We start from the raw sequence: 138015 nt of genomic DNA, 5'->3' as shown, positions 1-138015 counted from the left end.
CACAAAAATAAAGCCATTTATTCAATAATTTCACTGGACCTGAAGGAACAGTCTTGAACTCCAGCTTGGTCTTTCCCAGCTACCAGGAACTCTGTGCAGGACTAGCAGATTTCTGTTAATGAGGTGATAGGCAGAAAATAAATACAGATGAAAGTTATTTGACTCCTTGGCTGTTAATATTTTATGGAAGTGAAAACTGTGGACTATTTGTGCTGGAACAAACCAGGAAGAAGAGTTGCAGGGTGTCTGCTGAGCACTTGTACATTGCGTTATCACCCAAGGCCAAAGTGTCAAGTATTGTAGCTCAATTTAGAAAGGAAATGGATATTTTTATGGCCAGTGGCAGCACGTGAGCAAGCCCAGGGTGAACATAACAAGAGACTGTAAGCTCTGCTTCCTCTACGCCAGACACCACAGCCTTTTTTGTTCATGCTGCACAAACATGTGTTCAATTTGTTCCCTGGGGCAGACACTCACCTGGCTCTTCCAGCCCTGGAAGAAGCCACTGGAAAATCTTCCCCTGCTTAGAGGAGTGGGCTGGGGCTGTGCCACCAAGATGAGCCTCTCCAGGGGATGGAGGGAGAGGTGAGATCCATGAGCAGCCATGGTTTTACACAGTATCCACCAAAACCACTGGGAAATGGGTTTCACAGCTCCACCACAGCAGGGATAGAACAGTTAGAGAGAAAAGGAGCTGCACTCCAGCCTGCACTCTGAATATGTAATCAGGGATTTCAGTAAAAAAAAGAAACAGGTGTGAAGTGGGATGGTGTTCACTGTGACCTCCAGCCCAGGAAGCTCTGGGGGACCAGGATGTCTCCAATGCCACCAGGAAGCTCTGGAAGAGCCCCTTCAGCCCCATACCAACCTGGCAGCCTAAGAGGTGTCTCTTCACCAGGGGTGAGCTCCAGCCAGAGGCTCCCAGGTGAGTGTCAGAGCAGGACAAGCGTGATAAAAGTGATCCAGGCTCTCAAATTCACTTCCTGAATCTAACCAAGAAGAACATGTCAGGCTCTGCAAAGGTATTTTACAAGATGTGAAGCAATTCCTGCCTCAGACAGAGTATGAACCCCCTGAATGGCCTAGACAAGGATTAAAAGAAGTACCTGATAAAAGGTTAAGCATAGCAGACACTGTAGGCTTTCCTGAATGTCTTTAGGAAGCTGAGTTGAAGTCGGAGCAGGACAAGGAGAGATGATCCTTAAGGTCCCTTCCAACACAAACCATTCTGTGATTCTATGATTAGCTGACATTGAAGAGCAGAGAGGGGAGAAGGAAGGACCACATGGCCCTACCTATGGGATAAAGACCTTGGGCTTCTCAAGTGAGGCTCCTCTACCCTCTTCTTTCTCCCTGTGCTATATCAACACCCTGATCTGTCTGACTGGCTCAAACTGCAGCCCTGTGTGTGCAAGACTCAGGGCTTGGTTACATTTCCAGATCTCTGGATAATGGGGGAGCTGGTACCTTTTTTGGAAAGGAGGTTTCTCAGCGTGAGAGATCTGCATCTACTTTACGAGGCTGCAGTTAAGCCCTGGAGCTGCGAGATGGGCTTGGTCAGCTGGTGTAAAGCAAAAGCAAAGCAGGGATGTATCAAAGTTATGTCACAGAATCAGAGATTCCTGGAATGGTTTGGTTTAGAAGGGAACTTAAAGCTCATCTTATTCCAGTCCCCTGCCATGAGCAAGGACACCTTCCACTATCCCAGGTTGCTCCAAGCCCCATCCAACCTGCCCTTGAACACTTCCAGGGATGAGGCAGCCAAAATTTCTTCACAGCCAAGAATTTCTTCCTAATATCTATTCTAAATCTACCCCACTTCATCTTAAAGCCATTACCTCATATCCTGGGATTTGGGTCTTGTTTGGTCCTGAGCAGATCAGCACTGGCAGGCACAGCTCACCAATATGCCCTCTGCCATGTGCCAGGAGCTCAGGACCTCTCCCAGGGTGATAAATTGAGGATCCAAGTGTCTCCACCTTCTGTGCAGGACAGGGTGCCTGGAGCTTGCCACGCTGCCCCTGAAAATCAAGGCCTGGCTGCCAGGGGAGGGAGGTGGTGAGGAGCTCTCACCTTGCTCTGTTTTCCCTCCACCCACACACAGCAGAGCAAATATCCCCTGGCAAATACTGCAGAGCAAACAAGGGCATCAGTGTCCTGCCAGGCTGAGCTCTGGCCTCCGAGCTGCTCCACCAAAGGGAACAATGACCACTTTTTGCCAAAGGGCTCACTCCCTGGCCGGGCAGCTGGTCAGCCCAGTGCTGACAGCCAAGGGAGACTCCACCTGCACTGCTTCCCCAAGGAGTCTTGGCTCAGAGCATTCCTAAGGCTGATGGAGCTCCAGGTGGGTCTGAAAAGCGTGGGTGGCCATCCCTGAGCACCCCAACCAAAGGAGAGGTTGGGATCATGTGTCACAGCCAGGCTGGCAGAGGGCAAAGATGTGTTACTGCTGGGAAGCAGAGACAGAGTCCACAACAAATCTGCCCAAACAAAATCCTCTCCACCCCCACAGGTTGCTCTGTGCAACATTCCATCTCTGCCAGAAGCCAGAAAAACCCTCCATGGATAACAGGGCTTAAGAAGACCATTTTCCTTAAACACTCGGGGCCCGTGGCTGCTCCAGAGAGGTCTGTGGGATGTGTCAGACACTCCTTTTGGTCCTGCTGGGCTGCAGGCAGAAGGGCTGGAGCTGTTTCTGGATGATTGCCCATCCCTCAGTGATTTGAGTCAGGTGTTACAACACCATCCCTGGCTTTGAAAGTCTCTAAATCCCTGATTTCCTTGTTCTGATCTCCCAGGGCTCTTCCTGCACCCTTCCCAATGCCATCTGTACTTGCCCACCACTGGAGACAGACTGTGACCTACCATGAGTTGTCCTTTCCTAGGCTGCTTCCAGACCTCCTTTCTCCAGAGTTTCCTTCCCCCTTCCCCCTTCCCCCTCCACCCCAAGTCTGTTCAAGGTCACTCCCAGTTAAAATTAGCAACTTATTCAGCACTGGAGGGAAGGGGTGACCGATTGCTTTGGCCCTCACAATCCTGGGAGGTGGTGTCAGGGGATCCAGCTCTGACTCCCCTTGGAGGTGAGGGAGCCTGGGCTTGCCATCTTCGTGGTCATAAGCAAAGGATTTGCAGCCAGCTCACCCTCTCTGCCTTAAATCTGAGCTCCAGGTCTGTCAGCAAAGCAGGAAGGAAGGAGTATTTCCCTGGAGTCTCCAATTCCCACCACCATCCTCTGAATGCCAGATATCACCCTAATTGTACCACAGCCAAACATTTTACTGGCAACAATTGTCTCTGCGATAGCAAGAGATTTCCCTCAGCCTTTCAAATCTATATTTAACTCATCCTCACCTGAACCTTCTTTCTGGCCTCCTTATCTTTCCTTCCTTTTTTTCCAGGGCAGGCTGAAGCCACAGGGTGGAGACAGCAGAAAGGCAGCTATGGCAGTGTGGTGGGAGTTCTGCTGTGGTCAGTCCCCTGCCCTGGGTTCAGGTTGCTCAGGGTAGGGGTGGTGATATCTGGTCCGTGAGGGAAGGGCACAGATGATAAAGGGAATCAGGGCCTCAATCCCAGCTTGGTGCACAGCCCAGGAAAGCATTCCCAGTGTAACACTCACGTAGCTTGTCCCTTTGTAATAAATGCACCAAAATTCAGACTCAAGGAGAAAGAATGTCCTTCTTTTCCTGGGGTACCAATCAGGACAACAAGAACCCTTACAAAGCTTTGAAGAGCACCAGTTTTATTTCAATCTTTCATCCTGTCTTGCAGCTTTCATTCTGGTTTTAGCAGTATGCCCTTTTTTTGGCTTCATGAGTGCATGAAACATTATTCCAGCTGGATTTAGACATTGTAGCGGTCATCACTTCTCCATCAAGGGTAACAGGCAGTAACAGGAAAGTTGGGTGCAATTACCAGCTCACAGCGAAATCTTTGAAGGATAAAATATAAATGTGGCTATCCCATCCCTGGATGTGTTCAAGGCCAGGTTGGATGGGGCTCTGAGAGTTGAAGGTGTCCCTGCCCATGGCAGAGGGGTTGGAACTGGATGATCTTCTAGGTCCCCTTCCATTCTAACCATTCTAAACTATTGTATGATTCTATGATGTTAAAAAAATAAATGTGATAAGGAAGATCACAGTCTGAGGAATGCTCAGTGCACGTGGGTGTGGGGCTGTTCACGTGGACCCACTTGACCTGAAATGGGAGCCATCACCATATTGGTGTCTGGGAATGAGGACACCCAGGGAACAGGCTGCCCAGGGCAGTGGTGGGGTCCCCATCCCTGGAGGGATTTAAAAGCTGTGTGGATGTGGCACGTGGGGACACAGGTGGTGGCTTTGGCAGTGCTGGGTTAACAGTTGGACTTGATAATCTTAGAGGGCTTTTCCAACCTTAATGATTCTATAAACACAAAGAGTGTCCAACCCAAAGCTGTAATCCTTGACTGGGGCATGTGCTCTTGCAAGCAGAGGATTGTTCAGCTGCTCTGAACAGGTAAATGTGAGACCCTTTCCTCCTGCTTTCTAATCCAGACTAAACCTTCAGAACAACTGGCCTGTCTCATCCAGGGACAGAAATTATTATCACACCTTGCCTCTCCCATCTTCATCTAACCACCTTTCATTAAATCACAGAATCACAGAATGGTTTGGGTTCGAAGAGACCTTAAAGATCATCTCATTCCAATCTCCCTGCCATGGACAGGGACACCTTCCACTAGACTTTGCCATCTTCAAACAAGGACCTTGAAAGCCTTCCTTTGGCAGAACAAACACTGCTAGGGCTGTTCTGGTTGGTGCTGACTCCCAAGTACCTTAAACTTTTGCACCTACTCGTTAAAGCCGTACAGGTTAACAAAAAAAATGCCTCTTCTTTCCCCTAATCCTTAGGCCAGTTGGTCTGCTCTGGCCACATCCACGCTATTAAACTCTCACAGCCTCCAGAAGAGGGTGGATAGATCCAAAACATGTTTGGGGATTGTCCCTAGTGTGTGCTGTCTTCAGTCTGATGCCCAGGGATTGTTTGGGTCTATGATAATTGAGCTGGCTCGAGCTGGTGCTGGGAGCAGGTCAACAGTTTAGCAGAGCAGATGATCATGTTCCTGGCTGTGTTTGTACATCTAACAAACCAAATTTTGCCTGAAATCACCAGGTTTTCTCATCTGATGGACAGAACCACCTCGCTCCACAGGCCGACACCACAGAGGAAGTCAACCATGTTAGACTGGGAAAAATCACCTCTGCCAACAGTGGGCTGGGAATTATTTATTCCACGTGTTTAGATGCTCATGCAGGTTCTATACAGGCCAGGAGCCCCCTGTGTAGGCTGTATCTCTAGATCTCCTCCCCTTGAGCTGTGCAGGATCCCACCCAGCTCACGTTGCACCGTAGGTGGTCCCTCAGCCCCACCGCATGGTCGCTTCCCTCTGATAACTCCGAGGTCCCAAAGGTCACCCCAAGGGCAGTGGGTGGACATGTATCAAGCAGCCTCGACATGCTGCACTCCAGGAGTAGCTGTGTTTAGACCCAGAGACTCTCTGATCTTCAATAACCTGGCAGCAGCTTGTAAACAGTGGGTTTGACGTGATAGCATCCTCGGTGAGCAATTTACACCCTTCCCCCGCATCCCCCTGCCCTCTTCTCCCAAAGTGGGAGTGAGAGCTTTGGGACTGAGAAGGAGAGGTGTGCTCAGAGCCAAAAATTGCTGAGAGAGGTTCAGCTTGTGGCTGAGTGTCAGCTACAGTGGGTTGGGGAGTAGGAAAAGGCTGAAGGAGTGGGAGCACTGATGTGTGTGTGTGCTCCACACACCTTTGTGTGTGTGGTGCTAGAGAAGCACTTATAGGTGCTTCTAAATCATTGCCTTGGTTTGTCTCATGTATTTGGTCTAAGAAAAGTGGGACAGTGTGAAACTGTGAAGCCTTTGGCATGTACCTGTAACATCAGAGCCCCAAGGTGTGACCTGAAAATATAAAGTTGTTTGGTGGAATAAAAGCAACACGCACCAGGCTGAACATGACTCCAGTTCTATGGAATCACAGAATGGTTTGGGTTGGAAGGGACTTTAAAGATCATCTTGTTCCAACACACCTGCCATGGGAAAGGACACCTTCCACTATCCCAGGTTGCTCCAAGCCCCGTCCAACCTGGCCTTGGACACTTCCAGGGATGGGGCAGCCACAGCTTCTCTGGGCAACCTGTGCCAGGGCCTCACCACCCTTGGAGGGAAGAATTTCTTCCCAATATCTAACCTACTCCATGTTTAAAGCCTTTCTCCTTTGTCCTGTCACTCCATGCCCTTGTCCAGTCTCTCTCCAGTTTCCCATCCTTCAGTTCCTTGTACACAATTAAGGAAGGTCTGTGCCCTGGGCATGGGCTGTATTTTACTCAGGGGGTTTCTCACAGCTTTATCCCCTTGGATGCAAAAGGAAGGGATACTGGGATAATTCATTGCAGGGGAAATGCCCAGCCAATGTCCCCTCTGAAGCAGGAGGAGCTCAAAAAGATGGATGGAGGGAAAGGGGATGGCTACATTGCTCTGTATGTCACTGAAACATGGAAAAACCTCTTTAAAGTTCCGTCTCCAAACTGTCCACCCTGCTTAGTCTGGCACAGGTCTGATTTGGCCTGGCCAGCACTGACCCAGGTGAGTCCCAGGCATAATTTGGGGGTTATCATGAGCCAGGGACTACTCTCAAAGTCCCAATAGACATTTTGAGTCTGGCCATATTTTTCTGAAGGTGAAGAGAGCTTGAAAGAACGGATCCAACCCATGCTGCTCTGCCTGCCTGTGGGACCAGAGAGTCCTTCCACCTGGGAAGAAAGAAAAATATGAAGGCAGGAGAAATCAAAGAGCTCTGCAGCCCGGTCCCCCCTCTCTTTTTCCCCCAGCAATGCAGCAAGGTGAAGGCCACGGGGCAGAGCCCAGCTGTGCTGGCTCTTTCCAACGCAGTCTCCCACGAAATCCCTCCTCCTCCTCCTCCACCTCTCGCTTGAAGCAGGACGGCAAAACAAGCCGAGCGTATCCCTGCTCGCTCTGGAGCCGCTCCCGGTGCTCAAGGTAACCGGGAGCGCACATCTGTGTCCCGACCCCCCTGCCCAGCCCTCGCCTCCCCACGGGAATGTTCCGTCCCCGAGCACAGGAGCGTCACGGGGGAGAGCTGCCTGCGTCAGGATCTCCTGCCACGGAGACCTTGACTCCTGCCTGGGAACGGGGACGACAGGCAGGGGCTGCGCTCACGGGCAAGGGTGCAACAACAAGGGGATGCTGGGATGCTCTGGTCCAGGGCCCCCTCTCGCAGCTGGTGGCTCCAGGGTGGTGCTTCAGCGGAGAAAAGAAGGTGCCAGATACCCCCAGCAGCAGGTTGAGTAGTTCTCGTGGAATGTTTCATTTATAAGTAGTTCCCATGGGATGTTTCTTTTAGACACCTTTTTCCTTCTCCCTTCAGACATAAGGGTTTGTGTCCCTTACCAGGCTCTGGTGTATTGTTTAAGGTCTTGCTGGTACAAAATTGGGTTTTCTTTCTATCCATACAAGCATCCACACTGTTTTCATGTGGATTATAAACCCACCATGACTTTGGCCCCACGAGACAAGGATTTTCCCAGGAATTCTGATAGATACACTCAAGAGCTTTGGGGATCAAGCACATCAAACCAAGAGAAGGACCAAAAACCACAAGCCCAATCACTTTTTAGTGCTAATGGCCTGGACCTGAATGAGGACAAGGAAATATCAAGGCCCTGCAATACCTGGGGATGAGATGCTGAAGTGCACTAGAACTTGCACACACCACAGACAGGACAATGTCTCAGCCTTTGCTGCAGTCCAGTCAGGCCACCAGTAGTGACACTGGGGAAAAAACATCTTTTACACGTTAAAGAGAAATCTGTTCTTAGCCAGAAAAGGGTCTCTCCTTCCCTGGTTATCCACTGACCACTGCCAGCCCAGAGGAGGTCAGGTCTCCTCCTCATGCCTGTGCTCCTTCAGCATTTTCTCTGAGGTGCAACATCTGCAAGGTGCAAGATGAGTGCCCAGTAAGATGGAGTAATTTCCTCTTCCCTATGTGAACAGGAGCCTTGGAGCTTTTGGAAGCTCAGCCATCCATGAGCAGGGCAGTCCCTTTGGCCCATGTCCTTGAGAGGAAAACTCGAGGCATCAGGAAGCACCACAACGTCTCAGAGATAAGGCAGGACCTTGGTGGTCACCAAGACACATCTGAACCTCTAAAAACACCTCACTGCCCTCTCCATCCAGCACAGTGAAGCTCCAAACTCAGCTACACACCACAGCTAAGCAGTTGGCCCTCTGAGGCTCTTAACACAACGCTCAGCCCACACTGGGCAGGGAAACAACAGCATTTTGGTGAAATGTGATGTCCAGTCTGCCCAGAAATGCTTCTTTTTGCTCCCCCACCTTTCCCTGTTGTTTCAGGGGTGTCTGCATGTCTGTCTGGTTTTTAGCTGCCTTTTTCTCAGCCCAAGCCAAGAGCAAGAGAGGTTGGCTGCCACTCTGCTGAGCGGATACGGGTAGGCAAGAGGCTGTTTGGCAGGGAGAGCTGACATTAACTGCTGAGGCTATTTAAAAAGAGTGATTTCATCAGCAGAGGTATTTCTGCCCAGCTCCCTGCACGGCACTTTTGGCACTTTGCTGGAATGGGACCGGGGTGTTTTATCAAGAGGAGCAGGGAAGGGAAGGAAAGGGCAAAGCAGATGCGGGTGCAGATGAAAAAAAAAAAAAAAAAAAAGAGAGGCTTCCAAGGCTCTTCCATAAAGAAAAGCAAGGAAGAGCAAAACAGAGTTAAAAATAATATCATGGCATGTTCTGGGCAGAGATACCAACATCCTAGGAAAAATATAAGTGTTTTCTTTTTGCCAAGAGGGAAATAAAAGGGAGGACAAGGGAGGATGCTGAGGCTGTTCTTTGATTTGAAAATGAAACAAGGCCAAAGAGTAGAGACAGTCACTGGCATTTTTCAGCAGAATCTGCATTTTATAGCCAAAGCTGAAGCAAACTGGGCTTGAAACCTACCAATTTGCTCTTAGGAAGAAGGGTCAGATCCTGTGCTGTGCTACCAAACATTGCTCATAGAGTCCTGTAAAGAAATCTGTGTAAATCCTTGGAGGGGATGAACAGAACTGATGTGAACTCTGCTTTTTGCTCTCAGTGGTTGTTGGTTCAGTCCCTTCTGCTGTCGAAAACAGTCGTCACCATATAAGCATGAAGAGCCAATGTCATCCAAGAATTAAGTAGTAACTCTGCATCATTTGAGAGGGAGGTAGGTACAAGCATTCCTTTGAGGAGCTAACCATAAAGGCTTGTCTGGAAAGCCTTTTGCACCATTTTAACTTTATCTCTTCAAAACAGCTCTGGATTTTGTCTCAGCTGGTTGAAATTTTTCATGACAATCATTAATTCACTCAAAAATGCAGGTTTTGGCAGATCAAATCTCCTTGCAAGTTCAGGCCAAATTTGGCAAACTGTTTCAGCCACACAAAATATGGAGAAAACTTTGAAGCATTTTACCCTGAGTTTCAAAATGGAATTTCTTGCCTTTTCTTTCTTGTGCAGTGGTTTTGCCTTGAAACGAAGCTATGATCCCTTTATTCAAATTCTTGTGAGATGAAGCAATAAAACAAGAGAAAATGAAATATTTGGTATAATTTAATTTGCCTGAAAAGAATTATCTGAATTCTTTGTGTGAGGAGGAAGGGATTTGTCCCCCAAACCAGAAGCCTCTTCCCTCCTCTCTATTAACCTGGATGGGCATACCAGGACACAACACTTGGAAACAGGCACTGCAAAACAATAAATACCAGCTAAGCCACAGTTTAAACCTCTGGACAAAAGGAGGCTGAGGGAGAGAGAGCCCAGTTGTGCCAGTATAAATTACAGTCAGTCTGGGACTCCTGCCAACAGAGTGTTCTCAAGGCAGGGATCACAGCTTTTCACCTCCAGCTTTGGGAGATGTCATGTGGGCACAGTCGCCTTTACAGCAGAGAAGTCTCCATCAGGAGATATAGTTATGTCAAAGTGAAGGAGCTCGTACCACCAGAGCTTGTTTCTTTGTGTGTGTTCCTGTTATCCTCTCCTCTCCATACTCTGATGCCAGGTCCCCTCTGCCTCTGGAAGTTTTGGATGGAGGGCACCTTAAAGACCATCAGGGACACCTCCCACTATCCCAGCTTGCTCCAAGCCCCGTCCAACCCGGCCTTGAACACTTCCAGAGATGGGGCAGCCACAGCTTCTCTGGGCAACCTGTGCCAGGACCTCACAGTCAAGAATCTCCTCCTAATATCTGATCTAATCCTGCCCTCTGTCGGTTTGAAGCCATTCCCCCTTGTTCTGTCACTCCAGACCCTTGTCCAAAGTCCTTGTCCTCCAGCTCCCTTGTTGGCTCCCTTCAGGTACTGAAAGGCTGCAAGAAGGTCTCCTGGGGCCTTCTCTTCTCCAGGCTGAACAATCCCAATTCTCTCAGCCTTTCCTCTAACCATTTTCATGGCCTCCCATTTCTTTCCTGCTCTAAATGTAAGAAGGCAGGTAAAGGAGCTCTTTGGAAGACAGACCCCTCTTTCTTATGCCTTTCCCAAGCTGCACTTGTTCATCATGAGTTTGTAAACAAGGAGCAAGTGAAGCCATGGACTGAACAACACAGCTTGAGGAAGCTGAAGGTCTCTGAAAATCTGGGAGAAATGTGCAGAACAGTTGTGCAAGATTTGGCCCAAAATAAGAGAAAAAGAATGTGGCTGCACTACAACTAAAGACAGTCTTTCTAACATACCTTGTGGGGAAGCAGGAGCTAATATTTCTTTCCCCCTTGGATTGGATCATTCAGCTCGGTTCACTGATAAAACATCAGTTTCCACTGTAAAATCTCAGTGTGGAAAGGGTTGAGCTACTGGTGTCTGCAGAAACTTCTGGTGGTCCTTCAAGAAAACCTGTACACCTTGAGGTCCTAAATAGCTCCAGAGATCAGGAAGAGGGTAGTGAAGGGGGTCCCATAGCATAGGGATTCCTCGTTCATTTTCAGCCTACAGTAGCTGCACCGGAGGCCTTCTTTGGTCCATAAATATTGGGTTTGGTCCATTCTCAAGCACCCTTTGTTGATGAGACACAAAAGCTGCCACACTAGCTCACGGATCTGCAGGAATTTTTGGAGTGCTCCTCCAAAGGACGGTCAGAAGATAGGCTGGGTCACACGTTTAGACCATACAAATATCACTGCACATCTTCTCCCCTTCCCAGATAAATGGCACCACTCTCAACATTAGAGCCAAAGGATCCCACAAGGTGCTCAACACCCATGTTTAGGCATTTGAATTCATTGTAAGTCTCCAGGTTCCACATTTAATTTTCTTCTTAATGCTTTTCTCCTTAATAACTTTGTGCATGTGTGTCTTCTTTTGCCCTCTTTAGTGGTAGAAATTGCTTTGTTATCAGCAGAAGGAATGGCTGAAAACTGTAAAGCCTCCATGTTTTAGCTTCTAATGGATAAATTCCCTCTTGAAAATTAGTGGAGTCAGTGGACCTTGGAGTCAGTGGAGCTTGGAGAGCAACTCAGCTGGATGAAGGTGTCTGCTTGAGCATGAGCTGAATCCCTCCAGGTTCTGCTGTCTGAACATCTCCAGTGACCATCACAGGACACATTAAACAGCCACTGTGAGCAAAAGGGAGCTGAAAAACTGCTTTGCTGGGATATTTTTCAGTGCAAAGGCAATAAATGATTAAATCATCCTTAGGCTGGAGTTTGATCCGGAGGAAGTGTTGAAACATGTAGGAGGAGGCACAGTGTCTTCAGCTTTTGGAGGCTCCTTATGGGACTGGGTTTTGCTTGGAGGAAGTGGAAAATCCTGGTGGCTGATGGAATTTTCTGTGCTCATTAAACTGTTGTGGCACAGAGAGACTTGTGACAACACAGGGACTAAAATCCCTGAAAATCCCTGAAATCTCCACCTCTTGTTCCCTCCCCCCAGTAAGCTCCATTTCTAGTTGTCACAGGTGTTTTTGGAGAATCTCTTGGTTTGCGTGGGGTTTTGTTCCAGGAGGGTTAAAGGGACAGTCAGCTCCTGGTTTGTTCTGGAGGAATAACGTTGGTTGCAATCAACCCTCGGTCACGAGGCACAGGAAGGGCAGTGAACGCCGGGGTAAAGGAGGAAAATTTGGACACTACAAATGCAGAGGGGTTGCCAGGAAACACTCAGAGGATATCTGAGAGGCAGCAGGGGAAATGACATGGAAGCGAGGTCTAATTTGGGCACAAACTATCCAATTTGCATTTATTATCCTCATCCCACTCCTTGCTCTTTATTTGGCCATTTTTAGATCCAGAAGCTTTTCTCAGATATTCAGGATTGTTTTCACATTTACTCCAACCACCCAGAGGTAAATGATCCTGTGTGATTTACTGCCTGGTCAGAAAACAGAGGTAAATGAAATCTTCACAATATATCCATACACAACCTCATCTCAGCCCCTGACATCTGGCTTGCTCCAAAAGCTTGTAGCAGCTCCATTGCTTCCAAATCCACATCCAGGGACTTCCTCCAGCTGGGGGAAAGCTGACTTTCTTCTGACATTTCAGGTCTTCCCCATGGACCAAATTTCCAAAGGAAGGGGAGCTGCAAAACACGCAGCTGAGCACCAAAAATGATTTTTCAAGATGTTCCCACAGTTCAGGTTTTGCTAGTCTGTATTTTATCACTTCGCACAAGTAGTGACAAAAATTTTAGTAGGGCCTGTTGTGACATGAGGTGATGATTCTATTTTGACTAACTATAAGGAAGAAAATGTTTACAATGATTGTGGTGAAACACTGGCACAGCTTTCCCAGAGAAGTTGTTGATGCCCCATCCCTGGAAATATTCAAGATCAGGTTGGATGGGGCTTGGAGCAACCTGGTCTACTTGAAGATGTTTCTGTTCATTGCAGGACTAGCTGATCTTTAAATGTCTCTTCCAACCCAAACTATTCCATGATTCTAAGTGCAAATCACAGAAGACCACAAGGAGGGGGAGTCTGTATCCATAAATCAGAGACTTCAGCCTCCATCCCCACCAACTGCATTGAGGCAAATGCACAGAGAGCAGAAGAGCCCACCTGTGCAGGGGAGCACTCTGGACATGAAAGGCACCACCAGCCTTCCCTGTTACCTTCACGGTCTACAGGTCACTTATTTCTTGCTATAGAGTTTTCCACCTTCAGCAAGAAGGCTGGAGAGGAGGTTATGGCTCCTTCCTGGGAACCAGATGATTTGAGTCTCAATTTCCTGAGCCTGAGAGGGGCTATGAACTGAAATCTCTTCTTTTCTCCCAAACAAATCAGCCACGAGCCTCCCTTGCACCTTTCCTGCCATGTCACAAAGAGGGTATCCACTCTGGGACAGTATTTGGGAATATGGTGGGAATGGGGACCCAAACTCCTCTCACTAAGTAAGAGTAAAAAAAAGAGTAAAAGTAAGCTTTTCAAGAGTGAATTTATCCACTAGCAGTTAAAACATGAAGGCCTTACAGTTTTCAGCCATTCCTTTTGGTGATAACGAAGCAATTTCTACCACAAAAGAGGACAAAAGACACACATACGTAAAAGTATTAAGCAGAAAAGCATTAAGAAGAAAAACTAAATTCTCAGTCCTGTATCCCATTTTCCTTTCCAAAAACATTGAAAGTGGTTAATTTCTGACTGTTCCCATTGCAGTGCCACAGGGCAGAGTGAAGGCAAGCAGCTGAGACTGGCCAACTCAGTGCATGCAGGGCCAGGACTTGCAGCTGGGAAGAACCACTGAGCACTGGGTCACCTTCACGATGTTCTCAAATCCCCAATCACTCACCAGCAGGCCCTGAAAAGAGATGCAAGTCACTGCAAAGAGTCTTGCTGATTTGGGGGGCAGGGGATGGGGCCAAATCAGTGTTTTCTCATAAATCTGGACAATGTGTATATCACTTTAATTGATGTCAAACTTTCAGCCTGACATGCTTTATAAACCCTGGGCAGCTTTGATCTCCTTGTCTTTGCCTATAAATGCAAGGATTACAAAAACATTCCAAAAAAAAAGTCACCCAAAAAATGTCTTTCACCGAGGTACTTTGCTCCGGCAGATAAGGTTAATAAGCAAAGAAAACCCCAGGTATTAGGGAAACGAGGCTTTTTCAGGAACATACTCCAGGGTGGAGGGAGGGGGGCCCAAAGCAGCTGAAGGATATTGATGCTTGTGCTCCCCCTGTCATTATTCCATACTATTGTTTATATCCCTGGGATGTGGATAAAGGTAGCTGTCACTTCTGGCACCGCTCTCCCCCCCGGGAGATTACGGCGAACTGTGGCTGACACTGCCCAACGTCGTGGTGACTGACAGCCCCCCGTGGCATGGTTACTGTCAGACCACTCAGAGGGATGGGGGTGCCCAGCTCTGGGAAAGGGAGGAGGGTTTCCAGGGAGCAACGGGATCTGCTCGGCCTCCAGCACATCCCTGTGAGGGAGGAGGCAGCTCCTCTCCATGCGAGGCTCGACGGTGCTAGCAGAGTTGAGGGAAGGTGTTTTACCGTCCTTTTCATCTGTACAAGACTCAAATCCCAAATGCTGGGGTCTCCTCTCAGGTGTTTCAGTGCCCTGCTCCCAGAGGCTGCTCAGGGATAGAAGGGAAGTGGTCCTGCAATACCTCCACCGAGCAGGGAAAGGGGGATCTCTGCATGGGGAAAAGTGGTGGAAATGGAGCAAGTAGATGTGCAAATAGAGCCACGGAGGCTGTAAGACTTGGCACGAGAGTTGTGGATTAAGACTAATAAGTTTCTCCAGACCAGTACCTTCCTGTAATGTGGATATCTAAATGCCCTTTATATTCCCTCTATTCCCTTTATATTCTCTCTATTCCCTTTATACCCTGAGACACAATTCAGTTGGCCAAACAGAGGCACTGGGAAAATCTGAAAGCATGTGAAATATCAACAAAAGACAAAATGACAGCAGGGTCTTTGGCTAAAATTACCTTAGACACTCCTGTGGCAACCAAATCCCACCGCAGTAGTGACTGGACCTCCACTGGACCACACCTTGCTCCACTCTGCAGCAGAGCCCTGGGCTTGGCCAGCTGGATGACCGACCTGTGGACATCTAAATGTGGGGTTTTATATCTGTTTTTCCCCATCTGCTTTCATGATGGGAACCACTCTTTCCAATCCCAGGGAAGCCGGGAAGCGTTTGAGTCGTTGGGAAGCTCTGTGGAGTTCTGGCATTATCTTTGAAGTCAGCTATGGAGTTATCTCCTTGGTGCTGAGAAGGTCTCAGCTGGAGCACTGGGCCCCCTCCTGGGCCCTGGGCTTCAAGAGAAAAAGAGGTCAGACTGGGGACAGCCCCAAAAAAATGCAATGGAGTAGAAAAGGAAGATTAAGGAGGGAGCAGTGAAATTGGTCAGCCTGCAGAGACACTTGAGGAGTGACATTCCTTCATGAAAGGTGAAAGAAGGGAGGGAAGGGACTTTTAATGGCAAGGACAGGGAACTCTAGGAAGGAGAGACTGCTTGGGAAACTCAGAACAGCCCTGACAAGGGTAAGAAGATAGATACTGACTCTGCCTTGGGGCAGGAGGATGGGCCAGATGCCCTCAGGGACACTCTTCAGTCCCACAGTGCTTTGACCCTTGTTGGCTGGGGCCATGGCAGCTGCCATAGAATGTGGTTTGCCCCAGGCATTTTGGGACTTTTGGGGAGGAGCAGGGAACAAGACCCATCTCTGCAGGCACCCACACCGGTGTCTGGCTCTATCTGCCTGCATCTGTCAAACAAGCTGATTAAAACATCTGAGAAAAGCAAAACCCAGGGGTTGGGACTGTTTTTTGATGGCATTTCTTGGGTCACACTGGGTGAACTCTTAACAGGCTTTATCAATGAAAACAGCAGGCAGGGGTTTCCAAGGGACAGGGATTTCCAAGCTTGGCCACCCTTCTCCAGGACCTGTTCCCTTTTCTCACTTTGTGGACTTTTATTTACAAAAACAACCCCCCTGCAAACTGGATTTTCTTTCCATAAGACTGAGGAATTCAGCTAAACTGCCCACATGATGGGTTCTCATCACAACATGGGTTTCTGGAAAAAAAAAAAAAAAGGAATCAGGCATTTTTATGAATTAAATGACCCTGTTAATTAACATGATTTAAGATGGCAGACCATCTAGAAGGGACATTAACTCTCCTGATTTGGGGTTGAAAGCAAGCTCTAGTTTTTACAAGTCCAGATAAGTCTTCTTTGAGAAATGGGAATTTGTCTCCTAAATCAATTAGGTCTGCCAGCTCTCCAAAGGGAAATTTATAATGGAGCAGAGAATTAACCCTTGGACCTTGCACACTGGATGTCAGGCTGCTGAGCTCTGCTCTTGCCTCTTCCCCTGCTGGAGTGGAACAGCCCAAGGAGAGAAATTACTTTGCAGTAATGTTGTCAGAGACCAAAGCAAATCTGATGCTCCCAGACATGTGGAGGGCACAGGCCTTGACCTGTGACTGTAACCATCTGCAAACAAAGGATTCACCCATCCCAGCACGAGAGGAAGCCAAAAAGTGCAGCATCACTGGTTTTCTGTGAACTGCTTCTTGGCTGCAGATCAGCTGGGTGTGTGAGGAGTCCAGGTTTGTTCTAAGATCCACCAGCACAGTTCTGAACTCAGCTTCATACTCACAGAAACATAGAATCATGGAATGGTTTGGGTTGGAAGAGATCTTAAAGGTCATCTTGTTCCAACCCCCTGCCATGGGCAGGGACACCTTCCACCAGACCAGGTTGCTCCAAGCCCCATCCAACCTGTCCCACATCATCTGTCTTCATGAAAGATAGAGTTGGGACCCTTCAAGGAAGCATGTTGGACCACTTTTTCTGTCAAACATAGTGACCACAAAGACTGATGAAGGTGCAGTTCATGCCTAAACGATGTTGTAAATACGTCCTTGAGTTTGTTTTAAAGCATTTGGTGACCTCTCTGCTACAACAAACGGGTCACTCAGCAGCCACTTGCAGCACAGAAACACAAATCATGGATGGCCAGTCAATCTGAGCCCAAGCATGACTCTGGAGCCGCTCCTTAACCTGGTCTGGTGGAAGGTATCCCTGCCCATGGCAAGGGTTTGGAACAAGATGATCTTTAAGGTCCCTTCCAACTCAAACCATTCTATGATTCCATGATTCTTCCCAGCTATGTATGTAAAACATGGTCAGCTATGGCCAGATATTCAGAGCCCAAGTCATCTACTGTAACTTTATCAGATTGATTCATTTGCCCATGAGTTGGCACCAACTGACATTTTAGATGCCCTCCAGCTGCTCTTCAAGACCTGCACAGGCCTCTCACTGATCTGTTGTCACACCTGTGTGACACCAGATAAATGTAAACATCCCAAGAAAATTGTCTTGGAGTTGGAACTAGATGATCTTTAAGGTCCCTTCCATCCCAGACCATTCTGTGATTCTGCGATTCCAACCCAAACCATGATTCCAATCCAAAACACTCTTTTATTCTATGATTCGAACACAAACCATTCTATTCTCCCTTTCCAGTGACTGCAGACCCTCACAGACAAGCAGGAATGAATCATTTAATCTCTTTCAGATCCTGCCTTGGTCTGAGTTAGAAGTGCCTTAGAAGTGCCTGTCTCTCTTTGCTGACTACAAAGTGAGCTCAGGATGATTAGCTCAGCTCTGGATGTTTACAGCAAAATTTGACCAGAAGACTCTCACCCTTGGGCCTTTGCTGTTCTGTGTGTCCCTGTGTCCCTTCCAAAGCTGAGTTTCTAATGGAAAAAAGGAAAAAAAGAAAGATGAAGAGGCCCTCCCACTCTGACTCTGCTTACAGCGTCCTTACACTAAATGGAGAGGATCCTAATAGGATATTTAGAAGAGGTTAACTCTTCAGAAGCCTCTGCCCTACATCCTGGACGCCTGCCAGAGCAAAGCCAAGGATAACAAACCAGCTTTCGTTCAAGTATTCTGAACCAATTAAAAAAGACAAATTAGTTTGGCCTTATCTCTCCCTCCTCCTCCCCCTTCCCACCCGAGAGACAAGAGGGGATCCGCGGAGGAATGTTTCTCCTCTGTGATGGCTCTGCCTCGCTGAACTCTTCAAGGTCTGTGATGGATGAAAGCTCTCTCTTCCATTATGCTTCTGACAGCCCACTGGGTCCTAATGGGACGGGGGGCAGGGGCAGTGCTGGGGGGACCAGAGTGGCAAAGTGGGGAGGAAGCTTTATGTGGGGAATGAAGGCGAGGGAGCTAATGGACATCTCTTTCCCATCCAAGCTCAGCTTGAGGATCTCTGCAACCTGCAACCCCAGACTGAGATAAACGAGAACTACCCTGTGTTATCTGTCCTTTTTTTCTGTTCTTTATTCCCTGCATTTTTCGACCTGCAGTTGCTGCATTTTCCGCCCGCTGCAAGCAGAAACTCTGGCACGACCACAGTATGGCAGGAAGGGGGGAAAAAAAAGCTGGCAAGAAAGGCTTTTGGGAAGAGCTATCTTGTTCAGTTCTGGGCTTTTTAAAGATATCACGTGCTGGTTTGACCTCTGTCGTGGTCTGAGCTCATCTGCATGAAAAGCAGGGCAGGAACATCTGAGCAGCCGCACGGAGTCAGAGCACAGCCCTATCTGCTTACGGCTCTTTCCCAACCCTGGCCACAAGCAAATGTTTATGTAAAGGGTTTAAGAAGCAGCACAAGAGGAGTGATACATCAGCAGGCTCAGCTGTGCTGTGGCCACATGCTCGTTGCACCTAGAGGGGGTTCATACAGGGCACCCCAAAAGACTTGGTGTTCCATCTGAGCTCCATCTGGGTGAAGCAGCATCCCTGTGCTCCCACCACAGAGACATTGTCCTCTGCAGATTTAGGATGGCACTAGCTGGCTGAGGCCAAAATTGTGCCAAGCATCATGTTAATGATAGAGACAATCAAGTTCCAGTATCAGTATTTGACACTTATTTATTAGTGGAGCTGTGTCCTGTGACGGGAAAGATCATCTCATTCCCAAGATTAGAAACCTACTTGTTCTTGTTATTCATGATAGCACCGAGCTCTCTTCATCTCACTCTTGTGCTGCCTTTATTTCACAGCTGGGGAGAAGCATGATGAGACACTCAAGGAGGGGAGTTTAAATCCCATCTCACTTCCCAGACTAACACTCTACTGAGTGGATAACTAAATACGTCTCACTTGGGTAACTGGCTGCCTGAAGAAGGCAGGGACAGGACCCAACACACACTGTGGAAAACCCTAAGACACTCTGTCCCCACTCTATGGACCTTGGGATGAAGAAAGCCAAAATATCCAACCAATTCTGGAGAACAAGACTGCTTGGTTTCCATCCAGTCTCAGTCTCCTAGAGCCTTTAGGGGTTTTGCAGTATCCTGCTTCTGTGAGTCTGAGAGAAATGCTCCAGGATGCCTTCACAGAAATGCTGTGTCTTTACAGAAGAAACAAGAAAGACTCTATAGAAAGGTCCTGGGGAGGTCTCCAGTTCCCTTTGTGGAACATCTGTTGGGAAGGAGTTGCATGTGCTTGACTTTCTGCTAATGCTGTCCAACATTTGGGAATGTTGAGAAACAGCAGTAGGCCAGGAGGTGTGGGGACAACAAGAGAACGGGCTCACAGAGACTAAAAAAGAATGGAAATAACAAACCAAGTCAGAGATCCACGGAGAGAAGATGATGCTCGCTTATGCTTTGTTAGTTCCATGTGATTTGGGTTGAAAGTTGGGTTTGAAGGGCTGGGAAAGTGCTGGGAAAGTGATGGGTGGTGATGTTCTCCCTTCTCCTATTTAATCCTCCTGACCAGACACTGCTGTCAACGAGGATGCCAGAAAGGGCCAGATTTCCCACAGCACAAGCATCTCCCAGACTACACAAGTGCAAGACCTCTCTTACCTCACCCCACCATTTGCCTCTTCCCCACCACCACTGCTTTGGCACAGGGTGGGTGCCATCACAGGGAGAGTGGTTCCTGATCTGCACCCCTACTTGTGCCCTGGGATGGATGAAACCAAGACTAAGGAAAAGGACACACGGATTACCTAGGAAGTGGTAGCCATGAAGAGCTCCTGGAGATGGGAGACATGAAGAGCTGGAGGAGAGGGTCATGTTATACAAAATCACAGAATCATTAAGGTTGGAAAAGCCCTCTAAGGTCATTGAGTCCAACCACTAACACAGCACTGCCAAGCCCATCACTTAGAGACATTATGGCCCATGTCTCTAAGCCATAATATGATTTTTTTTAAGGACCTGGTCTCTGCACAGTGTCTGCAGCAGCAGGGACTTTGCAGAGACACATGGCCAACACCAGGCGCGGCCTTCCCAGGGCAGAGCTGTGACTGTACCCCGTGGGCAAAGTGCCAGGAGGGTTTTCTAGGAACTACTCAAAGGACCTGCAGGGCTCGAGGTCAACACTGCAGCACTTTGACATCAGTCCCGGGGACAGGGAGTGTAAAAGAGGCACAGGAGCAGTCCCTCAGAGGGGCTCTGGCCAGGCTATAAAAGGAGCTGGTCTCTTCTGAATTCCACAGGGAGGGAACATGCTGTAATAACACCGATGCTGTCTCAATCGACAGTGGCACAAACCAGAACCTTCCAGTTCTGCGGTGGAGGGCAACAGCCGAAAAAAACCCGCCTGGTGCCCTTGAAACAGGGAGCGTGAAAATTAAAGTTTAGTCTGAAGCTTCACTCCTCTGCAAGCTCAGAGCTGGCCTTGGGAAGGGGGTGTGCACGTGGGATGCTGGGAGAGAGAAACAGTGGGAGAAAAAGCAGGAAAGGGAGAGGTGGAGGGGGAGACACGAAAAGGAGAAAAGAAAGATTTAGGATAAACATATCCCAGCTGATAAGCAATCAGGGTCAAGATGGGAGGGGCTGAAAAACCTGCTCAGAATGAATGGAAAGGCTTTTTTTTCCTTCTGCCACCTAATGAAAGGCATCGAGGTCTCTCTATATGCAAAAGCCTGCAGCCCCCCCCTGCCATGCTGAGGGCTATGTACCCAGGGCATGAAATCCCTGATGCTCCCCAGGGCTGGGAGCCCAGCTCCACCTCATATGGAGAAGACTGGTCTGACTTCCAAAGGGTCTGGATCACCACCAGTTCTGTGGGTGTCAGAGAAACCTGGCAAGGTGAGACCGCAGTATTTACACCTTGGTATAGAAACTGGAAGCTGAATATTTGTGAGAATGCAGGGTAATCTCCATGGATCAAAAGGTTGTGGGGAAAAGGAGGATTTAGTAAAGAAATCCTGCAAGCAGCAAGGTAGGATTGATGGGGACCAACCACAAGGCAGCAGATCAGGAGCAGAAGGGGACCTGTACTGCAGATCAGAAGCTGAGCATGAATCAGCTTGTGCAAAGGAGGTTTATTCCACACTGACATGTATAAACCTGGGATACAGGAGGGCCAGCACAGGGTGCAGCTTGGGCATCACACAGGACTACAGGAGCAAGAGGGGGGAATGCAGAAAACAGCAACAAGGATGAGGAGGAGAGTGGAAAACACAGACAATGAGGAGCAGTTGAAGGACGTGGAGTGTTCAGTTCCAAGATAAGACACAGAGTAAATGTGATATGTACCTCATTTCCCTGTCTAGGGAGAGAGTAGAGAGGAAGAACAGTGTCTCCATCACTGGAGACACTGAGTGGTTTATAGGAACAGGCTGCACAAGCAGGAAAGGTTATGCAGGTCTAATCCAGTGTTTGGACTGAGTTTTTCAAGGGTCCATACCTGTTACAATGTCCTTCAGTCCTGTTCACTTTTTATTCCTCTCTTGCTGAAGACTTGCTCAAGATTCACTCAGGTTGCCCTCCTGATGCTCACACCTTGCAACCCATAGTCTAAGTGGGGTTTTTAGACCCTATTAAGCTGCTGGCAGCTCTGCCCAGTGAAGATCTACTGATCTGAGCTGTGCTCAGAATGGCAGGCAGAGCTCAGGAAAGGCATTTTCCAAGCAGCACATTTGGTGAAAATCTATCCTGTAAATCTTGCCCAGTGAGAAAACCAAAAATTGATAATGAAGCAGTTGAGGGTGAAATGTGCCTTCAAAGACAAAAAAAAAATTAAAAAAAAAAAAAAATTACAAAAACTCAGAATATTTAAGAAAGGACAAGTCCATTTTGAAGAGGTGAAATACTAAATTACACAAACTCCTTGTTTGCTTATGACCTGCAAACCCAGCAGAGACAGCATAAAAACACAAGAAAACACAGGATAATAGAATTGTTTGGGTTGGAAGAGACCTTAAAGACCATCTAGTTTCAATTCCCCCTGTCTTGGACAGGGACACCTTCCACTAGCCCAGGCTGCTCCTGTCCAACCTGGCTTTGGACACTTCCAGGGATGGGGCAGCCACAGTTTCTCTGGGCAACCTGTGCCAGGGCCTCACGACCCTCACAGATGAGAATTCCTTCCCAATATTCCATCAATCCCTGCCCTCTGACAGGGGGAAGCCATTTCCCCTGTCCTGTCCCTCCAGGCCCTTGTCCCAAGCCCCTCTCCAGCTCTCTTGGAGAGAGTACCCCTTTAGGTACTGGAAGGGGCTCAAAGGTCTCCCCAGAGCCTTCTCTTCTTCTGGTGAACACCCCCTGCTCTCCCAGCCTGGCTCCATAAACAGAAACATTTCATGGATAATTCCAAGATTTCCTGGTGAAAATTCTGGTTGGACTAGATGATCTTCAAGGTCTTTTCCAACCCTGATGATTTTGTGATTCTTGATTCTCACTGTGGTTTCTCCAACACCTTGATTTGCTGTGCCCTCAAACAAGGAATAAATGTCACAGCTCTCATAAACTGGATTTACTGAAGCAAATCCAACTGAAATCTCCATCCATCAAAGCTCAACCCATGACATTTCAGCACTCTAAGTATGATATTTGGATGTAGCTCCTGCCTGTAACTCAACAGCTTGCACTTGGCTAAAGCATTGCTTCCAGAAGGGCATCTGCTCCTGATATAAAGGTATCCAGGGATGAAGAACCTGAGTAGCCTAGTGACTACCCTCAGCAGTAACCATAAACTTGGGTGGTTTAGCTCTGCTTTTCAACCATGGGAAAGCCATTTTTTTCTAGATTAAGGAGATTTTTCTTATCAGGCATTTTTCTCCCCAAGCAATTCTTTTCCAGTCACTTCTCCATCTCTTTTTCTGATAAGCCAACCAGAACAAATTTTCTGAGCCTTCCATGTCAAAGCTTCCTCTTCACATAAACTCTGTAGCCCTTTTTTTCATGCCCTTTCTCATTTTTTCGGGATCTTCTTTAAAGCAGCAACGTGGCTTTCCCAGTGTCTAGTAACAACCTATCTGTGCATTCACAGAGAGAAGACCTCTCTGGTTTAAGTTGTGCGGCCTGGTTAGAAATGACAGGAAAAGAGTTGAGAGGTTTTATAATGGTAAGGAAATAAGGATGTTTTCATCTTTTATTTTCTGGGATTTGGCCTCTTTTCCTATCACTTGTTGCCTGGGAGAAGGGGAAATGGCCTCAAGTTGCACCAGGAGAGGTTCAGGATGGATATTAGGAAAAATTTCTTCACTGAAGGAGTTAAGCATTGGAATAGGCTGCCCAGGGAAGTGGTGGATTCACTATCCCTGAAAGTGTTCAAAAAATGAGTAGATGTGGCACTTCATGATATGGTTTTGGTGATGGGTAATAGACTGGACTTGATCTTGGAGGTCTTTTCCAACCTTAATGATTCTATGATTTGTTCCTTTCTGTTTACAATGAAAACTCATAATAAAAAAATCACTACGGAATCTATATTTGGGGACACTCATCTGTGTGTGTCTGTATGCGTGTGTCTTGTTTTTCACCTTCATTTTCTGAAAAGAGCAAGAAAGTTTCAGAAATGGGGACATTCCCTGCAGATCCTTGCCTTTTCACCAAGCTATTCCAGTCAAGGACATAAGGCCAGGAACAACCTTTGGCACTGACACACAGTCAGCCACATTTTTAGTGAAGTCTTTACCATGACTTTTGCCCTTTGCAACCTTCAGCTGAGCTTCTCAACAAGCAATTGAGCTTCCCAAGACCTAAATCTTACCTGGAAGACATGACCAAGCCCATAGCATCACTGACCCTGGACTGCAGGGATCTCCAGCTTTTCCCTGGCCTCTGGCTCCCAAGAGAAGCTGGATAATTAACACAAGAGCCAAAGTGTTGGGTAGTGGGGAGAGGTGAAGGAGAGGGAGCTGCTGTTTGGATGGGGGCTGGTGTGGGTGTGTCAGGTGAGCCATAACACCTCACAAGCGTCCCTTTGTTTTCAACCCCCCAACACGGCCACCCTGACCAGGACCAGGGAAGACCAGGACCACCTGGCTTAGAAGCAATGCACATCCCAGAGAATTTTGGAAATGGGACTCAGTGTTGTTTGGGGACACAGAAAATGGAAGAGCTCGCCAGAGGCCAAGGACTGCTGGGTTTCATGGGCAGAGCTTTGTCCCATCTCGTTCTACAGCCAAACCAAAACCTGTTGTGTCCATAGAGGTGAGTGTCCCGCCTCTCCTCCAGGAATGCTACGAAGGAATACAAAACCGGGGCATGGACAGAGCAATGCTTCCCCAACACTCTCTTCCAGCCTCCAGCAAGTTACTACCACGTGACATCCTGAGCTGGATAAGCTGATCTCAAGTTTAATCGCCCTTGATAGAATATTTTTCCTCCACCCAACCGTCCAGTTGCTTTTCTGAACCCAGATGAACCTCCAGCTTGGCCTGGAGTTGATCCCATGCCCCGGTGTCAGGAGGCCAAGCCTCTTGCAGGCGTTAGGTTTGAGGATGCAGAGGGGGCCAGAGGAGCCCTATCAGCCTCACCCACCCCTGAACTCCCGCTGACACCGAGAGGAGCCAGCCAGACTCCCCGGGATGCTGAGCACAGGCCACATCCCAAACAAACAGGAGGGAAAAGGCAGAAATTGGCCCGCGTGAAAAATGAGAGGGGGAAATAAGGGGCAAAGTGGGAAGGGAAACGTCTGATTCATTACGAGCTTGTTTGGCTTTTGTCTTCTCCAAGGAGGAAGAGGATGGAGCGCCGTCGAAGACGGAGACAGAAGGATGTTTCCTGGCCAGGCCTGGGAGAGGATCAGATAATGGGCAGATAACAATAGAAATGATGACTGAGACGAAATCACAACCACTCGCAGCGCAGGGACAGCAGCCGGTCCACCTCAGGCAGAGGAGGCTGAGGAGGAAGAGGTGAGAGCACAAGCAAATTCAGGGCATGAGATGTCCAGGTAGGACCTCTAAGAGCCAAGACGCTCCAGGAATTCTGCATCCCATTGCATGAGCCCTTCCACGTTTTTATTTGGGGTCTGAGGACACAGCAGCAAATTTGAACCACAGATGTGGCTGGGGATGAGCAGTAACCATCTCCCATGACTCTTTCTGCCCACCATGTTTTGTATTTCTAGTCTTGCTTTCCCTTCATCAGCACTTCAGAACTGCCACCTAAACACTCCATTTGAACCCAGGTCTGTTGAGTCCCCATCACGTGGGATTTCCACTAATCTGAGGGAAGCTGTCCTGTACAGAGGAGAAGGAGCCATAAATGAAAGAGAAATAAATGAAACTGGCTCTGAAGGTCTTCTCAGAAAGATCTGTTTTGGTTTCTCCATTGCAAGTAAAACAAGGTGTGGTCTTCACACATCTCCAGGGGTCAACATGCAAACGTAGTCACCTGGGTATGCAAACACAGATGCAAAAGTACTGGTAGGCAAATGCCAAAGCCCCAGGCTGAAGCCTGCTGGCTATGGATGAAAAGTCCAATTGTTCCCCCAGCACTCCTAAGGCCACCACTAACCCATGTCCCCAAGTGCCACATCTACATGGCTTTTAAATCCCTCCAGTAAGAGTGACTCCACCACCGCCCTGGGCAGCATATGTATGTCCCACTCACCTTCTCCTCTGTGTGTGAGAACTGCAGCTGGAGAACCATGTCCATCACACCCTAGACAATGGCCCAGAGGATGCTGCTCACATGTGTGCACACGTGTAGGGTTAGTATTTCGAGTTCACTGTAAGCTCCTCTTGTCTCAAGAATCCTGTTGAAGGGATGCAAATGAGCCCACAGTAGCTTTTTGGAGCTCCAGGGACTCCAGAAAAATCAGGCTATTGGGTTTGAGTGAAGAAAACAGGAAATTAGTAAGTTCATTACGAGCACAGGGGAGAATCATCAAGTTGATTAGAGAGATGGAGCACCTCTGCTATGAGGAAAGGCTGAGAAAATTGAGCTTGTTCAGCCTGGAAAAGAGAAGGGTTTGGGATGATCTAGTTGGGCCCTCCAGTACCTGAAGGGAACCTACAAGGAAGATGGAGAGAGACTATTTACAAGAGCTTGGAGTGACAGGACAAGGGGAAATGGCTTCAAACTGAAAGAAAGTAGGTTTAGATCAGATTTTAGGAAAAAAAACTCTTCTCTGTGAGGGTGGAGGCCCTGGCACAGGTTGCTCAGAGAAGCTGTGGCTGTCCCATCCCTGGAAGTGTCCAAGGCCAGTCTGGATGGGGCTTGGAGCAACCTGGGATAATGAAAGGGTCCCTACCCTTGGCAGGGGTTTGGAATGAGATGATCTTTAAGGTTCCTTCCAACCCAAACCATTCAATGTTTCTGTGATTATAAGCAATGGAAACCCAATCTGGCACATGTGCCTGCAAACCTTTTCTGATCCTACCCCTGTGCATAAAGTCAGAAAGGAAAAGCACGAAATCCCATCACAGAAGGCGCAGAGAGCATCTGGTGGGTGCTGGTCTCACACCAGAGACTGCTCCAAGAAGGAGTTACAGGGGATTGAAAATGCTGATGCTGCTGACTTCGGCCAAAGGGTGGTTGCCATGTGGGCTGGGGTAGCTGAGTGACACTAAGCCACAATACTCAAGGATGATGCTCAGGTGTGGCTCCAGATGTTTTGTACTGTGGGTTGACAACCTCACTGTTGCTCTTGCTACAGCTGGGTAGACTAAATCTACAGCTGGACAGACTAAATCCAACACACTTAATCCTGCCTGGCCGTATACCTCATGTTGCTGCATGGACATAAATTCAATGTGCTTCCCTCTTCCTGTGTAACAGCTGAAGTGTCTCTGTCCCTTTTACTGTCATGGAGGTGGGTCCTGAGGGTTTAAACCTTAGGAAGCAAAACCTATGAGGCCACATCCTAATGTTGCTTCATGTAGGTAGCTCCATTTTTGCTCCCTATCCAATCTCAGAATTATTTTAAGCCATTGACTACTTACGAATGCCAAGTTGCTGGCTAGCCGTTTTTGAGAATAAACGTCTAGAGATGTGGAAAAAACCAAACCAACCCCCCTCCCTTCCCCCCAAAAAGGACAAAAACAAACAAAGAAACAATAAACTCAAACAAAAATAAAAAAAACCAACCCAAACCAAAAAATGGGGGGGAAAAGACCCTCTGAACTCAACTCGTGTATCAGCCAGTGAATATCTGCCCAGGAAAGTGCTATTAGGGATGAGCCTCACTAGGGGAAAAGTTAGGGCTCACTCTGCCACCACCAGCTGGGCCAATCCTGCTGCAGAAAGCCAGGTCTGCACCTTCTGGGACTTACAGAAGGAACCAGAGAGGACATTTATCCTGACAAGCTAATGCTTTGATTAAAAATACTGTCTGGAGGGGAGGAGCAGAAATTATGTTTGTTAAATTACTGGTTGAAAACAGCCTGCTCAATTTGGGCTGGTAGCCCCCCACCACCACCCAGCCAGCCCGCCCTCCCTCCCTGCTCTGTGCTGGAGAAGGGCTCCTATCTCCTGAGAATCCAGATAAACCCTCCTCTCGCACCCTCCCCTTCCCCCCCCCCCAGAAATAAAAGTGAGCTGTCTCAGTGCTAGGATGCAGAAACCACTTCCAAGCCAGCATTACATCAACATTGCAGCTGATAAAGGGATGCACAATGGAGTGTTAGACTAATAGAAAAACACAGCTCAGATAAGGCAGGCTCCTGATAGCCTGGGCTGATGTAAAATGCCATTGTCTCCCTTTCTGTCAGCTGAGTCACTGGAGTGATAGGGAATTCCAGTGGCAACAGGCAAGTCAGGGGTCAGAAACCACAAACCCTGGGCAACACAGATCCCTCAGTGTGGGCACCAGTGGGCAGATGAATTTGGAGTGGGAGGATGTGGAGTGGGGGTGGATGTGGTAGCAAATTCCCCATGGCTGTAGGGATGGGGAGCAAGGATGAAGAATGGAAAGGATCCAGCCTGCAAGACTACACCAGGCTCTGTGTGCAAGCACAGATCCCTCAGCACCACCACTCCTGGCATGGGACCCACGGATTTTCACGGATTTTCCTTGCTGTTTCACCTCCCTCTCACTGCCTCATCCATCTGTATTTTCCCCAGGTGCTCTGAAGTCAGGGAGGGTGGGAAGTCACAGAATCACAGAATCAACTAGGTTGAAAAAGACCTCTGAGACCTAGCACCACCCTGTCTGGGTATTAAGTGCCACATCCAGTCTCTTCTTAGATACCTGCAGGGATGATGACCCCACCACCTCCCTGGGAACCTCTTCTTAATGTCTAACCTAAACCTAAACCTCCCCTGGCACAGCTGAAGACTGTCAGCTGGGGAACACAGGGGAGGGGATGCTGCTGGCACTGCTGTGAGTAACCACAGTCTCCCAAGTTCTTATGGGTCAAGGACATCCCTTCCATGGGACTTGAACAGGCACAAGAACAGCTGAATCTTGTCTCAATCTGCTGTCCCACACTGAAAGATAAAATGGGAGAGTCATGGAGAAGGATTCCATGCCCGCACCCAGCTGGGTGCCCGGAGCCAGAGGAGGATGTCTGTCTCCATCTCTCCTGTGAGTGGGAACTCCCAAATCCCACTGAAGGCTGTGATTATTCCCCTGGTTGGCTGGTGAGGGTGTTTTTCTCTCTGTGGGCTCTGCTCTCACTTTCCTGTGCTGCCCTTTGATCTCCTCTCACACGGTTGCCCCAGAGGAGGAACTCCAGATTACGTGCCGGGGTTATGTCATTTTTCCAGCGGACGTGCTGGCCCAGCTCCGGGCTGGAAGGGCTTTTTTTAGTGCAGACACTGCATCCATTGGGCAGGCAGGTCCTAGAGAAACCCTGCAACCCTGCAAAGACCTTGTGTCGCAGAGAAAATCTGGGATGGCCAGATTGGACCCAGGACAGGCCTCAGGAACCAACCGTGGCCTTTCTCTCTGTGGGAATACGAGAGGTTCAGAGCTGCCACAAGGCAGCTGGTGCAAGATCAGCCCCAGTGTAAAGGCAGAGAATGGGTTTTATGCTGGAGAATTGATGCTGCTTTTACCTAAGTCCTCAGAGCAGAGCTATGAGGACGTTGCACATTATAGGGGTAGAAAGCATGAAACTCCAGTGGTGGACAAACAAATCTGGCTGAAAAGCTTCACAGATTGCCCTTCTGTTCCATCAGAAGTAAAGACTTCCAAACAAACAAAAAATTTGTTTTCAACAAAGCTTTCTTACACATTTTTCTTCTGATAAACTTCTGATTAAAATCTTTCTCTTTTTCCCAAACTAGTGGACTTTCTTACCCCTCTGGACACTTAGGGACCATTTCATTGTTGTCCAAAGGTGGAAGCACAACCCAAAACATTGAAGAGTGCAAAAAAGTTAGAACAGAGGCTCATCATCTACATGATTGTGAAGATGTCCAGGGAAAGCTGCTGAAGGTGGAAGATTGTGGAGGAGACCCTGTCACGTAAGGGGCTCTGACTCTTGCATCTCCATTCTTCCTATACTGTCTTTGTCTTAATAAACTGATGGTGACCAACAGCCTCCCATGTCAGCAGTACTGGAAACTCTTGTGAGTGTGGAAGGATCCAGCCCGAACTTGGTTTCTGACGGTTGGAGGGTACTTTCTTGTCAAAGTACCTGGCTTTAGTTCTTGGGTGTATAAGGAAGGAGAGTAGGTCCTCTCCATTTGGAAAAAGAGAGGGATGAAGGTTCAAGCCCCCCTTGCTCATCAGGACGGTCAGGGGTACAGTTTGTGCCGTGGGTTACATTGCTTTGTAGAGCTGTCCCTGTGAGGGACCAACAGTTTTCCAGAAAGAGCTCCCAAGTTCTAAAGGCTTCCTCTGAGTCGTAGAGTCATGGGATGTGTTGGGTTGGAAAGAACCTGAAAGATCTTCTCTTTCCAACCCCCTGCCATGGGCAGGGACACCTCCCACTAGACCAGGTTGCTCCAAGCCCTGTCTAACCCAGCTTTGAGTGAAACAAGATGAAGATTTCAGAGGCTGACCCATATTCCCTCAAAACTCAATATCCTCCAGGAAATTCCCATCCCCTGGAGGTTTCTGCCTCTTGTCTACCATTGCCTGAAGCAAAACATGGGTCACAGTCTGCATCCCCTGTCCTGGATTAGAGCCTGCAGTCTGACAGCACTGATCACCTCCAGAACAGAGAAGGAGAAGAGGTCTGGCTTTGCATGGAAACTCCAGGGAGATGTTCACAGGAGAAATTCATTACCAATGGACTAACACCTCCATTCCAATGGGGAAATCTTTAATGACCACAGATTCTGCTTGAAATTTCCAGTGAAGAAAGAACTATTCCAGACAGGAAAAGCAACACCCCTTCAGGAAAATAAGAGTCCTTGAAACAGCCACTGTCTTCCAGGAGAATCCACTCAAAACTACTTGAAGAAGGGGGGCTCTGCAGCCCACAAGAGGAAGGTGTTTCTGTGTTGAAATGATCAAAGCTGCCCAAGAGCTCAAACTACAGTTAATACAACCTCAGTGCTGTGCTGTTCCCATTCCCTGACCTCATTGCTTCCTAGATCTGGCTTTGAAAGGTGAAAGGTGTGTTGTGTTATCTGGAGACATGGTTGGGGACTGGGGAACAGGCTTCAGAGACCCAGGGAGAGGGGATGTGAGGTAAATCCTGAATTTCAGGAAGCAGGACAGCCTGGGGCTAGTCCCAGGTTCTCGCAGATGTCACTGTTTTTTCAGGGAATCAGAGAATCATTAAGGTTGGAAAAAACCTCCAAGCTCATCAAGTCCAACCATCCATTTTGGAAGTGCTTTGGTAAGAATAGTTATGAAACACAAGAGTCTCCAGACCAGATCCTCAAAGACCTTCTGAAGCCAATGGGATTTCCTTATTGATGTGGGGATACTGGGGTCTTCATTGAACACCCTTCACCTCCCCCAGCACAAAATCCATGGCAAGATCTCCTTCAGTTGCAGCAAAATGCATGGTGTTCCTCTTTCTGCAAAGACATGGATGAGATTCAACTGGAAGTTCCAGGAACCGACATTTTGGGTTTAAGAGGGTTTTCCTCACTGAAGATGCACTAGAGCATCCAAGATGCCCACATGGGGCTGGAAGGCAAAGGAAATACAGGCGACTCTGTCCATCAGCTGGAGATTAAGTGGTATATGGACTTTGATGATCCTTGTGGGTCTTTTCCATCACAGGATATTCTACAATTCTACGATACCCCGAGTCTGACCTAAACCTGGTGCCTGGATTAGGTTGAGTTAATCTTCTCCTCTGCCTTCATGGACTGGATCTCCAGTGATTTTGCACCCAGCTCATGCACCTGGAGCCTATGGAGACCCCTCCAATGTATGTACCCAGTGCAGGTGTCTGATCCTGCAAGATCAATCCCTCCCTCCATTCCCTGCTGACAGCACAGGGAAGCCTCAAACTGAGAAGACAGTTGCTCCCATCCATTTTAAACATGGAGTTGTTACCATGGACCTTCTTTCAAGGTAGACTTTGATTTTCCCTTTCCTTTTTTTTTTCCACCAGATGTACTCGTGCGTTGCCTCCACATCAGCACGAGGTTTATGGTCCACAAAAGACCTCAGACCATCACCTACAGTGGTGACTGGTCACCTACACCCATTGTAGGTCTGTTTACATGGAAAAAAGCCCCCATGGATTTTATTTTGAAGCAAGATACAAGACTATTTACAACACACGTGTTGGGAAAGGAGCTGTGAGGGTAAACTCTGGAGAGTGCAGATGGCATGTTGAAGATGGCTTAGATCCCACCCTTATGGAATTGACCCTTATGGAGCAAGGAACCCACCCTTACAGGATCCTGACCCTACCACAGATAGAAGCCTAACTTGAGGCTGCTGGGAATATTTGGAGTATTCTTTAATCTATTTTTTTTAAGGTAGAAAGCCAGCTTGTTTAGCTATTATTATTGTTGTTGTTATTACACTTTTATATGAAAATGTACTTGTTTCAGTGAATCCTGTAAAAATTATCAGTGTTGGATGGAATTTCTGTTCAAACTTATCACATTTCTCACCTTATAGCTTTGAAGACATTTACAGTCCAAATCAGGCATTTTATTCTTGGTTTCTCAGTACAGGGATCACCTTTTACACTTTGGACATTTCATTTTAATGTTTCTCCCTGACAATCAAGGACAAGACACAAGGGTTGTGGCTTCTTGTTCATAATCAAATGTTGAAGCATCTTGTTTCCTTTCCTCAAAACTCTCAGCTCGGTGGTCCTGGCACCCCTGCAACACCACATCTTCTGAGGGAGATATGGAAAGGGAGGAGCTTGGAGCAAGCTGTGGTGTGATCCCAGTTTCTCTCCTCAAGGATTAAAAATGATTCAGACATGAATCAGGCTTCTACAGAGTAAAAGTGTTGTCACCTGCAGGTAATCTCTTTCCATGATCTCTGCCTGCATAGATGTGAATACAGATCCATTATGATGCTCTGTCATGGTAGAAGGGTTTTACATTATTTATTATGAAATCAGGAATTGAATTCTTTGCAGAAAACAGTCTGGCTTAAAAAGCTGATTTCATTTTGGAAGTGATGGGCTTGGCATGCCTTAAAAACATCTAGTTTTCATACAACAGCAAACTGAGAATTGGAATTGGGATTGGGCCAGAGCTTCTCCCTTGAGGGAATCAAGGAATGGTTTGGGTTGGAAGGGACCTTAAAAATCATCCAATTCCAACCCCCCTGCCATGAGCAGGAAACCTTGCACTATCCCAGGTTACTCCAAGCCCCATCCAACCTGGCCTTAAACACTTCCAGGGGTGGGCAGCCACAGCTTCTCTGGGCAACCTGTGCCAGGGCCTCACCACTCTCATCATAAAAAAATTCTGTCTTATATCTAACCTAAATCAACCTTCTTTTAGTTTGAAACCATCACCCCTTGTCCTATCTCCTGCCCTGAGATGAATCTGTAAAGTGACTGGAGTCCAGTCTTCCCAAAGCCATCATTGAATGTCTTGGCCCATCTCAAGAAATTGATTTTGCTGGAGGAGACACCTCCCAGTGTGAGCATCACTACCAGCGTCCTGAGAGCAACTGTGGGATTGGGAGAGATATCAGCAACCAGAAATCTACTTTTTGCCCCCCCCCAAACTGGAGCAAGGAGAAATCCTCCATGCAGCAATCACCGCCACTAAAAATACCCCCTCGTGTAAGCCTGTTGGCAAGTCTGACCATGTTCTATCTGAACACAAGCAAGTTGAAAAGTCCAGGTTGTTTCGGTTTGTTTTGCTTTTCAGGGAGAGAAAGGAGTTTCATTCTCAATCAGTTTCTCTGTGTCAAAGTTTGGAGTCGAAAAGACAACTTGTGGCTTGGATCAATTCGAAGCTGCCCTGAGGGAAAAAGACATTTTGCACCCAAAGAAATTCTAAACCAGGTGTGTTCATTTTACAAATGTGTTTTGAAGGAAAGAAACAACTCTCAGAGCATGTTCTTCCATGGGTGCAGAAGGGTGTGTATGGGTGTATTACTGGTGAATTCCCCTTTTTTGAGTCAACAAATTCCTTCCCCACAGCAAGACCTATGGGGGACACAGACTGGGATAACTACAACAGCAGTTTGGGTGCTGGGGGTGGTTTCCATCACCCCAATGGGAATATCATCCTCTCCTTCCGGTGCTGCTGATGGGAAAGGGTCCCCGAGCTGAAGGTCCTGGCACAGAAGGAGACCATGGTGAGCACACAGGAGGAGGGGGATGAGGATGGAAAGGGCAAGGTGAGAGGCAACTTGTATCGATTGGTGTGTGAAAGGCTTCCAGGGAGCCTCGTTGCTGAGAGACAGCCCTGGGAGATGCAAGGCTGGGATTAATAACTGCTCCATTGGGGCCCTGTTTGCTCTCCTTGCCCAGAGCCAGAGGACTTTGGTCCCAGCTTATCACCGGGCCCAAAGCCCCAGGAATGCAGTCACAGGCAAATGTGCATGTTCACACGACATCTATTAATCAAACGGCTCCCCCACCCTTTAACCCTTTGCAGGTCAGGGAAGGGGGAGGAGGGGAGCATAGCTCTGCTTTGTCTAAAACCAGGGTCCCGGGAGTCTCTTTAGAGTGACCAGAGTTGGGGATAAGGCTCCTGTGAACTCCAGTTAGGATACCATCCCCTTACTCAGCATCCAGGGTTTTCCAAAATGCTTAGGGAATTTGTTTTGGTACTTGCATCTGAAGACATCTCTTTCCAGTGGGAGCCAAGCATCTAATCTCATTAAAATGCCTTAAAAGTTTGAATCAGTGGCCCTGAAATATGATCGCAGACACTGCTTCCTCTTCACTCTGTTTCACATTTCAGGTGCTGTTTGGTGGTTATTCCACAGCTTCCCTGAGCTGCCCATGGCCGTGGTTCCTCTACTGCTGTACACATCTGTAATGGGATGGTGTCTGTCTGAACAGCACAGAGCTAATCAGACACACCCTGGGGACACAAAATATCACAGGCGAGTGTCTGTGCTGCTGCTCCCAGCAGGTGGGATTTACCCCAACTTCACAGAATCACAGAATATCCTGAGTTGGAACTTCATGTCTCCATGGCAAGATCAACCATCCCAGAATTATAGAATCATGGAATTGTTAAGGCTGGAAAAGCCCTCTAAGATCACGGATGATACTCTCAGGCACATGGGGATAGTCCTGTGCAGGGCTAAGAGCTGGACTCAATGATCCTTGTGCATCCCTTCCAACTCAGCATATTCTGTGAGTCTAGGATTCTTTGAGTCCAACCATTAACCCAGCACTGCCAGGTCCACCACTACACCATGTCCCCAAGTGTCATGTCCCTCCTCCCTTACTGTTGGGTGTTTCAGTCTCTGCGCTGTGCAGAGAAGTGTGTTCCTGCCTTGAGGCATCAGCCTGAGGAAGGTTTTCAGGCTCTTGTTAGTTTAGCCAGTTAAATTAGCCAGAGAGTGTCTGTAGGGCCTCCATAAGCCTCTCTTTCCTCCAGGGAAGAGACAGTGACATTTCCCAAGGACAACTTAGCACACCAAATTTAGACTCGTGCTCTGTAACATCCCCTGCAAGACACTGGTGACAGACACCCCAGGAAAACATCCCCTGCTGCATTAAGTGTTAATTAAGCTGGCCAGGATGGACATGGCTTCATTCCTTTACCCTGAGATGTCTCCTAATCCTTGTCTATACCTGAAATACACAGCCTGGATCAACAAGTCAATCGAATGTAGACAGACAACAAAAAGACCCTTCAGGAAGGTACCAGTGATGCTGCAGTGCTGTAAGACACATGTGAGCCTGGGAAATGCCAGATGGGCATTAGAAGATGGCTCCTACAGAGGACTGAGGCTCTGGAATGGCCTCCCAGGAGGATGAGATTGGCCAAGAATCCCATCCATCCTGGGAGTGGACTCTGAGTAGCTTCTCGTGTGGTGACCTGGAGTGGAGGATGATGCTGCCCCTCCCTGTCCTCTGTCCCCTGTTTCTGGAAAAACAGTGCCCAGTGATAAGGTGCCCATTTGTAAAAGGGGTGGAGACTGAGCTGCCTCAACAAGTGTGGTCAGTTCCCTGATGTTTTCCACCCAGGTTGGCATCTCCTCCACCAGTGCCACCCCAGGAGCCACTTTGAGTGACAGGGTGAGGCTGTGGCTTTTGCCCCAGGCCAGATTGGACTGGATGACAGGGTGGATGACTTTTAGCCTTCCTGTACCAGGAAGGAAGGATGGATTTTTTGTGCATCATGTCCTGAGAAGTCTCTAGCCCTGGGTCCTGTCCTGTTGACCTTGCGTCAAGAAGGAGGAGCATGAGCTGAAGAAGCTTGAATGAAGACAGAAGGCACCACCTGAGAGGTGGGATTTGGGGTATTATTTATATTTGCATTTGGGTTCCTAACCCAATTAATGAAATCTCCCAGGCTTGGCTCCATGGGTCTCACAAGCCAAAGGCACCAGGATCACAAACCCCTTCTTGTTAGAGCAGGTTTCACCTGCTAAGGACAGTGCAGAAGGCAAAGGACATCTGTCTTCTTATTTGACAATCAGCTGGTGTTTATAGGTGAGCAAAATTTTGGGTTCCTTTAATTGTCAAAGAATCAGGAACATCTTTTTGGGATTGAATCAGTTAATTTCTGAAACATCACCACATTCCAGTCCATGTTTTGAGCTTGTTGGATTTCCCCCCTCAGATCCAACTGTGCCTAAAAACCTGGATTCCTTCAAAAGATGGACTACAGCTGCTCATGGGTCTGTTTTCTGTGGGACCAGAGTAAACCCCTCCTGAACCAGGTGCAGTGAGGACATCATGTGCTCAGGACCAACCATCTGGTTGCATTGTCCTACTCCTACATGGCCACTTCTTTTCTTACTCTTCCACAACTTCTTGAGTAGGATTTGCCACATCTCTGTGCAGTAAAGGGACCTGGTGGGGTCCCTGCGTGAAAGGCAAGCACTAATAAAGACTAACCATACTAGAGGATCCCATCCTTATTCCTGATGACTCAATGCACAGAGAAAGAGAGATATAAGCAGGAAAAAAAAAGTGTTATGAATTCTGCAGTTCAAACAACCTCCAGCAAACCAGGTATTAAGAAGGAAGGGGGGAAAAATAAACAACCTGCCAAGCAATTTGACACTTCTACCTGTAAATAATTATTCATCCAAACCCTAGTGATAAGGACATGACACTGTCCATGCAGATTAGGACCCTGCTGGAGAAGAAAACCTTCTTGCTTCCCCTCTTCCCATCAAAGGCTGTATTGTTCCCAAAGAGTTAACAGCAAAGCAGGTCTGCAATTACCCAGGAATAATGGGGTGTGATTGGGGCACTAAAGGGTTGGAATTGATTTTTTTTTTTCTAGGCTTTCAGCTCTAGAAGCCCCTCCCTAACTTCCTGGTAACTCATGACCAGCAGGGTCAATAGAGCAGAAATCCTTCTAAAGGGCCAATCTGTATTTGAATTATTTAAACAATGTAGTACAGCCAAGTTAAATGGGGCTTATCAAACGTTACACCTCTCCAAGCACAATTGGAGGCAGAAGGATATTAACTGCTGAATGCTCCAGAGAGGGCAGACAAGAAAAAAAGGGGAGGAGAAAGAAGAAAATAAAAAAGGGTGACAAGACAGGATGATTTGGACAAGGGGACAAACAGGTGTCTGCAGCCAGGTCTGACTGGAGATGGCCTCTTCCCTTTGGAGACCCTCCATGGTTTAACCTGGAGTCAGGATGGACTTGCCATCCTCAAGAGTATTAAAAAACATAACTTGGGGTATTTGTTTCCTTAATCTGTATCATCTCCCCCCCTCAGGTTGACAGCACATGGGGATCTGGAGTTAGAGGATATAGGTCTTTTCTACACCTTTTCCTGAAAGGAAAGTAAGGAAGGAGTTGTTTCCATGTCCCAATAGGCTGGGGTTTATTATCCCTGTGTGCACTTTGCCCAAAGAGGGCTGAGACACTGAGCCATCCACAGGGCACAGTGGAAGAAGAAACAGGAAGATAAAAACCATAATAACAGCAGGATTTTTTTTCAAATTCAGGAGCCAAACAACAAACTCATTCACTGACATAGACTGAGGACAACTAGGAAAAGTCCAGTTTGCCAAAAGAGAGCTGAGAGTATTTTTTCCCATAAAAGCATCGAGCTTCCATAGGTTTGGGAGCTAAGAATTCACCCAGGAAAACAGCTCTTGATACTATAAAAAAGATGAAAGAATCCTCCTGGATGCTTTTCTGGCCATTTATCCTGCTTTACCCCCACACTTTTGTGGTGTTTCAGGTGCATTGGGGAGCTCAGGGGCTCCCAGGTGGGAAGCAGAGGGTAAATAGTTCACAGGTAATTCATGCACTGACATTTTTGTAGGATTTATTTGACCTGGAGACAAGACAAATATGTTTGCAGGTAAGAAACAAACTGCAAACAGTCCCCAAAAGAGCCTGAATTCACTAGATGATATATGGATGGGTGGGAAATAATCCAGCCACATACAGCTATGCAGTAGGGATGGGACTTGTGAATTATTCATGGACCAAAAATGTATAAATACTGGTTAACTGACCTATAAAGTTTTTCCAGAAAGTCTCAAGTTTAAAGCAAATGAGAAAAGAGGGGGAAAAATACTAATAACACTGTCTTAAGGACACACATCCTTCACTTACACAGCTACTGTGCTGCCTCTGAGCTAATTAACCCTGTTAATTAATGGGGATTCAGGTATCATCCCCCTGAGAGCTGATTTTTGTGGGGACAGGGGATCTTAGCCCACCCTAATCTGGGCTGCCGTGCCCAGGCTGGACCTTCAGCCTGACAGCAGCGGGTTGGGAACGTGCAGTCAGCCAGAGCTGGCCAGGAAAACCCAGAGGGAAACATTTCCTGCTGGGAAAGGCTCTCCCAACCAAACTGGAACATTTCAGGAGACATTGCTGATTTCACTGAGGCTGCAAAAAAAAAAAAAAAAAGAAAAATAATGAGGGGAAGGAGAGGAAAGTTTTCCTGACTCTGTTCCATCCTTTTTATCAGAAGTCAGGACTATAAGAAGGTGCCTCACGGCTCAAATCCAGCCCGGTGCTATCTCAGTATTTGACATTATTTGTCATTTGGGGAAGAATTTCAAAATGTTTAGATTTCGTTATGGTTCAAAATGAAGGCCCAAACTCGACCCTACCTCCCCCTCCTCCTTGCCACCCTTCCCCAGCCACGTTTTTAGGAACATCTTTTGCTGCAAATCCAGAAGGAGGGGTTTTTTTGGGACAACGTCTGTAACCTCCAGCTCTGGGCACTGGGTTTGCTCACGTGGTTGTGGCAGATCCAGCCCCAGGCAGCCTCTGCCTCTCTGAGCACGGGGTGGGGGGAAGGATTCTGCCCCCACCAGCTCAGGACATCACATCTCCAGAGGGTTCTTGCACCTTGGACACTGATGTCTCCATCACCATCACCAGCAGCCCCTGCTTTCGCCTGTTGCCTTCCCACCCCTCGGCACCGGGAGATGCTGGGAAGGGACGGGATGATCACAATATTGAGAAAGCTCAACCCAAGCAAATGGAAGGTTTATAAACTCCTGGCCTACCCTGCAAGGCTGCAAGGTCGCCCCTTATCTGAGTTTGCAGAGGGTTTGCAAAGTGCTGGCAGCCCTCCAAATATGTTTGGGAGTTTTTTGCTCCAACCTAAGGCTGCCGGACTCCCACATTTGACATTTTCCAAGTGCTGTTACACGACGAGGCAGCGACCGGGAACAATGTGTGATTATAACAGCGGGGCTGGGGCAGGGGAAGCCTCAAGCTGAGGCTTTCCAAGGGCTGTAGCGAGCACGAAGGCTCAGCCTGGATCTGATTTCCTCAGAGATGCTGCAGGGTGGGAGGGAGTGTCCGGCAAAGCCAGTGCTCACCCCTTGAAAGCCTTTTAAATTGAGACCTAAAGATGGAATAATGAAGTTTTACAAAGGGGAAAAATTTGGGGTACCTTCATCAGAGCAACCCTGCCTGATTGTCTCTGCTTTGGCTGCACTGTCAGGGTGCAATATCCTGCAAGGGATCCCTTGTGCTGCTCTTGGGGAGTGAGCTGACACCCCCATTTCACAAGGAAACACAACAAAAAGTAGCCACAAGATGATCCAGAGTCAGTAAAGAAGTTCGTGAACTTGAATCTGGGTTTCTCAAGGTCCGTATTAACCCCTGTATCAACTGTTCCTCCCCTTTATTTAATCCATCAGTAGCAAGTTGGAGCTGGATTCATTAATGCTCTCAATAATTTAAATGAGCTGAGGTGCCCTAATTCTCAGCTGGGAATATTTCTGTTATTTGGGGGGAAAAAAGGGAAGAGAGGAAAACCATGCTGAAGACAGAGCAAAATATAAACTCACTTGTTTTATTTCCCCTTTTTCTTCCTTTTATCTGGAAACTGAGTGTGCAGGACAGGGAGTAAAAGAAAACAAAAGAAAGAGGAAGGGAAACCAGAAAACCAAAAAAACAAAAGTACTGGTTTTCTTTCTTTCTCAAGAAAACAAACCCAGAAAACTTATTCCAAAACACAGTTTTTCACTCAGCAGCTGCCTGCACTTAAAAATATACTTTTTGAGCAGGCGAATGAAAGGAGAGGAACGGCTGAGGAGAAGTGGGATGTGCTTGGATACAAATTGCATTGGAAGTGCAAAGGGGGTTATTAGTCAGATAGGGAGGATTATTTTACATCTCGACCACCTATACAACCAAATGTGCAACTGCCTGAATGAAATGTTGCCTTAATCGTCCTGGGCAAAGTCCTTTGGCTACAAGCAAGGCTTGTTGTACTGTGGATTAACGGAGGGAAATAATAAGGGGTTCTATATACACAGTTTTTCTGGCTTTGGTTAAAAATCCCAGGGTCAGAGCAAAGCTCTGATTTCAAACAACTGTATTTTGAGTGATCCTGTTTATCCCAAGTGTCTGCTGAGGCTTTGACTCTGAGCTATTAATACAAAATAAATAATTTTCGCACGAGCTATTTTTACGTCCCTTGCCAGAGAAATAAAGCAAGGAGGCCACAGAAGCTACAAGCGTGAAAGGCAGAGAGGGAGTGAGGTGGGCCATGAGCTCTTGTGAGATTTTTGGCTGCTGAGTGACACATGGAGCACCGCTGGCAGAGGATGCTGAGAAAAACTACCTCGACCAGCATGATGAAGGATGTTTCTGCAACAAATATGAGGTGGCGGGAGACTCACTAGATGTGTTAGACCACAGGTTTTATGGAATCTAAATCTTCTGTTTGAGAGGGGTTCTGACCTGACCCTCTGTGAGCAGTAGCTATACAAGCTGCCCAGATGATGGGGATGTGCTGGCACAAAATCCTGTGGTGGGTGCAGATGCATTCAGGTGACTGCACTTCTGTGGGGATGGGTGGAAATGTGGTTTTTGGGGAAGCAGCAGCCCATCACAGGGCTCCCAAGTAGAATTGTCATTTCCTGTGGTGTGGGACCCATCCAGGCTGGCTGGGATGTGCTTGAACTCAGAGCATGTGGATGCTCAAGGCAGGTAGCAAGAGGTCAAGAGGTAAAGGCAGCATCCCTGTGTTCCCAGCTCTCAGGGATGAGCTGTATTTGCACACCTGCAGCTGAGCCCCCTCCCATTCTGATGGTCACACACTCACAGGCCACTACCCTTCTCCACCAGCTGCTTTCCTGGTCCCCTTTTTGCAGGTTGAAGTCGTGGGTTCACCAGGTCTCTGCACCTGGGTACAGGATTTCAGGTCTAGTGCTGCAGTGAAATGGGAAGGAGGTTCAAATGGTGGCATGTGCTCCAACAAATGAGGACCTCAGAGGTGGGAAATAATTCTGCAAAGCCTCTGCAGAGGCCACCTGGCCTCCTTCTGGGGTGTACCTTAAGGGCAGTCCTGCTATTTTTCTCCAAAACCAGTTTAAAGTCTCCAACACTTGTTGTGCACCCTGTAATAAAGGGTATTCACTAGAGTTTAGGGGTTCAGAAGTGATGGTGGGCTTAGGGAGCATTAGTAAGGAAAGGAGAAGGCCGCTGGTGAAAGTGTAAAGTGATTTCCTCTCAAAATCCCAGCTTTTAGGAGGAAATCCTCCCCTATGAGGGTGGTGAGGCCTTGGCACAGGTTGTCCAGAGAAGCTGTGGCTGCCCCATCCCTGGAAATGTTCAAGGCCAGGTTGGACAGGGCTTGGAACAACCTGGGATAGTGGAAGGTGTCTCTGCCCATGGCAGGGAGTTGGAACCAGGTGAGTTTTAAAGTCCCTTCCAACCCAAACCCTTCTATGATTCTGTGATTAGTATCTGTGTCAGGCACTCCAGTCTGCCTGGGGGAAGGGGGATTCCTGCTCTCAGCTCACACTGTGGCCCCTCCATCAAAATAAGAACCAGAGCTCTCCCACCTCTGCTGGATATGGATCATGGAGGGATGCAGCCTGGCCCTGAGGAGTTTTACATGCTCAGACTCACACAGGCACAAGGAAGGACCTTCAACATTGCTGGATCAAGGACCCAGTGTCCGAGGCTCCCTCCAAAGCAGGCGGGGGAAGTGATTGCTGTGGAGATGTGGGAGGCATTCACTGGAGTCTGGGAGTCTGCAGGGAGAGTAAGCAGCTGGAAAACTGCCTGCCATTCACATCTGGGTCCTGTCCTTTTGATACTGGATCTTAAGGTTCTATTACACTATGTATTGATCAATCAACTAACCTGCTTAAATCATCAGGTTATAGAAAGACATAAATTTATTTAAGCTGTAAGATCCCTGAAGTTGTGTCAGGGGAGGTTTAGGCTGGATATTAGAAAAAGGTCCTTCCCCCAGAGGGTGGTTGGGCACCGAACAGACTCCCCAGGGCAGTGGTCACAGCACCAAGCCTGACAGAGCTCAAGGAACATTTAGATGATCCTCTGGGGTACAGGGTGTGACTCTTGGGGATGGTCCTGTGCAGGGCTAAGGGTTGGACTTGATGATCTTTGTGGGTCCCTTCCAACTCAGCATATTCTGTGATTCTGTGATCTCCAAGACAGGACTGTGTCCTACAGAAGGTGAGTGTTGTAGGGAGCTGTAAAATTCCTGTTAAACTACTTGGATGCAGAAGAAGCAGACAAGGCTTTAGATACACAGATGTTTCTAAAGGAAAAAATAAAGTGAAGATAAGGATTTAAACACTTTTATATCAAATCTGGTTCTAGATATCCATCACTTGCTATTTTCTAGAGGCAGAGGGAGTGTATCATGGGAAAATCACTGCAAACTCACTTTGGTCTCATCTTTTTCCGCTGATATCTCCTAACTGCCACTACTTTCAGTTTGGAGGAAGGAGGTACGAACACAGTCCACCACTGTCACAAGTCATAGATTTCAGTTTTCCATGTTTGGCAAAGTCAGGGCTCAGCATATCCATAGTGCAAAGCACCAGCTTGATTTTACTGTCACCCTTGGAGCTTCCAGATGTCATGCTAGTAAGGTCTTGATCTCAAACAGAGCACCTGTACACTGCATAATATGACTAAATACCAATAAAATTATGTGTATCGTGCCCATTGTTGATGGCACAACTCAGGATCTCCAGTGCCCCAAAGGAAATCTATGAATAACCCAAATCTGAGGCCCCACCAGCACCTCAAGAGAGAGGGGGACCAGCTGGTTTTCCCGAGCCATGAGCCATAGGCATCTATTAACAACCAGCTTTTTGGCTCCACTAAGTGCACTCAGCCTGACTCGGTTTTATTGGCATCACCCATCTCCCAGTAAACGTGATAAGAGACACTGATTATCCGTGGCCATCAGACTGAGCTTGGAACTAGGCTCCAGCACAGCTGTCTGAGGGCTCCTTTCCACATGTGCTTTCCATGCCACACTTCCAGGCCCAGGAGGGGCTAATGAAGATTGTCCCTCGACCTCATTGTTTACTTTCAGCGAAGCATCAGAATTAAGACCAATTTAGCTGCCCCTTTTTTTCCTTTCTTTTTTTTTTTTCACCCAACTCAGTCTAAACATGCATCTCAAGAAAGAGCCTGTTTTTATTGCCAAGGCAACACATGATAAGGAAAGATCATCTGTCTGAGAGAAAATTACTTCTGTGGGGCTCAGCAAGTGGTCCCAAGGGTCTGATTCCAGCACAGGAACATCCCCTGGAGAACATTAAAGAATTATAACCCCCACGATAAGGCACTTTCTTTTATAGTTTTTTATTTCATAGCAATAGTCACAGCTTAAAGATAAGGGCAACATACATTTTGTTTAACTAGGCTCTTGTTCCTTGGTGTGGGGCTCAAAGTGAACTGGCATCCATCAAACCCTTTTGTGATTTACATGAATACCTGATTCTTCTGATAAGGGAAAGTGTAAGTCAACACAGTTCTGTTGTAATTGGGTGTTACCTGTTCAGATACTGCACTGCTATCTCAGCATCAGCTCACAGGCAAGCTCCACTTTACCTTTCCTTACTTGGTGCAGGGAGAATGTCCCCTGGTTTTACATTAGCCCCAGGGGTTGCAACAAGTTGCCTGGAAGCATCTTTTCAGCCTAGTGGAGATGTCCACAGGACATTGGGTATGCTAAAAGTTCAAACAAGTGATGGCAAAAAATTACAGAATAAAAAAAAAAACCAACAAAATCCCCACTTGAGGTTCAGCATAATCCTTGGCCACAGACTGTGTGATCTGCCAAAGATATGCTACCATACCCTTATTTTTCTGATATAATTATTTATCTTAGCAAGAAACATTTCATGTTTATAATATTAAATAAATAATCCTGACGTGTGTGTGGCAGCAGCAATCTCTGGCTCTCAGCATACCAGGACTTCTTTGCATTGGATGACAGAGATACTGAGGCATCTCAAAACCTGAGAAGTTTTCAACCTAAAAGCAAATCAGAAAAGGAGCTTAGTAAAGGATTGGATGACTGCCATGAAGCAGGATTTCTCAGAAGAGAGCCCATAGCTCCTTGGGCTGTGCCACCTTTAACTAGATGCCAGTGTCCCAGGAAACAACTGCTTTAGTGCCAATGAAAATAAGAGCACCTGGACTTCCATAACAAGTATAAGTAGAAACAAAAAAAAGGAGGCAAGACCACAAACATCCTGAATCTCCCACCTGGAGCATCTGAGGGCCAAAGGATTGAAGGAATTAAATGTAAATCACTGACCAAAACCACTCATTTTGGATATGGAATGCCCCAGAGGCTGCCTGGTGTTTTCTTTCTTCCGACAGCTTTATCCTAAAGATCCTAAAGCTGAGCTCAGGAACCTGAAGTGGAGAAACAGTGTGGAAGTTAACCAAGTTTTAATACCAGCTTACCACATTTCTGATTTCCTTGGCCTGAGTGGCACAAAGCTGCAGGGATCCCTCAGGAGATGCTGGTAGTGGGGTCAGGAGACCACCTGTCAGTGAGATGCAGACTGGGAAGATCCCCACAAAGGCTGTGAGGAGATATCTGAACGTATCTCTCTCTCAGAACAGAAAATGATTTGCCAGGTCCCAGCTGGGATGATACAGGAACACCCAGAGGTCTTTTATTAAGCCAAATTACCCTTTTCATGTGAATCCACCTGACTGCAGGGAAGGTACAGCAACACTTTGCCATGAAAGGGCTGTTCATGGCAGATCTTCCCAAACCACAAGGATATCCCATGTGCTGATCCTTCTGCCCAGATGGGAAGAACATTTCTTCCTGCCAGCAAACACCCAGGGATGGAAAAATAAGAGGAGTGGCAAGGTAGATAGAGCTTTCTTCCCTGAAATGGGATCCAGGTCTTCAACAAGAGTAAGACTTTGATCCCTTCTCAGCCTCCCATAAGATTTCTGCTCAACACAAAGCCTTGGTTGAGCCCCTCTCACCCACGTGTTGGGCTCCAGTAGGTCATGGACCACCTAAAGCATCATCTCGGCCTTGCTTGGCCAAAACCCCTCTCTATGGAGTTCACTATGGGTTGGGTGGGCACCTCTCCACAAGTGGAGATTGTGGCTCTGTTGCCCTCAGGTGTCCTCAGAGCCTGGGAATATTTGACCTTGGGAGGGACCCGGCAAAATGTCCAGCCTGTGTAGTTGTACAGGTTGCATTGGCTTGTTTTTATGAGTTTTAAAGAATTTCTTGGCCACCACACTGTTAGAAGGCCAGGATTTTAAGGTGGTGTAGGGGAAGACAGATATGTAGATACGTACTTACACAAACTGCTGAATATACTTTTAGCACAGGAGAGCTCAGGTTTAAGAGGCAATTTCCTGGCTTAGTCTAATTCTCTCACTAGACATTTTCCTTCACACTAAGTGAAATTCTGACTGAATTAAAGAACCACTTTTCCTCTTATCTGCTGCTGCTGTTATCTAACTCCAAGGAAAGGCTGGGAGCAGAGACAGCCAGGACTTGCCATTTTACTGTTCCCCTGGGCTTGCATCAAACACCAGGAAGATTTGTCAAAAAACAGCCCGTCACTCTCCACACAACCATACAACGGGAACAGCAATGGGAAAGCCACAAAATAGGCACGTTTCCTGGATATCTTGATTTTGGTTTTAGGGAGGATCTCCCAAAATCTCCTACAAACCTCAGCGAAGTTTGTCGCTGGAGCAGCAACCAACCTTTCAGTTGAAAGATCCAGGTCCATTCTCATGTTTTAGCCCTCAAGAGTGTCATGAAAGGGAAGGAATCAAAACCACCAACCCCATTAGTTGTTTACTGTCTCTACTTCTCTCTGGGTCCTGAGCCAGGTTGGGACAACCAGCAGGAGCCAAGAGACCTCAGCCCCTCTCACCGACTCCACCACTGACTCACTGCTTAGCCCTGGGCAAGCCCCTCCTCTTATTTTCATAAAATCAGAAAATAGTTTGCGTTGGAAGGGACTTTTTAGAGGTTTGACCTCTTTCTCCCCCTTCAGCAAAGTCTCTGTCTTGGTTATAGGGGCTTCCAGTTTGGAGGAAGCAGGAGATGTTGGTCCAGCACCAAACAACTCCTCAGCTCCTACTTCCATCTGATCCTTTTCATGCCGTGGTGAGATCAGTGCTCGTGTTTAATTAGGGTAGCCCTTTAATAAGAAACTTCTTTTATCCTTGGATTTTCCATTAGTGTCTCATCCCAGGGTTATTCACACAGTTTTATCCAGGTTTCCTCCAAGTCCTCCCTTGTCTCAAGGTTTCGTAAACCTCTTCCACGCTCCTTGCTTATGTGTCCCAGGCTTTGCAGTGCAGTTGGCTCTGCCAAGAACTGCACTTCTCACTCACCCAGCTTTATCAGCTCTGCATTTCCACTGTGTGACGTGCCTGTTCCCAAAATTCCAAACTCAGTCTTGGACATGGAGCTGTTTGGAGTTCCTGAAACCAAATTAACCACTGTCCATTTTGCCCACATGCATGTTTTTTATATTTATCCTTAATTGAGGGGTCTTGCAGCCCAACTCCTTGCACCATCCTGCTGTCTCTGGCAACATCAAAATAAACCACCACCAAAATAGATCCTTCCTCATTGGACCTGGACATCCTTCCAAGAAGAGTCATGCTCCTTGGTCAGCTGGGAATTGCAGCAATCTCAAGAAGAGAAGGTTCCAAGGAGACCTTAGAGCCCCTTCCAGTGTGTAAAAGGGCTCCAAGAGAGCTGGAGAGGGACTTGGGACAAGGGCCTGGAGGGACAGGACACAGGGAATGGCTTCAAACTGCTAGAGGGCAGGGATAGATGGGATATTCTGCTTATCCTCCCAGCCCTCTCCCTCATCTCCTGGGGAACTTTAGGAAAGTCTTCTGCTTTTATTTTCCCTCCTGTAAAACCCAAGGGAAATCTACTTCCTCTGAGACTGGATAGTGAAAAGGGATATCCATCATCATGAAATGACAGTGATTGGATTGGTTTCCCTCTTCCCATAAGAAGCAGACACAGATCTGGCCCAAAAATTCCACAAAAAATCCAAGACTGAATATCTTTAACACACTGATCTGATTTAAAAAGAAACAGAAACCTGGAGTTAGAAAGCAGGTGACTTTTATCACCTCTTTTATTATTTAATTTGACTGGAATTTCTTTCTTTTCTTTTAAGATGAATGAACCTTCTGCTGACAGCTACTCCCTTACTTTTTGCTTTCAAACCAAAATTGACGGGATTTTAGGGGATTTCCTGATGGAAAAAAAAAACAAACCAACAAAAAAACCAAAACACTTTCCTCATAGTAGAAAGTGTGTTCAACTGTGGCCATGAAAAACTCTGGAAAACCACAATATCCTTCTGGGGAAGTTACACCATGTAGAGAAGAATTAGGGAAATGGTTTGGGTTTGAAGGGACCTTAAAGATCATCCAGTTCTAAACTCTGCTATGGACAGGGACATCTTCCACTATCCCAGGTTGCTCCAAGCCCCATCCAACCTGGCCTTGAACACTTCCAGGGATGGGGCAGTTGCAGCCCAGGACATTCCTGGTCTATCCTGCTCCAGCAGGTTTAGATACCCAGTCCTTCAGATGTCCACATAAATTTGGGCTGTGGTAAGGACAGTTTTAGGGCTCCTGAGATCAGGTCAGCATCCCTACACCTACATCCCACAATGAGGTAACCAGGGCTTGGACCTCTGTAAAGGTAAAGGTGAATCAGATGTTGGACACCATGACCAATTCCACCCAAGTGTGCATGAGCCCCACATTACTTAGAGTAACCTGGTCTAGTGGAAGGTGTCCCTACCCATGCCAGGGGGTTGGAATGAGATGATCTTTAAGGTCCCTTCCAACCCAAACCATTCTGGGGTTCTATATAACAGCACTGCCTGGTGATAACTGCAAAATTCACTCAAGTCCTCCCACGCAAATCTATGAGGCTACTCACTTGGATAAGACAAATTAACTGTAAATTCAGCTCAAAGTCAAGGCTCACAGAGGTTTGGGTCTTGTGGCCTCCACAGATAAGTAGCACAGAGAGGTTGACTCACACTATTTGTGTCCAGCTCCCCAAGAATCACCACCTGTACAACACCATGTACGACCTGGTTCAGGTGAAAACATAAACAAACAAGCATCACCTCAGTGATAGCCAAGCATGGATAAACCTGTGGATTCCAGGTATTTGCTAGGAAAATTATTTTTCATCAGGAAACCTCTAAACAAATATCCTCCTGAGCACCAGTGTGAGAGCTGAAAGGCCTCCATCCTGCACAGCATAAGCTGGAGACCTCCAGAACTTCTCTGAGCAACCTTAGATCTCCCCAGAGAAAAGAATATGGTCTCTCCTTTGCATCTCTTCTAGGTTATCACATGGGCCTGTCCAACCAGCCATCAAGGCCTAGTGAAAGGTGTCCCTGTCCATGGCAGGGGGTTTGGAACTAGATTATCTTCAAGGTCCCTTCCAACTCAGGCCATTCTGTGATCCAGTGATTCCATGATCAATGCCTTTATCTCCTTCCTCTCATCCTTGTGGGATGGCACTGCTTGGCCCAGAAGTGAAGGACCTCAGCTGATCCAAGAGACTTTCAAAGCAGAGCAGCAACTTTACAACCTGAATAAAAAAATACAGCAGCCAGCTACATATTTTCTTTAGCAGACAACTGAAGCCTGGACTTTGCTTCTTTCCATTGTGTGGATTTTGAAGGGTTTTTCTTGCTGTAGCAGCAGTCTGTGCTAACCAGAAGCCACCTCTGCATCTTTAAGTGCATCATTTCTGGGCCTGCCAAGTGGACAGGAAATTAATGACATTTAAATGAAGAGCTGCTCCCTTTCCCAGCCCTCTGATTATTTCTTTTGATTTAGTAAAGCCCTGGCAGAGCTCTCCTGATGCAATCATGGGAGCTTGCACTTCATGATCCAATTACTGCCAAGCTTCTGGACGTTGGTTTTGCTTTGACGGGAACATTTAAATGTGTAAACTTTGCAGAGACTGGCTGAGGGCTCTGGGATCTCATTTTAATTATAGACCTGGTGGAAATGGGTGCAAATTGGTCATCTGGAAACAGCACCTTGTGCGAGCAGTTTTGTCTTCATGGAAAAGCTAGAAATGTTTCATTTTGGAAAAGAGGGAATAAAATTCTGTGATTTTCTATAGATTAGAACATCTGCCTCACCTTTAGCCAGTCACGGCTTGGACATGCAAACAGCTCCTGGCTCAGCATTGCTTCCAGACAGACTCTGTGAATCCTCATACGTGGTACCTATTCCTACTCCTGCCTACAGGTCTCCACCCCTCTGCCAAACCTGGCTTGAAATAACCAGTCAGTGCAAATGTTACGTGCAGCCAGCACACTCACACAACCTCCTTTTGAAAAAGGAAGCTACAGACACAGAGATAACACCAAGACTGTTTTCCAGCAGCCTTCTCCAGCCCCAACATGCACAAGTTTACAAGGAGCGATGGCCATAAACTAAAGCACAAGAAGTTCCACCTCAACATGAGGAAGAACTTCTTTCCATTGAGAGTGGCAGAGCACTGGAACAGCTGCCCAGGGAGGTCATGGAGTCTCCATCTCTGGAGACACTCCAAACCCACCTGGACGCTTTCCTGTGTCACCTGTTCTGGGCGACCCTGCCTTGGCAGTGGGGTGGGACTGAATGATCTCCAGCTGTGCCTTCCAACCCAAACTATTCTGTAATTCTGTGAAAACTGGGTTGAGAACTGATGATTTCAGTGCACTTTGTGAGAGTCCAAGACATCTGCTTTGCACGATGATTTTTCAGTGCTGTCACTCAAACCCCATAAGGTTGTACCCTCAGTCTTTCATGCCTAAAGGTTGCCACAGCCACCAATCCCCTCCCAACCCCTCCCTCCATGTAGGGAAAGCGGCTCCCAGGGTCTGCCTTGTGAGATAGCATCACTCCAGTGACTCCCAAAAGCCTTTCTTGAGATGCCACTGCCCAGTGTTTGCTCATGTCCTGCATTGTCCCCAACCCTGATAATGCCTCTGGTCAACACCCTCAACTTATCACCACAGCGGCATCAGCCCTGCACATCTCGCAGGGAGGACATCAAGCTCTACCCGCTGATAGACTTATCCATAAGGCCACTCAGGAGTGTTTTGATCAATGCCTTAATCTCTGTTTGCACGGTCAAATCCCTCCCTCCCTTGTCTCCGAGCTGGATGTTGGGATGAACGTCCCATCAGCTCGTACCACCTCAGATCCTGACTGTGTGGAAAGCACGTCGCAGTCAAAGTCTCACCAGTTGCACCCCATGGTGCTTTGTTACCTTTATTTTAGCAGATGGACAACTGAAGTCCCAAGAGAGGTGCAATGGCCATTCCAAAATCTCAGGACAACTGAGACTGTCCTGGGCTGGGGTTTCCCAAGCCTTAAGGACATCTCTATCCTTAAGGACATCTTTCTCCTCCAACAGCTCTGTAAAGGATCAGCCAAGTCAGGGTGTTATTGTGCTGACAGCCTAACACAGAAGCCTTGGCCAGACACACTTTTCCATCCAAATTCCTGATATCTTTTGAAGACGTGACCATTTGCTGAGCTTTATTTACTGAGCAACCCTCTTGCAGTCAATGGAAAGGAGATAAGCACATGTAGAGATCTTGATGAGATCAGGACTCATCTGACAGGATAAGAATAGGGTGGGGAAGAAGAAAGAAAAAGTAAAAGTAAAATTAGAAGCTCATTGATGATCCTGGCTCCAAAAGAGACCAAATCTAAAGGGAAGACTTCTCCCCTAAATACTTCTCTTTTATTGTTTTCAGAAATGTCCATATAAGGCATTTGGGCTCCACCAGCAGCAGAGAGAAAAAAAATGAGTGAGGGGAAAAGAGAAACCAGAAAAAATAGATAAAAATAGGAAAAAGCTCTGTATGTTTTCCTCCTTTTTTTTTTTTTCCCTCTAAACATGAAAAATGTGAAATTGGCCAAGAATTCTGAAAAAAATCCCACCAAAATCCATCACCAACAGAAGATGTCCAAACCCTCCACCACATGGTGGCCGACATTATACAGGAAGGAAACAGAGACCTTTTCATGGAAGGATCTAACCCAGAGGCCCAGCTATATCCCCTTCAGATGCTTCCCAGTGGTATCTAAATTATTGTCAGTAATTGATGGAGAGGGACAGTTCCTACACCTGAGAAGGACCCACCTCTCTGGAGTGACTGCAGAGGGACATTAAGCCCAGATTTGCTCAGAGGTTCCCGGGCAGCCTGCAGTGGAGCCTTGGGAATTGGCCACAGCATCCTCAGAAACACCAAATAAACTATAGCAGAGCAGGCTAGTTTTTGGCCAGGTGGCCACATCCATCCTGGAACACTCCAGCTCAGATAGGCAACAGCCAAACCACTTCATGGAAATGGTCTTGGCATGTTCCCACAAAGTGTTTGGGATATGTCTGCTTGGGTGGATGCCCCATCCCTGGAATTGTTCAAGGCCAGGCTGGACAAGGTTTGGAGCAACCTTGTCTAGTGGAAGGTGTCACGACCCATGGCAGAGGGCTGGAAAAAGATGATTTTTAAGGTGTCTTCCAACCCAAACTGTTCTGTGGTTCTGTGACTTTGCTGACAGCCTTGACTGTCTGAAGGAAGTAGAGATGGTGAGAGCAATTTTCCAGGCATCTCCCCCATAGCCAAGGCACCCAGGATCCACCAGATGGTGGAGGAAAGGAAAGGAAAGGGTGGTCAGGTATTGGAAGGGGCTGCTCAGGGAGGTGGTGGAGTCTCCATCCCTGAAGGTGTTCAAGGAACAACTGGACGTGGCACTCAGTGCTCTGGGCTGGGTGACAAGGAGGGGACAGGTCAAAGGTTGGACTGGATGATCTTGGAGTTCTTTTCCAACCTAAATGAATCCGTGACCCTGTGTTGTGAACAGCTCTGCATGGCATCTTAACTCACATCACCTCAGACTTGGGGCTGAAATCCTAAGGACAGACAAAAAGCAGGAAATGAGACAGGCACCGATAAGGCTCAGAGATGCTCTTGGCACAACCAACCACTGGAAAACAGAAGATTTTATGGTGTCTTCAAAAAAACCCCTCTGCTTTATTTCAAATGAGATACGAAGTGTGAAGAACAAAGAATCATCGAACGGTTTGGGTTGGAAGGGACCTTAAAGATCAGGTGGTTCCAACCCTCTGCCATGGGCAGGGACACCTTCCGCTATCCCAGGTTGCTCCAAGCTCCGTCCAACCTGGCCTTGAACACTTCCAGGGAGCAAAATCTGCCTCTAAGTGTTTCTAACCTCAAGGACAGGGACGATGTGACCCAGCTGTGATGCTGAGATTTGCTCAAAGAACAGGTGAGGAACATCTCAGAGGAACATCTGCAAGGGGTGATGACAGAAACACGAACCTGATGCAACTGAGAGAGTAAAAAACCCTGGAGACTTCTTAGTTATCCTGGTGTTTGCATTGGAGACTTGTGGCTCTCATATTTTTAATAACATTTTCCATGCAAGAAGAAAAGCCAGAATTAAACAACAACGGCCCCGTTGTTTCTTGGCCTTTTTTCTCTTTGTGTGTTTGGTTTTTGCTTGCAACAACATAAAATGTAACAACTTTTGCCCCTGCTTTGGTTTTCCCACTGCCTGCTGTTAATAGTCAAGGTTTTTTTACTGCAATAAGAAGACTGAATTCTGAAAATGTTCTTTATTCTCTATATGAACCACCCCTCCCCCCTCTCAAAAAAAGAGCAAATTTTAATGCAATCTAAGCAAAATAATTCAATGTTTTTTCAGCTATAATTGAAATTGAATTCGTCTGAATTCGTGCTCCCATGATATTGTCTTTTCAAAAGCAAAATCAGAATCCTAAACAGAGCTGAAAATTATTAGAAATGTTTAACCTTATTGCTTATAGCAATTCAAGCCTAGATTTTTTTGGTTGAGTTTGAACAGCAATTAACCCAGAAATGTATTAGAATTTCCTTAAAACAAGGAACCCAACCAAAACCATACCAAAAAGCCTGAAGTAAAAGTAAAATTCAATTAAATTTACAAAAAAATTGAACAAAACTATTAAACTTTGGAGCTTTGTCTGGCCAGAATCAAAAATATTGAACCTTCCAGTTTGCTAATTTTGTATTTCTGCCTCTTCCAGATGAAACAAAAAATGGCATTTTTCTTGATTTTGGAGGGATTTTCCACTGAACCAAAAAATGTATTCCCCAAGGAGTTCTACTTCTGCCATGTGTGTTTTTCTGGAGTGAACATTAGATATACTTTTTTACCACAGTCTGTGTGGAAAGGTGCTAAAAACAGCCCTTTTTTCACTGTCAGAAGAAGACAGTAAATCAAAAGTATATATTTTGGGGAGGAGCCCTCTCTGGGTGCCCGCAACCATTTCTCCATGGTGTTTTACATATCTTTGGGTGTTACAAATTGGAATATGCTCCAATGTCCCGCTGGCATTACAGTGAGACTTCACAGCTGCTCTGCCAAAATTCCATAATCCTGTGTTAAGACATGGGACTAAGTCTTCTGGGAGAGACAGGTCTTGTCCTGGATCTGCTGTCCCCACAAGGTTTCAATCCTCCTTTCCCCTGTCTTCCCAGATAATAAGATCTACCTCCCCTGCAGTGCTGTTGTGAGGCTTAACATGGTAATCTTTGTAAAGTGCCCAGGGATCTTTTGTAAAAGAGGAAAGGAAAAGAAGGAAAAAAAAGAAAAATATAGGATCCAGCCTGATTGTGGTCAAGGAGCCACAGGACGACTCACAGGGAGCTGCAAGTGATCTTTAAGTTGCCTTTCAACCCAAACTATTCTATGATTCTACGACAAAAACAAGAGCAAGATCGTGTCTCTCTCTCAGAGGTATCGTTGCAGAGCCCAGCAGCCATCCTTTACTTAGGCTCTTGGGTGCCAGCAAGGGTGACACTGCAGTGACACATTTTTCCAGCCCATGGTAAGACCTGTCCTTTCGAGATGTCTTTGCTTTATGTGCTAAATCAAAGTCTGCTTTGTTCCTCTTCCTTGAAATGCTGTTACTGCAACTTTTCACCAGTGCACTATCCCCTTAGAGTCAACCATGAAGGCGGTGGCCACCCAGATGGGAGGGCAAAGGAAGAGCTCTCCCTCCACCCAAGACCTCTGGAAGGTCAGGGAACCCTAAAAAATGTGAGGGCTCCCAGGTCCTCTTTTTTTCACCAGAGTTGTCAACTGGTTTAACTAAAGCCACACCCTTTCCCTGCCCTCCTGTTCCTCCTCCACTGCTGGCTTTATCTCACCAGCAGGAATGTTGAGCAAGAAATCTCAGACTGATTATGGGACAAGAGCCCAAGAGCAGGTGGAGGATGCAGTTCACACTGTCCAGCTAAAGCAGAGGCTTCATCTTCCTTAATTATAATAGATGAGGGAGTATGTCCCACTTCCTTATGGAAGGGGACATATCCTTATCCATCCAGAGAAGCTGTGGTTGTCCCATCCCTGGAAGTGTTCCAGGGCAGGTTGGACAGGGTTTGAAGCAACCTGGGATAGTGGAAGGTGTCCAGGATTTCACCTGTCCCCTTCCTACGCCACCAGCCCCAGGGCTCACATCATTCCTGACTTGTACAATGAAAACCCAGAGGTGCATCTGTTCCCAAGTGCGTTGCCCAACAGATGTAACTGTTTATTAACAATATCAACACTGCATTAATGATCTAAGAACAAGGGCTAATTAGATATAAATTTGGCAACGCGCCTGAGTATTCCTTCCCCTTGTGCTGCACTGGAGCTTTTCCTGACGATAACAATATCATTTCATGATAAAACAAACTTTCATGTTATGATGCCTTTTACAATTACAGCCTGTTGTGTATTTTCTTGCTCTTCACCATGGATGACAAAATGTCACCTTCACCCAAGGTTTTCCATCCTGGACAGCCTTCCTAGGTGGGTGTGAAGCTGCTTTTGGATGAGTCCAAAAGCCAAAGCCAGAGTGGATTCCAGCAGATTTAAGGGACCATGGGATGCATCAAAAAATATCACACCATCCATATTTGTCTTCACAGTACAAACCCAAAGGAGGAGAAGCAGAATAAGGAGAAGACTCTTCCCAATAGTAAAGGGAAACCGTGAGCTTTATTTGTGCAGCCATAGGAATCTCAGTGGCATAGTCTGAATTCCTGTTGCTCTGAGGGAAGGTTGCAATGTTTTCTTGGCTGGAGAACAGCAGGGGAAGGGAGGTTTTGGTGGGATATTTCTGGAAAGCTGGGTGGAAGTTAATTAGGAAATAAAAAAATTCCCATGATCTTGCCTCAACTCCTGAAATTGTTGTGTAGATCACATGGAAATTAGATATAATCCAAAGGAGCCCTGGCAGCACTTCATGAAACTATGGAATCATTTAGATTGGAAAAGCCTCTGAGATTATTGAATCCAATCATTCCCCCAGCACTACCAATGTCACCACTAAACCGTGTCCCCAAGTGCCACATCCAGACATCTTTTAAATCCCTCCAGGAATGAGGACTCCACCTGCCAGGACTGGGCAACCCTTTGGGTCCTCCTTTCATTTGCAAAGCTGAGGCCAAGGAATTTGGGAGAGGCTGAGTGACCATGTGCTGGGGCCCAGCCCAGTGTCCCAAGCTCAGGAAATTCATCTGTGACAGATCCAGGTGAAGAGAGGAAGATTCCCAGAAATCCCCAGCTGCTCCCAGAGTCCCTTGCTGGAGGACACCGTCAACCTCAGATCACACACCTTGCGCCAGAGGGAGTTTTTTCCTTGTTGGAAAAGACTAGACTTTTTTGCCTTTTTTTTTTAACTTTTCCTTTTTAGAATTGTCAATGTTTCGTGGGTTTTGCCTGATAATCTCATCCAAGGTCAAACTGTCCTCCTGCATTACCACTTAGCCCTCCAGCACTTGTCTGCACACGCAACCCTGTTTGTCCTTTCCTTGTGTGAGAGCATTTCACATGGATTTGGTCTTGGAACTTAAGTGCTTGGAGTTTTCCAGCGCATGAAAAACTACTTTGGCTTTGTCGTTTCACTTTCATATCTGCCTTATTTTTTTAACTCCTCTCCAGAATAGGTGGATTAATTCAACATCAGTGCAGAGAGAGAAACGTTTTTTTTTTTTTTCATCCCAGAAGGAAATCGGTGTTGGAACCTCCATCCTGACCCCGGGGATGGAGGATTTGGGTTGGGATCGGACCTTTTTCATCACATCCAACTTCAGCGCTGCGGGTCCCACCGGTGCCCGGTGTGAGATGCTCGGAGGGAGAGCAGGGGCATCGCCTCTGGGTCCAGCCCTTCCCTTCCCTTCCCGGCGGCGTCGGGGCTGGTCGGGGCACTGACCCCAGCGCCGGGGAGTCTGGAGCGGAGCCGGCGGCCGCCGCTCCCCGCCGTCAGCCCACACCTCATCAATAGGGGCTGACAGCCCCGGCCCCGCCGCCTCGACGGCACCGCCGACGGCACGGCACGGCTTGGCACGGCCCGGAGTCAGCAGGCAGACCCCTAAGATGGGTTTGGAGGCAGCCCCATCCAGCCGAGATGTAGCGGGACCAATGGTTTTGGGACAGACGTAGTGAAGTTGAGAGCCTTGTGGTCGCAGGTATTCCCACAGGCAGGCAGCCCCATAGGTCTGGGATGTAGACTATGAACTTCCCAGTGACAGATTCCCAGACAGACTGGGGGGGGGTCAAGGCAGCCACGGATCGGGGGGGGCGGGGGGGGCATACAGGTAGCACAGCTTGTCAGGGATATAGGGGACCCCACAGGGACAGGTAAGGACATCTAGTGCATAGAGACAGCCAATAAACATGTAGGTGAGACAGATACAGACATATGGATAGCTATCTATACATTTAAAAAAATAGGTATTTTGGCAAGTAGACAGGCACAAATAGGTAAATGGACACAGTAATGCCTAGAAAGTTACAATAGATGTATGGATATAGGGATATATGGCTGGATGGATCCCTGGAAAGATGATGGATAGGTGGCTATATGGATGGCTGAAAGACATATGGATATATGGATAGAAGATGGAGAGATGGGTAGTGACTGAGGTTCTGCACTACCAGGACTCCAGCCCGTGCATTCTTAGGCAACTCAGCCTTTTGCCTGGCGAAGGAGGTTTTTCCAGCCTTTCGGAGACTGGCAAGGGGCTTTCCGTCATTTCTGCTGTTGCTACCAGACACGAGGGGCTCTGTCGGGGCCAGTCGGCACCCACCAGCCAGGAGGGCGATTTCACGGCAGGTGTGCTCCACACGTGCGGTTTTATTGTCACTGCGTCAAAGGGCCGTGACAACAACGACAATAAAACCACACGTGTGGAGGGCGGTGAGGGTGGGCTACAGGGACCCCGGCGGTGAGGCACCTCTAATCACTCCCCACCACGGGGGATGCTCGCCCACTCCTCCCTGTGCTGGTGACCCCGGGCAATCCCCCCGTCCACGGGTGACGTGCTCACAGGATCCCATTCAGCCATTCACGCCACGGCGGCGCAGCCCCTCTCCCCCGGGGGGAGCCCCCTCTGTGCTGGGCTTTCATGTCTCCCCACCAATTTAAAGGATCCCGGGTCAGGGAGTGCAGAGACGCAGTATTTTAGGTTCAGTTCGCTCGATTTGAGCGGTAAAGATGAACAGGAACGCAGCACATCGATCTACGCTGTGTTTTCAGTGTCCTCTGGGACACCTCTGTCCCCTGCAGCGGGGATCCTCCACGCACACACAGTGGCACGGACACGGGTGGTATCACAATTCCTGTGGCCCCCGTTTCCCAAAGATACAAGTTTGAGGTGGGTTTTGGTTCCTGCCTCTCCCCAAATTGCCCTGGCTCTGACCCTCACAGCTCAGCCTCTCTCCTCTCCTGCTGCATCGGAGCACGGACCGCTGCTCCAATACACACCTCCGCATCACACGGCTTTGTCCCTGAGGAAATCGTTTGTATTTATTTCCATTGGAGGTAAAAAAGAAAAGGAAAAAAAAAAAAAGAGAGAGGAAAAAGCAATAATATAATACTTGGGGGCATGCGGCGTGGTCGGAAAGGATTTAGAAATGCCCCTGAAGCATCGCTGAGCCGTGATGTTCCTTGGACACCCTTCTCCCACGGGTAGTACCCGGCCTTTGGGAGATGGGGGGAGTAGGCGGGGGGAGGGGGGGGGTTGGTGGCATTTTAGGACCACTGCCGTCCTGTAAACAGATGTGACGTTTGTTTAGGGAAGTGTCTCTGAAGGTGTGACAAGAGACTTTCGCGAGCCGGGGTGGGGGGTGGCAGCCACAGCAGGATTCCCTCCTCCTCACACAAGTCCTCGGTTGGGGTGGGGGGGTTGTCCCATTGTCCCACTGGTCCCCTCCAGCCGTATGGGAGTTTGTCCGCAGTCTCCCGTGGGGTTTCCTTGGGCTGGAATGTTTCTGTGGGGGGCAGGGATAAAGGGAATGTACGGGGATCCCTGGGCAGGGGTGAAAGGGGTCCATGGGCAGGGGTGCAGGGGAGTGAAATGGGTTCTTCCGTGGGCAGGGATGCAGGGGATTGCATTAGGGTTGCCCCGAAAGGACATCCACGAGCAGGGGTGAAGGGGAATGCAGGGGTCCATGGGCAGGAGTTTCCAGGGGGTCCATGAGCAGGAGGGCAGGGGGTTGAAAGTCGGTCCGTGGGCAGGAATTAAGGGGGTGCAAGTGGGTCCGTGGACAGGAGTGTAGGAAGGTGCAAGGGGGTCCCGGAGTGGGAACTCCAAGGCTCATCGGGGAGGAGGGTTCAGGATCTATCCCCCAGGAGGGCGGACGGGTCCATCCCTCCCCCAGCGGCGGTCCATCGGGGGGTGACGCTCCGGGGTCCCCCCTTTGCTGGACCAGGGGAGGGCTGGAGCAGGCAGGGACGGGGGCAGGGCCCCCCTCTCCATCCCTAGACCCCCGTGACGGGTGGGAAGGAGGCGGGAGGAGGCGATGCCGTCCCGAGACGTCTCCGGGCTCGCAGGGAGCCTCATCCCCCACCCCTGGCCACCCCCCGCTCCCAGCCCGGCCCGGTCCTGCCGCGCTGCCCCAAAAAATCAGGGGTGCAGCCGCGCAGTCCCCCCTGCTTTGGGATCCCCCTTCCCACGCCCGGTTGCACCGGCTGCTCTGACACAAGACGGGGCCGGCTGCAACTCCATATCCCCCGTACCTATGGATACCTATAGATAGATACCTATGGGTAGATACCTACAGATGATCTATACCGCCCGCGAGGGCACTGATGTTTTGGAGATCGGTTTCTCCCCTTCCCGGCTAACCCAGGGTGGTCGGTTCCCTCCCGCAGCCCCTCACACCCCCCTCCCAGCCCCCTCCTCCAGACCCCTTCCCGGCCGCAGCCAAGGCATGGAATAAATAAAATAATTAAAAACATAATAATAAAAATCCGAAATACTGGTGAATGTTTGGCCCAGCAGCCGCCGACGGCATTTATCCCTTTTTCTCTGCTAGAATCACATTTCCCCGCTGTTTTCTTCCCATTTTTTTAACGGATTTTCTCCATGATTTTTTAAAAATTCGATTTTCAGCACAGAGAAAATTTTAAGTCAACTTTCCTTCCATCTTCAACACCCCCCCCTCCAGTTGCTAATGTGTTCTTTTCTTTTCTTTTCTTTTCTTTTCCTTTCTTTTCTTTTCCTTTCTTTTCTTTTCCTTTCTTTTCTTTTCTTTTCTTTTCTTTTCTTTTCTTTTCTTTTCTTTTCTTTTCTTTTCTTTTCTTTTCTTTTCTTTTCTTTTCTTTTCTTTTCTTTTCTTTTCTTTTCTTTTCTTTTCTTTTCTTTTCTTTTCTTTTCTTTTCTTTTTCTTTTCTTTTCTTTTCTTTTCTTTTCTTTTCTTTTCTTTCCTTTTCTTTTCTTTTCTTTTCTTTTCTTTTCTTTTCTTTTCTTTTCTTTTCTTTTCTTTTCTTTTCTTTTCTTTTCTTTTCTTTTCCTTTCCTTTCCTTTTACTTTTACTTTACTTTACTTTCCTTTCCTTTACTTTACTTTACTTTCTTTTTGCATCCATCACTAACCGAATCTTTAAAACCGCCACGGAATTAACCTCGATACGGAAAAATAAAAAAGAACCCTTAAAACAAAAAATACGCATCGTATCGAGTTTTTTCCTGTCTGGGGAAGAAGGGGGGACTGGAAAGGAGAGGGGCAAGATCGAGTTTTGTTCTTCTGGGTTATTTTCAGCCAGATTTCGTTAATCGCAAGTGGAAAAAAAAAGCTCCGAGTGCGGAGCAGAGTTTTTTTCTTGTCGCTGCGTTCTGCTGTGTCCCATCTTCTGCTTTTATTCGGGAGAAAAAGTGTCCGAAATCCATCCTGTCTCTCCCGGTTGTTGGGTTACACCAGGCTGGGCTCAGCTCGGTTTCTCACCTCTTGGATTTTTGGGATGCGCATTCCCGCGATTCGCTGCCCGGACCGATATTTCCCCGCGGAAAGAGGCTGGATCCGGCCACGGACACGCAAAACAATCCACGGGAATTGCTTTTGCACTTTTATTCCTGGAAGTTGCAAAGCCAAGGCAGGTCCTTGAAGTTCTCTCTGCTCCCCGTGTTGCTGCTCGGGCGAGTTTAATCAGTTTTAATTGTATTTTGGCTTTTTTTTTTTTTTTTTTTTAAGGAAAGCGCTTCTATACTGAAGTAATTCAACGAATCTTCAGCAAATCGCTGCTTTGGGAGAGAAAATCGTCAGGGATTTTGCAAAGGAGGGAAAGATGCGTCTCCAAAACCCGGCATATCTGGATAGGTAGCTGCTTCGGATAAGGCATATAAAGAGAGACACTGATATATTTATTCTCCTTTCTTTCCCTGCATGCTGATAGCTCGGTGTTCATAAGTGTTTTTATATATACAAATATTTTATATATATTAATATCCTATATATATATTAATATATTATATATTAATTTTATATACATTAATTAGTATAGTATACGTCTATTTATAGATATTTAATAGTTTACATATTATATATATATATCTAAAATGTATACCATAGCGTGTTATAAATTATAAATTATTTAGCTATGAAAGTATATACATGTTTATATGTAAAACACATTCCTTTCAATTATAATACCCATTAAGTCCCATCTGTACTCAATTTTTTATCGATAGGTATATAATTACACATTTATTAAATACATATTTTTGTATTTACATATATTTATATTTATACTTATATTAAATACTCTTTAAATACATAGTTTTCCCCGTGTGCTTAAAGTATAAATATCCACAGTAACACCGTTGCTGACATTTATTTGTTATGTATTTCTGTACTTATAATTTTATTTCTATACGTGTCTATAACTATTTTCATCCCGGTATTTGCGTTTCAACAGGATTTCTCTCCTGCCGCGTTTTTAGCCTCTACCAATGCACACCCGTATCCCCCTTCTGGGGTTTTGGGGAGTCCTTGTGCTCCCTCTGGATTTTCCGGAGTAATAAGGAGACTGCGGGTGGCTCCGGGCAGAGGACATGGGGATCCCATGTCCCTGCGGACCCATTTCCGACCCTGGAGCACCCTCCAAGTGCTTCCTTCGCCCTCCATCCCTCTCCCATAAATCGTTTTCCCCACCCCCTCTTTTTACCCCCTCCTCCTTTTGCCTCTTTCATACGGAATTTTTAAATTTTAATTTACTTTTTTTCTTTCCAAGCCCCAAAAGGCGCTTCCAGCCGCCTCCCACCCTCCCAAGCAGGACCCTCAGATTTCCACGGGAACCCCGGAGCGTAGGAAATTTTTAGGCTGTGAGGCTTATTCCGGGGAACTGGGCAGTGGGAAACTCCCCCCGACAACTCTCAGAGGCTGGAGCCATCCCAGTGTGAAAGGAGCCCCCGGGAGAAGGGGGACAGTGGAAAGGGGAATGAGCCCCCCGTGGACTCCGCGCCCGTGGGATCGGGCCCCAAATGCACTGCATTATTCACCTTTAGACCCTCTGCAGCACATGGGGTGCCAAGAGAGGGGTGCCCAGTTTGAGGAGGGCACCCCCAAACAGGCTGGCATGACGGGCAGAGCAGCTGCCACCTCTCCACTATATGATTTGGGACAAAGATTTGAGGCAGGAGCTTGGAAAAATCCCCCCTGCGCGATATCCCCAAGGAAAGGGATTGTCTCCAAAGGGATTGGGGAACTGGAGGTGTGGGGGGGTGTCCGTATCCCTCAGGAAACACCCCTGATTATTTCTGGGGGCTGGACACGGGTGTTCCTTGGGTGCACGGGGGACACGATGCTGCCCGGCTGGACTTTGCCTGCAGCGTGGGCTGCCCGTGGGGCCGTCCCGCGTCGCTGCTTTGATTTTATTATTTTATTCCTTTTTTTTTTTCCTTCCTTCCCAGCAATGAAACCTGGCGCCCGGCTGATGGTGCAACAGATACCAACCACCCCCCTCACCCCCCCCTTTTCCTCCCATCGCCGCCCACTTCCACGTGACGTGGGTAAACCAGTCAGAGAGTGGAACTGGGGAGCCTGGCCATACTGGGGAGCCAAGGAGGGGGGAGACAGAGCCCCCCTGCCCCTAAGCCCCCCAAGAAGCAGGAGCCAGGCATGTCTTAGCCCTGTGCCTTTCCCGCAGCGAGGGGGTGTCCTACCTCACGGCCTCGCCCCCTCCACCCCCTGCCCCCCCAGCACTGAAGGTGGGTAGCTCTTCCCTGTCCCCTCGCTCCTCTTCCTCGCTGTCACGCCGGCACCCCAACGAGCCCCTTCCTACAGGCCTCCCCGAAAGCTTCCTCCTATTGTCTCCTCGGGCTTGAAAACGAACTCGATTTTGGTGGGGTTTTGGTTGATTTTTTTATTATCACCATTCCTGTTTGTAAAGCAGGAGGGGAGCTCGCTCCTTTTCCGCCTCCTGTGGAGATTCCCGTGGAAACGCTCCGTTCTAGGCCGGTTACACACCAACCACCCCCTGAGTTTCAGGGGGACACAGAGCTCCCTAAAAACCCCTTCTTCCCGGCTCGATTCCATCCTTACCCCTTCCCAACGCTGTCTCCGGTTTCTCTCCCTTTCCTCGGCCGCCTGCCCGTCTCCCGCTGTCCTCCCAGGGTATCAGTCCTTATCTCTTGGTTATCTCTTCTGCTGCTAAATTCGGCCCAGCGCAGGGGTTCAGCCGGGGGAATCTGTTAGTTAAACCTAAAGCAGTCCCAGGAGTTATTTCTCCGGCCATAATTCCCCCCCCATCCAGGCCTTGTCCGGGTGTGAAACGGTTTTCAGAGAATCCTAGAACTCCAGAATAGTTTGGGTTGGAAGGGATCTTAAAGATCATCTACTTCAAACTCCCCACCATGTGTAGGGGCACCTTCCACTAGACCAGGTGGCTCCAAACCCCATCCAACAGGATCCCTCCATGATCTACAGAGAAAAAAGCATGTCAAGTTTTCTTACCCCCTTCCCAGACCCTCCTTGGGAAGAGGGTACCCTCCTGACTCCCTTGCATACGTGTTTTTTGGGGTCTTGCCATTGTGAGCCACCCACAAGGCCCTGATGGCATCCCACGGCCCAAACCCACCCCAAATTCCCCTAAAGGAGCCCAAATCAGAAACCAACCAATGTGAGACAAAGCACTTCTCACCCTCCCCCTGCCCCACGGCTCCAGAAGGCACCTCCCTATCCATACCCATGGCATTCCCGGTCCCCAGTGGGTCACCTTCCTATGCTCACAGCTTCTTCCAGCTCCCTACACGGAAAAAATGGGAGTGAGAGATAAAAAACACAAGGAAGGGGGAGTTTTGAGGGTGCTGCTGGGGGTCTGCTCCCCCTTTTGGGCAGCACTGATGGGGGTGCAGTGGGTAACACCCCCCCCTCTCCTTTAAGCCCCCCTCGTTCACACATGGTCGGGCTTTGGGGGGTGCGCACACGCGTGGGGCAGGCGCGGGGTGGGAGGATCGAGTCAGCCTTCCTCCTCCTCCTCCTCCTCCTCCTCCTTTTTCCCCCCTTTTCCCTAATTTAACTCCCCCCAAGCCCTCCTCAGCCGCCTCCCGCCGCCCACATCAAACGCCGGCCCCGGGGGCCATTAACAACTTAAAGCACCGATCGTACCTGCGGGACAAAGGTTTTTGCTCCAGGCCACAGGAGAGAGCATCGCTGTCTCTCACCTTCCCGGCTGTGAACCCCCTCCTTTCCCCTCCCCCCTCTTCTCTAACCTCCTTATCTCCCCGCCCCGGAGGGGTCCCGGCCCGGCCGCCGCCGCATCCCGCATCCCGGCAGCATCTCCCCGTGCTCCCCCGGGGGTGTTGGACGGGGGGGGGGGGGGGGAGGAGACTGACCGAGGGTTTTAAACAGCCCAGCCCCATGGTGGAGGGCGGGGGGGGGGGGCGGGAGGTGATGGATGGAGACCGGTGGTAGCAGCTAAATCCAGGCGGGAGCTAAATCTCCCCTCCGGAGGGACCTGGACTTCTTGCTTGGGGTCTGGAAGACGCGGCGGGGACCTGCTGAAGGTGGGGAAGGTGGGCGGTGGGGAAAGGGGGGTGGTGGAGGAAAATCGCATCGCTGGTGGTGTTTTGGTTTTGGCTGGAAGGCTGTGCCCACGCGAGACCGCTCCGGCCGCTGCTCACCTCGGGGGAAAGTGGAGCCGGGGGTTTTCCGCCCGCTCCCCATCGCTCTGGATCGCGGCCGGGGACCCGGCTGGGGTTTGGGGAGGCCCGTCGCGAGATGTACCAGAGTTTAGCCATGGCAGCGAACCCCGGCCCTCCGGCGTACGAGGGGGCAGGTGGCTTCATGCACAGCGCGGCCGCAGCGTCCCCGGTCTATGTGCCCACCACGAGAGTCACCTCCATGCTCCCCAGCCTGCCCTACCTCCAGAGCAGCGGCTCTTCCCAGCAAGGCAGCCCCGTCTCCAGCCACTCCATCTGGACTCAACCCGGAGCCGAAAGCGCCGCTTACAATCCCGGATCTTCTCACCCTCCCGTGTCACCTCGGTTCTCCTTCTCCACCAGCACCCCCATCCCGGCCACCTCTTCCCGGGAAGCGGCGGCGGCTTACAGCGGTTCCTTGAACCTTTCTGCTAATGGGAGGGAGCAGTACAGCAGGGGCTTCGGCAGCTCCTACTCCAGCCCCTACCCGGCCTATATGAGCCCCGAAATGGCCACGACCTGGACTTCCTCGCCCTTCGACAGCCCGATGCTGCACAACCTGCAGAGCCGAGGGACGCCCGCGGCCGCCCGGCACGCCAACATCGGTGAGCACAGAAGGGATTGGCACAGGGGAGGGAGGCTGTCACCCCCCTAGATTTTGGTGCACGTACCCCTCTGCGTGTAGATTCAGGATGGGCGAAGGGCAGGAGGGAGAAATTCGGGGTATTCGGGATGTCGCTGTCGGACCCGCCTCTCCGGCTTCAACCCCGCTGTGCTGCGGTTGCCCCCTCTGCACGCACATTTACTCTGAAAAACCATTTCCAAATATCCTCAAAGACTACAGCTGCCAAAAAAAAATTGATAAAATTTAAATAAAATTTAGGGTAGGCCCGAGGCAGCAAGGAATGATGTGACGAGCTCTGGCGCCAAGGCCCTGCTGGCTCCACAAATAGCTCCGAGGGGATTTGGGGGTTGCGATGGGGATGATCGTGGTCTCCAGGACCACAATATTCCATGGGCACGCAGATAGCCCCTCCCTGAGCTGGATTTAGGTGTAAAAGGGGGAAAGTTTGTTTGGAAAATCAAGAAATCAAAGTTTGGCCAGTGAATCCCAGATCTTTCCTTTGGGTTGTTTTACGTTCCATCCTTTTTAAAATTATTTTTGGGGAGTTTAGTCAGGCTGGAAAAAGGGAGATTGAAGGGAAATTTAGAGCTGTGGTGAGAGAGACAATGGAGAAGGAGAAAAAGAAATGCATCCACATTTATGATCCTGCTTTTTGGGGAACTCAGGCACATCAGAACAACCCAACCGTGTATTTCAGCGTCACTTTGGTCCTAAAAATCTCAGCCCTGATCTCTTGTGCTGCTCCCAGTCTTGGAACTTTTCATTTCATTATGCCTCTGGTTCCTACGACCAAAAATTGGTCCAAATGGCTTAAAATATTGTTTTTATTTTTTCCTGGGGTGGAAGAGGGATAAATGGACAGAGAAATGTGGGGCACAAATTCGCATTGCAGCTTCATAAACCCTTTTTTCCTTCCCGCCTTCTCTCAGTGAAGGTATTTCTGTCGGCTTCGGGGTCGGGGTTAACAAAGAAAATGACTCAAATTTGTCTGCAGATATTTTTTAAGATTGTGTTCTTAAGACTGAATTTTGGAGTGTGAGTTTTTCATCGTGTCTAGCAAGATTTGCATTATCTTTAGCATTATTTTAAGATGCTAAAAGATGGAAAGTTGGGCGCCGGTGAAGACTTGGCCTTGCCAAGGTCTTTTACTTTTCTTTGGGTGCTAAGAAATTGGTTAAGATGGGGAACAGATTAAGGATAAAATTTTATCCAGCCAGACAATGTTTTCGGGAAGCCATGAGAAGGTGGAAAGTAGAGAAAAGAAGCAAGACGAATTGAATAATCAAATATTAACTGAATATCAGTGAAGACATATGAATATTTGTATTTGACTGTGGTGCCATCTGTTCCTTGGGGAAAAAAAAATCACCTTTTTTTTGCGGTGGTCTCAAAAGACTCTTAATAAAAAATAAACTAAACCCGAAATAATATTAATGAAGAATTGCAGTTGAAAAATACCCGGCAGCTTTTAAAGTACCAGAGACTAAGCGTGGGGATTTGGGGGTTTCGAGCCCTGTGGTTTGCGTTGCAGGTCTGCATACTGGTGGCAAAAAGTGGGTTTTATCCAGGCTTTTAAATAGTACTGGGAAGGGCGGACGAGTTAAACCAGTCCAGAAAAGGGTTGTTAATGACGGAGAAAGGCGACGGGACTCCCCTTCATGGCCAGGTCCTGATTCGGGTGCCGGATTCACGGGATCGCCGAGGGCAGCGCGGCAGAATCCACGGGATTCATTAGCACGGGTCTGATTACGTCTCTGTCTGGAATATGGAAAAGCCCTTGGATTTTAAATCAAAGTGTTTGGGTTTTGATTAAAAAAAAAAATAAATAGAAACTTCCAGAGAGCTGGAAAGTTTTAAATCCAGGATTAAGATGGATTTTTGGAAGACAGCTCCTTGGGGAAGCAGGACCTGCCCCGTTCCCCCTTCTCCCCCGAGTCGGGACGCGATCGCTGCCGGGTCCCTCCTCGACGGCGGGGCGATGCTTTGCGCAGGCTGTGGGGATCGAGGGGGTTGTGTGAAGCGTGTAAAGGCTGGCTGGGTGTTCTGAGCTTGGAGAAGTGTTTTATTTTAATGATTTTAAGAGTAAAAAACCCTGAAGGTACTGAAAGATGTAGGGGGGCGGGGAACACCGTTGTGGATTGCACCCAGCACAGACCCACTTTAACACCACATCCGAGCCTGGTTCACCACCTGAGCAGTCCCTGCATGTGGAATCGACTCCTTCTTTGCCTTTCCTTAATTTTTTTCTCTGCACAATGAGGAATCTCAAGGTGGAAACGGAATCCTTCGCTCAAGGCTCTATTAAATCAAGTGATATTTGCAATAGTCTTGTTTTCTTTTCCCAAAGAACCACTTTTGGATAGTGCTAAATGCAGGGCATCTGCAAGGCCACTGAAATTTTAATTATTATAATTTTTTAATAATAAAGATCAAATCTAGGCATGCATAGCTGATTATGCAGACATGGATTCACAGTCTATGCAATTGGGCGTTACATTTTTTCCCCTTTTTATGTGTATATATATCCCAATAACAACAAAGAAACACGCAGGGGAAAGAAGTTTAGTGAAAATGTATTCGGAGAAAATAACACTAAAAGAAATACAAATCTTCTTTTTTTTTTTTTTTCCTAAGAAGAGGAATTTTGGCTTGGGTTGAAACATCATAAAGCACTGGGAAGGTTGGGTAGGTAAACTACAAGGGCCCATTGAAAAACTTCCCCTTGGTGTGAGTTCAAAATGCCAAATTTGGGCTTTTTAGGGTAAGTTTGGTGACTGATTTCATTACCCTGAAGAGCAGGATCAGACCATACGGTCGAGGCAGTGAACTTGCTCCAGGCATTGCCTGGGATGGAGTTACAGTGAATTCCCGACTTAATGAGGCATGAAAAGGACCTGCTGCAAAGTCCCCTCTCAAAAGACTTTCCTGCCAGCACCAAAAATCTCTCGAAATCTCTCCCAAAATAAGCCTGGATGGGCAATTTGCCTCTTGCCCCTTCTCCAGGCAGAGGGGAGCAGGGATGGAGGGAGGCACGGGCGTCTGAGCGCATCCAGCCCACGGCGATTTGCTGCCTCCTGGATGTTTCCAGACGGGGAATAGAGGGTCAGATTCCAGTTTGCCATCCCCACTCCCTTTAATTTTCCTTACAGCGGGGATTTTACTTTTGCTGTGGGCTCAGGAGGTTAGGAATAAATCGGGGCGGGGGGCTGTGGGCATTCCTGGTGGGTGCTTTTAGGGCTTTTTTTGGCTAAGTCGAAGTCAGGGCTCCTCAAACAGGCACCGCTGGAACACAGTAACAGCATCTGGGAAGATCAAAGCCTGGAGCAGACGCTGGGCTGGAAAATGCTGGTGGTGGGGGAGATATTGGGAAACAGATCTTAAGCTTTGCCATAGGGATGCTAAGAGATTTGTCCTGTCGCATCCCGGGGCCGGCATTCCCAGTGATTCATTGGCATTTGTTACAACCCTCTGCCCTACAAGCAGCCCCTGACCTTCCCCACTCACCGCAGAACACGGTGGTTTGTCCCTGTGGGGTGGTAGGCGATGAGGGGAGCCCAGAACCTCTCCTGTCCCTGCCCCAGGAGAGATGGGACCGTACGATGGAAGGATGGGGCTGTCGGATGGAGGGTTGAGACCGTGGGGTGGTGGGATGGGACTGTAGGATGGAAGGATGGGGCCACAGGACAGAGAGACGGGGCTGAAGAACGGCGGGAATGGCTGGAGGATGGCGAGATGGGGCTGTGGGACAGCAGGATGGGACCGTAGGACGTGTCTGCATTTTACAGGGGATCCTACATCCCCTATTTCGCAATCGGTTGCATTTCTCACCTCGGGGAAGGTTTGCCCAGGGCTTTGTTCCCATCTGTGGGTTTCAAGCCACCTCCTGCTCTCCTGCCTAATTTAATTGTCACTCGTCAGTCTGGGATTTGGGATGAAACCCACAGAATTAGGGTTTCTAATCTTTGAGCAAGTCCAAGCTCAAACAGGCAAATGTTTATTCCCCCTCAAATCCCCAAACAGTAGATTTTAAATTGCAAATAAAGTAGCAATAATAATAAAAATATCACCGTCATGGGCACTCTATCATCCTTATTAATAACTCAATTCCTTAATTAAAAATTGCACCCCATTACCAAATACCAGTGCATATGTTGCATAGAACATATGGTGTAGTATATAATATATTATAAATGGTCATCAATTTTTGTAGAGCAATAAAACTTAAGGTAGTGGAAAGTGGTGCTTAATCTAAGCCTTTATTAAGCCAGGATTAATTATTTTTCTCCTCCACACACCCCCTCATGTGCATTTCTTTATCCCTACAAGAATAACAGCAATATTTTTTTAAGAGCCTGTATTATACTCTCTCCATATTTTTTTTTGCCAGCAATTTAGGAAGAAAGAGGCAAAATCCTTGGAAACAGATGAGTATTTATCAGGCAGTGTTTCCCAAAGGAAACCAGCCCAAACCTGATGCCTCTGTATTCTTCTCATGATGGGAAAACCCTGGCTTTGAGGGCAGGGAGGAAGTCCCCAAAACTGGTTATCCCAAATGCAGAGGGGTATTTTGAACGTGCAAATTCTCTCACTCTAAAAATTTAAGGATAAATTAGAAAAAAAAAACACCAAAAAAGCACCAAACGGCAAATAAAATCCCAAACTGGGTGAAAAAGCGGCAGCACGGCGGGTTTTTGTGCCTGAAGGTCAGCAGCCTGTTGCTGCCGGGGGAGGATATGTGGAGGGGCTGCTAAAATAAGGTGGGAAAATGTGATTTGAAGGAAAATCCAATTTAAAAAAATTGATAGTGTTGTCCCAAACTCACAGAGACCTTGTTTCTCATCGGCACAGGGCTCTGCACTGAAAATTTTGCTCCTTGAGCCCCGTGGAGTGTTGTGAACACGGGAAAAAAGGGATGGAGAAATGGGATATTTGGGGATCTCCCCTTGCTTGGTGATGTTCCTGGGGGTACACAGGACAGAGAAAGGTGGGGGGATTCAGATCAACGTCTTGGGTCCCTCCAGGCTTTTGCAACCTAATTATAATGAGACTTAAAGAAGCTTCTGCTTCCCATTTGAGGTTCATCCCTGCCTGTGAAACCAGGTGGAAACCTACCCAGAGAGCTCATTGCATGGGCTTAAAGCAGTCAGTTTTGCTCATGCTGGGAGGGAAGAGGCAGAAATGCAGATTTTTTTGCTGGGACAACCATGCTGGCCCCAAATTCCAGGCACGTATTGTCCCCGAATAAGGTGATTACGCTGCCAAAACCTCTTGGTTGTAACAGCGAGGTTGGGTTGTTACAGGCACCACTCGATTTGGAGAGAGGAATGTGTGTAATTATGCCTGTAGGACTGCAAAAAAAGGGAGATTGGAATATTTGGAAATGCCAAACATTCACCTTGTCGATGGGTCTGAATTCGCGGTGCCGTCTGGCAGGAAGGCGTAAATACGCCTTTGGCAGGCGAATGTGAAACGCTGCTTAAATAACCAGGGAAATAGGTGAGAATATGCTCTTGCCTCTCAAATTTACTCTAATAATAGAAGAAAATTTCATTATAAGGTTGGATTGAGGTTTTTTTTAATCTGGTAGCCAAGAAAAAAGCGGTGGGTCCCCTTTGCAGGACAAAACCCTTCGCAGCGTGTCTACGCCTAACATCCCACGTTATAAAACATTAAAACCTCCCTGGCCTTTCCAAGTCTTCCCCACATCACTGGTCACGGTGACCCAAGCTGTAAATACATCTGTAATGACAAATTAAACCCAATTATCTGCCATGCCTGAGCAGTGAGGTCTTTCTGCACACGGGTGCGTGACAGCGCTTGAGAATAATTCGATCACCGTTGGCTGTGGCACGAGTGGTATTAAATTAAAGGCTCTTCTGAAAGGCCCTGAGTTTCTGCCATGCCGAGGGATGCCGTGCTCCTGCTCCAAAAATGTTGTGTGTTTTTCTTTACACTTTTCCAGGAACTCCTTGCTGCAGGGTATGCTGAGCTTGCAGCACTCCCCGTGCTGTTGCAGCCTTTCAAACACTTGCGGCACTCGGTGGTGATTTCTTTTTCAATATGATAAGTTTGAGCTGGATTTTCTCATCCCCCAAAAAAGCACAGGCTGGGTTTGCTTAGAAAGAAGAGCCGGGTAGAGATTTTCCAAGCTGGATGCAGATCTGACCCCGCCATCAGTGCTGAAATGTTTCAGCTTTCGGGTTTTGGCAAGGGGTGGGTTTTAAAGCCAAGTATGGGACAGTGTCAACGGGAAGCAAATATGTTATTTTCCTTTCCAAGAAATGCCCAGTGATTAATTTTTTTCTCAATTATTTGCTGGCACAGAGGGTTTTTTTATGCTTAATTAGGTGGATACCTAAATGTAGACTGAGTCCTTTGGCTGGGGGGAACAAAGTTGAGTCATTCCCATGTCTTTTCGCTGTTTTCTCTGTCTTTCTAAGGCCAAACCTGGTTTGCTTTGCCCAGGTTGCAGGACCAGCCCTCCCCCAAAAAACAGATTCTATATGGACAAAAAACCCTCAACCTCAAAAATACCCACATTCATTGCTTAGAGGTGAAACCATCCCTGTTTTAAAGCACAGGGAGGTTCACCAGGAGCTGGTGCAGGATCAGGCCCATGTAAAAAGATTCCTTAGGGAAGAAATGCAGCCCACTGCAAATTACATGGGAATTTACATGTTTTCTCGGGAAGATGAAGGCCCAAAATCCAGTGAGACCTCTCTTTTTTTTTTTTTTTCTGAAAAGTGGCCACTTGCTTTATATGTTGCAGCATAAAGGGATTTGTGATTTTTTAAAATTATTTTTAGAGACCCGTAAAGCTTGTGAGCTCTTTATCAGAGCCAGCTGAGCTTGCACCTCTCACACCAGCCTTGAGAGAGACTCAGAAATTCATTTTATTTGTGAAAGAGGAAAACAAAAAATCATGGAAAGTCAAGGAAAAATAAGTTTTCCAGCAGAGGTGGGGTGAGGGCAACCGGATGTGGGACACAGTCGGGCCAATCTCCCATCTCCACCAGGGGCTGGTACTGGATGCTTCTGAATCTGGGATAACAAAATCGCTGCCTGGAAATGTTTCCTCCTAATCCCTGGGAATTAAGTTGGTGTCTGCTGAGGGAGCATTTCAGGAGAGGTTCCGTGGTGGGGGACCTGCTCTTGCTCTTCTTCCCGAAGCTCAGCCCTTTTCCATTGGTTGGTGCTTCCGGCGACAGCGGGGTGGAATTACAGGGTGCTGGGATAGGGCTGGGAGCCTGTTGCCTCCAGGCTCTTCCGAAAGGTTAAAACCCAAGTCTGGGGGCAGAGATGGAGAAAGGGGGGAGAAGGATACCAGGCCGGTCCATCAGAGCAGGATTTTGCCAATTCTTCCTGGTTTTTCCACACTGCTTGCACAGAGCTCTCTAATATTTAAGCAAATTCCAGGTTGTCCTCTGACCTCGAGGGCCAGGGGGTTGTGTTGTCTCCTCTGGCTCTGCAAACATCTCCAGACAGTTCAGGAGACATCCCCCTCTTGCAAGATTCTCAGCTGCCTGTGTTTTGGAGAATCTCAATTTTCTTTCAAGCTCCAGGTTCCAGACTCATGTTATCATATGTCAGGTTCTGCTTTTGCAGAAAAGGAAGGAGCAACTTTTCTGGACAGGGGAGAGGATGGAAAACTCTGATTCCTTAATCTTAATGCTGAAATTCTAGAAGAGGCAAAAAAAAACCCCAACTAATATTTATTAGTTAAACTCCTACGAGTTTCCAAGCCAGGCTCTTGGGTCTGCAAGTCAGGGAGTCACCATTATTCAATATTCAGGGAGCCACCAGTGTTTAATATTCAGAGAACCACCACTATTCAATATTCAGGGAGCCACCATTATTCAATATTCAGGGTTTACAGTGCTGGAGCTGTAAAAAAATCAGTGAGGCTGTGAGCCCCAGACATCAGGACTCCTCTGAATGACGCTTGGCCCCAGATGTCTGAGATTATTTTGGGAAGAGAGTGCTGGCCCCAGGGGTTGGCTGCTCTGGGGACTGGTTGCTGGGAAGTTGGGACATGCCTCGGTGGCGTGGAGCATGAGAGGGGAAGCTGGTTTGGGAGGGGTGTCTCATCCTCATGCTCCCCTGGGCTGGGAGGATGCTCTGGGTCCCAGGCACGACTGAGGTTTTTATCCGGGGATTTCCCATGTTCAGTCCTTCCTTACTTCAATATGACAAATCAGTAGTGCTGTATCCTGACCGTCTGGGTGTGAAGATCTGTCCTGGAGGGTCTTTCCACCTCCCAGAACAAGTAGGACCACAAGCAGGAGGGTGAAATCCCCCCCATGCCCCCTCCCCTTTGCCTCCAGCCAGGGAAGGGTCTCACTCGGTCAGAGTGAACTGCCTGCCCTCCCCATCCACTTCTATTCCTAAACCCACATCCCAGTCAGACTCTGCCACCTCCCTTCACACAAAATCAATAACAACGGGTGAGCAGGTTAATTATAATCACAGAATAAACGCCACGGTCTCAAAGTTCACTCAACTCCAGCAGCATTTCGAAAATGAGCGGACGACGCCAAGAAACTTTCATTGATTCCTCCGGGGCAGGTGTGGGAGTTTGAACCTGTCCCCAGGCTGATCTTGATTTGAGACCTGCTCAATTTTCCTCCTTATCTCGACTCTCGCCTATCTTATAATGCCTGTTATTTTAGATAAAAAGTCCAATCAATTGAGTTAGAAAAACTGCAAGTTATATGTTGCCCTGATAAGTTCGGTACCTGCCGTTTTATTGGCCTGGGCTGTGAACTGACCTCTGCAGATGCTTTATTGTCCCTTCCTCCCGCCCCGCTCGGGGGCTGAGTTGACTTAACATCCAGAATAACTAATAAAAGAGGAAAAGAGAAGGGCCAGGGGTTAGACAAACTCACTGTCCCCTCTAATGGCATGAGCCATAGTAAACACCTTTTTTGTTTATCCCTGGCTGGCATCCCACAGGGAAGCCAAAATCTGGCCTGGCTTATGGTGGAGCTCCTCTGAGTGGGATTTATCAGTGTAACACCTCCAAACTGGAGGCAGAGTCTGTGACTAAATTAGTGAAATTAGAAGAAAACTGGGACTGGGGTTTGGATATGTCAATATTGGCCAGTGCCATCATTCTCAGTCATGGGCTGGACATGTGGAGCCCAGCATATCTCATATATTCCTACACATGGTATATACATGTTTTATGTTCATAAAATGGAGGCTTTTAATGTATCACATATGTTTTACATATACAAAGTGAGTTTTTAAAAATATATGTGTGTCTGTGTGGGTTATATTTGTGCACATATGTATAGATATAAATGCACACATGATTCTATATGTTCTATATCGTAATATAATAATAATAATTTTAATAGCAAAATCAGAGAGAATTGATTGGAGATGATTCTTATCTTGTTACAAAGGCATTCTTAAGGACATTCCTGATACCCTTGCCCTTGGAAGGGGGGTTGGAACTACAAGATTTTTAAGGTCCCTTCCAACCCAAACCATTCTGTGATTCTATGGCATGGTATATATATATATATATGTATACACACACACACATATAATAATAATAATACAATTGACTGTATTCCTACAAGAAGGACCTTGCCCATTTGACTTGGATAAATGTCTTTCCTTCTGATCTGCACCAGTCTGGGAAAAAAGCCACCCCAACCTTTGAGTTTCTGGAGTTGCAGAAATGCGGGTCGGAAGATCTCTAGTCCAGTCTCCTGTTTGAAGCAGGACAACCACCAGCAGTGGCTGAGGGCAGTGGTGATTTCATGTGGATGAGGCTTGGGAATGCCCAGGGATGGACACTACTCCAACTCCTAAAGAAAAACCAAACAGACCACGCTCTTCAGTCACTGGTGGTTTTTGGGGTTGTCCTGTGCAGGGTCAGGAGTTGGACTTGATGATCCCTCTGGGTCCCTTCCAACTCAGGATGTTCTTTGACTCTGTATCAGGGCTCCTGACACAGTCCAAACACAGACCACCTCAGCCTGACCCCAGCATCTCCTGGTGCAGCTCCTGGGGAGCAGTTTGGATGTGACCACTGCAGATTGGGGTCTCAGAACATCTGAACATGGTCGGACTCTGTTGGCTGGGCTTAGGGTGAGAGTTCACTGGTTACCCGGTAACTGGTCCAGGTTCACCAGTTACCCTGCAGCCATAAGGCCAATTCCCATGGCTCAGCCACAGAATAGCAGCTTGGCATGACTCCACAGCACACCTGCTTGTGGTCCCCTGTGGGTTCACCATGTACAGATGCATGTCAGCCGTGATCCTTTACATGTGCTTGACTTGGGAACAGCTGCCCAGGTGGGATCATGGCATTGCAGATTCCAAGTTTTTCTGATCTTCTACATTTTTTCCCCACTGTCCCTTCCCTGAGGTCATCAAAGAAGAGTCTCTTGTCGGACAAGTCCATTTGGAGATGGGCCATATTTCAAGGAGGATAACACTGAGGCTGTTTTTCCCTAGTCAAAAGAGAGAAAGACCATTTCCAGATGCCTTCTGCCAAGCAGACCCCAGGCTGTGGATGGCCCCATCCTGCCCATTCCCTGAGTTCTCTGTGCTAATCTGAGATTTGTTAAAAAATATTTGGACAGTCGATAAGCAGAGGAATCTCCTGTTTAACAGAAGAGCCCCAGATATTTACAAGTGTAAGAATTGTAAGTACAAGTAAGGAAGGGGAGGTCACCTTGGTGGGTGGGATCAGGCCTGAATCCCAGCAGAAGGAAAAAGACCTTGGAGTTCACTCAGGCACAGCCTGACAGTCAGCAGAAGTTGCTGTTGGACACCAGGTTGCTATCAAAGGGGTGGCCATGTTCCAACCAAAAGACCCTGCATCCTTGGGGATGTCTGCATTCCTGTCCCCTGTAGAGCAGGTTGTGCACCTTTGGGATGTGGAACATGGTACGTCAGTGTGGAGGTCGACTGTCCCTCCACTCAGCACTGGTACAACCATTGGTATTGGTGGTTTGGGGTCTGGTGGTTCTGGTGTGCTGGAGAGGTGTGAGTGCTTTTCCGAGCAACCAGGTTGGCCAGTCCCCAAGGACCATCTCCTGCCCCTTCCCACAAACAGTTTGTTTAGGCATGATTTAGAGGTATCCAGGCTGTTTCCACCCACCCTTCTTCCATCCATTTCTTGCCTCCACACTTATGACTGTGGCCTTTGAAAGCTGTCCTCTTGCCTCCCTACAGTTTTGCTCCTTCTCAAAGGGGAAGAACATTGCCACAAAGAGATGAAAAGCGTTGTTCAAGGGAATCTTTTTGCAGAGCCAAGACTGAACTCAAAGCCAGACCCAGAATTTGACCAACTGTGTCCCTCTTGCACATGATCTCAGCTGGTCCTTTGGCTGCTTCTACCTCCACTGTCCTTCAAATCGGAGAAAACATATCCATAAAGGAAAGGAGTATTCCTGGCTGCTGGCAATGGTGTGTGCCACAGACCTTGGCTTGCCTCAGGCAGAGGAGGGAACGTTGCAGAGGAGGGACACAATGTTCCCTTTGCCTTGACAGGAAACATTTGGCCTGGGAAGGATTGCACAGGAACAGTCTCTCCGTGGTGTTTCACGAGGCGAGGGAAAACCAGCTTCCTTTGCCTTTTAGAAAGCCAGACTGGAAGTTGAATGTTTCATCAGCAATCAGTAGGGTCTTTATGTTTTCAGAGGAAAACTGTTGGGTCCAGGCAGCCAACTGAGTACACAACCATTTTCTCCACCATAGACGTGTGAGATAAACCCTAAACCTTTCTGGGACAGCACCAAGCCATTTCTGTGCAGCTGCACAATGGTGCTTTTTGCTTGAAACCATATTTCTGGCTAAGTCTGGGGAATTTACCTGTTTCTCCACTTCCTGCAGATCATCAATCACACAAGTGATGCCTTCTGTTAATCCAGAGCAGGGGAGAGTAGGGAGTCACATTCCACCAGCACCCAGCCCAGTGATGGGCACTACTCAGACAGGTGCTGTTCTGCTCTCCCTACATCTGGGTCCACTAGTCTCTAAAATAGTGGGGCCTTGGATGAATCTCTCCCAAATTCTGTCAGAGGGGAAACAGGCAGAGAAGAGGGAGGTGGCAAAAAAGCCAATGGGCAGAACCTGTTTTTACAGAAACACGCTCAACTCCATTAGCTCCATTCTCAGCTTTCTGATGCCAGCCTGTGTGCTGAGCTGATGACGTCCCCATGGACAAAGGACAGCTTTCCTTTGGCTCCCCCATACATAAATTTGGGCTTTTTTATTTACAGTCACTCCCTGCCCTTCTACTTTTCCTTATCCTTGTTTTGCTGTTACCTTCCTTTCCAGTTCAGCCCTTCTCCACCATGGTCTTGGACCGAGTAGCACTTTTAACTGCTGTGATCTGACCAGAAACATTTTGGTGGTTGTTTTCCCCTTGAAACTTTGGCTTCTGGAATTGTGCAATTTATGGGAACATTCCAAAAAAATAGAAGATATGACTTTGAGCTCCACTACCTGCAGCAAAACACCGATTAAAAGGAGCCTGAAAGGCTTATAGTGTAGGAATGGTTTCCATACCATCACTTTTTAATGGAAACAATCTTGGGATTTGGGACAAAGCAGCTGGGAATACTGAATCCTTTTCCCCCTTGCCATGCTGTTGTGGCTGTCCCCTGAAGCAGAAGGTGAGGGTGTCTTGGATGGAATTCCAGTGTGTCCACGTCCTTTGCCTCAGCTGCGAGTGCCCCGAGAGTCCATTTGGAATTTGTGTATACACAGGATCGTGGCTCTCACCTCTTATCATAACAAATTGTTTTAGGAAACTGCTTCTCTGCTGGGAAAACTGCTCTCAGGGTCTGTTTAGAGCCTGTAAGTGGCCTGACTGTGTTTGAAGGACAGCTTCTCCTTTGTTGAGTTGCTTCACTGGGTTGAGAAGACACTTCTGCAGGGGGAAATGTTGATATCAAATATCTCTCCAGCTGTAAACAAAACTCCAGTGCTGTATTAATGGAAGTCTCTTTCCATTCCTCTTCACCCAGAGGGGTGAAGGCAGGAGGGGGCTGGAGGGAAGCAGAAGGTAGACAAACTCATTGTTTCTCATGTGGGAGGATCTGACCCAAACCAGTGTAGGGAGGGCTCTTTGTCCCCTTCCAAAGGCTGGTTTGGGAATAGAAACTTATGAACTGGGTGCTGGCTCTGAGCTGAAGGATTCAAAGTCCTTCCTTTTTCTGTTTTTATTTCTTTGGGTCCTGATCCATCAGTTTCATGTGTTCAAGATGATCCCTTCATTGCTAATAGATTTCTCTGTAGAGTCATGGAATCCCAGAACAGTTTGGGTCGGAAGGGACCTTGAAGATCACCTTGTTCCAACCCCCCCATACCTTCCACTAGACCAGGTTACTCCAAGCACCATCCAACTCAGTCTTAAACACTTTTAGAGGTGGATTGTTTAAAAAAAGCCCAAAGATCTTGACCTAGGAGTGGACATAGTGTCAGGTTGGCAGAGTTGGGGTTTTCAGAGATGGTGGAAAGGCCCAGAGAAGGCGCTTCAAGCCTATCTCTAGACTCAAGCCCTGGACAAGCTCCCTCTGATCCCCAGCTGACTTGTTGCAAGAGGATATCTGGTTTTCCTGACTGGGAAGGCAAAAGTCCTCAGGCTTTGGGTGAGCCATGTCCTCGATCAGAGATGCTGTCATGACCTTCCTATGCTAGGAAAAGTGCCTGTAGGGGTGGGCTGGCTGTGCTCAGATCTGCTCTGTCGTTGATCCCAGCATTGTCTCTAAAGGTTGATCCCTTCGGACCTGAAGGCGGATATGAAGGACCCCTCCCAATGATTAAGAGTCATGAAGGACCATATCCAAGAATTCTTTTTCCCTACAAGACCCCAGCACCCCACTTAGGAGTTGCTCCTGGCTCCCTGGGGACTGAATGTCCCATTGTGGAAAGTATTTCTGACATGAGTGTGCTCAAGGCCTCACCCAAGATTAGGAGGCTGTTGTGCAACACACAAGTGACATTTCCTGCCCTGGAGACCTTGCAGTGCCCATAAACCGTAGGTGTGAGGGGAAAAAATCTCCTTTGACAGAGCAAGATGATGACCAGGATAGGGATGGGACTCAATCTGTCCTCTCCGCTGGTCATTCAGAGACATTTCATGATCTGCTTTCACGTGACAAGCTCCTTCATTGACTAAAGGCAGGGTTTTATGAAGAATTAAGTAGAGGGCCATCAGCATTAGTCAACACCAGGAGCCTAACCCATAAAATGATCCAAAGACTGATATTATACAAGATAAGGCCTCTACAAAGGCACGTGGGGGAGTTCAAAGAGGAAGATGAGGCCACTCAGCAAACACAAGGCTACTCCAGCCATGAGCTGGCGTCCTTCTCAGCCTGATCAGCAAACCTTATCCTTCCCCCAATCCTGTCCCACTGCTGGCCATACCTGGCTTTGGGAGAGGGAGTAAATCTTTCCAGCAGAAAGGCTGTTACAGAGGTCACCGGATGGACCCATAAATCTCCATTATCAGGCAGCGGCTCCTGTGCCACGGGACGGAAATTATTGCCCTGAGTGTGACTGGGGGAGCCTTTCCTTCCCCTCTCATTGTTCAGGGCCCTCTGGGAGCCACTTGGGCAATTTGCTGCCTGAATAAACGTTTCCTTTCCCGGCTGCTAAGTACAAGGAATAAGTGTCAGGAGATCTCATAATGCCAGGATTTAGAGCTCCAGTCCCGAGACAGAAGCCAAGAAAACACTTTGCTGCTTTTTCCTGGGGAGTCTCCCTAATCCCCATTATTAATAACAGTGACAAATTAAACAATTAGTGCACTTGAAGCCCAGTGACCTCCATGCCCAATATAGCTCGGACTGATGGTGCATCCTGGTTCCTGTGGGCTTGGAGCCCTGGGAACATTTGGGTTTCCTAGGTCTTGGACACCCACTCACAACAAACCACGTGGGCTGTGGGTCTTCAGGTGATATCTTCTCATTATTTTGGAGACCCTCAGGTTTTTGAGAGCAGGTGTGGTTGGAAGGACAGTTCAGAAAGCTCCCCTTGAAAACTTCATCCCTAAATTTAGTGATGCCATGAAATCATATATATATATATATATATAATTTCTTTGAGAAAGAAATCCAGTCCCTTGTCTTACTTCTTTGGGGCCCAAACATTCTTTGTTAATTAAAGGACATGCACTAAGCCCATGCCATCTTCTCTAAGCCAATATCCAGCAGTGTCCAAGATGTTTCCTTTGCCATCTTCAAGTTCGCTTTGGAGCAGGTGAGGATATTTTTCCTCCAGGTGGTATCTCTGGAGGTCAAGGAGCTCTGAGAGGGCTCCAGGAATGTTTTTAATGAGGTTGCACTCCGTGGATGTCATCTTCTGACTCAGCACAGGGTGGTGCACGTAGGGGACGCACCCATCTGATATGGCCCCGTGATTAGGGAGAGCCACCCATCCCGTGGAGCCTCCGTGTGCCCTGGGAACAAAGTCTGTGCCTTCCCCGTCTGATTCCTGTTTAAGAACATTCCCAAGGATCACCTGTGTCTGCAGCTGAGAGGGAAAATCGCACAAATATTTATTATTATTATTATTATTATTATTATTATTATTACTACTACTATTATTATTATTATTATTATTATTATTATTGGAAGACGATGACTTCTAGAAAATTAAACCAGTGAAAGTCTGGATGGGAATCTGAGTAATCTGGTCTAGTGAGCAATTTGCCCATGGGAGGGGGTTGGAAGGAGATGATATTTAAAGTCTCTTCCAAACCAAAACTTTCTGTGATTTTACATTTCTATGATTCTATGAAAGTCCCTCGGGAGAGAAGTTCCAGTTCAATTCCCACATAAACTGAAAAAAAAAAAACGAAATCAAAACCAAACCCACCAAAGAAAAAGGGAAGAATACAGCTCAGACAAATACAGATTGGAAAGGAGAGCAAGTCTCAAGACTGGTTTGTACTGGTGTTTTGGATGTCTGATGACAACTACCAGTGAAAATAATGTGGGTAAATTAGCTGGTGCCACACAAACTCTTGGGAAATAACACTCAGCAGCAGATTTGATTATTTTCAGAAAACAAGAGACTCACACTTTGCCTGGTTTCTACTCCACATCCTCTTCTTTTTTTCCTAAAAACAGAAATATGCCCATACTTGACATTTCTTCATATCAAAATCATTTTCAGAGACCTTCTTATTGAAGAGCTAGTCCAATTCTTAGCATTTCTGAGAGACATGAGGGATTTCCTCCTTTTTATTTGATTAAAAACTTCCATATTTTGTTTTTCTGGTAGAGAAATGTCCAGGAAAGATTGTATTTTGTAGTTAGTCACAGACACAACTCAAATCACTCAAGTTTCAACTGTTACCTTTTGATTAGCTCTGCTCTGCTAAATTCTCCCTGGATTATGTCCACAGCTCTGTACTGAATTACTTTCAAAGAAGAAGCGATTTTTCTCACAGGACAAAAATTACTGTGAAAATAATTTGCCTTTTTCTTTGGAAAACGATAATCAAAAACCTCGACAACTTCTAAGATGAAAAAAAAAAGTGAAATGTTTTCCTTTCTTGAGATTTTTCAAGGAAATGAGTTCTTTCCTGACCAGCTGTTCCAATCCCTTCTCTTTTCAAAGGGAATTTATTTGATCTAGATTTTGGCTGTAACTCAATTGCCATTTTAAAGGGGAAAGTGAGGCATTATGGTTGTGGTATCACTGAATCCATGTGGATAAAAATCACCTGGAGGGATTCCCATCTCTTTGAAACCACCAGAATTGCTCGAGTAATTTTCCTAAGCTGCTAAGAAGATATTGGATTCCTGCTTTTCTGGCTCCAGAGCCCCTTGGATACACTCATGTACTGCTTTCTACCATTTCCTCATGGGCACATGGTGTAACCTCTCAGAATTTTTAGCCTGATTTTCTAGGGAGAATCAGGCTCCTGTAAATCTTTTTTTATGGATCTCTGTTTACTGGCGCCACTTCATTATTTTTTTAATCCTTTGGCTCCTCCATGGTTATGCAGTTTCCTGCAGATTTTCCAAAAATAGTCGGAGTAAAAGAGAAAATAAGGCTGATGTCTGAACATAACCCCTGCTGGATATCAGAGAATCCACTTGGGGTTGAGACACAGCTTGGCAAGAAGCCAAATTTTTTCGGTTTACTCCTTGGGGACCTATTGTCTTCCAGCAGGAAGCTGAGATACTCATATAACAAGCAGGTGGACAAGCACAAAATACAGTGATGTTCTTGGCTTCTTGAAGGCTTTGTAGGGAAGGGTTACCTGACTTGTGTCTTTCCAAATGATGGTGCAGTCGAGGTGTGTTGTGCTGACCTCTGCATCGCCTTGCAGATGACCTGGACCTCCCACAGTCAGAGGGATTGGACTGGCCCAGCCCACGGCGGTTCATAGAATCCCAGGACGGTTTAGGATGGAAGGGAACTTAAAGATCATCTCCTTCCAAACCCTATGCCATGAGCAGGGACACCTTCCACTATCCCAGGTTGCTCCAAGCCCCATCCAACCTGGCCTTGGACACTTCCAGGGATGGGGCAGCCACAGCTTCTCTGGGCAACCTGTGCCAGGGCCTCCCCACCCTCACAGGGAAGGATTTTTTCTTAACATCCAATCCAACCCCGCTTTCTGTCAGAGTGAAGACATTCCCCCTTGTCCTGTCACTCCAGGCCCAATTGTCCCCGCTCTCATATCACATCTGCAGCTGAGCCTGGTGCAGGATGAACCAGGAAGGTGAATGCACCAAGCCCTGGATAGTGACATCAAGCACGATGGAGATTTCCATCAAAAGCTGAGCCTCTGACACATATTAATGCCCAATGATGCCTCTTATCTGTCAGCCTGAGCTGGGGTTAGAATCACAGAATCATAGAATATTTTTGGTTGGAAGGAATCTTAAAGATCATCTTGTTTCAACCCCCTGCCATGGGCAGGGAACCTTCATGTTGCACATGTGGATTTGTGTAGCTCAGGAGATGCTTCTCTTGCAGAGAACAGATGTTCATGCACATGAACATCTCTTCCCTTGTCTCTCTGCAGCCCTTCCCCTTGGGGAAGGGCTGGGAGGGAGTTGGGATGGGCTGGGTGAGGAGCATTTCCATGGGGGAGCAGAGCACACGGTACAGCTTTCCTGCCCCACTGAGACGCTCTGGCAGCTCTTTGATGTCGGAGCAGTTCTGCTCTGTGGGTCCAGGCCTGTGTTTATCCATGGTCACAGGAATTCGTCTGGATTGTAAACACGGCCGTTTGCCTGTCCCAATCTGTTTGCCCTGGCTATGTCCAGTCCTGAAAATTGGATAACGTCAGAGCAGAAGGGAAGGTTTCTATTTCTGTCTCCTGGTATCCGTGTCCCAGCACATCCCTGCTGCCACTGAAGTCCTGCAGCCAACACTGTATGGCAGGGAAAGGAGTGCCTCTTCCCAATAACCCTGGGGGCTTCCTTGGGAAAGGAAGAGCTGTTTCTTGCAACCTACAAAACCTGAATGTTTTGTGATTTTTTAAAATGTTCTTTCTGGGCTAAGCTGAGAACCAGAGCAGTAATTAAATGTATGGCCATGTAATTAACCAAGTGTTTTCCCTTCTCTCCCGCCATGGCAGCAGAATTCTTTGACGATTATTCCGAGGGGCGAGAATGTGTCAACTGTGGGGCCATGTCCACCCCGCTCTGGAGGAGGGATGGCACAGGGCACTACCTCTGCAACGCCTGCGGGCTCTACCACAAGATGAACGGCATCAACCGGCCCCTGTTCAAACCCCAGAGGAGGCTGGTAAGTCCCGATCACACAACGCGTGTGGGGTGAGGATGAGGCACAGACCCGGGCTAGCTGGAGGTGACAGCGATGTTTCAACTCCTTGGGTCCCTATCTGCCCAGCTTAGGTGGTTTTGGTCCAGATTTCCAAAATAAGTCAGATTTTCTCGTGCTTGTGACACTCCAAGGCCTTGTGCTGTCCAGACCAGTTCTCCAGGCACTCAGGCCAGGCAGTGCAAGGGGCTCTAGGACAAAGAGCAGTACTTTGGTGTTGATTTAGCAACAGCCACTCTTTGTTGTAGTATCCCTCTTACCCCTAGGGTCCTTATTGCCTGGTCACTGCTGGATGACCCCTCTCACTTCCTGGTGACTGGACACCTTTTCTGGATACCCTGCTCCTGGCTCCATTGGTTGAGCTGAAACAGAGCTTGAGGGGCAGGTCAGGGTATCCCAAAATCTGTGGAGTCAGGGTGGGGTATGCATGAGGAACCTGGGGGACAGAAAGGTTCATCCTGGAGAAGAAAAGGCTTTGGGGTGACCTAACTGTGGCCTTCCAGCACCTGAAGAGAGCCTACAAGGAAAATGGAGAGAGACCTTTTACAAAGACATGGAGTGACAGGACAAGGGGGAATGGCTTCACACTGACACAGTAGATTTAGGTTAGATATTAGGGAAAAATTCTTGACTGTGAGGGTGGTGAGGCCCTGGCACAGGTTGCCCAGAGAAGCTGTGGCTGCCCCATCCCTGGAAGTGTCCAAGGCCAGGTTGGACAGGGCTTGGAACAACCTGGTGTAGTGGAAGGTGTCCCTGCCCATGGCAGGGGGTTGGAACAAGACGAGCTTTTAAGGGCCCTTCCAACTCAAACTATTCTGGGATTTTATGAGCTTGACATTGATATCCCATCTGTCCCTGCCCATTTTGGTGAGGGACCTTTGGGAAGGTCTCTGCGTCCTCAGGGACGCGAATACATCACAACCTCAGGCAGAAAGGAGCCACTAAGGCACCCCCGAGAGCCTGTTTTCCCAATCCTTGTCTTCCACGAGGCTCCATCACCAACCTGCCCCGCCCTTTGCGTCGCTCAGACCTGTCTGTGCCCAAACCCGGCCGTCCCCTGCAAGAGTCAAAAATGCCACCGGCAGCTCGAGCGCTGCCACCAACCACAGACGCCCAGCGCCCTCTTGTGAAAACCCCTTCGAGAGACTGCACCGACCGATCCAGGCAGGATTTCGCCTTGGCACCCAGGACCTTTCCTGGCCTACAGATTATCTGTATAGTCAGGAATGGCCCATTGGGTATCAGGGTTGGTCCTTTACAGCAATGGATCTCTGCACAGTCTCGGGATAAGGCTTGGGAAACTCCATAAGAAATATAAATCCATGAGTTGTGCAGATCCTTATGCGCACTTTTGTCACTTGGCTGGGCAGTTGGCAATCTGGAAATCTTGCAAAAGTGGACAAATTTCTGCTTTTTCCTCTAGAATAGAATTTCCATGGAGAAAAGGAGGATGCAACACAGGGGTGTGGTGAAAGTAATGCCAGCTGATCTGCCTAAATAAATATATTCAGTGCAAGTGACTTGGTTTAATCTGTGACTGTGTAATCCAGTTTTTTTTGGAGACTGAGATATTCCAGAGAGCCCTACTGGGGGAGATCTTTGCCTTTGCTGCAAGCTCTCTCTTAAGCTCTCACTCCACTTATGATCAAAGCTAAAACATGGTGAGATTACAACTAAAGTTTGGTTTCTATGCACCAAAGGGGTTTCCAGCTTTCAAAGTCTTAAGAAGTACTCTGAGTTTCAATTTTTTCTTGTGCTACAGCTGTAGATGAACTGATCCTATTTAATAATGAGGGAAAAGACATGGAGAGAAAGCTGTGGCAAAGATCACCGAGGAAATTCCTGGTAGCTGCCAGGTCCTCATCTCCCAAGCTTTCACCCTATTACACAGATGCCAGCTGTGCTGTTCAGGGCTGCAGAGCTGGCTAGATGTCCAAGACCACCAGATTTCCTCCCTGTAGGCTCCTCTTCACGAGAACAGACATTATCACACAGCTCTCATCCTTCTGTTCAGTCCCAAATTTATCAGCAAGCAAAGAGGGAATTTGACCCCTGCCCATTCAGACTTTATCCTCAGCCTCTAAGAGCTGAGCTTTGAAGGACGCTGGGAGGAGTCAGGCAGGTGTGGAACACGTGGTTTTTTCTTCTTCCACCTCCCACTCAGCTTCCAAGCTCAAAACTTGTATTTTTTATGTTTTCAAGCCCATTGCTTTCTCCTGTGGCCTTTTAAGCTAAACCAGTTCACCCAGAAAGGGAACTTCAGAAGGCCTGTTCCCTTCACATTAGAGGGGATTCCTATCCATTATCCCATCGACTTTTAGGAAGACAATGCTGCTGGAAGCTCTCTTTTTCTTATCTTCCTCTCAAGCCACATGAGTCACATCACATAAAGCCAGAACGGAGTATGTAACATTCATGGTATTGAAAACATCCTTTTGGGATGCCTGGAAAGCGAAGGGTTTGTAAGTCTGAAAGGGTGGGACAGTCTGAGATCCAGATACATTAGTGTGTGTAGAGGTGTAGAGGGTCTCCAAGCTGCTACTAGATCTGCTGGCAGTCTGGGCCTCTGTTCAGGTGATGTGTGATTCTGGAGAAAAGGAGGCTCAGGGGGGACCTTCTCACTCTCTGCAGCTCCTGACCGGAGGGTGGAGCCAGGGGGGGTCCGGCTCTGCTCCCAAGGGACAGGACAAGAGGAAATGGCTTCAAGCTGTGCCAGGAGAGGTTCAGGCTAGGCATCAGTAAGAATTTCCTCACTGAAAAGGTGGTCAAGCATTGAAAGGGGCTGCCCAGGGAGGTGGTGGAGTCCCCATCCCTGGAGGTGTTCAAGAAACTACTGGACATGACACTCAGTGCTCTGGTTTTGTTGACAAGGTGAGGATCAAAGGTTGTACTTGATGATCTTGGAGGTCTTTTCCAACCTAAATGATTCTATTTTATGTCTCTGGCACCATCTGAGATGTGCCAGGACAGCTGAGACATCCTGGCAGGCATGAGGCAGTGGAAAGGCAGTGGAGCAGAAGCCAAAAGGCGAGAGAGGCAGCAAAAGGCAGTTGTGTCACCCACTGCAAAAGACAAGAAAGAGGAAAAAACAGAGAAATAAGAGAGGCAAGAGGAAAGGAAAACCTGGGGCATACTGGTGTGAGCTCACTGGGATCTGGGACGCTGCTAGTGGCAACAGGCGAGGGCTGATGAGTTTTCTCTCTCTGCATCTCCCCGCAGTCGGCGTCTCGCCGTGTCGGCCTCTCCTGTGCCAACTGCCACACGACCACAACCACACTGTGGCGCAGGAACGCCGAGGGAGAGCCCGTCTGCAACGCCTGTGGACTCTACATGAAGCTCCATGGGGTAACGTGGATCAACACAGTGATTTCTACTCTCTGTGGGAGGGTGCCCATAGCACCAAGCCGGGAATTGGGTTCCTCGCACAACTCTGTGCTCTCCTGGAGCTGTTTTTCCCGATGTTCCTTTGGGTTTTAGTGCCCCTCAACATCCTGGTTATACTGGCAAGGGATGCATGCAGGGCATTTCTCACATACTCATTAGGTCCCCTTTGCAACAAAGTCTTAAAACCTAATAAAACCAGGTCCAGATTCTTCCCACCTAAATTCAGGCCCAGTTTCTTTCCACCTCCACCAGGGTGTCAGATCCCAGCTACAACTTGGCTGTAGACTTGTCAGGGACTGCTGGGTGACTTTTCTTGTAGAAAAGTCTAGACAGTCTCTTCCTGTCAGTGGGGGCTTTGTGTATTGATGTCATGTGTGATATATCCAGGAGAGTCCTGCTGGAGGCCAAGGCATAGCAGGACTTCAAGATGCAAATCTTCAGCCTTTCTCTCATCAGTCAGTGACAACAGGACCACCTCCATGGCAGATTCAGAGGCCTTCAACACCCTGGTGGTCGCTTAGTGGCCAACCCCAGCCCATGGCAGAGGGGTTGGAACTAGATGGTCTTTAAGATCCCTTCCAACCCAAACCATTCCAGGATTCTATGACTGTTGCTCCTAGCATTTTTATACACCTTTAAATACAATAAAAATCACATAAAGCAATAAATAATTGCTTTATTTTCCTGTATTTATTGCTTGAACAGTTTATACCTGACTAAATTTGCTTTCAGTGATGTTCAGTGACTCAGAGTAGATGGATTCATGAGAGACAGGTCAAAGCTGGAAGACAAGTGGGAAGCCTTACCAATTATTCCTAGAAATCCCAGTATGCTTCTGACTGTCCCACTTCAGTGGGATCAGCTCCTAAGGGGGGGTCACCCCACACAGGCTTGGTACCTTTCCCAAAAGCAGGTATTAGCCAGAAAGAGTGTTTTTGTTCTGAGTTATACAGGAAATTCAATCAGATGAGTTGTTGTTCCTTCTGGCCTTAAAACACTCAGTACCCAAGGTGTGAGCTGCCCACCTATTCCATTTGGATGCACATCTTGGAGCACTGACATCTCTCTTCACACAGAAGAGACTAGGGAATCTGGGCTCCATCTTGTTGCTGTTTCCAGTTAAATCACCTGGTTTTCATGGAGCCCACAAGGTAGAGCTGGAATCACGTTCTCCTAGATGACCTTAAGGACCTTCAGAAACCAATGGGCTTTTATACTTTGATCCACAGGTTCCAAGGCCTTTAGCAATGAGAAAAGAGGGCATTCAGACGAGGAAGCGCAAGCCGAAGAACCTTAACAAAACAAAGACACCAGCAGGTGAGTGTTGAACAGGAGGAGTTTATGATATGTGTACAAGTTTGCATTTGTGTTTCTGACCACACTGTTGTATGAGTCAGAGATCCAACCACAAAACAGGCTGATTTTCCAGAAGAAATGGGGAATGTCTGAATGCCTTTCAGCAGCAACGAAGCCCTTCCCGCTACTTTTTAATCGATTTTTACCACACTAACTTCTTGGTGGGTGGGTGGGTACAGCTCTGCACTGAAAGGTCTTTGGAAAGAGCCTGGTTTTCCACCTGCTTTCTCCCAGGCCCATCCAGCAGCGAGAGCCTTACCCCGACCACCAGCTCCACCAGCAGCAGCAGCAGCGCCACGATCACCGAGGAAATGCGGCCCATAAAAACCGAGCCCGGGCTCTCATCTCACTACGGGCACCCCAGCCCGGTTTCTCAGGTACAGAGGGGAGGCGATGGCAGTGGGACAAAGATGGGAATAAGGACAGTAGACTTGGGGAGAAGAACATCCTCAAAATGTTACTTAGGTACTTAGAGGTAAGTACCCAAAAGGAGCTTACGAGAAAGATGGAGAGAGACCTTTTACAAGGGCCTGGAGTGACAGGACGAGGGGGAATGGCTTCAAACTGAAAGAGAGTAGGTTTAGATTGGATATTAATAAGAAATTCTTCCCTGTGAGGATGGTGAGGCAGTGGAACAGGTTGCCCAGAGAAGCTGTGGCTGCCCCTGGATCCCTGGAAGTGTCCAAGGCCAGGTTGGACAGGGCTTGGAACAACCTGGGCTAGTGGAAGGTGTCCCTGCCCAGGGCAGGGGGTTGGAATGAGATGATTTTTAATATCCTTTCCAACCCAACCCATTCTATGATTCTACGAATCTCTATGGAAAAAGGCTGCTTCTTTTCACCTCAGGGGTCTAGGAGTTCCCAGTGAGAGATTTATCCTTTGGGATGGGGTAAAACCTCAGATTTTTGTCAATTAGGCTTTTTAATGATGTGTGGCTGTTTTAAACAGACAACAGGAAGTAGCAGCTTTTTTAAAAACATTAAATTCTGCTGTTTGAAAACATTAAATTCTTTTTAGTTGGGCAGCTTTACATGTCCCATAGCAGAAAAATACCCATTACCTTTCTATGATTTGATCTGTCTTGAGCAAGGGAAACCCTGGCAATATTTCCCTACTTTCTCTGCACTGGCTGGCTGAGTGTTGGGTGATATGAGCATGAGGGTAGAGAGCTGCAGGGTAAAGTGGTGTGATCTGTACCACAGCTACCACTAGATGTCTGCGGACCAGCACGATGTGGATTCACACAAGATGTTTTCATTTGAAAGCCAGAAGAGCCCAAGGCCAACGAAATTTTAAGCCTTGGGAAGCAAAATGATAATTTCTGACATTTAAAAGAGAACCACATGGCGTGTGTGCAGCAGTAGGAAAGAACAGGGTCTTTCCCTGGAAGTGTTCAACACCAGGTAGGACAGGGCTTTGAGCAACCTGGTCTAGTGGAAGGTGTCCCTGCCCATGGCAGGGGGGTTGGAACAAGATGGTCTTTAAAGTCCCTTCCAACCCAGACCATTCTGTGATTCCATGATTCTAGAAAAAGAAGGAAAGAGGCTGCCCAAGGTATCACACATAAGCTGCAATCTGCAGCAAATCCAGAGACATTATTACAATAGCACCAGCTAAATGGATTCACATGTTCCTCTATGGTTGGAAGGTTTGTTCACAGGATTCTCCTTTTTCCACAGGCATTCTCAGTCTCTGCCATGTCCGGTCATGGATCCTCCATTCATCCTGTGATCTCAGCTCTGAAGCTTTCCCCACAGGGTTACCAGTCAGCCATCAGCCAGTCTCCCCAAACCAGCTCCAAACAGGACTCCTGGAACAGCCTGGTGTTAGCTGAGAACCACGGGGACATCATAACTGCATAACCTGGGCTCCCACCCACCAACTTCAGGCTGATCCACTCAAGAGATGAAGAAGATGCCACGTCAATGATGTTTCCCACCTCCCCTGCTCTCCTGCCTTCTCTTTCCTTTGTGAGATGTTCCAGCAAAGAGGTAAAGAGGACTGATCTGAGGTTCAGGAGAGCTCTAATGAAGCAGAGACTAAAATCTCAAAGTAACTACTGGATACGAAGCATTTTCCCCCACTTTAAATGAGCCTCTCTATTTGATTGTCACCACCTTCTATGAAACAGAAACACACAGATGGACCCAGTTCTTGAGTTTTATTTAAAAAGATCTGGCATTTGAGACTCTGACAATGGTGGAGCAGAGACACTTCTTTTCTTCTGTCACCATCCATTCTCTCCCTGACCAGAAGAAAATGCCACTGTCTTCTCATTACCCAAATTCTGTGATCTTCCACCAAATGGAGCCAGTTTCAGAACAGTTTGCTGAACAGACTTCACTAGAGATTCTTTAGTGGCTTTAGTGGATTTGATATGATCTAGGGCAGAGAAAAAAAAAGACACCTCCCCCTCCTCAGCTCACACATGTAGAGCACTATCTTTATTTTCCTAGATGGTCTGGAAAGCTGATGAATGTCTGTATTTAATAGTAACTCCTTTCCTATTTATCATTATGAAATCATGGGACTGTGTTTCCAAGAGGTTGTTGGCTCAGCCTGGAGAAGGTCTGTCCAAAGTCAAAGCAGGATTTTGGAAGAAGGAACCTGCTGGAAGCAGGTAGAGGAGATCCACGTTGGTAATCAAATCCTGGAGGAAATGGCTGGGCTCTTCCCTTATGGATAGTAACAAGCCAGGCTTAGAGATGATTCAAGTGCACAGCAAGTGAAAGATGCTCTTCTAACGCTGCTGTGCCATTGCTTTTGAGACAGATAATTTAATTATTTTGCCTACTTTTATGTTGTTTGGATGTCATTGATGAAATCTGACTGTCACTTCTTTTTCGCTGTACTGTGAGTGCCCACTTTCTCCCCTAACAGCTGGCTCGTGACCATTTCCCACATCTAATCCTTTAGGATTTCACCTCTGGCAACAAGCAAAGGCTCCAGCCTCTCGTGGAGGTGGCAGGGGCTGTTTTCTTTACCAAACATGTGCACAGACTTGCTTGCCTGCAAGAGAAGTGTAACTCCATTCCTGCATGAGTACTAAACAAGACTTGTCTATTTTCTTGCCCATATGGCTCTCAAGAACCAGGGAATCGTAGCAAATGGAGTTGGAAGAGGTGCTGAGAGCTCACTGACTCATTCCCTTTTCCCAAAGGGATCAATTCTGCCTAACCCAGCCCTGCCTACTCTGTCTTTAGCATGTGCTTAACAAACTCCAGCACTGCAGATGCCACAGCTCCCCTGTGCAGTCCAAGTTCTTCACCAGATGCTTGCCATGGTGTTTTCATCAATATTTCCAAGGAGAGACAGCTTTGCCTGTCTAGGCAGAGAATTTTTGGGAGACCTTATCCTACAAGATTCTCCACCCTTGTTTCTGTCCACTCCCAAACTCTGTTCCCCTTCCTGTCTTCCCAGCTCCTCTCTTTTCCTCCCTGCATCCATAACTCGAGTATGGAACTACCAAGTGAAAATTTCTAAGAGGGATTGTGCATCCCTCCCAAATGTGCCATCCTCTGTCTCCTGCTGTTCAACATTCCCACAGGGAGTGTTTCCACCCAAACACCAGGCTTGGTGAAGAGGAAAATCACGTACAGGTTTGAAGCAAAAGAAGGGCATTGTGTTGTCTTTGTCTGAACTCACCATTTTCCTCCTTAGCCTCTCTAAGGAGAAGGATTCAATTGGATTGGTCATGAGAAAGACTAGGACTGGCACAGCAGAGACCTGGACCCTTCCACATTCCCTCTGCTCTCCGTAACTCAGACTGGTAGGGATTTGGAGGGGTGACAGAGCCTCTGCAATCCCTAGAGAAAAACACCATGGCAATGGTGCCATGGGAACGACTGCATGATGTTTGCACCAGAGTTTCCACCCTGCCTTGCTGGGCTAATGCAGTGTTTAGCCTCATTAGTGCTAATTACAGATGAGGAAAAGACATCTGTGAAACATGAATAAAAATAAATGAGATTCTGTGATTCTGCTCAGGCCTGGCAGGCTGCAGAGAGGAGGAGAAATAGCACATAAAAATATGAATTTGGGATGAAAACACAAAGGTGTTTCTCTGTTGGCGTGAAGATTTTTAACCAGCCTCCTCCTTGAACTAAATTCCTTTGTAAATGACACTTGAGCTCTCTTGGGATCTGCCTGTGAATTCCTGGCCACAACAGAGCACCACAACATGCATGAACCACTTGGCTTATGCACATATTGGAGATACCCAGAACTACCCTGGATAACCTGAGAGGAAGGGGAGCAAGCGGCCTCTTTGGAGAGGAGAAGTTCAGATCAACCCCCTCCCCCATTTCTCTTTCCATACTGATGCTCCCATCGGTTCTGCCCACCCTGCCTTATTGCTGTGCTCCTCCTCCTCCCCTCAAAGCCAAAAATCCCTGGTGGAATTTTTCTCCTGTCCTTAAAACACTCCAAGATGTCATAAAGGACTCTGCTTGCAATGCCAGGGGGGAAAATCCCTGCAGAACATAAGTGTGGTTATGCTCCCTCAGGTTATCTAAATGACCACAGCAGAGATTTATTAAATGGTTTTTAGCCTTTCTCAAAGCCTTAAAAATAATTTTTGAAACAGAGTGAGAAGCATTCACAAGACCCTAATGGCAGAACAAGATGTCTGCTTTCAAAAGGTGAAGGTCTGGGGGCTGTGAGAACAACTTTAGGCTTAGAGGACAACTACTTAAAAGTCGAATTCAGCTCTTTTGTCCCCCTGTTTGCACCAGAAGCAGTAGAAGTTTGGCTGCACCTGGTTCTGTAGTTCTTTTCAATCACCCAAAACTGTTGCAAAGCTATTTTTGATCCAGGAATATTTATTCTGGCCAACATTGATATCAAGGTGCTTAGAGACTGACTTCAAATGCAGCGCCATCATTTTAGGTGATGTACAAACTCACCATAAATGACAGGTCCTCTCCTTCAGAGCTCGTAATCATCAGATTACAGAGTAATTTAAATCAGAAGGGATGAGATCAGATTTATCAAGGCCCTGCTCAGGCAACTTTTGAATATTCCCAAGGATGGAAACCCTGCCTCCCCTCTGATTTCCTGTTCCAGTGTTTGACCACTCTCATGGTGCAAATGTTTTTCCACATAAATGTTAGATTATAATAAGAGGCAGAATCATCAGTAAATTAATTGCTCAGACCTGGGGAGTCCCAAGCAACAAGTCACTGTGGGAGGTTGAACGTATTCTCAAAGCCCAGGAATCACACAAAGCCCCTTCTCAAAGGTGGGAGCTGGGAAGGCCAATGCATGAGGACAAACTCTGGAAGTGACAGATGAAGGGATACTCAGAAGACAAGAGGATAAAAGTGCTACCAACTTTCAGGACACTCAGCTCCTTCTAGCAGGAGGGGTAACTCACAAAATTCCGGGTTCCACGTGAGCTCTGCTTTCCTGCCCATGACGGGGGGAGCATTTCGAGCCTGCTTTGGTAATTAAACTAGATACAATTATTAGAGACCCAGACAAGGTAATTATTGCTATTATTATTGCTATTATTGCTGGAGAACCTTGTGAGGACCATTCCAGGCCAGGTCCTCCACAAATGCAGGACTGAGAACTATCCCTGCTCTGAGGAGCAAGAGGGAAAGAGCCCACTCCTGCAAAACACTTCAGCACGAATATAAATGCATTTGTGGGACTTGTTCCCACAGAGATCATCACTAATCATGAAAATGTTAGTGCTGAAAAGTTTTGCAGCACAAGGTTTGGTTGTGTCAAACCAGACCTTGGCAATGGCTCAGCGGCCACCAAAGTGAGATGAGCAGCTGAAAAGCAGGATGGGGAGACAGGGCGGTAAAAAGGTCACTTAACCATTTCCAAATGTCTTTGCTCTTTGTGGAAGTGCAATATCTTGATTCACTTCAGCTATTCTTTGTAAACTGATCAGAAGAGATCCTTGGATCACTTGCAATCTTATGGGCTTAGATGGAGAGGGTGCAATCAGGAGGAGCTCAGGAATATTGCAAGGGAGCTTTAAAACCAATCACCAACTCAATGCAACATTGAAGCTGTGACTATGTTTTGTTTTGCCTTTTTTTTCTCCCCATGTATAAAGTTTGAAGCTTCCCATGTCATCTGGGAAAGTCTCATGGAAATAGACATTTCTTTGTAAGGGGGAGAGGGAAACCAACCAACTGAACAAGCTGTAATTATTTAAAGATGTAAAAAAATATCTATTATGAAGTAGTATGGCTACCAATCCACGTAACTTCTACACCTTTAGAACTAATGGAAATAAAACAATGATAATAAAATCAGAAGGTTTCTGCTTGACTCTGTTTGCCCTCATGGGCTTCTTGGAGAGGATGGGGGTAAATGATAAGATATTAAGTGCACCTGGAGAAGAAATGGTGCAGTGAGTCATGTCCCAGGAAGCTCATAAGGATAGAATTACAGAGTGATTTTAAATCAGAAGGGAAAAAGATCAGGTTTTTCAAAGCCCTGTTCAGTCAGGTTTTGAATATTCCCAAAGATGGAATCCTACCACCTCTCTGGGTTCCTGTTCCAGTGTCTGATCACCCTCATGGAGGAAATGTTTTTCCAAGTCACAGAATCATAGAAAAATAGAATGTTAAGGGTTTGGAAGGAACCTTAAAGACTGTCCAGTTCCAACTCCCTGCCATGGGCAGGGACACCTTCCACTATCCCAGGTTGCTCCAAGCCCCATCCAACCTGGCCTTGAACACTTCCAGGGATGGGGCAGCCACAGCTTCCCCGGGCAACCTACTCCAGTGTCTCACCATCCTCACAGTAAACATTTTATTCCTAATATCTGTTTCCCCTTTAAATGTGTAGCCACATAAATGTTAGATTATAATGAGAGCTACAATCTTTAGTAAATTAATTGCTCAGACAAGCAATGAGTCATTGCAGGAGACTGAATGTTGTCCCCAAGCCCTGGAGCCACACAGAGCCTCTTCTGTAGAAGTTGGGATGGCCAATGCAGGATGACAAACTCCAGAAGTGACAGACTCAGCAATGGAGCAACTCAAAGCCAGGATAGACCAGAAATGCCCTGGGCTGCAACTGCCCCATCCTGGAAGTGTCCAAGGCCAGGTTGGACAGGGCTTGGAGCAACCTGGGATATTGGAAGGTGTCCTTGCTTATGGCAGGGGGTTGGAAGGAGATGACCTTTCAGGTCACTTCCAACCAAAATTATTCTGTGACTCTGTGATTTTAATGCAAGTGAGGAAAAGTACCCAGTGTGTTTTCCATGGAGCTGGGAACATCCCCAAAAGCACAGAGCAGAAAAGCCCCTCAGGGCACTGTAATAACACTGTGATTTATCGGTTTGGTCTTCTCACTAACATTTTTTCAATTAGTAAACTGTTCTTCAGCCTAAATCCTTTCACCTGAACTCAGAGGCAACACCCTCAAGCCAAAATCACGTTTGTAAGAGCTGTGCTCAGCCACACCCCCCCCTCCGCAGGAGCACAGCCCCCGCAGAAGCACCCACCCTCCTTCCCAGGGTGCCCAGCTTCCTTCCCAGTCCAACCAGACCCTCGAGACCGGTACAACTGGTGGGGAGCACCTGAAACCCGCCCACTCCCTCCCCCACCAGCCAACTGAGGAGCTCTCCTGAGATTTGGGGGGAGGGCCCTCCTCCCCCATAAAAGTAGGTGGATGGAAGGGATTTGGTTGCAGAAGGCTCTGCCGGGGTGGGAAGAGGAGACTGTGGAAGTGCTGTGGGAGGTGGTTGGGGGCTGAGGAAGAGAAACTGGAGACAAGGGAAAGACTGTGGAGCCTGGAGGAGCAGTAGGGGGGGAAGGCTGCCCACCCTCCTCCCCGAATGGATGCACAGGGGTTGGCCTGGGGAGAGCTGCGTCTTAAAAGCTGGATGTAGGAACGTGGGGGTTTTGGAGAGTGCAGTGGGTGCTTCCACTGCCCTGGGGAGATGTGGGTGAGAATGGGGGTGGAATTCAGGGCTTGGTTGTTTTGGAGAGCTGCAAATTGGTGCTTGGCTGAGTGTGAGAAGATGGGAAGCTCTGCACCCCTCGGATTGCATGTGGAGAGTCAGGGCTGTGCCTTGAAATCCCTGCAGGAGCCTCGTACAGGGGTGTAAGTGAAATAGAAAATGAAATAAAATTTAGCTATTTAGCGATGTAAGTGTGACTTTGCAAAATGTAAAACTGCTTAAAAGTTTCTGCCCAAACTGTGGGCAATTGAGATAAAATAGCTTAGAGAATAGGGAAGGCTTTTTAGCACATAGAGAGGGGTGGGGAACCTGAAACTGCTTGAAATGATAAAACTTTATGTAACTACTCTATAATGGTAAGAATAGGAGGTAAAACTAAATGTCTGTTTAGATAAGGCAGACTGCAAAAAGAGTGTGTGTAAAGATAATTTTGAACTTGCTACTTTCAAACTGTATAAAAGGCTATGGTATTTCTTGGCTCGGCGGAGTGCACTGGGGAGAACACCGTAATAAAAGTGCTTTTCAGATTGGCAGAGGTTTCTTTGAATCATAAGGTCACAGTGGGATTTTCTGCCATCCCTGGGTGCAGGTGAGCTGGCAGAGCTGGCTTGGGGCAGATGAACCTGGGCAGCCTTGACCTTGCTCTGTTCTGCTGAGGGTTCCTGGCTTCTGTCTGAGCACAAGGACTGGAAATGAGCCCATACAGGGGGGAGGATTTCTCCTGGAAGCCTGGCTCCGTGCCTCAGACCTGTAGAGGTACCAGCTCAGGTGGTCATGCTCCTGGAGAGATGGGTGTCGTGACCCGCAGAGGGCTGGGGTTGGTCACCCTCCTCTTCCTCTTTGGAGTGCAGAGCATTTTGGAAGAGACTGAAGTAGGTCTAGAGGAAGAAGGTGAAGTAGGGAGGTCCACGGAGAGAAGGGGGTCAGAGACAGCAGATGCTGGTTATTCTGATGTCCTGGGGAACAGGGCAGTTTCTCCTCTTGAAAAGGAGCATTTTTCTGCTGTCAGAGGGGCTACAACTGGGGAAGTGTGGGCATTAACACATTATGGAGTGCCCAGCACTTCCAGTCTCTCACAATGAGCCTCTTAAGAACTGAATCAGCAGCTGCCTGACATGAAGCCAGTGCTTGAATAATCAGGGCAGACCCCTTGGATGACCTGTGTCCAGCAGCCAAATGCTGCTCCAGGGATCAAGACTTCTGGTGCCTTTGGCAGCACAAGCATCTCTTAGCTGTCTCTTAATCTGCCTGTTGATCATCACAATATGCAGATTTTTTGGGGTGAAACCGGAGCAGGCCTGTGAATAATTATCCCATGTCCTTGGAGACAGAGGACTAAAGTTCAGTCTTTTACCCTGGTAAAGCTGGTTTGTGTGACCACTTAATATCTGTACCTGGATCTAAGACATTAAATTCTTCCCCTGTACTCAGCGCTGGTGAGGCCACACCTGGAGTGCTGTGTCCAGCTCTGGGCCCTCAGTTCAGGAAGGATATTGAGGTGCTGGAGCAGGTCCAGAGGAGGGCAACAAGGCTGGTGAAGGGACTGGAGCACAAGTCCTATGAGGAGAGGCTGAGGGAGCTGGGGTTGTTCAGCCTGGAGAAGAGGAGGCTCAGGGGAGACCTCATCACTCTCTACAGCTCCCTGAAAGGAGGTTGTAGCCAGATGGGGGTTGGTCTCTTCTCCCAGGCAACTATCAGCAAGACAAGAGGGCATGGCCTTAAGCTGCACCAGGGGAGGTTTAGGTTAGATATTAGAAAGAATTTCTTTACAGAGAGGGTAATCAGGCATTGGGATGGGCTGTCCAGGGAAGTGGTGGATTCTCCATCCCTGGAGGTTTTTATAAGACTGGATGTGGCATCAGTGCCATGGTCTAGCAACTGCAGCAGTAGTGGATCAAGGGTTAGACTTGATGATCTCAGAGGTCCCTTCCAACCCAGCTGATTCTATGATTCTACGCAATTAATGTTCTCTGACATGTTTTCCTTTTGAGCCCTTCTGAGAGGGATTTGGTTTGTGCTGCAGCACAGGAAGGCTTTTCCAGGCCTTGCCTGCTTCCTGTTGAAGGTATCCCACACCTTGCTGCTCCTCACAGCTGTGCTAAAAGTTGTTCCTTCACTATGGCAGGAGCACATGGCACTGGAAGCTTTGGTTTTAGTCAGTCCAAGCTGATGCAAACATGGGCTGCTGTCTCTGAGCCAGCCCAGGCAGCAGAAGAAGCTGAGATGTTGGAATGAGGTGGGAATGGCTTTTCTGGTGGGGGACCATGCACAGGATTGCTGTTGATTTTCACATGAAGCTGTCTCAGAACTGTGCCTCAGAGCCTTCTACTGAGTGCTGTGGAGCTTGAAACTGAGCCTCTGGTCAGTGCTGGACTCTGGGAGAATTGGCACCATGGGATGAAAGCCAGACTGAGCTTTCCTGGTCCTGGAGCCTGCTTTCCTGTACACCCAGTCCTGACAGAAATCCTCATAAGATCTGCAAGTGACTGGGATTTCATGCCAGAAATAACTCCTTATATACTGGCGTGACTTCCTGGAGGGAGCCACAGGAAGCTGTAGGATGGTGCTGCTTCATCTCCCCCTCATCCAGAGTCTTCTGATCCCAGATGCTGTTAGTAGAGTGTAGGAATGCTCTCTAACTGGTTACATCTCATTGCAATCAGTGGAAAAAGCAAGGGGTGGAGATGTGCTAACTCCAGAGCAGAGCTTTCTGTGGTAACTGTATCAGGAAAAAGATAGGCCTCTGGCCTGTGCTGGTTCTGGGTCATTAATCATAAAATCACAGAATGATTTGGGTTGAAGGGACCTTAAAGATCATCTAGATCCCACCCTGTGCTGGGGCAGGGACACCTTCACTAGACCAGGAGAAAGGACTTCTGGAGATCCCCAGGCCAAATTCCTGCTCGTGGGGTGAAAAACTGCCATTAGAGCAGGTTATTATTCAGGGCTATTTGATTAAATTACATATATTCCCAGAGATGAAGACTCCTTCAGCTCCCAGCTCCTCAAAGAAACTTGAGGAAGAAGACTGGGGTGAGGAGACAGTGGTGAGCTCTGCCTCAGACTGGTTTTGTGTATTTCTGAGTGGCAACTTCCCTTCAAGTTTAGGGAAGAGTGTGAGAAGGACCTGCTAATCCCTCAACAACTGCTGGAGATGCCAGAGGGCCCATCAGTGAGGAAGTTCCAGCTGCTGACCTCCCCTTTTGTGGGACAAGTGGTGGCCAAGGTGGGGGGAAGCAGCCGCAAGATCAAGGTGAATGACCTGAATGCCCTGAGGCTCCAGGACTCCCAGGTGAGCTGTGCTAAAAGATGAGCTTCTTGATCCATGACAAGTCTCAGGGAAACCACCCTTGTCCTGCATCTGGGTCACAGAAGGTGCAGAACCTGGGAGTGTTTCCCTCAGGGTTTCCCCTGGCTGAGCTGAGATGTCTGTGCTGTTGATATATATATGAGATGGTCACACTGGGTTGGTCCTGCTGGAGGCTTCACTTGCCTGACATCCCTCAGATGATGATTTGGACCTGACTGGCCAAATGCTGGTGCAGCCCCAACTCAGATTAAAAGTGGGAAGCAAAATGAGAAGCACAAAGTGCCTGCAGCAAGAGGTGGTGAGGTGAATCAGAAAAAATGATGACAGATTTCGTAACCCTGAGTGCCTCTCCTGGTGTGTCTCTTTGGCTTGACAGGAGCCTCAGGGAGAGATTTACATTTGAGTGGCATCTAAGTACCTTGGCTTCTTAAGGAATGCTGAGAGGATGCCTGCAATCCTGATGGGAATGACTCAGATGCTGATGAATCCTGTGCTCAGGGTGGGGTGATGTGCCCTCTGTCTAAAAGAAGCTGTAGAAAATAGTCACTTGTATGGAAACAGCCAGAGGAAGTGTTCCTCTCTGTATCCCCAGTATATCTCTGAAAATGTTCCAAGTCAGGTTGGATGAGGCCTGAACAACCTGGTCTAGTGGAAGATGTCATTGCCCATGGCAGGGGGTTGGAATGAGATTATCTTTAAGGTCCCTTCCAACCCAAAGCAGCCTGTGATTCTATGATCCTATATGGATCCTTAGTACAACCCACCTCTTTCCACAGGTTCACGGGAAGAACTTGTACCTGGCATTTGTGGCAGCTGAAAGTCCCTCAGGACCAACTGCAGAAGAGACAGTGCTGCAGAAAGAGGCTGCTGCTGTGGCAGGTTCTTCTGTCCAGGAAGGGCAAGAACAGGTTTGTGCTCCCCATCCCCAGGATGAGGAGCTGCAGGGACTCCAGCACTCGAGGTCTGAAGCCCCAGAAGCAGCAGAAGGTCCAGGCCACTGGCTGCGCTTCCACTTTGGCTTGTTCGGCAGCGTCCGGGCAAACGAGTTCTCCAGAGCAAACAGAGCCAATAAAAGGGGGGACTGGAAGGACCCTGTACCCAGGTATTTCATGGAGCCCTCTCTCTCCCTGCCTCTCATTCTGGAGAGGCACTCTTCTATCCAAACTAAATTTGCCTGGGGGTGCTCTTAGCCTTGATTTTTCTCTGATAATTCCTAAGTTAAGTAGGCACGAGAGATGGTGTGAGTGGGTGTGGGGTGTGTTCGATCTGCAGTGGAATTGTGGGATGCATGTTGCCTGCCAGCTTGGGGATCATAGTACCAGCTCTGTTAACATTTTTATCTTAGAGAAGTTTTAGGATGCCGGGCTGAATCATGCTCTGAAGATGCCAGTTTCTCCCAATTAAGTGTTTAAAAAAAGCCTTGGATGAATGGCAAACGTCTAGGGCAGCTGGAATCACTGTACTTGTTAGGGACACGCTCCATGCACCACATCCTGCAGTCTTGTACAGGATTACTTCATTTCTGTGCAAACATTTTTAGACACAATTTTTTGTGCTACTTTTGGCATTGGTTTCCCTGATCTGTGGACCCTACTGCTGGAGCCTTGGTCATCCAGGGACCACAGGGCAGGAGAAAGAATCCACACAACCTGTGGAGAGTTGTTCACCACCAGGTTTTGTGGCTGAAATCGTTAAAGAGGCTACCTTACCTTGAGCCAGTGGCCTGGTGTAGAATAGGACAAATGGTTCAAGGATGTTTCTGATGAGACACTTCTGCTTTTCTGCTCCTCCCAGGCTGATTCTCCACTTTGAGAGCAGAGGCTTCCTTGTTTTCTACAACTGCAGAATGAACTGGTGCTCCTCTCCAAGGGCTGATCCTGCTTCTGACATCCTGTCCATGGAGTTCCACCGTGGCCGGGCACTGGATGCCCTCCGTGCACCCAATCCCATCAGCTACACCCTCTTAGACCAACGATACTTTTCAGGGCTGGGTGAGTTCCAGGGAATACTTGGCAGAGCAAGAAATGGAGGAAGGTGGGTAGGATGTCTGCAGATCCAGAGCTGCATGTCTGAGAGTTTTACTCCTTTGCCTTGTGGCTTCTGGTTCATCCAGCTGAGGGTACATGGTCATCTTCAAGTTCTGCTTCAAAGGTAGAGGAAAGAGAACTCTGTCCAGTCCAATCCCAGCTCTAAGTCTACTCCTTGCATGCCACCTCTGAAACAGGGAATGACATTGTTGGCTGTGATCCTTGAGGGCGAAGTCACAGATTGGAGCCAGAAGTCTGCATTATCTTGATTAGAAAGACCCTTATTTTCTCCTTGTTTCTGTCCCTTTCCAGGGAACATCATTAAGAATGAGATTTTGTACCTGACCAAGATCCACCCACTAACACAAGGCTCTCTCTTGGCTCCCTCGGATCTGGAGCGTCTGCTGGACTGTGCCCTACAGTTCAGCTCTGACTGGCTGCACCACAAGCTCCGTGGCCAAGGGCTGCACCCCCAGATCTACCAGAGGGAGCAGTGTCCCCTTGGCCATCCAGTGATGAAGGGAACTTTTGGACCACTGGGTGCCTTTAAAAGACTTACCTGGTGGTGTCCTCAGTGCCAGCCTGAGGTGCTGCCAGGGGAAGGGGATCCTTCCCCAGTCACAGAGTGACCTGGCTTTGCATTCCTCCTTTCCTGGAGGGTGGTAGGTGATGTCTCAACCATGCTCCTAATTGCCTTGAGGAGGTCGTCTTGGTTTCTTTGAGCTGTTGAGTTTGGCTCTTAGTGACAATGAGCTGGCAGAGTTAAGTGCTCAGTGGAGGTCACAGGACTCGCTGCAGCACTGAGTGCATGCAGAAAGTAGTGAAGTGGTTGTACATGTCTTTTTTTTTCACAATGAACAGTATAAAAGGGTTTGACCAGGTATTTTGGTCACCCTGTTCAGACCACAGTGGATGGAAAGTGTAGAGTGTTGAGCAGGTGTTTGCTGTGGTCTGAAGTGACCCTATCCCTTGACCCCAGTGGAGTCAGCAGAACAGAGTATATCCCACTGCCTAAAAAGCTTGATTAATTAGGAATTAAAAAATCCTGCCTCTGTTTGGAGCTGAATACCTGTGTGCTGGGTGTGGTTAAATGTGAGGGGCTGTTCCCTCTGTCAGATCTGACAGAAACAGCTCCCTCCTTTCAAGGGGACAAAACCTACGTCAGCAGTGCTTGGTGGAGCTCATCTTGTTCAGGGGTTTCAGCTTCATGGCAAACTGCCAAATCCAGATCTCACTGTAACAGTAAAAAACCCCTAAAAATACTGTGTGTGTGACAGAGATTGCATAAAACTTAGGATCTCCAAGGAAACCTGCAAGCAGAAAGGTTTGGAAATAGAGATGAAACCTTCTTTATTGAGCATCTCTGTATGTGAGGCAGGAGCTGCTGCTGTTCTCTCTCTGTGGATTTGGGTTTATTTTAACAAATTGTTTGCTTGAGGAAAAAAATAAAAGCTGGAACTGGAAAACTAGTGATGTTCATCTTAAATTCAGTGTGTCTTTTCTGGTAGTTTCTTGGTTAAAAACTGAGGTGCACAGGGAAATTCCAGCTACCTGGAATTGATTAACAGTCAGCCCTTTGGTGCTGCTTGTAGAGGATGGTACTAGGAGCTTTCCTCAGAAGTTTGTTTTAATGGGAACTGGATCTAAAGATGTATTGCAAATCAGCTGGGAATGCTAGAGGTAAACCCCTCTGTTTTAGGCTGCTGCTTCCCAGGCAAGGCTTGTGCAGCCTCTCCACTGGAAACTGCAACACCCTTGAATGGTTGCAGGTTACAGGATTGCTGAATAAACTAATTAATAGGGTTACAGTGTCAAAGAAGGCACTTGATGTTCCTTCTGATCGTATCCTGAAAGGTGTCAGTGAAACGCCCTTTCAGTGCCATTACAAAACAAAGAATCATAGAATATTTTAAGTTGGAAGGGACCCATAAGGAGGATCAAAATTCAGCTTTGGACTTTGGAAGATAGTCATGTACAATAAAAAAACCCAAAAGCTGAACCTCACACCTTTAAGGATGAGGAGGCAGCAGGGATCTGTTGGGTTCTCAGGCCATGGAGATGCTCCAAGGGCTGGAGCCCCTCTGCTCTGGAGCCAGGCTGGGAGAGCTGGGGGTGTTCATCTGGAGAAGGCTCCAGGGAGACCTGAGAGACCCTTCCAGTGTCTAAAGGGGCTCCAGGAGAGCTGGAGAGGGACTTGGGACAAGGAGAAATGGCTTGAAACTGCCCGAGGGCAGTTAGATGGGATATTGGGAAGGAATTCTTGGCTGTGAGGGTCTGGGATAGAATTCCCAGAGAAGCTGTGGCTACCCTATCCCTGGAAGTGTCCAAGGCCGGGCTGGACAGGGCTGGAAGCAACCTGAAAGGTGTCAGGGTTGGAACTGGATGAACTTTAAAGTCCCTTCCACCCGAACCACTCCACGTTTCCCTGACGACGCGGCCCCCTCCCCTGACCCTCCCTCACATTCGGGCTCCGGGGCCGCTCCTTCCCGCCCCGCCTGTGCCCACACCCGCCGCAGCCAATCAGCGCCCGCCGCCGGCCGTCACACCAGCCGCAGCGCCTTCCCATTGGCTGGCGCTGCGCTGGTGCGAGCGCGTCTCCGCCAATGGGCGCCGTGCCCGCCCCACCGAGCGATGCGAGGGGCGCTGTGATTGGTGGCGGAGCGCGGCGGGGGCGGGGCTGGCCGGGGCCGGTAGAGCGGCGGGAGGGGGGCGGCGGGAGCGGCGACGGCGGCGGGGACCGTGCGGGGCCCCCATGGAGCTGCTTCGGAAATGGCTCGGCCACCCCGAGGACCTCTACAACCTGCTGCGGTTCAAGATGGGCGGCTACCGCGTCGTCATGCCGCGGATCGACCCGGTGAGCGCGGAGGGATGCAGCAGGGGACGGAGGTGGGGGGGACTGTCATCTCCCGGCGGGGATGCGGCGTTGTCATGGGTGACTGTCGCATGGCCTGGAGTCCATAGGACCGGCCCCGGTGCTACCGGTGGGCAGCGGCCCCTTTGTGGGCCGTGTGTGTCCTCGGTGCTTCCCGGGCATCCCACCTGCTTCGGGCGTCCCGTGTCTTGCTCGGTGCCAGTACCCTGAGAGCATCCCACCGGCTCCGGGTACCCCTTGCATTACTCGGTGCCGGTACCCCGCGTACATCCCACCGGCTCCAGGCATACCGCTGGCTCCGGTGCTTTCTGCGCATGGCACCGGCTCCGGGCATCCCGGCGGTTTCAGGCTTCCCGTGCATTGCTCGGTGCCCGTACCCCGCGAGCATCCCACCGGCTCTGAGCATCCCACGGGCTCCGAGCATCCATTGCATTGTCCACTGCCGGTACCCTGCGTGGATCGCAGTGACACTGGGCATCGCAGTGTCCCGGTGCTTCCCGAGCATCCCACCGCTTCTGGCTTCCCGTGCATTGCTCGGTGCCGGTGCCCTCTGGACATCCAACCGGCTCCGAACATTCCACTTGTTTCAGGCTTCCCCGAGCATTGCTCGGTGCTGGTACTCTGCGTGCATCCCACCTGCTCTGGGAGTTGCACAGCCCCGGTGCTTCCCGAGCATCCCACCGGCTGCTGGCTTCTCATGCGTTGCTCGGTGCCGGTACCCTCCGAGCATCCCACCGGCTCCGAACATTCTGCTTGTTTCAGGCTTCCCAAGCATTGCTTGGTGCTCGGTACCCGCGTGCATCCCACGGGCTTCGGGCATGCCTTGCATCTCTCGGTGCCGGTACGCTCCGAGCATCCCACCGGCAGCGAGCGATGCTCGGCCCCGGTGCTGCCCGTGCATGGCACCAACCCCAACCATCGCACAGTCCCGGTACCCCGCGGGCATCCCACTGGCTCCCAGCGATGCTCTGCCCCGGTGCTGCCCGTACATGGCAGCGGCTCCGGCCGCGGGACGGGGCGGGTTAAGGGGCGTGTTTGGGGCCGGGGGCGGAGCGGCCGCAGCCCCCCGCCGCCGCCGCGCCCCCATGGCGGCCGGGTCCCGGGCCATGTCGCTGCTCCGGCGGACACTGACCCTGTCCCCCCCGCGGAACCCCCCCCGGGCTCCGGGCCGGCGGCGGGGGCAACAGCGGCAGCAGCAGCGCGGGGTCCCCGCGGCGCCCCTGGTCCCGCCGCCCGCCGCCCCCCCGCTCCAACCGGCCCCCCGGGCTCCGCTCTGCCCGCAGGACTCGCTGGGATGTGGCCTCCGCACCTGCTACCGGTACCTCAACCAGACCAGCCGTAGCTTCGCCGCCGTCATCCAGGCTCTGGATGGAGAGCTGCGGTAAGAGGAGGGTCGCTGGGGTCCCGGGGAGGGGGGCTGAGGGTGCAGTGACCCCCCGGCACTGGGGCTCCCTCAGAGGTGGTGGGTGTGATGCCCCCCAACACTGGGGATCCCCGGGAGGCGATGGGTGTAATTCTCCTCCTCAGCAGGTGGTGTGCGTGATGCCTCCCAATACTGAGGATCTCCGGGAGCTGGTGGGTGTGACACCTCCCAATACCAGGGCTCCCTGGCAGAGCTGGCAGGAGTTGGTCCGTGCAGTGCCCTCATATGCCATTTTTCTTTGGTAGAGCTGCTGGGACACGCTCCCTCTCCCATCGGGAGCTGCTTGGACTCACTGGGCTCAGCCCCACCCCGTGCAGCGGGACGTGGGGTTTTTCACGTCCGAGCTGGCTGTGCCCCATCCCCCCTCCCCCAAACTGGGTCCCGGGGCTGAGCAAGCCCTGGGACAGACACTGCAGCTTCCTGGCCAGCAGATTGTTAAACACAGGGCCTGGCCGTGTGCCGTGTGTGACACTCTGGGAATGTGTCCCGGCAGTGCCAAGGCTGGCACTGGCCTTCGGGCCGGACGGAGGGAGGAGGTGAGGAAAAACCTGGGGCTGACCGAGGGTCTGGACCCTGCCTGGAAGGTGCTTGTGGAAGCAGCTGCCTCAAAACCTGCACGGTCATGGGAGAGGGATCGTTGCACGCTCATTTTCTGCTGTGCAAACTTTGTTGCCCCGTGAGGGAAAGCAGATGAGAATAGGAGGGAAAGCTTCAGATAGGAATAATAACAGAGGATGCAAAGCTGAGCTGGCCCAGGGCCTCGTATGAATATGTAAATATTCTCCATATAATTCATTATATTCATATGGTAGTTACTGATTGCAGTTTGTAAATCGCCAGTTAATCCCAAAATGGGTTAGTCATCAAATTAGGGGATTCTGTAAGTTGAACCAGACACGTTGCAGCTCTGCCGAGCAGTTGAACTCAAACACTGGGTGATCTGTTGGAATTCTGAGCCCTGGTTTGGCATTTTGGATGATGCTCCATAGCTGTGTCCAACAAATATGAAACGGTGTCTGCAGCCTGGTTTACAGGAAGGGCAAAGAAATTCAGTGGTTTGGCTGGAATTGTGTGGAAAAGTACAAGTGGGGCCAAGAATTAAACTTTTTTTTTCTGTGCTTGTAATATTAGCTAATGTAGAAATTAAGGGAAAAAAAGGCCAATTAATAAAACACCATGAAACCTGTTAGCAGTGTCCATCTACCCTGTGCATGCCTTGGTCATCCTGCAGTTATCTTTGTTTTTTTTTCTTCTTTAATCCTTGCCTTGGGATCAGGAAGGCTTTCTCCCTTCAGGGCACAGAAACTTCTGCCTGGCATCCTAAAAATGCTCTTGCAGGATCTTTGCAACCCACTGCCGTGCAGGGCTGGTGGTTGAATTACAGTGGTGCTGTAGTGGATCAGGAGAAGCTCTAATTTTCAAAGCACAGTAGCTCTGCTGGAGAATTTAGGGACAAAAGATGGAAATACAAAATAGGGAGGATATAGAAATAGGCAGAGCAGCAACCTTACCAAAGGAATTAATTTTGCTGGATCAAAAAAGTGCTTTCATTGATGTTAACCCCATCAGGGAGTTCAGTTGAACCCCTGTGGTTACAGATATACATCTCAGAAGGACTGCTGGAAAACAGAGAACTTCTGGATGAGTGCTTGGAGCAGAGCTTCCCTGGCCAGGCAGGGTACTGGTAGTTGAGCTGAAATGTTTAGTTCCTTCTTGCTTATTTTTTTTGGCCCCATAACCTGCATGTTTTGCTGGCCAGGGCCTTGTCCAGCTCATTGCTCCGTGGTTAGGGCGTTGTCTTGGAAGGTGGGAGGCTCAAAACTGCAGTTTCATGGGCAGCTGAGCCAACATCTCAACTGCTGCTGGTGGAGAGGAGTGTGAGCCAACATCACAGCTCCTCTCCTGGGGATGGAGAGGAGGAGAGGGATGCTCCTGCCTTCCCCCTCTGCCAGACCCACAGTTCTACCTGTCGCTGGGACCCTTTAGGATCCATCTCTGAAGGTTTGGACTATCACAAGGTGAATGTGATGGAAGGAAAGAAGGAGACCTCCTTACCTGGGAATTGGGGAGCTGTGTCTAGGACAGGGCTGAAACTTGAGCCCTGAGATGATCCAGACTTGCTCTTTGGAAGTGGGTGCTTCCAGATGTGCCCAATCCAGCCTGACCTTGAATATTTCCAGGGATGGGGCATCCAGCACCTCTCTGGACAACCTGTGCCAGTGTTTTACCACCCTCACAGTAATAAATTTCTTCCTTTAACTTGCCAAAATTGCCATGGATCTAAATTCAGTATATGATGTAAGTTAGGGATGCAGTTGTGCTCTGGATGCAGAAGTGGGGTTAAATAAATGTTTAATTATGCTGGCCTCTGGAATTACTGCTGGCTCTTCCTTTGGCATGGTGCCACTGTGAGAGGTGCTTCTGGGATGGCATTTCAGGTTCTGCTCTGCCTTTCTTGATTCCTGCTGGTGGAAGTTGCTGCTGGAATTGGGTTGGAGCCCTGGGCGCTTGGATCCTGTTGGATGAACCTTTGCAGCCCAGTTAGTATGGAAAGGAACAGGAATGAGAGAGCTGCTGTGAGCCCTCAGATATGTGGTTTGATGGAGGTGTTAAATACCCTTCAGTCGAGGAAAAAAAGCCAAATTTAACAGCATTGGCTCTAAGAGCAAGTCAGTTTTCCCTGGATGCTTAATCACTGCTTGCACATTGTCATCCCAGGAGTACAACACTGTCACCAAGTAATTAGCATTTAAGCAGTCCAAGCTAGTTTCCATTTGTAAAACAATTAATAAAGCCTCATCTCCTTGACATATCACTGTGCTCATGGAGGGCTAGGGATTATTTTATATAAATCCTGGAGCTGGAAACACTGTTTCCTGCCATCAGGACTTCTTTTTTTGCTTCTACTGCAGGAATGTGGAGGCAGGGCTGGGGAAGGCAGGGAATGGGAAAGGAAGCAGGAATAAGGGAAGGCAAGGGCAGTGGGACTGGGAGGAGAAACAGCTTTCCAGCATCTGGGACACATGGGATGGCCTGAATGTCTTGTGCAGGGAGATATAAAATACAGGGTAGTTTGGCTCTAATGTTCCTGTTGCGCAGTAAGGCACCCTTTTACTGCCCCCCAAACTGGATAAAAGGCTGCTGTGTGCAGAGAAGGGGAAGTGATGAGAAAAGTATGGCTGATTTTTTCCCCTTCCCTTTTTCACATTTGCTCTTTCCAATAAAATGACTTCAGGGTCTGTCCTCTGGGTCCTGGCTTTGCTTGCAGGGTTGGATCTTCCCTGCTCAGGGAGATGACAGGCCTGACCCTTCCCTGCTATGCATTTTAGAAAGCCAAAAGCTGGTCATAGTTCTCCTCAGGAAGGGAAAACCTGGATTTCCTGACCCAAGTCAGGTGTGTTGGAAGTGCTGGTATTTTCCAGTGGTATCAACAACCTGGAAGTGCCAGTGTGTGTCATACTGAGCTTGAAGTGCCCCTGCTGAAGGCTCTGTCGTTCATCTCAGCTGTTTATCCTGCTGAATAGAAAATCCCAAGTAAGGAATTCCTGTTTTTTCTCTCCTCTCAGACATGCTGTCTGTATATTCTACCTGGTGCTCCGTGCCCTGGACACTGTAGAGGATGACATGAGCATCCCCTTGGATGTGAAGGTCCCAATGCTGCAGGAGTTCCACTCCTACCTCTACCAGCCAGAGTGGAAATACATGGAGAGCAAGGAGAAGGACCGGCAGGTGCTGGAAGATTTCCCAACGGTAAGGAATCCTCCTCCTGGCTTCAGCTGCCTTGTGGCACCTTTGGGAGCCTGGTTGTCTCTCCATGTTGAGCCTGCAGAGCTTGTTCAGTCCCACAGCTTTTCCCAAGAGCTCCATCACCTGCCCATGGGGCTGGATGCTGAGCTGGAGTGAGAAGCACAAGCATTGTGCAACTCTGTGAGTCAGAGGTGATCTGGCTGTGGAAAAGTGCCAGCTCTGAAAAGTGGCTTTTTGCCTCCTCTGTTGAAAAAGTTAAAAAACCATTGTCTTGTGGAGAGAGATTTGGGTTTGTTACCCAACACTGTGCATTGCTTGGATCGGGTGTCCTGTGTCCCCTGACAGGTTGGCGGACAAGGAAGGCTTGTCTGGCACCTTGTCTGGACCACTGGATGGTCCAGTGTTCACAGTGATCCTGTAGGATCTGCTCTAGAGCTCTAGGAGTGTGTCTGCAGATCTTTGAGGTGCATATTAAGGCCAGGCTGGATGGGGCTCTGAGCAGCCTGGTCTAGTGGAAGGTGTCCCTGCCCATCATGGGGGAATTGGAACCAGATGATCTTTAAGTTCCCTTTGAACCCAAACCATTCTATAATTCTATGATACAAGATAAAAAGCACCCTCACTGTTATTAGTAACAATATTGCCCAAAGTTACTGCTCTAAGGATCCTTCTAAAAGGAAACCACAGAGAGCCAAGCAAGCCACAGCATTCTGGGGTCTGTTCTCCAGGTCTTCAGCCTTGAGGCTGATTGAGAAAGTCTGACCATGTTCAAACCATTAAACTCTCAATGTGCAGAGCATAAAATCACAGAAGGGTTTGGGTTGGAAGGGACATTAAAGCTCATCTGATTCCAACCCCTTGCCATGGGCAGGGACACCTTCCACTAGACCAGGTTGCTCCAAGCCCCATTCAACTTGACCTTGAATTTTTTGGGGGCATTCACAGCTTCTCTTGGCAACCTCTGCCAGTGCCTCACCACCCTCATAGGAAAAAACTTCTAATAATATTTGGTAGAGGTATTTGTAGGTTGTGCTTCTCTTTGTAGGGAGTTGAAGCCACTGAGGCAGAGGCAGAGCTGAAATATTTCTTTTACAGACAGACTGAGACACAGGGCAGGGGCGTGTCAGCAGCCATGGAGGAAAACCTGGATCTGCAGTGGTGTCAGGGCTGTGATCATTCACACTGCTGTCCTTACTGCCCGCACTCCCTGGGCTGGCTGCAGTTACTCCCTGAGGGAGAATAAAGCTTAGCACAAAAAAATGTGATGCTCCACAGCTTTGGGAAGGGAAGGATGGAATTTTTAACTTTTTTTGCAGCGTGAGAGCGTTTGAGACCTTGCAGGTGTCCCTACCCATAGCAGGGGGGTTGGAATTAAATCACCTTTAAGCTCCCTTCCAGCCCAAATCATTCTGTGATTCCATGTTAGTGGGCATGCAAAAGAAAGATTTCACACTTCCTCCATTGCTTGATGCCTTTTTTTTTTTGTGGAAAATGTGCCTCGTGAAGCCAGAGCTGGAGGGAGCTCAGGAGAACAGAGCACCACAAACCTCCCTGTTTTTTTTCCCATGGCTGGTGTGATGGAGTGCTCTCAAATTACAAAAGAAAACAACTCTGTGCACCAAGTGTAGTTAGTTTTGTCGTGCAGCTCCCAGATGATACCAGTCCAAGGCCACAGAGCCTTCCCAAAGATGTTGCTGTGTCTGATCTCCCTCCAGAGCCCGTCCCGTTTAGACTGAGAACAGACTGAGCCTGTGCTCCAAGGACCTTGAAACAACTCTGGTTGGGGGAGTTGTCCCAGATCTCCAGCCAGGGCAGGATTAGAGCCTGATAAACAGTATTTTTCTGATTTTTTTAATAAAGCTGTTTTTTCCTGACACTGTCTTTTATTTTTTTTTACCGTGCTCCAGATCTCCATGGAGTTCAGGAACCTGTCAAAAGTCTACCAGGATGTGATTTCAGATATTTGCCACAAAATGGGTGTTGGAATGGCGGAGTTCTTGGAGAAAAAAGTGGACTCTCAGCATGAATGGGATAAGGTGAGTCAGCCTGGACAGAGGAGTGGACTGAACATGAGTAGAATCATGGAATCATTAAAGTTGGAAAAGCCCTCTAAGATCATCGAGTCCAGCCATTCCCCCAGCACCGGTAGGGCCACCACTAAACCATGTCCCCAAGTGCAAGATCCACACATCTTCAGAACACTTCCATGGAGGGTTCACTGTGTCTCCATGGAAAGAGGAGACAGAGCATCCCTGTGGCAACAGCTGGATGAGGGAGGCTGTGTGGGCTTGGGAAGGCTTTGAGAGTCTGATGGTCCTGTGGGTGACAGGAGGATGGTGTGGACTGTTGGTGTTGCCCACCAGCATGTTTTGGGTGACCCATCACATCAGTTGTTCCCCCATGGGCTGTTCATTTGTCTGCTGGAGGCAGTGACACCTTGGTGGGGCATCCTTAGTGAGGTGTTTGGGAAAATGTTTTGTTTTCATGGCAAAGCTGAGACAACCCAGGGAGAGAACTTGTATAAAATTCAACTGTCAGTTCCTTCTGAGCATCATTTTTGTAAAACTCCCTGTGGCAAACAGGCAGCTCTTTGTAACTGCTCCTTTCATCTTGTTTTTTCCCACCCTTTCCCAACCTGGCATCTCACAGTATTGTCACTACGTTGCTGGGCTGGTGGGGATCGGCCTTTCCCGTCTCTTCTCTGCATCAGAGCTGGAAGATCCTATTGTGGGGCAGGACACGGAGCTGGCAAACTCCATGGGCCTCTTCCTGCAGAAAACCAACATCATCCGTGACTACCTGGAGGACCAGATGGAAGGAAGGGAGTTCTGGCCCAGAGAGGTGAGGGAAAACCTCATCAAATCACTAGTGTTGGCTATGCATCTTCTCTGTAACAGCAGTTCTTCTAATGACAGCTGGCTCACGAGTTCCACATCTGTCTACAGCTCTCTGGGTACACATGAAGGGACGAGGTGATGTCTCCTCACACTACCAAGAACTTGTTGGGCAGCTTTTTCCCCTCTCTTAAATTGGCTCTAGAAATGAGGGAGGATAAGGCTGAGTGAGACCTCGAGAGGGTACCTCGTCTGCTCCCAAAGGCAGGATTAGCTCTGCCTGTGCCTGACAGCTGCTTGTCTGCTTGTCTTGATCCTCCAAGAATTTTTCTGTCCCTTTTCTAAGTGGCTCACCTCTCTTAAAGAGCATTTCTTGATGTTAAAGTGTTCAAGGCCAGGTTGGACAGAGCTTGGAGCAACCTGGTCTAATGAGCTTTAAGGTCCCTTCCAACCCAAACCATTCTGTGATTCTGTGTCAGCCTGATGGGTGCCTCATCTTTTCTTTGCCCTACTTAGAGAAGATGTGGGGACGAGTTCATCCTTCTTTACAACCCCTTTGTATCCACCAAGGCCACCGTCACGTCTCCACAGCCTGCCCTTCCTGCTTTCCTTTATCCTAGTAGTGCTTCAAGGTTCTTCTGTGTCTCTGGTGCTTCCTGTTGCTCTCCCACACCTCAGGCTGTTCCTGATGTCTCTCCTATGACATGAATGTCCCCTCCAGCTCATGAGTACCCATCTTGGTGTGTAGGTTTGGAGCAGATACGCACAGAAGCTCTCGGACCTCGCCAAGCCGGAGAACATCGAGATGGCCGTGCAGTGCCTGAACGAGCTCATCACCAACGCCCTCCACCACGTCCCCGACGTCCTCACCTACTTGTCCCGCCTGAAAAACCAAAGTGTCTTCAACTTCTGCGCCATCCCCCAGGTGAGTTCTGCTTTCAAGTGGTTCTTCACCATCTGGTGAGAAGCTGGAGGTGAAGGAGGTTGTGGATCATGTGTTTCTAGCCTGTTTTATTCTCCCATCTCTTCCTTTTTTCCTGGTACCTACCACTTCTGCCCTTGGTGAGCCTGTGGCTCTGTTACAGTGTCTTGCCATCAATGTGACTAGAATCAAGGTGAGCTCTTGGCATGTTCCTCACAGTGCAGTAAAGGCTCTCCATGTGTGTCCTTAGGTGATGGCCATTGCCACGCTGGCTGCCTGCTACAACAACAAGCAGGTGTTCAGGGGCGTGGTGAAGATCCGGAAGGGACAAGCCGTCACCCTCATGATGGATGCCACCAACATACAAGCTGTCAAAGCCATCATGTACCAGTATGTGGAAGAGGTGGGTTCAGCAGTTGGCTTTGAGTAATTTCTGGCTGTGCCTGTGCCCGTTCTTGGTGTGGAATTGGGAACACATGTGGTGACTCTGTTAATCCTTTCCTTGTATCCTTTAGCTCAGTGGTGGCAGGGAATGTGGTTTTGGCTTGGGCTAAACTGGGTGCTTGATGTGTTCCCTTGAACACATCTGGGCCTCTGATGAGAAGTAGAGAATGAGGCCAGTGGCATCCTGGCCTGTGTCAGCCATAGTGTGGCAGCAGGACCAGGGAAGTGATTGTCCCTCTGTGCTGGGCACTGGTAAGGCCACACCTTGAATCCTGGGGTCAGTTTTAGGATCCTCATGACAAGAAAGACATTGAGGGGCTGGAGCGTGTCCAGAGAAGAGAGTGGAACTAGGGAAGGGGCTGGAGCACCACAAACAGCTAAGGGAGCTGGGGGGTTTAGCCTGGAGAAAAGGAGGCTCAGGGGGGACCTTCTTACTCCCTACTTTAAGGTCTTGTGGAGGTTAAAAATTCATGTGGAGGAACAACTACTGAGTGGTTTCATGGGAAAAAAACCCGCCCCACTCCCCAAAACCCAAATCTAGTGGGGGCTGTTAAGTAAAAAGACATCACTTCTGTACTAGAGAGACCCCAAACCATGGGTTATTAGAGCTGCCCTTGTGGGCTGGCCTTGTGGCTCTGCTTGTACCCACCTTGCTAAGACTCGTGCAGACACTTATCCCAAATGCCATGGGATTTGAAGAGAAAACCCAGAAGACCATGGAATTAGCTGATGGATGTGGCTGTTTCCAGGCAGTGACACGCTCAGCTGTCCCCTCTGGTTTTAGCTGAGCTGCAGCACATGTGCAGTGAGTGAGGGTTGCAAGGTGAAAACCACTGGTTCCAGTACCACCACCGGTGGTTGAGGGATCTGTGTGGTCCATGTCCCGTCATGGGGTGCCCTCAAGAGGCAGCTTGGCTTAGTGCACTTCCCAAGGGAGACTCCCTGGACCCATCCAGGCATCCGGTGCTCCATGGCAGTCCACCACCGAGGTTACTCTTGAGGACACGGTGGCCCTTAAACCTTCCTCTTCCACCCGGTGTTCCCATTTCTCTCCTCACCTTTGCGTGGAAACCACAGCTTCTCTTTTCTCCTCCCCTAGATCTACCAGAAGATCCCAAGCACTGACCCCTCCTCCAACAAGACGCAGCAGGTCATCGCCTCCATCCGCGCCATGAGCCTGCCCGGCAGCTCCATGGCATCCCGGCACCACTACTCCCCCATCTACCTGTCCTGTGCCATGCTCCTGGCAGCCCTGAGCTGGCAGTACCTCAGCACCCTCTCCAAGGCCACCGAGGAGTACGTCCAGGCGGGAGAGAACTGATGGGCAGCGGATGGGCAGGGGGAGAGCTGGTTGGCAGGTGGGCAGCGGGGGCAGGAGGCTCCATCCGTGGGGATGGCCAGGCCCTGGGCACTGGGAATGTGAGAGGATGGGACCCCCCAGTGAGCTGCAGCCCCGGGGTGACACTGTGGCATTGCTGGACTCCATCCTCACTGCCCTTGCCAGCTGCTTGGATGGTTACAAGTGCTAATTGGAGTCTTTTTGTTTGAGGTTGAGTTATTTTTTTTCCCCTTCTTTTCTGTTGGATGGTTTTACCTGAGGTTTTCTTTTTTTTTTTTTTTTTTTGGTTAGGATGATTTGAAATAGAAACTCCAGTTGCTTGTTTTCTTCCTTGAGATTTGAGGCATCTTTTCCAGCTCAGAGCTGAGCAAAACCCTGAGGGTTTTGCCTCCCATTCTTAGGCAGCCTCTTCCCCATTGCCTCCTGTGCCTGCCCCGTTCTGGAAGGATGCTGCTTCAGCTGGGAGAGGAACATGCTTTCTTATCCAGGGAAAAAGCTCTGGCCACCTTGTGGCCCTCAGCCCAGGCTGGTTTACATCCTGCAGCCTGGAAACAGGCAGAGGCCGTAGTGCTATTTCTGTTGTGCTGAAGGATGATGAAAGAAGCCTTTTTAATGTCAAAGAAATAGAAGGTGAGATGCTCTGTTCACTAAAATGTGCCCCCAGCTGAAAGGCAGCTGTGCAGTTCCCTGCCCTGTGACAGATGACCCCTGCACTGGCAAAGCCCTTGTTTTAGTAGTGGGGAGGGGGTTAAAATGAGGATGATGCCAGCATGGCCCTGAGCTCATAACCCCAGGCCTGACTCCTCTGTTGGGTCTGGGCTCAGCCCGAGGGGATGGGTGGTGGTGGCACAGCAATGCAGGGGAGTGAGGGTTTGCACCCTGCTGTCCCTTGTGGGATGTTTTTGGGGAGGCACTGGCCACCCTGAAAGACAACTTCCCTGCCATGGGCTGGGAAGACTGGAGCCCCTGAGGGGGCGACCAGGGCAGGTTTCCCTGGCCTGCTTGCCTCCAGCTTTGGAATGGTGCTTTGGGTTACACTGATGTGAGAGCTGGAAGAGGCTGGTCTGAAACACATCGGACACATTTGGACTTAGAAGAGGAAAAAAAACACTTTAAAGGCAAGTCCTGTTATCCTGGGGTGGATGGTTGTTGTCAAGGTCCCTACCCACCCCCATCAAATGCTGCTTTGCTGTTGTGAAGGGAAGGAGGGCCCATGTCCTGGAACAGGACAGAGCTGCCAGGGACAGTTTGGTGGCCTTTGCAAGGCCCATCCCCTGTGGCCAGGCTGTTCAAAAGGAGAACCCCAACTCCACAGGTACCAATGTAGATAAGTTTTAAGCTGTCATTCTGAAGAAACTTGCGGTAGCTCTCTTTGTGCAGCTTCCAGTCTTGTTGAGATTAAAGTTTTCTTTGGGAAAAAAGAAAAAGTGTTGGATTTTTTTTTCTGGTTGTCATTTCTTTTACACCAGTAATTCCACACACAAGTTACAAGCCCTCAGCTCAGATACAATTCCAGTGCTTCCTTGCTGCCAAGTCAGGGTATCACAGCACAGTCCTGTGTGCCAGACACAAAGGAAGAATTTTAACCAGGGTGACAGCTGAGGGGCAGTAAATTAACTTTGAAAGGAGCTTGCCAAGCAGGCAGCAGGAGTGGTGGCACAGCCCTGGGCTGCAGACATGTGCTCCAGTGTCTTGGTACATCCTCCTCCTCCAGGGATGCTGGGGACAGGTCTGGCTGTTCTCTGATCCAGGCTGAAGCACCTTCCCCACCACCAGCACAAGCCCCAGGCAGTGGCTGTCACTAGTAGGGCCAGAGGACAGGGATGGGACTGACCACACCTGCACAGGGAAGTGCAAGTGATTTTCCTGCTCTACTCAGGTGAGACCCCACCTGCAGAGCTGCCTCCAGCTCTGAGTCCCAGCATCTGAAGGACATGGAGCTGCTGGAGAGACTCCAGAGGAGGCCACAGAGATGCTCCAAGGGCTGGAGCCCCTCTGCTCTGGAGACAGGCTGGGAGAGCTGGGGGTGTTCACCTGGAGGAGAGAAGGCTCCAGGGAAACCTTAGAGCCCCTTCCAGAGCCTAAAGAGGCTCCAAGAGAGCTGGAGAGGGACTTTGGACAAGGGATGGAGGGACAGGACAAGGGGGAATGGATTCTCACTGCCAGAGGGCAGGGTTAGATGGGATATTGGGAAGGAAATCTTCCATTTGAGGGTGGGGAGGCCCTGGCACAGGTTGCCCAGAGAAGCTGGGGCTGCCCCATCCCTGGAAGTGTTCAAGGCTAGGCTGGATGGGGCTTGGAGCAACTTGGGATAGTGGAAAGTGTCCCTGGCCATGGCAGAGGGTTGGAACTGAATGATCTTAGAGGTCCCTTCCAACCCAAACTATTCCATGAAGACAGAAAGGTCTCACTTGCTTCCACACCAATCATTTGAGGTGGTTGGATGTTGAGCAGAAACAACCAGGGGCCAGGAGACAAGATACTGGAGAAATCATTTATTGGCACGGTTGTTCCAACCACAACAGCACAGCTCTGGCTCACTGGTGTTTGAGTAAGCAGAGGTAAGGGGCTATTTTACAGTGCATGGGCGAGCTTGCTTCACATGTTTCAGCCTGCAGCCTCAGCTCAGTAATATACTTTGTGCTTTAATTAAAAAAAAAAAAAAAAAAGCTCTTTTGCTATATTAGTGTTGGCAAATCATGATTCCTCCTACACAACTATTACACCTCCCCCCAGTAACAAAAATAAGGGTTTTTTTCTTCCTTAACACCTGTGGCTCGAGAAAAAAATGCTTCAATTGTGTGCAAGTCAGTGAGATACCTCCAAGCATCTGCAGCAGACTTGGGAGCCATCCCTCAGGTCAGCATTCAGCACCTCCAGCGCCAAAGCACCCCAATTTTGGGTGCTGCACCCTTGCCCAGGGTTCACACACCAAGCTGCCCAGCCATGGATATAAAGTGGTTTGCTCTTTCCAGTGTCCTCCTGGATGCTGGCAGGATATTTGATCAAAGGCTCACGGAGCTCCAGCCAGGCCCTTCCCCGGGATCAAGAACCCCAGACTACAGCAGATAGAAACCACAGCTGAAGTGGTTTAAAAAGCCAAATGGATGGAGCAGAGCAAGCAATGCACAAAGGACTTGGTGCAGGCAGCTCTGGCCAGAGCCAGCCCCACATCAAGTTCATCAGTATTTTGTCACTAGTAGGTCTAAATTTAGCCAGTTCAAGGCACACACTAACATTCCCTGCTTGTTTTGGGTACTAACAGTCAGACCAACCCAGCCAAATCCCTCCTGGCCATGGCTTCCCAGCAGGATCCGTCTCTGCTGCCCCAGCAAGTCCCTAATCCCAGCACAAAGCTACTGCTTCCTGCCCTCCCAGTAACAAACTGGGCTGGAAGGGGTCCAGGCTAACCAAACACCAAGAGGCCAGCGAGCTCCCCAGCAGTCCTTTGAGCAGGGAATGCCCCATGGCTGCAACCCACCAGGAGCAGAAGGTTGGCAGAGAGCAGCTCCACCTCCAGCTCTGATGTACAAAAAAAAAAAAAAGTAAAACCACCAAAAAACCTGAAAAACAACAAAAAAAAGAAAAAAAAAAGGAAAAAAGAAAAGATAAAAAGCTTTAATAAAGTAATCTCAACTATAGTCTCTTAGAAGGGGGGGGTCTCTGCACCCAACCCACTATCAGTTAAAAGCATCAGGGACTCGGGATTATTTGTGGTTTGATCCAAGGTTACATCCTCTTCCAGTACTGCTCCGTCCTGGGGATGCCGGCCACGACCTCGGACTCGATGCCGCAGTGGTCCTCCCCTCGGAGGATTTTGAAGAAGCCTGGAAGCACACCAAGAGCAACACTCAACCTCAACCTCCTCACCGTGCCCAGGAGAACAGGGAGGGGGTTCCCTGCAGGGCCTCACCATTGTCCCCCCAGTCGGTGTTCCAGGAGTTGGCCACCAGCCAGTACGGGGTGTCGTTCTCCACCCCCCAGCCCAGGATCCGGATGGCGTGGCCTCCAACCTGCTCCCCAGACACGTGCTGGTACACCCCTGCAAGGCAACACACCAACATGTCCATGGGCACCGTGTCTCCACGCCACAGAGCAATGAGAGGTTGTGGGACACCTGATTTGGCGACCCAGAGGGCAGCTGAGAAGGTTTTTGGTTAAATGTGAACCTGAAACTCAAGGGTCTGGAGGAAGGAATTTTACATGGGGAGACAGTGGCAAGACAAGAGGGAATGTTGTTAAACTAGAAGAGAGATTTAGATTGGATGTTAGGAGGAATTCTTGGTGTGAGGGTGGTGAGGCCCTGGCACAGGTTGCCCAGAGAAGCTGGGGCTGCCCCATTCCTGGAAGTGTTCAAGGACAAATTGGATGGAGCTTGGAGCAACCTGGGCTAGTGGAAAATGTCCCTGCTCATGGCAGGGGGTTGGAACAAGATGATCCTTTAAAGTCCCTTCCAACCCAAACCATTCCACGATTCTATGACTGACGCTCAGCACCAGCTCAGCACACAGGACATCCAGAGACACTCAGCAAGGGGCCAAAAAGCAGTTCAGAACAAGGAATTGGGGTCCTTCTGCCAGGGTTTTACCTAAAATCCAAGCTGTTGTTCTCAGCCGGAATTTGGGGCAGTCCCCATTGGGGTTCCTTCCCTGAACCACTCCCAAGCACTGATTCCCTTTGCTGTAAACCAATGGATACAGCAGATGGCATCAGCCCATGGTCCTGCCACACCAGATACTCAAGGGTGAGCTTGAGATCTCCTTTCAGACTTGAGCAGAGGGACAAGGGTCACAAAGGAAGGACCCTCTGGATGAAGCAGGGAACAGGGCTCCCCCCAGCCTCAGTGCTGACACTCACCAGACTTGTACATCAGGAAATCCTCATAGACAATAAAGGCTCCTTCCACTGGGCCGTTCTTGTAGATCTCAGCCATGATTTCCTTCTCACTGCGAGGGACTCCATAGGAGGTGATGCCTAAGGAGGAAAAAATTCCCATCATTAGGACAGAACAGTCAGGCCACACAGGGATTGGATGGCTCGGCTGAGACTGCTCAGTGTGACCCTGCAAGAGGCCTCTTCCACTTAAACTCAGGTTAAATTCAAACCCAGCTGCTCTGGAGACACTGATACAGTCAGGCAGGCAAAGTGGGCTCCAGATATCCCTCTTCTACAGGGAATTATTTCATCTGACTCATATTTTGTACCCAAAGACCTATTCCAGACAGCTTCAGAGGGAATGGACATTTTCTTCTTGTACACCCTCCAAAAAACAATCCAAATTACTCAAGGCTGAGACAAATCTTTAAGAAACAGCTGGATTATCCTAAATGTACAGGGCTGGCTCTACCAAGGAGTCAGAAGGAGGTGGCTTTGACACCACACAGGGCTCAGCACCACACTCTTCAACCCAGCCACATGCACCATGAGGACTCAAACCATTTTCTTTCCCCAGTCTCAGTTGATGGGGAATACAAATACAAACTGTGCATCTGCCAGGCTGCTGTTTGCTCCAGGACCATCAGACTGGGGTCTCCAGGGACAAGGCACAGAAAATAACCACAGTAAACCAGCTTGGGAACAGGTCCAACCCTGCCAACCCCACCAAGTTGCCACAAGGAGCAGCTCTGGAGCTGTGCTGTCAGCTCCCTTACCATAGTGCTTGTCCTCCTTGTAGGAGGGTGAGTACCCAGGTTCACAGTGCCGGCTGCATCTTGGGGTTCCCCCTCCTTCTCCAGTGCAGGGGGGCCGGGAGCCATTCACGTGGTGCTCGCAGGGTGGGATGGAGTAGGGACGGCAGCCTGTCGAGGACAGAGGTGACATGAACTGGCTGTCCCCAGATTTCCTAACAGCCATGCTGGAGAAGGCACCAGATGCCCCAAGAAAGGGTCTTTCTGACCCAGGAACCCTACAGACCAGTGGGGTGCAAGAGTAGGTCTCTCCCCTGGCAGTTGGGCAATCTCTCTGTCAGCAAAGGGTTTCCCTCTGGATCTGCTTCCCACCACCTGCCTCTTGACAAGGAGATGGAAAAGATGGAAACATGATGGGAACGTGGCCATGCTAGGAGGAGGCTGAGGATTCCACTCTGGAAGTGACTTTTGGAAGGGGAAACATGCCAGCAAGATCTCCTGACCTCATCCAAAATGTACCAAACTAGTCCAAAACCAGCTACAACAAAAAATTCACAGCCTGATTCATTCTTGCAATGGAAGCAGGAGCCTTGTGGGATTGTTAAGGGCTACCGGCTCCCTTCCTGGATGGGTCTCCTTTCTCTAGGTGCTGCTCAGGGACTCTTGTCCCAAAGGAGCCACCAGAAATGGGGACAGGAGCCGGGACAGCAGAGGTGTTTGAGCCCAGACATGAAGGAGGGAGCAGCCACAGGGATGCAGAGCAGGACAGAAGCATCCCGAAGGACATGAACCTTAACCAGGCAGAGATGGTCCTCTTTGTTTTCCCAAGGGTATCTGCCAGGACTTACCCACATGGGAATCGTAGAGGCCCCCAGACACGAGGCCCCTCTCTGTCCAGTACCTCCACGCGCCGGAGGGGTAACCACCATTGCACCTGGAGGAAGAGGCAGCAGTTCCAGCCCCAGCCTGCCCATTTTGGGGGAGGCAGGGGAATGTAGGGAGCTTGGGTGGCTGAAGGAAAGTTTTGGGCATATTGAACCTTCTTTTACTCTGTTCCTGCCTTCCCCAGGACTCGCCTTGAGACACCAAAGCCTTCAGGTAAGGAGCTAAGAGCCTCCAAATCCCAAAGTGCCTCCTTACCGGGTCCCTTATCAGCTTATGCTGCCAGGAGCAACAGGACTTGGAGACCAAACTCCCTACCCTGTGCTCAACAACTGGAAAAGCCACAGGCAAAAGGCTTGTGTCTGAAAACCAAGGATCTGGGACTAGGAAAAGATCCTTCCCTTGGCTTTGGCAACTGCCAGCTCTGCATGGGAGAGCATTGCTGTGTGCTTGCCCTCCCTCCACCAGCCATCATCATCCACTATCCTGGGGGCAGGATGTGTCCCAGAGGACTTCCTGTCCATGAAATCACCTTTTTGTTCCCATCTAACTCCAGCATTCACAGCACAAACCTCTGGTGGAACTTCCTGCTCATTAGGGAGACCAGGAAGACAGAGGTGAAGCAATGAGCATCTCCAGGTTGTGGCCCTGCTCCTCCCACCCTCCTTCCAAGTGCACAAGGAACAGGAGCAGCTCACCCCATGCCACACTCGAAGCCACAGCATGACAGCAAGTCCTCAGCTGACACCTCCACACTGACCTTGGCGTTGGTGTGGACACAGATTCGGTCTGAAATCGCTTCTACGGCGCCAAAAGCCTGTGGGCAGCCCCAAAACACCATTAGAGCTGGTCATGGGAGAGAAACCAGGAGACCTCCTGGCAATGAGTGCAGCAGGCATGGGCCTGGCTGGGAGAAGACACTGAGGAGCTCAGACACTGCAGGATCCCTCCTGTTCCCCCATGTAGGGCAGCAAAGATGCTCTGAGGGCTGGAGCCCCTCTGCTCTGGAGACAGGCTGGGAGAGCTGGGGGTGTTCACCTGGAGAACAGAAGGCTTCAGGGAGACGTTAGAGCCCCTTCCAGTGCCTAAAGGGGCTCCAAGAGAGCTGGTGAGGGACATTGGACAGGACAAGGGGGAATGGCTTCTTCATAATGCCAGAGGGCAGGGTTAGATGGGATATTGGGAAGGAATTCTTGGCTGTGAGGGTGGTGAGGCCCTGGCACAGGTTGCCCAGAGAAGCTGTGGCTACCCCATCCCTGGAAGTGTTCAAGGCCAGGCGAGAAACCTCATCAAGTGGAAGGTGTCCCTGCTCATGGTAGGGGGGTTGGAACTGGATAAGCTTCAAGGTCCCTTCCCACCCAAACCACTCTGTGATTCTATGATTTATACAGTTCAGTAGCAAACCCAACAGCATGGTTTTTGTCCAGCAAAGTCTGTATTAACAAGACCTTAAGCTGCCCGTGTTCTTACCCAGCAGGAGCCACAGGAGCCCTGGTCTCTTATCTCACTGATGGTGGGACAGTTGGGCCACTGTGTCCGTGAGTCGAAGTTATCAGGCAGCTCCATGTCTGCAGCAAAGTCCACCCTGCGAGTGAAAAGAGGGAAGTCCCGTCACAGGAGCACCAGTGTAACAGGACTGGTTGCTCTGGACTCTTCAACCTCCTCTGAAGGTGACTTGGAGGATGAGGGCTCTTGTTGTTTGCTGACTGAAGGAGCATAAGTGCTTCTGACGTCCTCAGACCAGGTCAGCAGCTCCTCTAGTGTGTTAATTTTCAAGGATAACAAATTACACAGTTGGCCAAGTATCTGGCAGGACATAGGACAGATATTCCCCTCACACATGCTCCATGCTTAATTCCATGCCTGATGTCCACCAGGCCGCACCCATGGGAACGCTGCTCACAGTCTGCCAGAAGAGTCCCTCACCCACTCCAGACACATCTGGAGGATCCAGAGAAGCTTTTACAGGAGCTTCACCTTCTTCTGCCAGCACTCACCTCTCAGGGAGCTTGGCCCCACCCAGGAAGGTGCCACAGAGCTTCTTCACATAGCTCATGTCAGCATTGGGGAAGTTGTGCCCTGCCTGGGAAGAGACACACAGAAATGGGACACAACTCTTCACAGCCACCAAGCACATTGCTGGGACCAGCTGTAAAGCCCAGGGGTCAAGAGCCAACTACCCAGAGACACAGAACACAGCCCCTTCTAGGATCAGCCCATCATGACCAGTAAGGTCCATCTCAAGGGTCTGGCCACAGCAAACTGGCCAAGGAGGGTTTGGGCAGGTCACCAACAGAGCTGGACACCTGCTGCTTGTTTCCAGTCTCCTCCAGAGTTTCCTCCTCTTACATTGCTCCTATTCCACAAACTCATCAGTGCTCTGCTCCAAAGAGGAGAAGCTCCAGTTACTGTCACTCCAGGAACCCCTGAGAGCATCACTTCACTGGAAAAATCAACTGGAATCAAGGCTGGTTTGATGTCACCACTGTGGTGAGACTCCCAAAGCCCAGCCACTGAATCCCACAAAGAGACAACATATTACCAATGTATATCCCCCGAAAAAAAAAAAACAAAAATCAACCCAGTACTCACCTTCCAGGTAGTGTTGAGCTTGTTTATGTGGTTGACCAAGTCACTGGAGAGGGGAGGGAAGTAAGGAATGCTGCGAGCATTGGCGAAGGCCACCAGGACACACAGGATGGACACGGATGGCCACATCTTGGCCACAGAATGGGACAATCCACCTGCAGCCAGATTGGAGCATCATTGCAAACTTCCCAAGGTAGGCTCAGACCACAAGCAACACCAAAGGACCATCACAGCAACACGTGGGAGGATAAAACGTGTGGCTGCACCAGGCCCCTTTGTATCCTGAATTACCCTAAAAGTCAGGAGAGACACAGGAGCAGAAAAATAACCCCCCTCCTGCAGCTCAGGAGAAATCAGACAAGGCAACCCTGTTTGTTGACCACTGCAGGATTAGCAGCAGCAGGAAAATACTTTTTGAAGCAGATCAAAGGGATTTGGAGGGTATTAAAACCTGTGTTTACTTCTACAAAAATGGAGAATAAGGACTAGGAGAAGGAGTAAATGACATCCCACCTCCATGGCAAACCCCAGGCAGGGCTGCAGCCCCAGGGACTTGCTGACTCCTGGCCCTACTGTAGTACTCTTCCTGAAAAGATATCACTCCAAATTTGGACTTTTTGGACTTCACAGCCTCATTTTGGCCAGCCCGTTGCCCTGGGGACCCTGATCGGAGTCACAGCCCCCAGGTGTAACCCCCTGCCCATCCAGAGGGGGTCCCACATGCACTGAAGCTGCCTGTGGCTGCTGCCCCCCTGCTCCCACTCCCACTGGGGCTTTTCAGCAGGGAGGTGCAGGGCACCAGGAAAGTCCCAATTTGGGGAACAGAGACGCAGGGGAAATCCAAGAGCACGAAAGAATGGACCACAGCCTCACACGAAGGACCACAAGCACCACCCAAACAAAGATGCTGCAAGGCTCAGTGGTTTCTCTGCTCTCCTGCCTCCTTTAATATAACTCACATCCAATCGCCCAACTCCAGTTTAACCCCTAACACCAGCAGCTTGTTCCACGTCCCCACGCCTGACTCAGACACATCACCAGGCCACGAGCTCCTCTATCTCTACAAACACACCAGGGCACCCTCCTCCTCCTCCAAACCCTCCCAGCTCCCTCCCGTCAACTCCCACACCCACCCCGGCGAGCTCCGAGCCTGGTGAGCAACCCAAGACCTCGTATGCTCCACAGCAGAGACACTCAGGCTTTAATTCCTGCTCATCCCAGCGAGCTGAAAGTGTAATCACCTTTGCAAGCCTGGGCTTAAACCGGACACGCAGCTCCTGCCAGCAGCTCTCCAGCCCCACCGAGGCAGAGCTGGATGAGCAGGGGATGGGGATGGGAGATCACACACATCTCCATGCCGGCTGCTTCCACCCACTCGCAGCCAAGTTTAGCCTTTCCAGAGAAGAAAACCCAGCAGGAGTGTCCTACTTTCTGCCAGCAGCAAGCCCAGGAGGCTGCAGCTCACTGTATAAAGGGGCTTTTTTTCCTTTCCCCCTCCTACTTCCACCGTTTATTTATTTTTTTACCCCCTTCTTTGTGCTTTCAGCAGGATGCTCAGCACAAAAAACGGTTTAGTTTCAGCAGCACAGGGGTGCTCCTACCCCCAAATCTCACCTCTTTGAAGTGGTTTAATGCATATTTGCAGGGGTTTCGTGCATATTTGCTTGCTTAGAGGTTTTTGCAGGCAAGGGACTTGCTGGCATTCCCGGTGTCCCCTCCATGCTCTCCTGCTTACGCAGCAGGAAGGAGGTTACACCCAGAGAAATAAATACACATTTCTAAGACTACTGTGGTTTTTGCCTTGTGCCCCTTCAACACGGCCACAATAAGCCTGCAGGTGACCAGCCAGAGCTGAAGCACCTTTTCAATGAAAAATATTAAAAAAAAATAGTAAAATACACACAACACAAAAAAAAAAATCCAACCCCAAAAAACCTCTGTACTTCCTGCAGTCAGCTTTGTTTATTCCATAGCACAGGAAGGAGGTATTTTCGAGGCCAGAAGCCACATGAGAGACACTTTTCTTTTCAGCAGGATGCTTGTAAATTTGCTGACAGGCTGAAACTCACCCTGCGAGGAACCGACAGGCTGCTCACACCCAGCTTTTGAGGGACAGATTTTGAGGGACAGACACGGGAGATCTCACGTCCTCAGGTCACCAGACCACACTCCAGGCAACCCGAAACCAAACTGAAAATAGATCCCTGCAGTTTCTTCTCCTGAAACCAAACTGAAAACAGATGCCTGCAGTTTCCCTTCGCTGCTTCAGCTCTGCTGCTTTGCATGTGCCCCACGACATGGCCCAGGGCCAGCAAAACTGGCAAACCAAAGAGCTGGGAGCCAGCCCCTTGCTTCAGCAAACAAACCTCCTGCCAAGTCTCCCCTGGGCATGGAGCCTCCCTGTGGGGCATGAGAGAGCTGGGCATGTTCGACCTGGAAGAGAGAACACTCTGGGGAGACATGAGAGCCCCTTCCAGTGCCTAAAGAGGCTCCAGGGACTTTGGGCAAGGGCCTGGAGGGACAGGGCAAGGGGAATGGCTTCAAACTGACAGAGGGAAGGGTTAGATGGGATATTAGGGAGAAGTGGTTCCCAGCGAGGGCAGTGAGGCCCTGGCACAGGTTGCCCAGAGAAGCTGTGGTTGCCCCGTCCCTGGAAACATTTAAGGTCAGGTTGGATAGGGCTCTGAGCAACCTGATTTATAGTTAAAGATGCCACTGCTCATTGCAGGAGGGTTGGACTAAATGACCTTTAAACCTCTCTTCCAACCCACACCTTTCTATTATTCTAGGAGATGTGCCATGGCCATGAAGTTTCAAGGGGGAGCTGATACTCCCAGCTGGCTGGCATGGAACATCCCAGCATCTGGCTGGAAAAGGAAAGGGAAATCCTCGATCTCGCAGGATTTCTTCCTCCCTAACCCCCTCCTTCTCCTCCTCCCTAGCTTCAGCCAGCACCCTGTGCACAGTAGATCTATAAATAGGGCACACAGGCACGGGACTGACAGGATGGATTCCGGATTCCCACTGACGGTGGGTCACGCGCAGCCGGAGCCACAACAACCCCGGAGACGCCGAAGCAAGAAAAGGCTGCTGGTTTCCACCATCACCCCCCTTTCAGCTGATTTGAGCTGCCAGAGCTTCCTGTGGCAGCGTTATCAGGCACGTGCTTCCCCCACCACCTCTATCTCCTCCGCACACAACCTCCTCCACTAAAACCCCACAGCTGTTCCAAATACCATCAGAGGAGCAGCACCAAACCCAGAATTGCGAAACAGCTGCTGCACCCCACAGATATCTGCTCCTCTTCACGCACAGTGAACAAGTCAGAGGAGTTGCTCCAGCAAACCCTAGAGATCCCTTCCCTTTGCAACCCTCCCACGGCTCCGGAGGTGCCTTGCAGCTTCGGAGCCTCACAGCTTCGGGATAACCCCGGCTAAGGCTGTTTTCACAGGTCACATCCCACCACAGCTCATTAGCTTGAAAATGAAAACAAGGCTGTTGGATTTCTTAGGACGCGGCAGCTTCACCCTAGAAAGCTCTTAAGGTGGGAGGAGGATGTTTGGGGCTTACAAAGAGCCATCCAAGCTGCTTCACCTCCTCTTGGGCTGCAGCCCTGGGAGCAGAGAACCCCCCTGCTCTGGGATCCAAAACTGCTAACGCAGTTTATTGAAGAACGAGCAAGAAATTAACTACCCAGCAGCACACCTGTCCCTGGGCAGGACGTTCACAATTTCACAATTCAGCCAGCTGGCTGCTTAAAAAGAGGAAATATGGGCCCCCGAGTGCAGCTCTCAAGCCCCCCACTCCCAGCCAGTGAGGAGGAAGTGCTGAGGCTGAAGGCTCTCCAATAGGAGCTGCTCAGAGCAGCTGCAGCCTGAGAGGGAGGAGAGTATCTAAAGGGAGATGGCTGTGCTGGTGCTGCAGAATCCACCCACATCCTTCTGTGCTGTCGCAGAGGAGGAGGGAAGGAGGAGACACCACCCAGGTGCTTTCTCCATCCCTCTCAACCAGATCTAGGAGCCGGGGGCAGTTCCCTGCCGACTTTCCCAGGGACAGAGCTCCTGCTATTTAAACCCTGTTATTCCAGACATCAGCAGGATCCCACAGCCCACCCCTCTAAGCAGCCAAAGGAGGTGCCCGGTGCCCACAACAGCAAATCCCTTCGCTGCTACAGAGTCCCATCACGAAGGTCTTCACCAAATCACCCCAAAAATCAAAGCCTACAAGTCCCATTTAACTTTTATTTAGAAAACAACAACCCAACCCCAAAACCGGCTGTTCCAAGCCCAGCTCACATGACTCAGCTGAGGCAGGTCAGACCACGAGATAAGTCACAGCCCTGAGGCATCTCAGCTCCTCCACTGTCTGGGCGAAACCCTCCAGGCACAGACAGAGTCACACACCCTTCTCCAAGGGTCTGAGGAAGATAAAAGCTGTCTCACCCTCAATTCTAAAACACGCCCCACCCCTGCAGGGCCAGGGGTGCCCCTCCCAGTCGAGGGGGGTGCTCAGCAATGCCCAAGTCATGTGTCCTCCTCAGCACCAGCCCTTTGCCCAGGCCAGGCTTTGTCCTTTGTCCTGTTTGCCAGGGTTAGTCTGTGACTCCAGGCCACAACAAAGCCAACCCATTCAGGTTACGATCCAGCTCAGCTTGCTGTGCCACCAGGTGAACTTGGCAGCACCAAACCCGTGGCCTGGTGACTTCATTACAGCTCTCACTGCACTGTCAGAGCTTGAATTCTTTTTTCTTCAAGAAAAAAACAACATGAGGCACTCTTTCCCACACTTACTCCTTTCTAGCAAAGCCAGATCACAAGCACAGGTTAGATAACAAAATCCAGGAAAGGTCTGGCTTGGAAGGGACCCTAAAGATCATCTAATTCCTACTAGACCAGGCTGTTCAGTATCTGGCAAAATAAATCCATCTTGACACAAGCTGCAGTGCTCACCTCTACAGCTTCCATGCACAGAAAGCACAAGATTCCTCACAAATAATGCTGCACTGATTTTTTTTTCTATTCTTACAGTCCAATCCCCAAACCAAAGCCTTGCATAAGACCTCAGACACCCCGTGCTACGGAAATCCCTTCCCTTCATCCGCAACTAGGAGGGAAATGCCCGAAGGACGCGATCTTTGCTGTATCACGCCTGCAGAGCATCCCTGGGATCGGGATACAGGGATGAGAGATTTCTTCCAGGCCAGGGCGACGCATGGCAGCTTCTCCAGCGCCATTCCCAAGCCACGGTCCTGGTCCAGACCCAGGCTGGGCTGCGATCACGGGATGTTCCCAGGGTGCCAAACCGACCGCAGCGTCAGCTGACGAGCAGGGCTGGGGTGTTTTTCCTGCCTTTATTATAAAAACAACGCTTCCTCTCCCTTCCCGTGACCCTTTCTGAAGGTTTGCTGATTTTTGACGGTTCAAGGCATTTTTCCTGCAAGAAGCCGCACCCTCGAGCCGCAGCGCGAAGCCCTTCCCGCATCCCTCAACCGCGATCCCCCTCCCGCGCCGGCCACGGACAAAAATCCCAAAAAAGAGCCGCAGGAAAAAGCGGGAGACTCTGCCGCTGGATGTTCCGCAGCCCTCACGGAGCCGTGGAAAGGGGGTGCCCCATGCCCACCGCCCCACGCGTGTCCCACGACCCGCAGCACCCCCCGCCCTTACCGGTCCCGTAGCCGCGCCCGCACCCGCGCCCCGCTGCGCCCCTTATGCGCGTCCCCGGCCCGGCCCCCAGGACTCACCGCCCCGCACGGCCCCCGAGCCTCGGAAGCGGCGACCGGGGCAGCTCCCGGAGGCTGAGTCACCTCGCCCGGCCCGCCCCTGCCGTGACAGCATCCTGCCGCCTGCCCGCCTCCTGCCCGCCCCTGCTGCCTGCCTGCTTCCCTGATCCTGCCGGCTTCTCCGATGCTGCCGGCTTCCCCGATCCTGCCGGCTTTCCTCCACCTGCCAGCCTCCATACCACCGAGTTTTCCTACCTCCAGCCTGCCTGCATCCCTCCTCAATCCCGCCTGCATCCCGTCTCCATAGTGCCTGCATCCCTCCTCCTGCCTACCTGTGACCTTATTCAATCCTACCTGCATCCCACCCTCTGCCATCCTGTCTGAATCCTTCCTCCTGCCTGCTTCCCTTCTCCTGCCTGCTTCCCTCCACCTACCAGCCTCCTCAATCCCACCTGCATCCCATTTCAATTGTGCCTGCATCCCTCCTCCAGCCTGCCTGGGACCTTACTCAAACCTACCTGCATCCCACCCTCTGCCATCCTGCCTCCATTCTACCTCCACCCTTATTCCTGCCTGTTTCACTCCACCTGCCGACCTCCATCCCCATTAGTTTTCCTACCTCCAACCTTCCCACGTCCTTCCTCAATCCCACCTTCCCACCTCCATCCTGTCTCCATCTTGCCTGCATTCCTCTTCCTGCCTGTTTCTGACCTCCTGCTGGCTTTCATCCCATCTAGTTTTCCTCTTCCAACCTGCCTCCTCAGTCCCACCTGCGTTCCACTTTCATCCCTTTTCAATCTCACCCACATCCTTCCTGCTTCCGTGATCCATCCTAGCTCCATGCCATCTAGTTTTCCTCCACCAACCTGTCTGCATACTTCCTCAATCCCACCTGTATCCCACACTCTGCTCTTCCATCTCCATCCTGCCTTCATCCCACCTGCATTCCAGCCCCATCCCTCCTGACCACCCACATCACACAGGTTACCCAACGAAGCTGTGGCTGCCCCATCCCTGGAAGTGTCCAAGGCCAGATTGGATGGGGCTTGGAGGCATCTGGGCTAGTGGAAGGTGTCCCTGCCCATAGCAGGGGGTTGGAATAAGATGAGCTTTAAGGTCCTTTCCAACCCAAACCATTCCATGATTCTGTGATCCTGCCTGCTTCCCTTCTCCAGCCTGTCTCCATTCCTCCTTCTTCCCTCCTCCAGCCTGCCTGCAGCCAGCCTCCATCCCATCTAACTTTCCCTTCCCATCCCACCTCCATCCTTTGAACTTTACATCTGGAAACACAGCAAGATTTTACTGGGTTACTTTGCTAACTGACTTTCCCTCCCACTTTTGCTGATTTTCAGAAGTGTGAACAATACAGAAAAGTCGTGTCAGGAGCCACTTTCAAGCCCTGTTGTAAAGCACAACGATGCCAAAGCTTCTCTTTAATGATAAAAAACATCCCTTTTTTATTCTTTTCTCATCCCTCTCTGCGAGGAGGTGGGAATAAAATATACTCCCCACCACTCTCAGAAGTGCAAAAGCCTGTAATAGAAAATAATTAATCAGTGATCAAAAGTCTGACACCCAGCAGCCAGTGTGGGAAAATCAACGCTTGGCCAAGGGAACCACCTGGGACTTATTGCAGACATTGAAAGAATTAGCAATTGATTTTGGTTTAGAAGGTTTTCTAGTGAAGTGATGAAAAAAATAAGAAAAATAACATCAAATGCACTTGACTGCACCCCACGGTATTTGTGAAATAAAATTGGAAGGGTTTTTGCTGTGTTTAAGTGTTTTTATTCTTCAATACTCTGTATGCAAAGGCCCTGGGACCATTGCCTGCCTTTGTATGTAATTTTTAACCATCTCTTTACTATGTTTTTACTTATGCTTCAGCAATTAAAGTAATTAAAAAAAAAAAAAGTAAATAAGTCACTTCTAACCTGCCAAACCTCCCTCTGACTTCACAGGCTTTCTTTGCTCTCCTTGTAAGGCTTGATTTCAGTTTTCCATGTTGTCTGTGAGATTTTGTTGACATAAAACACAGGAAAAATCACCTATTTTTTGTCCTGCCCTTTGTACAATCTGGCTCTGAAGTCCTTGGTGCATCCAGTCACATGAGCACGGTGTGGGACAAGTGGGAGCTGGAGTCAAAACATAACTAACACTTATTTCTCCCGGTAACTTGCTGCAATTCCCTCTTTATTCCCAATAACTCCTTATTTTCAACTAGGTTTTTGCCCACAAGTTACATAATAGCAATTTAAAACCTGTGCAGCCCCATAAAACACCTTTAATTTGCCTTATTATGGATCATATTGGAGCACATCCCTGGGGCTGTGCTGGTGCCCTCCATGGTTTTTCGGGACAGAGGAGCCACCTGTTTTTCTGCAAGTATTTTGCGTCTTTCTCAAGAAGCGAAAGTATGAACTAAAACTTTGGACAAACTGCTGACTTTTTGCCCTCTTTGGGGAAGTGTCAAAGTTGCTGTACCTTTTTCAGTTGGTTTGAGCTGAAAACATGTCAGTTTTTGAGATAAGTTGATGATTTTTTGAGATAAGATGCTCCAAGGGCTGGAGCCCCTCTGCTCTGGAGCCAGGCTGGGAGAGCTGGGGGTGTTCACCTGGAGAAGAGAAGGATACAGGGAGATCTGAGAGACCCTTCCAGTGCCTAAAGGGGCTCCAGGAGAGCTGGTGAGGGACTTTGGACAAGGGCCTGGAAGGACAGGACAAGGGGGAATGGCATCACACTGACAGGGGGAAGGGATAAATGGGATATTGGGAAGGAAATCTTCCATTTGAGGGTGGTGAGCCCCTGGCCCAGGTTGCCCAGAAAAGCTGTGGCTGCCCCATCCCTGAAAGTGTCCAAGGCCAGGTTGGGCTGTGGCTTGGAGCAACCTGGGCTAGTGGAAGGTGTCCCTGCCCATGGCAGGGGGGTAGAAATGGATGATCTTTAAGGTCCTTTCCAACCCAAGCCATTTTGTGATTCTATAATAATTTGGTTTTACATATGAAGCTGAATGCAGCCAGAAAGTTTCCTCATTGGAGCCTTTCCCAAGAGCCTGTAAATCCCTTATGTGTCCTAACCAGGCATGAAACAACCCCCCTTTCTTCCTTTTTGTGGAATTTTTTTGGTGCGTCAGTGAAAAGAATGGTATTTGAGGAGACTTTAGCAAACTCCAGCCTTTGGAGCAAAATCCACCACTGCAGGAATCAGATAAGGAAATGGGTCAGGAGGCCTTGGGCAAACTTCTCTTATCGCTTGTTCAATCACTGCTGATTGAATTATGGTGTCCCTGCTTCAACACTGAGCAGCAAATAGCTCTTAATGAAGCTGCTGCAGGGCCAACACCTATAAGTTTTAGGAAAAAAAACCCGTGTATCTTCATGTCCCACCACAAAAAAAAAAAAAAAAAAAAAAAGACCTAATTAGTGCAGGTATGTGGTTTTTTCATCTTCAGGGTTTAAAATCACGATTGCTTAAAACAAGGGTATGAAATGCAGATTTATTTAATAACCAAATAGCTTGGCTTGCCTTAGGGTAGGAGTGAAGCCTGTCTAGTTGGGCTGCCAGACCTCCTTTGGGGAGTATCAAGCCAGGTATTTCCAAATTCACCCTTTTCAGCCGCTTTTAAACACTATAATTTTGCTACCAAAGCAGCTCTGTAATACTTGCTCATGAGTTTTTTTTTTTCCCTTGGCCTTGTGTCCCTCTTTGAGCATCATCCCTGGAAATGTCCAAGGCCAGGTTGGACAGGGCTTGGAGCAACCTGGGATAGTGGAAGGTGTCCCTGCCCATGGGAGTTGGAATGAGATGAGCTTAAAAGTCCCTTCCAACCCAAGTCTTTCTGTGATTCTAAGATTTCTAGGACATAATTTTGCAGCTGACTTGAACACCCTGGTAGTGGCAGAATGTCTGTGAGGTCTTGATGGGAATAATAATGGTTATTACAAATTTGCATCCGTTGCCAAAGTAAAACACTTGCCAAGGGCAACTGGTAAACAGGATTTTATAAAGCCATAACTGTGCCTTATAAATCCTCACTGGAAGGCTTGGACACTGGCGTAATCCTCGGACACTGATGTAATCCTCACCTCTCCATGAGAGCTGGGATATCCTGACTTCAAATCCTCGCTCTCCAAGCATTCAGTGTCTGCCAGAGTCACTGCTGGAGCACATGGCTTTAAAAAGTTCACCACAACATGCCTTGGGCTGGCTGTTGGCTAACTCTGCTGGATTTAGGCTTGTCTGGTGGAAGCTGAGGGTTTGTTGGCCAGGTATTAATGTCCAGACAGAAAATGAGCTTTGCTGCCTGCATTGAGCAAGAGGGTGGCCAGGCTGTCCTGCCTGGTGGGGGCTGAGTGCTCCTGGTGTGGATGGGAGATAAGGAAAGGCATCAGCAGAGCTAAATCCAACCCCCAGCCTGGATTTCCATCCGTGCAGCAAGGCAGCGGAACCCGGGGGGCATCTTGGTGTCCTGCACCCCCTGGGCAACCCTTTTGCCTTTTGCTGCTGATGCTGAAGACCCTTCTAGATCTGGAGGATCCTGCACCATCCTGCCCTCTGCTCCCTGTAAATCTGTGCAAACAGGGAACTCCGGTTACACAACCCAGCCCAGCTGGCTCACGAGGAAGCGTGTGACTTCCCCGGGAGGTGACTCAGGAATACATGACATAAGCAAAAAGCTTCTTCCCACCGTTGCTGGGTCAAATCGAATGCAGGTCTGGGTGAGCAGCCAGATGGTGAGGGCAGAGCCTGCTGGCCCTGGCTGGGTGGGGGGAGGCGATGGCTGGGATATCATTTGCTCCTGCAAAGTTGGTCTCCCTTTGCACAGTGACAAAATTGATCCTTAGCACCAACATAAGGCAAAATCCTTGTCTGAATTAAACATTAATAGTGTTTTCTCTATTTCCTGTTGACAAGCCCTCCTTGGTTCCCTTGCTCCATCCATCATGTCTCCCTGGGGTGTCTCCCCACTTCAGTTGTCAAGCAAACACAATCAGCTGTGCCCAAGGAGGTGCCTGAGCGCTCTCACCCAAAGGTGAAAATGCCTTTGTTCATGTCTGGCAGGTCAGAGGGGCTGAGAAAAAACCTCATCCTACATCTGCCTTGAGACAGACTTTTGCAGCCTCTCAGTCTGAAGGTTGCTGCTTGGCCCAGACATCTCTCCCCAGCTCTCCCAGCAATTTTTGGCTGTGCTACTCCAGGAGCCAGAGCTGGAACTTAGTGTTTATCAGCCCCAAACTGATTTTTTATCCATGATCCCAATAGATTTTTGTATCTATCTTCCATCTACTCTGTCCCTTGGCAAGGGGGCATCTTTGTCAGCTGTTTGGGCTGGGGCAGCTCCCCAGTGCTGTCTCCCATCAATGTGGGTCTGGTTGGGGCAGCTGCTCTGGACCCAGGTAGTCCAAGGTGTTCCTCTTGGAAAACACCTTAACTCCAGGCCACCTTTCCCATGTGCTTTCCATATGAGGGGTCATGGAGTCATTTAAGTTGGAAAAGCCTTCTAAGATCAAGTCCAACCATTCCCCAGCACTGTCAAGGCCACCACTGCCCCATGTCCCCAAGTGCCACATCCACACGGCTTTGAAATCCCTCCAGGGATGGGGACTCCACCACTGCCCTGGGCAGCTGTGCCAGGGCTGGACAACCCTTTCCATGAAGAAAATGTTCCTAGTATCCAACTTAAACCTCCTATGGTGCAACTTGAAGGTGTTTCCTCTTGTCCCATCCCTTGTTCCCTGGGAGCAAAGCCTGACCCTCCCCTGGCTCCCCCCTCCTGTCAGGGAGTTGCAGAGAGCAAGAAGGTCCCCCCTGAGCCTCCTTTTCTCCAGGCTGAGCCCCCCCAGCTCCCTCAGCCGCTCCTGGTGCTTCAGCCCCTTCCCCAGCTCCGTTCCCTTCCTTGGACATGCTCCAGCCCCTCAATGCCTCTCTTGTCTGAGGGGCCCAGAGCTGCCCCCGGGACTGGAGGTGCCCCAGCAGTGCCAACACAGGGACAGGCACTGCCCTGGACCTGCTGCCACACTATTCCTGGTATAGTCCAGTTACCATTGGCCTTCTTGGCCACCCGGGCATCCTCTGGTTCATGTTCAGATGGGTCAAGCAGGTTCAGACACTTTGGGGCAGATGCTGTGGTCTCATTTATCATTTTGGCCCTGCTCTTACCATGTCCCAACCTCCAAGAAATTCCAGAGAGGTGGGAAGTGCTCAGAACTCAGCTGCTCTCCCAGGCACCTGATCACTTGCTGAGCTTGTGCTTTCAAGGCTCCAATCTGTGTCCATCCATCCTGTGACAGAAAGTGCGAGCTGACTTCCCCTCTGTGCCCCTCTGTGGTCAGATGACAGCTTCGTGTAAGATGGGGACATCCAAGGATGAGAACTGCTCTGGTGCCTGAAAAAGAAACCTTCAGCTGACCTTGAAGGAGGAAATCCACTGAAAAGAAGAAGTGAGAGAGGAGCAGGGACACTGACATATGAAAATTTGCTTCCTGAGCATTTTTCTGTGGGTGCTTTCCCTCTGTACAGAGGGAAAGCAAAACCCCTCCTCCTGTGTCCTTTGCTCTTCTGCAGGAAAAACATGTCAGCACCTTCCACCCAGAGCAACTTTGACACCCTGACTTTACAGGGAGAGCTCTGGGCACAGCTTGTTGGGGCAATGTTTAACAATTTTGTCTTTCTCTGCAGGCTCAGAGATTGGCCATGGCCAAGACAAGAGCTTGAGCAAGGTGGGCACCTGGTCTCTTGGCTGATGGGGCTTCCTCCTGCACTCACCTGAGTCTTCCCTCATGATACAAGGTTGGGAAGATGCTTTTCCAAAGTGTCTGGCCACGGAATGGGGCTGTGATTGCCTTTGTCTATTCAAAGATATCCCCAGGCTCTTGCTCTCTCCTATTCACAGGATGAACCACACAGTGAGGGGGGAGGAGGTTTCTTAGGGCCAAAATATTTGTTCTGTGTTGTGTTTGGCTTTGGAAGGTGAGCTAGGGATGGAGACTGTGTCTTGTACGTGCAGAATTTGAGTTCAGGGAGAGACCAGTTTCTCTGCAGAGCCATTTACAGTGTCTGCTTGGCAGAAGGGAAACTGAGGCATGAAGGCTCCATCCCATGGTGAGTTCATATGAAGAAAGCCACAGTCTTGGCCCATGGAGAGCCCTGCTGCAATGACTTTGCAAAGCCAGAAGTGCTGCTGGTTCCTAGCAGGAAGGGAAGTCTCCCAGGATT

At 49.0% G+C, this 138015-nt stretch overlaps 4 protein-coding genes across 7 annotated transcripts; 3 read left to right on the top strand and 1 right to left on the bottom strand.

Annotated features, from left to right (window-relative positions):
- The first annotated feature begins 64857 nt into the window (after positions 1–64857).
- On the top strand, positions 64858–95407 carry GATA4 (GATA binding protein 4). Of its 2 annotated transcripts, none has more exons than XM_027742162.2 (6): positions 64858–65595; positions 84193–84359; positions 87615–87740; positions 89009–89096; positions 89370–89512; positions 90815–95407. In XM_027742162.2, the coding sequence occupies exons 1-6, from the start codon at positions 65070–65072 to the stop codon at positions 90995–90997; spliced, it is 1233 nt and encodes a 410-aa protein (XP_027597963.1). In that variant the 5' UTR covers positions 64858–65069; the 3' UTR covers positions 90998–95407. The 2 variants fall into 2 exon arrangements, with proteins under 2 accessions (XP_027597963.1, XP_027597957.1); XM_027742156.2 differs by having other exon boundaries at positions 84190–84359.
- A 1282-nt stretch (positions 95408–96689) lies between these two features.
- On the top strand, positions 96690–103807 carry NEIL2 (nei like DNA glycosylase 2). 3 transcript variants are annotated; one of them, XM_027742194.2, is made up of 5 exons: positions 96690–96765; positions 100169–100357; positions 101152–101477; positions 102170–102366; positions 102715–103807. In XM_027742194.2, exons 2-5 carry the CDS (start codon positions 100220–100222, stop codon positions 103029–103031), a joined length of 978 nt encoding a protein of 325 aa, XP_027597995.1. In that variant the 5' UTR covers positions 96690–96765; positions 100169–100219; the 3' UTR covers positions 103032–103807. The 3 variants fall into 3 exon arrangements, with proteins under 3 accessions (XP_027597995.1, XP_039237937.1, XP_039237935.1); XM_039382003.1 differs by having other exon boundaries at positions 96698–96765; positions 100174–100357; XM_039382001.1 differs by lacking the exon at positions 96690–96765 and having other exon boundaries at positions 100128–100357.
- Positions 103808–105154: 1347 nt separating this feature from the next.
- FDFT1 (farnesyl-diphosphate farnesyltransferase 1) lies at positions 105155–117410 on the top strand. The gene is made up of 8 exons (XM_027742128.2): positions 105155–105256; positions 106558–106655; positions 110264–110447; positions 112352–112480; positions 113094–113285; positions 114027–114203; positions 114451–114603; positions 115744–117410. The coding sequence occupies exons 1-8, from the start codon at positions 105155–105157 to the stop codon at positions 115963–115965; spliced, it is 1257 nt and encodes a 418-aa protein (XP_027597929.2). The 3' UTR covers positions 115966–117410.
- Positions 117411–118464: 1054 nt separating this feature from the next.
- Positions 118465–130903, bottom strand: CTSB (cathepsin B). Its single transcript, XM_027742104.2, has 10 exons — positions 130822–130903; positions 125085–125236; positions 124490–124575; positions 123963–124077; positions 123191–123309; positions 122459–122544; positions 121635–121781; positions 120841–120957; positions 119897–120025; positions 118465–119810 (listed from the first exon to the last, which is right to left on the bottom strand). The coding sequence occupies exons 2-10, from the start codon at positions 125208–125210 to the stop codon at positions 119713–119715; spliced, it is 1023 nt and encodes a 340-aa protein (XP_027597905.1). The 5' UTR covers positions 125211–125236; positions 130822–130903; the 3' UTR covers positions 118465–119712.
- Positions 130904–138015: the final 7112 nt, after the last annotated feature.

Source organism: Pipra filicauda, unplaced genomic scaffold (genome assembly GCF_003945595.2).
Source record: "Pipra filicauda isolate LSUMZ 115617 unplaced genomic scaffold, ASM394559v2 scaffold24_size8852520_pilon, whole genome shotgun sequence".
NCBI classification, from domain to species: Eukaryota; Metazoa; Chordata; class Aves; order Passeriformes; family Pipridae; genus Pipra; species Pipra filicauda.
Note: the sequence above shows the minus strand (reverse complement) of the source record. Positions and strands in the feature narration are given on the sequence as shown.

What these genes read in the sequence shown, in the direction of transcription:
- GATA4 (XM_027742156.2), top strand. Translation starts at nt 65,070, where the DNA reads ATGTACCAGAGTTTAGCCATGGCAGCGAACCCCGGCCCTCCGGCGTAC. An exon ending in TCAAACCCCAGAGGAGGCTG is followed by an intron (nt 84,360 to 87,614) that starts GTAAGTCCCGAT and finishes ATCTCCCCGCAG; the next exon opens with TCGGCGTCTCGCCGTGTCGG. An exon ending in CAAAACAAAGACACCAGCAG is followed by an intron (nt 89,097 to 89,369) that starts GTGAGTGTTGAA and finishes GCTTTCTCCCAG; the next exon opens with GCCCATCCAGCAGCGAGAGC.
- CTSB (XM_027742104.2), bottom strand. Translation starts at nt 125,210, where the DNA reads ATGTGGCCATCCGTGTCCATCCTGTGTGTCCTGGTGGCCTTCGCCAAT. An exon ending in CAAGGAGGACAAGCACTATG is followed by an intron (nt 120,958 to 121,634) that starts GTAAGGGAGCTG and finishes TTTCCTCCTTAG; the next exon opens with GCATCACCTCCTATGGAGTC. An exon ending in CACCGACTGGGGGGACAATG is followed by an intron (nt 119,811 to 119,896) that starts GTGAGGCCCTGC and finishes GTGTGCTTCCAG; the next exon opens with GCTTCTTCAAAATCCTCCGA.
- FDFT1 (XM_027742128.2), top strand. Translation starts at nt 105,155, where the DNA reads ATGGAGCTGCTTCGGAAATGGCTCGGCCACCCCGAGGACCTCTACAAC. An exon ending in TGCTGGAAGATTTCCCAACG is followed by an intron (nt 110,448 to 112,351) that starts GTAAGGAATCCT and finishes ACCGTGCTCCAG; the next exon opens with ATCTCCATGGAGTTCAGGAA. An exon ending in TGTACCAGTATGTGGAAGAG is followed by an intron (nt 114,604 to 115,743) that starts GTGGGTTCAGCA and finishes CTCCTCCCCTAG; the next exon opens with ATCTACCAGAAGATCCCAAG.
- NEIL2 (XM_027742194.2), top strand. Translation starts at nt 100,220, where the DNA reads ATGCCAGAGGGCCCATCAGTGAGGAAGTTCCAGCTGCTGACCTCCCCT. An exon ending in TGGAAGGACCCTGTACCCAG is followed by an intron (nt 101,478 to 102,169) that starts GTATTTCATGGA and finishes TGCTCCTCCCAG; the next exon opens with GCTGATTCTCCACTTTGAGA. An exon ending in ACGATACTTTTCAGGGCTGG is followed by an intron (nt 102,367 to 102,714) that starts GTGAGTTCCAGG and finishes GTCCCTTTCCAG; the next exon opens with GGAACATCATTAAGAATGAG.